This window comes from Amphiprion ocellaris, chromosome 10 (genome assembly GCF_022539595.1).
Source record: "Amphiprion ocellaris isolate individual 3 ecotype Okinawa chromosome 10, ASM2253959v1, whole genome shotgun sequence".
NCBI classification, from domain to species: Eukaryota; Metazoa; Chordata; class Actinopteri; family Pomacentridae; genus Amphiprion; species Amphiprion ocellaris.
In genome coordinates, this window is record NC_072775.1 from 20,660,759 (window position 1) to 20,804,937 (window position 144,179).

A 144,179-nucleotide genomic window follows, 5' to 3' on the forward strand; every position below is an offset into this window, starting at 1 on the left:
ATCCTACTCTCCTTGCTCTCGATAATTAGGGAATTGACTCAGAATTGTCTCCAAAGCTTCCATTCTTGTTGTTTTAGGGAGAGTGGAAAGAGCCTGGAATCTCCTGTATATTTGTAATTCAATCCGTTCACCAACAGTGGGGGTAGGGCCGAGCTGAACTGTCGGTCAACGGCAGAGGCAACTGCATAGCTGAGAATTTTCACATGTCAACTCAATTGAGGTACACTCAGAGATTCCAAGCATGTTACTTGCAAGGAAATCTGCAGCACAATATTGATACAGTGGGCAAGTGATGAAAAAAAAGATCTCACAGGACACAAACTCATCATAGTACTGACAATCATCCAGAGTGCTCCTGAGTTCTTCATCGAAGTCGGAACCCAGTCCACCTGATCGCAGACTGACAGAAGAGAGGCAGCCCATCACTAGGAAAGATGTATATGTTTAATGCATGAGCACAGCTTTAACTTGGCTGATAAAACCACCACCACATACAGCATGCCTTGGGTATTCAGCAGAAACTTGGAAACCATCGCTCCTTCCTCTGCCTTCACTAATCTTTGTCAAACCGCTTCTCGTTAGCTTTTGAAGATGTGTTTTTCAAAGGATCATTGGGCGTAATCAAACTGAATTCAATACATCATTAAGTCATCAAGAGAAAAAAAAAAGGCATAAAGAAGGAGGGAAAAAAACTTGCCACCAACTCAAGCACACAGAGCACATAGCCAAAGAGCACATTTTATTTTTGTCTGGTGAAGTCTGCAGAGCAGAGGCATGCCATTAAAATATCTGTTAGGAGTGTAACTTTTTCAGCGAGGTGTAAAAGTGGCATTGAGTTACACATACCCTAGCATTCTTCAGTGGAAAAGTTAAGAAAAAAAGCAGAGGTCACAGTAAGTCAAGAAAACAAGCCCTTTCCTGAGTCAAACGCAGCCATGGTATAACCTTACCATGCTGGTGAAACTGAAGACTGCTAAAACACACGCGTTAGGAGTCTGACTCACAATTCCTCTAAAGCCGTGCAAAGTGTCAATCAATACAAAAAAGATAACCAGAGCACAGAGCTGCCTGCTTCTAAGTTCAAGAAATCTAATTATTCTGCAGTTATGTGAGGAATCCTCACAGCTACTGTAAAGCTCTGCGGTGAAATACTGAGCATAAGGATATGTGTGTGAAGGGTATTTTCCCACTACAAGTTGCCTCTGTGAGCTGAATCCCATGCTGATCCCAGGAAAATTCAGGCAAACATGTAAACTGGCCAGTGACGACAGCAAGTGACTCACAATCTGCAGCGACAAGCCGTGTACAGCAGCCGATACAGAGTTTACACCTCCGTACCGCCTAAATCTACAACACATGCTGTAGAACGACATTACAAAACAGGATGTCTCAAATCTGCCAACCACATAATCTTATTAGGAAGGAGAAATTACATCTTGACCAAGGTGGGCACAAATACCATCTGTGCACTACAACACACCCTCTCAGGCCTCCAGATTTATATGCTACAGTTGATGGCTATTTCTTCGCAGTCAATCGTTCACAGTTACATGACACTTTGAAAGCTGTGTGTTTGTTTCAGTGACTCTGTGATGTGACATTTCACTCAATAAGTGAGAGCAATATCTCTGGATACTTTACAATTCCTGTGGTTAAAACACAATCCATGACTACACCTCAAACGTCTTTCTGGCGGCTTTGTGTCTTTTGGCAACTGTCAGGCCGTCATTCTAAATCAGAAACCGTTCTCAATGTCTTGCCTGGAAAAATAACAGATAAAGGCAAAATAATGAGAATGAAATCAAAATGAGCTCCAACTTATTTCTCCAACTAGCCTCGCTTTGATCGATTGCCCACATTTTAATGAAAATTGTGATTTACAGTGTTTGGTTGATGTGATACTATTTCTATTATCTAACTTTGTCTCCGGCCATTTGTTATCATCTAATAAAATCCTGCAGTTATTACGCTGCCACAACCATCATCTGTCATAGTCTTTTTATACATTTTACACACCAAGACCTGGGTATAAGTGGCATCATACAATTCTCTTATCCTGTTTAACAGTACAATAATGTGAAACCACTAATTGAACTACCAGCTCAAACTGGCACGCTGTCTATTGTAGCCCGAGAGGGAAAGAAAAGTGGCATCAAATAGTTCTGACTGGAATCAGGATTTGGGATTCCTACCTAAAAAGTGTTTTCATCAGTGTCTGAAATGTGGCAAAAATACAAATTAATTTTACAGTACACAACAAAAAAATCACATAGAGTAATCAAACTTATGCTCAGAGCAATGAGCTGTGTTTTTTCTATGCTTTCTATTTAGTGTGATAAAAAAAAAAAAACATACACTGCCGTTCAAAAGTTTGGGGTCACCGAGGCAACTTCATGGTTTACATGAGAACTCACACTTTTATTCATGTGCTAACATAACTGCACAAAGGTTTTCTAATCATCAATTAGCCTTTCAACACCATTAGCTAACACAATGTAGCATTAGAACACAGGAGTGATGGTTGCTGGAAATGTTCCTCTGTACCTCTATGGAGATATTCCATTAAAAATCAGACATTTCCAGTTAGAATAGTCATTTACCACATTAACAATGACTAGACTGGATTTATAATAGATTTAACGTTATCTTCATTGAAAAAAAAAAACTGCTTGTCTTTCAAAAATAAAAGTGACCCCAAATTTTTGAAGAGTAGTGCACATTTGGTCAAATGTTGATTGGCTCTATTCTGACACTTACATTGAAAAAAATCACCTGAATTCCGAAAGTAACAAATCTATTATTTCTCCTCCCTCTTTCTCATTATCCAGAATCAGTGGCCACAACCTTCAGAAAGCAGCTGATCATCACTATCACTGTTTGAAGTGACAAACACCACCAGTGGCACATCACTTCCTATTGCTATTTAACAATATTAACATGAGTAATTTCATAAAGGACTAAAATACAATTTGGCTATTGTCTGTTTTTTTTTGTTGTTTTGCTCTCTGCAGTCTGTTCTTCGCCAGAGACTGTTAATAAGGAAAAAGAAGTAATGCTCTGTAATTAAATTGAACAACAGCATTGATTCCAAAAGAACTCATCTGGCACATTCCTACATAATTATTTTTAAACAAAGGAAAAAGCTGCACTTCTAAAGCAGATGAAGGGAGAGTCCTGAGGTGAACAGACTGTGTGACGCTCACTGATTTGGCCCACAATCTGTAAACTGGCCAGATTATATAACACTGCTGTACGGCCGCAGACTAAAAGTAGTAATGTCATAGTTGACTATAATGTCAAAACAAACATTCTGTAAAATACATGAGGCTGAAGTAAAAGTAAAGAGACGAGGCTAAGGAAGAGTGAGCATGGCAAACTGGGTGATTACAGCAATTTAGGCTTCTCAGAAATCAGCGATGTGGCTACACACAGGACTAATTTTTTGGTGATTTCAAGGTGAGGGGCATGCAACATATATGGTGCATTTTAAAATGGGGTGAAACTTGAAGAGGTACAATAAATTATCGCTTGTCCTCAATGATGAGCAATCAGACGATCTCTTTATCTTCCCTTTAAATGCAAGTTGTCTTTGCACAACCACAGTTTTGCATTTTTTCTGATGAAGGCAATGGTCTGAAGTAGATCCAGCATAACAACTTATCCTTAGAGAGCACAGGAGTCACCACACACAAAGAGGATATAATGTCCTGAAATCAAAGTCACCTATAGGAGATATTACACACACTTATTGTGTTGCTCTTATCTTAGGAGAGCTGCTGCACAATGGTGGGAAAATGGTTCTCAAATTATTAATATTCTTCAGCCAGATATGTCACAACTACCTTAAGGCTACGTTGAAGGCTTGTTTTCACTGTGAAGCCGGACAACATGACATCTCCCAAACCACAGACATATTAGGCAAGAAGCCTAGGAACTAGGAACACAGTTAATCACAATACACTATATTTTAAAAAAGTACACAAAAACATACCAACACACCTGGAAGTTGCTAAATATATATATAAATATAAATATATATATATGTATGTATATATATATATATATATATATATATATATATATATATATATATATATATATATCTCATGTGTATGCCATTAGGTGGATTTTGGTGCATTCACATGACAGGATGGCTCGTTCCCTCTTAACCTGGTTTGTTTTTCTATGATTTGCTCAAGCTTAGCAGTCTGCTCCTCAGCTGCTGAAGTTGAACTAAGTAAACTATCTTTTGAGTTGTGTGTGTCATTTAACACCCTGCTGTGAAGTGGTGTGCCATTCATAAAGTAGAATACTATAGAATAGCCACTTTTGTTGTCAAACAGAACATACACTAGTTTGATGCGAACGTTTGCCATCGCACTGGTAAGAAACAAAAACAAAAATTATTCAAAACAGAGTGTAAAAAATATTTACAATATGTACATGTAAGAATATATATATATATATATATATATATATATATATATATATATATATATATATATATATATATATACAGATATACAGATAGATAGATAGATAGATAGATAGATAGATAGATAGATAGATAGATAGATAGATAGATAGATAGATAGATAGATAGATAGATAGATAGATAGATAGATAGATAGATAGATAGATAGATAGATAGATAGATAGATAGATAGATATTCACACTACCAGTCAAAAGTTTGGACACACCTTCTCATTCATTGGTTTTTATTTATTTATTTTATGCATTGTAGATTAATACTGAAGACATCAAAACTATGAAAGAATACATATGGAATCATGTTGTAAACAAAAAAGTGTTCACCTTCAGTATTAATCTACAATGGAGAAAATAACACAAATAAATAAAAAGCACTCATTGAGAAGGTGTATCCAAACTTTTGACTGATAGTCACATATTTATGTGTATGCACACAAATATATTTACACATCTGCATACATCCACATCCGCACACATTTATTGCACAGTGAAAATGTAACAGCACTATTGCAGTTATATTTATGTGCAGTATCGCAAAAGCATGTTGTAACGTGTAATATAAAATGGATTAAGACCTGGGGCTTTTGTTTTTCAGAGCATTGAGATCTGCAAATTAATAGGCAACTTACTGCAAGCACAGCAGAGATAGGTTGCATAAAAGAAACCTTTACTGTAAGTAACTATGTAAAAAACACAACAGCAGAAAACAGAATTTATGTAAAAGACTTTGTCTGAAGGCTGTTAAAAAAAATCCTGTTTATTTCTATCAAAAAATGGTACTTTGCTATTTAATCATTCCTGACACACCTCCTACAGCCGATATTTTCCCTCTTGGGAGAAGGAAAGGTCACACCAGAAAGCCTGGCCATGTCTCAGATACACACACATACACATATTTGTATGGCTATGAGGACATCTATTGACATAATGCATTCTCAAGTGGCCCTGACAGACTAAATGCACTGTGACTTGAGAAAGCACATGTTTAATAAAAAAGCAATTAATTTAGCAAGCAGGTGTATCTACAAAACCATCCTGCAGAATACAGAAGACTCTACCGAATAAAGAAAGACTGTCAATAGGACTACAAAAAAAGTGTTTCTAGGGGCACTAACAAATAATAACTAGAAAAGCACAAAGAGAGCGCATTGCTCCGCCAAAGCTGTTCATTCCCCCATACGGCATTGTCAGAAATGCAGCTTTTTTTTCCAGAAATGCAGCATTTGTTTATTAGTTTTTAATGATCAGAAATCGCGGCAACATAGAATGTGGCCATTTAATATAGATGTACCCACAAACAAAATGACCTTGCGCTGAGCACAAGCGTGTGTTATGCATGTGTACGTTATGTACGGATACCGAATTGCATGACCTAAATACGTAGCAGGCAGCAGGAATTGATGGGACTCAGAAACGTCCCCCACAATTTCATCAATTGCTCCTTGCATCATTTCGGACGAATAAGTCCCAATAAGTCTGCAGCGGTTGATTCGTAGTAGAATCGCAATCATGTGATCGTCAGCAGGCAGCAGATGTAGTGTTTACTTATTTTCATAGTTATAGTGACGCCGTGCTGCTATCTCGCAATGATACAGAAATGTTTAACAAATCCATGGATCCAGACTATAAGCTGCATCACTGCCAAAATCTAATCACTTGGTCCTTGTATCATTTCTGACCTTCCCTGAAAATTTCATCCAAATCCATTTATCCGTTTCTGAGTAATGTTGCGAACAGACAGACAGACAGACACTGATCGTCACATAACTCTGCCGCGTTCCTTGGCGGAGCAATACTGACCCAGGATAGGTCATGTCTATTGTTGCCATGGTGACTCATACATTTACTGAAGCCAACCACTCATCTTTGGTGTTTGTTTAGTTCATTTTTTTAACTTCTGCATTAGTCACAAATCACTGTATTTTTGTATTTGGTGCGTATTCTGCATCTGCACTGTTTGTTTTTCTAAATTCTGTGCCTGTGTTGTCAAGTTAGCAAAATACAAATCACATGGCAACAGTGAAAAGGACAGACTCCGTTTAAATAGGTGAAAACCTTCTACAGAACCAGAATCCAGCAGCCATGTGCTTTGACCAGTCGGGATTAGGTGGGAGCAGAGAGAGAAAACATGAACAACAAGTATGGTAAATTTGTGCATTCTCAGGACCACTGCCCACCCATCATTTCGGACAGATAATACGATATCCATCCAAACAAGTGCTTTAGCATTATTGCAGAAGTAATCTCCATTCATACCTGAAAATTCTTTTCACATGACAAAGCAGTGTAGCTGGAAACAGAAGGTTCTTTGACTGTAGAAAAGCCTAAGGAGGAATAACAATAATGGAGAGCAAAGATTTCTTCACGTGAATAGAGCGAGGTGGAACTGTAGCTAAAAGTAACACAAGTATGTAGTGGTCATGATGGCAGAAAACACAGACCGGGAATTGTTGTCATGGTGTTAGAGCTTGACCAGAAAATCCTTAGATTTGTTGGGTTTTCATGTGTATTTTAAAGTCAGAACTTTAAATCTCTATTAATGAAATTAATCTGCATAATTATTAATGTTATATTATATCTTAGCATCTTTTGTAGGGTTTGTTCACTTAATATTTAAATCACTCAGGTAAATTCTAAACTTCAATATTCAAAATTATTGGGTAAATTAGTAACACCAATTTTACTTTTCTATGGGTAAGCACTTTGGCTCAACGGCTGTTGCTTTAAATGTGCTACACACACTACTGTTCAAAAGTTTAGGGACACTTGGGAATTCAGCTGATTTTTTTCAATGTAGCTGTCACAACAAAGCCAATCAACATTTGACCAATGTGCACTACTATTCAAAAATTTGGGGTCACTTAGAAATGTCCTTATTTTTGAAAGAAAAGCAGTTTTTTTTTCAATGGAGATAATATTATATTAATCAGAAATACAGTCTAGACATTGTTAATGTGGTAAATGACTATTCTAGCTGGAAACAGCTGATTTTTAATGGAATATCTACATAGGGGTACAGAGGAACATTTCCAGCAACCATCACTCCTGTGTTCTAATGCTACATTATGTTAGCTAATCATGTTAAAAGGCTAATTGATGATAAGAAAACCCTTGTGCAATTATGTTAGCACATGAATAAAAATGTGTTTTCATGGAAAACATGAAATTGTCTGGGTGACCCCAAACTTTTGATCAGTAGTGTAAATAACACTGACTTGACTTGACCAACCGGTGAAGAAAACATATCATCTGTCAGATAAGAAACCTAAACATGATGAACATAAGTGTTTGCATCAATATTTTCAAAAGTCTCCGTTTTTGTCTGTCTGAAATAAAAGATTTTTTTTTGAAATTAATTCAAGAAGTCTACATTTTAGAGGGCCTACAATACCAGAGTACTGTGAATGCAAGACACATAGAAAATTATGTTTTTAAACAAAAATGTATTGGTGTGGACATAGCCTAAAGGTCTAACCCCAAATCTTACCTTGGCCTCGACTCTTAACCCTCAAACATCCCTTTGAAGGTGTGTAATTGAGAACCAGCCGTGTTGTCTTTACTCACAAGGTGTTAAACTCAAACAAGTCTTTACAAAAGATGGCCTTCCAAGTACACATACCAAACAATCCTGAGGCCTTCACCATGAAAAAACCCTTAGAATATGGAAAACACACAAACTGATAACAATAAAAGGGCTACAATAGCACACACAGTTAACACAAGTGTACACTGGGATGTGTAAATTGGTCGTGGCAGGGCTTTGTTGTCCCTCTGTCTCCTAATGGTGCCCGATAAGATGGAGAATCAAGATCAAGGCAGCATCTAAACTGTTTGAACTTCCTGAGTAAATGAAATGAGATGCTGGGCCTGTGTTTATCACGCTTAGCAATACACGACAGAAAAAGGGTTTTCTGACTGGGAAAACAAGACACATCTATGAGGAAAATTATTGCAAACTGTAAGAACATCTTGAAGACCAAATCTTCTGTATTCTATTCGCCAAACCACAAACATAGATTCACCCTACATCTGAAATGAATTCACTTATGGACATGTTTTTTTCTGCTGGAACACACATAAGAAAAGACTGGATAAAAAAAAAGCATGTGTGAAATGACGAAATCTTTGACAACCATGAACCTCGAAAATATGTTTATAATTTGCATGAATTTGGATGACATACCAGTAAACTGGCTGAAATGGAAGCAAAATTCTCCAGCAAGACATCCTGCTGTTGGTAGATGTCAGAAATCATATAAGGAGAATGTAGCAACGCGCTGACAAGTGCAAACAGTGATGATCTGTTGTGTACTGGCCTACGGGCATACTGGGACAATTCCCAGTGGGCTGCATTAGAGGGCTAGTGGGTCGTCAAAAAAATCCATAAAGTTTTTACTGGCCCTGTCTGTGCCTGTCATTTGGCCCCGCTGACTGGTCCTGGGGATGAATGTGTTTGCCAGTACACCTGATGAGGAACTGATAGTGATTGCAAATACAATCAATGGCCGATTTAAACTCATTGCTGTGTGTTGTTCTCTTGATAAATGCCAACAAGAGTACAAAAGTAACAGTTGTGGAAAAATGTATCAAATGCTCAAATTTGACAGAATTAAGTAGGTTTATAGAGGACCTTCCATTTAATTATACTGCTTAGGTTCTGCATATTATCAGTAGTAGTAGCAGCAGCTTTAGTCATGCAGTTATCTAGGATCTACTCAGCCAACTGTGCAGCGCTCTTGAACTAAAGAGCAGTTTTAAGTCAGAATAAGTGTATAAATAGCTGAAATTCTCAAGTTTGTGTGTAGGAAGTGAAGGAGGTCACACTTTGTTTCAGAATCTCATAAGGAATTTAATGAAAACTTCGCACAAATACCTTAACTCACTTAGCAGTTCTTTTCATACAGATATGGGATTGATTTACTTAGATTTAAAACTACATCTTCACAAGCATAAAACTGAAAAATTTGACTGGTTTAGAACCTTATTTGAGTCAAACAAGTTGGCTAAATATCTGCTAAAGAAAGATCGTATTCAAGCAATGACCTACTAGAGGCTATAATAATTACTATAAGGGGAAGCTTTACTTTCATGTCAACTGGAAGAGGTGTAATTAGTCTTTCAAATTGAAATGAATTGGTGCTGCATGTTCAATTGGAAAACAATTTCACCTTTGTTCACATGCTTGAAAAATAATGAGTGATTACAGTCAGGGGTGGGCAGTGTGAACAAAAGCAGTATTACCGCTATTATCACTGCATTGAAACACTAATTTTATAATTTCACCTGAAATATTCAAAACAAATCCCAGAAGTGTTTTTTACATCATGTGTATCATTGAGTGCAATGAATTATGGTGATGTGCAAAACCATTATTTATTTATTTGATCATGTAAAATGTATTTGTTCATAAAATCAAGAAATGATAATGTTGAATATGATAATGATAATAACTCAGCTTTACACACTCATCAAATATCTCTTCTATATATATATATATATGTATATTTACATTTTTACTTTTCTTTATATATATATATATATATATATATATATATATATATATATATATATATATAAATATATAATTTTTTTTTTTTTTTTACATTTTCTGTTATAGTTATACAATTTGTTTTTCATTCATGTATTGTGAACTCGTTTATTAAGTAATTGGTCGCTCATTCATGTCGCTCCTACCAGAGAAAGTTTAGGTAACTCTGAGTATAATTAAAAGCGGCAGTCAAACAGGCTGTAGTCTCAGCAGTTTGGTCCAAACCACTTAGTCAAAAGCACATTTGTGGAATAAATTTAGAAGGATGGTTCATTTCACACTTCTTCAGACACACATATACCCACTCACATGCAGACAAGTGGAAAAAATTACGTCATTTTGGAGATCAGTCAAAGGGACATGTGAAAATGAATTTCAATATTAGGGCCTATCTCACAAATGAACTGTCAGTTCATCTGAGTTAGCGAGAGGAGATCTGCTAGCCCTAATTACCAGAGACAGATTGAGATGAGATTATCCAGTTCTTTAATCTGTCTTCTAAAATTCTATTGAGGATGATATGACAGAGATGGATGAAGCTCCACTACTCGCAGAAGTGAGAGAATGGTTATTATAAGAAGCTATTTCTGTATGTCTCCTGCTGCATGCATTTTGATGAAGACGACAACTGTGCTCCTGTGCTTTCAGTTTGACTGACTGTGTCTATGAGCATCAATTGTGCTGAAAAAAAAACAAACAAAAAAAAATGTTCATCTATGAGGTTTTCAACAGTTCTGCTTCAGTCAGCTTGTTTCAATATTACTTTGACAAATATTCTGAGTGAAATTAATGGTTTCAGGTCCAAATTCATCGAGAATTGTTGGCCACATGGAGCAACGAAGCCACAATTTTTCTGTTTTAAAAAGTTTCAGAATAAAGTTGTCAACAACAGATATTTTCCACATGCAGTCAAACTAGTCAAAGCTGTCTTGTGCACTACAAAACATGTCAATCCTCACAGTCAGATGTGCAGAGCTGCCATGCTTGGCTGTGGCAGGCAGATACAGATACAGTTTGAGTCCTTCCAGTGAGGATCGAGACACATGCAAGTCATCACGGAGGAAAACACAGTCATGAGGTAGAAATTAAATGCTCACTAAGGTTTCCTGAAAGCACGGCTTCCTCTTAATAAATGTAATAAGTGAGTAAGTGAGGCAGCCTGCCACACCGAACAAAGCCTCTGTGAGCTCGTGCTTTGTCTGTGAGCTGTCACTGCAGCTTGTCTGCTGAGGTGTAAAACACAATGAAGATGTTCCTTGTCGGTTTCTATATCAGCCAATTTCCTTCAGATGAAAACGTTGGATAAGATGTGGCAGGCCCTACTAATCTACAAGTGTTTCATCTGTGGAGATTTGTATTCGTGACACAAGGAGATTGTCACCTACGTGTTGAGCCTGTGGAAAGTGGCGCAGTCCTGCACTTTAACAACTGCATGCCTTAATTTGAAAAACCTCATATTCTCTGTTTAAACACAGACACAGACTTTCCACTCTTAGTTTAGATTCAGTGAAATCTATGTCCCGTTTGGTCGCAGTTTGGAAAAATAACACTTTTTTGTGGAGAAGACTGAGCAAACACCAAACTTAAAAACGGGTAAACACCATTCACAGACAGAGCCTTTTAACGACTGAATGTTGAATCAGCTATAAATACACAGCTATGTTATAATTGTTTTCCTCTGCCATCTAAACCAATGAGCCTAGAGGTCCACTGCGGTACAGTGATGGACCACATCACTGGGAAAATGCACTATACCTCAGAGCCTGGGCGAACTGCCTGTTGAATGCACAACGGCCTCAGCCAAAACACACAGAACCAACTTGGTGTGCTGCTCTGCCTGCACACTGTGTATGTGTGTGTGTGTGTGTGTGGTTGCGTGTGTGCAGCAGGCTTTCTTAGGTACAGCTATGGCAAAGTTTAAAATCGCAATTAGAAATCACAATGTCAGGAAAAAGTAAAACATTTCAGCGGGGAATAGGAAAGGTGAAACTGTCGAGGCGCCGCCGCTGCCGGAGATGTGAATGAAATATTCACTCTCATTCTGACTGCAAGAACTGCTGCAGTTTTAAGCAGGTGAGGGGCTGGCAAAGCTGTGAAATAATCTGTAGTAAACATAATGCCCTGCTTAATACAGGAACTAGGTTAACAGGCGCTGCTTTAGACAAACATTGTATTGTAACTGTGGGGAGATGCCCTTAATGGAACAAGAGTGTAATCACTAATCACAGCTGCTTCTTGTTAGCAGCCATGTCAACCTGTTAGGTCCGGTTTTGAAACTGTCACTACGTGTGTCAATACACAGGAAAGTGTCTCTTAATTTGAGCTCAGATGCATTGTGGTGCACTTCATGCTATTTCACTGGTAACACAGAGAATTTAAAAACGTGACATGCAGCTTAGAGACAAATAAAGGTGTCCAGGTGTTGGGAATAAAAGGCTTTTGACATCAACCCTGATTCACTTCATGAGGACAGCGTCTTCAATTAACACTGAACACACGCTATCACAGTCAAAATTTGCAAGAGATGCAATGAGCAAACTTTGCAGAATTCAAAAGCTGAGAGCGAAATTTGCAGATGTGATCGATATGCAAGTTTTTGTCTGATTGAAACATTTCCAGATGCAAAAACAGGTGGAAGGTTGCAGTGCAAGACGAGGAAACACCACTGGACCTCTGCAGCTCACAGGTGCAGCATCAAACATGCTGGTCATTGCATAGAACAGATGATTGCATGTGTGAATGTATGCATCAACAACAACAAAAATAAGACCTACCAGGCAGAAACCGCTGAGCAGTGAGATGAGAAGGAAGTCCAGGTTGTGGAGCAGCACAGAGGATCCCATCCCTGATCTGAGGCAGCTCTATCTCCAAGAATCCTTGCAGGGGCTCAAACAGATGCTGATGAAGCTCAGATTAAATTATTTAATCTACTTAACTCTCTTCAAAGTGGAGCGAGTTGTGTTTTTTCACTCCATCTGGCCTCTCAACGCTTATGGCGGCTTGTGAAATCATAACTCAGTAATCGCCTCGCTCTGCCCCCTCGGTTTAATTTCCTATAATCTACTATATGCTCAGACTCAGCCGGCGCGCTTTATTTCTCTGCATCTGTCTTTTTTCCTCTTCTGAAATTACATCCACATGTCAGAACTATTTATGTCGCTCTCGCTCTGCGGTGGGAAGTTCAAATGATTCTTTGTAGGGAAGAAACCGACGCTGTATTTTTAGGTCTTTTAAATTTCCCCTCAGACTAACTTAAACACTTCAGTATGCAGCCGTGCGCCTTATGGCTTATTCCAGTCCTCTGGTCCAAACGTTAGATCAGTGTTAGACAAAAAAAAAAAAACAAGTCCAAATTGTATCACTCCATCACCAGTCGCTGTTGAATTTCACAGCTTCATTTCTGCTCTGACTCACGTCCCCATCAACGCCTTCATGTATATCGCGCAGTGAACCAGCAGCTCTCAGACAGGCTTTAATAGTAAAGGAGCAGCTTTGTGACAGAGCAGAGCGTGAAATTACAAACTTTTCATACAAGTGATTTGCAACTCAGTGCTCTCTTTTTTCCCCTCACTCTTTACAAATTAACATTACATGGAAACGTCTCCTCTGTGTTGTTTCCAGGAATCGTGCGCAACAAGCGTGGCACACAGCAAACTGAATGTATGAAACCCGGCTCTGTTTACCAATGGTGATGTTTTTTTAAAAAAACCGTTCAGAGAAGACAGAAACGCCAACTTGGCTTCAAGAATCTCTACTTACTATCAACAGAGAGCCAAATTCGCCCTGACGGACAGATTACGCGCAAACGCCTGAGTGTTTGTGCGCAGCGTAAAAAGCAAAAGTTGAAGTTTCTCGTGCTGGGAAGCGGCTCCAGATGTGGCAGGCGGCAGGTCGTGTTCAGTAGTGAGTATGTGGATGGAAAGGGGGGGGGGCGGAAAGGAGGCAGGTAGGGTGGAGCGTCGAAGCCTCTCATTGGTGCGCTCTCTCTTACGTTGGAATAAACCACGACTCCGAAATGACATATTTTCTCACCCCTCAAACAAACTCCACATTCAACAGATCGTAGGGCCTTTGCCAAACCACTTTTTCCCCCTGCAGTCTCTCAAAAGTTGCATCTAGTAGGATTGGATTACCGAGACATAATGCAGGAGATTTTTTAATCTGAGGTGCCGTGTGCTGCTTTACTGTGCAATTTGCATTCAGGATTCAGAAGCATCTGCAATTATCTGTAAGAAATTTTTAAGTTTAGTTTGGAAGTCAAACCTCACATGATTTGCCACGAAGCTTAAATGTAGGAACAATCTCACAGCAGTTAAATAATTATAGTTACACAGCTTAAGGTGTATTTTGTGACAGTTATTTTGCAATAATAATATTAAGAAAAACATGAATCTTTATTTATGGAGCGCTTTTCAAAATCCAAGTTACAAAGTGCTTCACAAGTCATAAAATCACCAGCATTCAAAAGACAGAAAAAAGCCCAACATGGTGCATGAACACTGATAAACTGTTAGAATCCGGAAAGCTTCATTGATGTAAGGATGTTTAAAGATGACTCAAGCAACCTCCAAACACTCTTCCCCTTTTAGTTTTCAGCTACACTCCTTGAACAGACAACAGACCTCTGGCCCATAATCTTAAGTGCATAATGGTGAATGCGGTATTTAAAGGTCAGAAATATAACAAGCAGAGAGGCCCTAAAGAAGGGCCTTAAAAGTAAGCAGTAAAACCGTAAAATCTATCCTAAAACATTCTGAGCGTGCAAAGTGGCTGACATGGGAGTAATGTTAGTTTCTTGGTTCTGGTTAGAAGCTGAGTTCTGTGCAGTCTGGAGTCAGTCAATAGATTTCTTGTTCAGGCAGGTAAAAAGGCTGTTGAAGTATTCCAAATGTGATGAAATAAGAGCATGTAAAAATGGTCTTTAAATGTTAGTATAGGGGGGCTGCACAGTGGCGTAGTGGTTAGCACTTTCGCCTTGCAGCGAGAAGATCCCTGGTTCGCATCCCGGCTTTCCCGGGATCTTTCTGCATGGAGTTTGCATGTTCTCCCTGTGCATGCGTGGGTTCTCTCCGGGTACTCCGGCTTCCTCCCACAGTCCAAAAATATTAAAATATTAATTGATTACTCTAAATTGCCCGTAGGTGTGAATGTGAGAGTGCTTGTTTGTCTGTATATGTAGCCCTGTGACAGACTGGCGACCTGTCCAGGGTGTCCCCTGCCTTCACCTGAGTCAGCTGGGATAGGCTCCAGCCCCCCCGCGACCCTAATGAGGATTAAGCGGTGTATAGATAATGGATGGATGGATGGATGTTAATATAGGCATTTTTTTTAAATACTTCTAAGGTGGTAAAAACAAGACTGCACGGCTAAAAGTGTGGCACTCAAAACTGAGATTACTGTCTAACCAGGCACCAGGATTCCTTGCCACAAGTCTGACATGATCAAAAGTGAACCAGCTGATGCCAGAATCTGTTTGGTCATGTGCTGTGATCTACTAACAAGAATCTTGAAGATGTTGTTTGACATCCACTTTTTGAAATCAGACAGGTTTAGAGGATCTAACAGGCAGGTACATCTGTGTATCATCAGCACAAAATTGAAAAGAAACATTGTGTTTCTGAATAATGTGCCCAAGTGAAAGCATGTATAATGGAATCAAACTTGGTCCCAAAACCAACTCCTGTGGAACACCATACTTAACTACTGACAGCCACAGAGCTCTTTGTAAAGATAATACTGCAAATAAATACATAAATAAATTCATCTGCAAATTTGCTATCTGGTATGAAGCTGTTAAAATGATATCATGCATGTTTTTTGAAGCTTTTCAAGAGGTTTGCAAAGCCCCGAACAGAACATGTAGGTTTCAGTTCTGTCTGTCTTCAGCATAATGGTTCACATATCATTCTGTGAGGCAGACAAGGCTGTTGCTCCTATTTAAAACTTGCCCTTTCTGATTCAAAAGCCTCTTCTGCTCTGAGGTCAATGGTCAGTCTGATGTCCTCTTTAGACCATCTCGTGTGTGAAGATGTCCTGCTGTTTGCATATGAAACTGCCTTTTTCTCAACAGTCAATACTGAATCACAGCCTTCAAAATATTCTGCAGGTTATGATTATGCTTATTGGAAAGTATTGACACACATAATCAGTGCTGCCTGTTCTGGTTGCTGTGATGCTCTAACTGCTGGGGTTGCAATGCCATTTTTTTTTTTTTTTGAAAATAGAAACAGTTCAAAAGCTCTCACTGCTGAAACACACTGATTGGCTGCTGTTGTGGACCATGACAACACATGCATTATCCATCAGAGAGAATAATGTTTCAGCGTCGAAGTCATCAACTGCCATATGCTCCTGCTACACAGAGCTCAGATTTGATGCAAAAGCATCTACTTTAGTTGTTTATCCACAAATGGCATCTCATGTTTTTGAAAATATCCTCACATGATACGGCATCAAATCAAATTTTTACTTGGAGGACTCATTACAGAGAATCACATGGAGATGTGAGCCTTTCAAAAGCACTTTGACGTCAGAGCAGGCTAAGATTTAGAGCCAAGATCATTTTACTGATATACGTCAGTTACTATTATTGCCATAAACAATGTAGCAGTGAATTACCATAATGAGGTAATGGACAAAACCACAGTCCTCTGTGTAATAGGATGGACAGCAGTTACATCATTATTGGCTTGAGCTTGAAAGCTCATTCATAGAAACAATATTTCCCCTCAGACTAACTTACTGTAAAATTACTGTGCAGAGGTTCGGGGCAATACGGTCACTACAGTCATTATCAATACTACAAAAAAGAGCAAAAAGGATAATTTATAAAACCGGTTATAGAGATGACACGAATTCACTCTTCTTAAAATCAAAAATACTAAATCTCACTGACTTGGTTCATTTTCAAACAGCACAAATAATGTACAAAGCAATAAACAACCAACTTCCCATAAATATTCACAAGTTGTTTTTTAACAGAGGTGGAGGTTGTAATTGGAAGGGGGATTTAAAATTTAAACATGGTAGATTTCGCACAACACTAAAGTGATTTTGTCTTTCAATATGTGGATTGAGGTTATGGAACAGATTGGAGGTGGGGCTCAAGCAACGTCCAAGCCAGACCTAGTTTAAAAAGCAGTACAAAAATATGGTTTTCATGAGGTACGGGGAGGAGGCCCCTCCTCCTTTGACAAGGGTATATCACTGATTATTTAATATTTGTTTATTTATATTATTTATTTTCTATTTTGTTTGTAAATATGTTCATAAATAACTATGGGAGTGGGGTACTGAGTGATTGATGGTCAAGATGGAGAAGTAATAGGAGTAAAAAAGCTTATGCTTTGTCCTACTCCTTTTCAGATATGTTGGGTTATTTTTTTATTTGATTTGATTTGCTTTATTGTGTTATGTTTGTTTCTATTATTGTGCCTTATTTTGTTTTGCTGTTGTTTTGAGTATTTTGATTTGTTTTTGTGGCTTTTTTTCTCCCGTCCAAAATAAAAACATTAATTTATACATTCATTCAATTAATATTTTTATCTCACAATAATTCTCAGTAGATAGACTTTGCTCAGTCTGATTATAGACAAGGATGTTTGATATTTTTGTTATTGTAAAGTCCCACAAAAAGACTAAAACCAGCAATTTGTCAGCTTGTGGCACAGATGGTATTTACTGCACATGTGATTTCTAGATAACAAAAATAAATAAATAATTTTGAAAATAGGCTATCATTAGACCAGTAATTTAAGCACTCCATCTTCAGAGGAAGTATATAATGTGTTGTGGAAAGCTGGGGCAAATGATTTGAGTAGAGCTGTGCCAAACTTCCTTGCTATCCTCCTTTTGTCACTTAATACAGCTTTTAAAAAAACAAAAAAACAAAGCTACAATAAGCATTTCACTGTCTTCTGTTGAAATGTGTTCTTAATCTCAATCTGCTGCTGCAGTGCTTTACTCATTAAATCAAAGACAAAGCCCTAACCCAACGTCATTTTTAACATAAAGAAATGTGAAATATTCAGCATCAATACAGCAACAGCACCAGATTTACTGAAAAATAGGTACCATATATTATGAAATATTTTATATCCAAAAAGCATACAGAATAATAATAGTAATATATTATTCATTTTCCTTTTTTTCTTCCTTTTTTAAACTCTACGTATTTATCTTTCAGAGGTCATGGTATTACTGGAACAATATCCTCAGCCTTAAACAGCCTTGGCTTCATTCCCATCATGAATAGGTTATTCCTGGGGTGAGAGATAATGAACAATATGAAAGCTGTCAAACAAACAGCAATAGAATGTGATCATATGTTTGCTTATTTTCCATGCAGAAAACTGCACCCCGCTGCTTCTCCACGGGAGACTGAAGATACTGTAAGCTGCAGAAGATTAACAGTAGAGACTGTGTTCATGACATATGCATAATCTCCATTAAATTTTCGATCTCTCTGTCAATATCTGTCTTCCTCTCTCTATGCGTCTCTCCTGGCTAAATAAAGCTTCTCTTTTGAGACATTTACTGTAAAAGGTTAAATGTGGGTTTAAGCCAATTACTGTATCTCCATGACACTTCTGCAGGCTATGGTACCCATCTCTGCCAATGTAAAGCTTTTTTTTTTGTTTTTTTGTTTTTTACCCTGTCTTGCATCCTCTACTATTGTTATTATCACAGAACCACAGTGCTTCTGATCCTTGACAGCCGTTTGATTAATATCCACCTCCAAGTGTCTGTAAGTCAGGACCCATGCACCTCTGCAACATAACAGTGTGTCATTAACTCATCTATCTATCTATCTATCTATCTATCTATCTATGGAAAGCAGAAGAGTGCTTGGTAATATGGGACAATAATCAACATCATGCTGTTAGAGGTGATTATTCTCCCTGCTATTAGTAGAAGCTAAGTATATGCTAGTAGCTGTACTGTACTGTAATTTTCTTACAAAGAGCTCATCCAGCTGCAGTCATAGACTGAATCCTGCTCCGTAATAAGTCAGTTTAGATGCTTCTTATTTTGCATTTATATTAGCTGAATAGTAGAAGTCAGATGTGAACGTATAAGAGAGCTTTGCTGAAAGTGAAAAATAGGCAATCATCTAGGACATTGGACACAGGTTCATGCCCTTGACAGCAAGAAATCTATTAGGTATTATACTCGCAGAAAGCAATTTTACCCCATTTCATCTTACTGTCCCTCATTTTCATTTTGGGGATAACTTTGTCTCTGTTTTTTTTTTTTTTTTTAAAGCTTCAAAATCAGATAACTTGTTCACATTAACACATACTTTAAAAAAATAGAAGAAATTTACTTCACCCTGAAAATCTTCAACTATCCAGGAACTGGGACACTGAAACTGTATATGTGTGTGACGCATTTCCCAAAGTGATGTGAAAACCCACATATAAATTCAAAGCACATGTATGTTTGGACACATGGTAGTTTTTGTGTGTGAACATATTTTTTGTACTGACCTTATGGTTTCATGTATCATGCAGGACTTAACGTGCAGATTTTTATTTATACTTTTAGTCATATGTTTCCCTGTGAATTATTTATATATTTCCACCCACATCTTAACCTTTCACATAATTTTAACAAAGGAGTTTACATATTTGATTTGCATGTGAAAGCTTTACATGCAGAAATATAATTTATTCATCATGTTCATGGGAAATGGAGAGTTTTGTATAATACCACATACCCTCCAAAAAGCACTTGGGATGGGAATTGGAATCATTCTTTTCCTTTGCTTCATTTTTTTAATCATTTCCATTTTCTGTGGTCATGATTTGAAGACAACGAATGTCACATAGAATTCAGTCAATACCCTGCCTTTGTCTCTAAACAACTGGTGAAAATCCCCAGAGGAAGCTTTTTCCAGCTGGATTGGGGTCAGCTCATCTTCTCTGAAGCAACTCTTGTTGTCCTGACAGCTCATCCACTCAGGTCTCCCAAAGGTATACCCCTGAAATAGAGTAAAAGAACAAATCTGGTCAAAGGAAGTTCATCCCTGACATCCTGAACATGAGTTAGACATTCACACTGCTGAGGTGGAGCTCTTTGCTGATTGCAAACCCCATTCTTCCACGTTGATCTAGAGCTATTTGAGGCCCCTTTCATCAAACACATGGCTCAGAAAGATAAGGAGGCATGAGCTAACGAATGACTTTTACTGACCTCTAAACCCAACAAAGAGATCACTATCAACAGGCTTGTGACACATTATATTGACCAAATACCAGCAATTCATCTTTTTAACCACAAGTGTTTTAAAAGCCACCAGGTGAAGTACACACTTAGTCATTAAATTTCAGTTTTTGTCATTATCAGCCTCATAAAACCCAAATGAGGTCCTTGGGTGCTTTACGCAAGTCTTTCCAAGAGGTGTTTCACACGAGATCTACTGCCAACAGTTGAACAAATTGTTCCAGAATTGACAATTACAATTAAAACACAACATGCAGCCATCTCACACTTACATATAAAATACAGAATGCGTTGTAATGTTGGACAAATATGTCCAACAGTGTCAACAAATTTCCAAGTAACCAAAGTGTTTTGCAATAAGACAGTGGTGGTTAAAAAAAAGAGCCCCACCAAAAACAAAAACAGACGTGGGAGTGTGTGACTCATGCCAAAGTCCATCAGAAAGAAAAAGCGTTGCGCACCAGAATGTAGCAGTTGACAAAACAGTCTCAGAAAGGTCAGCTTGAGTTTCTGTTTGGAGATTTGATTGTCTCCTGTGACCTTTTGTCAGTAGATGGAGTTTGTTGTCATGTAATTGTAGTCTACATGTAACAGTTTTCATTTTTGTGTTAGTTTTAAGGAATTTTCTTCGTTGCTGCCTCAACAGTGGAAATTTAAAATTCCATCTTGATCTTGGAAATGAAAGCTGATAACAAATCAGTCTCTCTCTCTGGTTCATTGAGTAACTGTTCTGGAGCTTCTGAGGTACACTGCCTGTCCAAAAAAAACACATCGCCACTCGGATTTAACTAAGCAAATGGGTAAAAGCCTTCCATTGGATAATTACTGCAGTGATGAATATGTTTCAGCTGGCAACAACATACTTAACCCTAGCTAATGCAGTGAGGAGCTTCTCATTTCTTAAAGAATCATGTTGGAAGACATATCCTGTGGTCATGGAAAAGATGTTAATCTGTTTCAGAAGGGTCAAATTACTGTCCTGCATCAAGCAAAGAAAACAACTAAGGAGATTTCTGAAACTACTAAAGTCGGGTTAAGAACTGTCCAACGCATTATTACAACCTGAAAGACAGTGGTGAACCATCATCTTCCAGGAACAAATGTAGTCGGAACAAACTCTTAGACAATCATAGGAAATCAACATATTATATTCTTCCTTTATTCCTATGGGTGTACAAGGATTATTTCCACTGCACTATTCTCTCTTCTGTTTTCCCACGCTGTCTCGATCACTCCACTCTCCATGTCAACGTCACTACCCTCGTGAGTCAATCGGCCCGTGATCTCCGTTCTTTAAATTCACTGCAATTCTGTCACTCATCCTCAGCGGCATCTCTCACTCATTCGGATATCCAGGGAGATTCAGCCAGTATCCATTAAACACCTGCTATCTGTCCTCCAGCAGCAGCATCTAGACTCTAATGGGTCCTCTCTTCATCTTTAACCCACATCTACGAGCTTTCTTCAGGATGCTACTCCTCACTGAAGTCTAACCACCAAAATATTTTCCTACAGCATGCTTGCATTAAAATTTTAGTCTTCCTCTTTCAATATGATCTATACTTATTAAATATCTGTTAGTCAAATAAATATGAAACCAATTAAGAAATGTCAGTTCATTTATGCAACCTATGAAGTAAACTGTTGTATTTTACTGGCAGATCCAACAAGATGAGAATGGAATATTGTCTTTTGTCTGCAGGCAAAGTTGTGTCATTGGTCACTCATAATAATGCAGTCCCAGTACTATGTTTGTGACAAAAGCCATGTTAAGGTTTAACTTTGCTCCACTGCCCTGAATAGAGACCTGACTGGTAAACAAAAGTAATGTGGACAGAGTAGAGGACGACACTTAACTGATCAATAGTCAAAAGCAGCGTGTAGGTCAAAGTTAGGTGAAAACAGCTTCAGCAGGAGGACTGTAACGCCAACACCTTCTGTCCAAAGATCACAGCCAAGAACACAATTTTAAATAGTCTGTCACAGTGACCTGAAGTGTTGGCCTTGTCGCCTCACAACAAGGGCATCCTGGTGGTTACTGTGAGCTGCAGAGACTGTCTGCTCTGCTGAGTAAAATTCTGAGAATGATTGTCCTCAGGAGGAGTGATACATATATCACACCTAAAATAAATCTTTTCTCTTTTCCGGTGGAGCCATGAAAGTGAGGGCGGTGTGTAATTGGTGTATGGAAACAGTGCAGAGGCAGATAATTATGTGTAGAACAGAGACTGTGGGGCCTTTGATGTGACATCAAACTAATGTGAGGACATTTTTAAACAAGGTTATCTTAGAAATGATGCTGCTCAGCAGGTCTCTGCATCCATGGTGGTCAGATTACCCCATTAGCCATTAGTTTCTGTGTGTTAACTCATGTGAACTTTAGATTAAAACATCCTGGATTCAGATGTTTGAAAGATGAGATGAGAAAAATGAGAGAGGACAAATCATTATGGATTCAAAAGAAGAATTATTTCAAAGTGACATATTCAGGTATAGCTAGTTACCCCATGACCATAGGAGGGCAGTGTGGTTCAGCTGCTGGCTGGACTGCTGGTGTTTGACAGGACACATGTTGACAACATCTAATGAAGGCTTGCTGACCAACAAAAGGATTCCTTCTTTCTCACCATGCAATCTTTGATGTGTGAAGTTTTGGTTTGTGAGGACACTTTTTTGATGTTAAAAGTGTTTTTTGATTGGGGAATAGCAAATCACAAAGCAACAATAACAAACATCAAATATCACATCAAAATGAAATAGAAATGCGGAAGCACGCTTGTACCTCACCTCCCCATCATAAGACACTCAAGTCATATCAGATAGTCAAACAACAATTGCAGGAAGACTTTATAGGCTGCAAAAGAATGATTTCCAAAGCCTCCTGCATCAAAAGCTAAGTTAACATTTTATGGGGAACAGAGATAAGAAAGCAAAATAAATGCATACATAATATATCCATTTCATCTCTGTCTTACATTTATTTAAGCTCAGTCACTTTCCTTACATTTCAATGGACCTCTCCCACCATTCCTACACTTTTAATGCCATTATTTCAGCTTATAGTTTGCTTCAAGTTCCTCAAGATGAACACTCATCTCACTCAGTGACATCCCAAATAATAAATTATTTTTAACTGAAGGGATCCTACAAATGTTTGGTGGACGTTGGAGTCGCTTAGATGATTGCGAAAGAATAATTTAAAGTTTGTAAATTGGATATTGCTCTCTGGCAATGCACACTGTCAGAAACATATATATAAACAGGAAGAGCATGAATGTTTCGCATAAATATGTTTTAGAGGAAATCCTGCTGAGAGTCCCTAAAAAACAGTGTTTATATTATCTTTACTAAACAGGAACGTCTGCCAAACATCTTGGCAACGGGGTCTGTGTTGGATGGAAGCCTGTACAGACTGGCACCGTCCACTTCAGCACACTAAACTGGATACCACATCGGGTCCTAGTTGGACAGGGGACAGTTTAATTACACGCTCTTTCACTTCACTGACTGCCTTGTGTACCTGATAATGAACACGTCACAACTACCAGGAATCCAGCTGGTGTATTAACCGCCTTATTAGTATTAACATTGGCGTGGACACACTGTATCCTGAATGCTCGTAAATGATCACAGTGGAGCAGTGTCGCCTCAGCAGGGCCGTAATACAGAGCCGTAGGGGAGTTTCTGTCTCTTAATGCAGTTACAGAGTGCTGCATACACTTGATACTGCACTTTAGAAGAAATCTAAATGTCAGTGAAAGACTCGGCGCAAGCGTGGAACCTGCAACTACTGCAGGAGACAGATAACTTCTTAGATAATAATTAAATAGTAGGAAACAGACCCATGTTTTAATATCTAAGTATCACATAAAAGGCTGGGTTCAAATCCATGAGTCAGTGCATATCACTTTAATGTCCTTTATATGAGTAATAATGCAATATTTGTGTAAAAGCACTGAAAGATAAGTATTTTAAAAATGGTGTTCAAACTACAAATGCTAATTTATCTAGACTACCATTCAAAAGTTTGGGGTCACCAAGGCAATTTCATGTTTTCCATGAAAACTCACATTTTTATTCATGTGCTAACGTAATTGCACAAGAGTTTTCTAATCATCAATTAGCCTTTCAACACCATTAGCTAACACAATGTAGCATTAGAACACAGGAGTGATGGTTGCTGGAAATGTTCCTCTGTACCTCTATGGAGATATTCCATTAAAAATCAGCCATTTCCAGCTAGAACAGTCATTTACCACATTAACAATGTCTAGACTGTATTTTTCATTATTTTAATGTTATCTTCATTCAAAAAACTGCTATTCTTTCAAAAATAAGGACATTTCTAAGAGATCCCAAACTTTTAAATGGTAGTGTACACTATAATTTTCACATAATTATTGCAAACATTGGAGTTGAATAAATCCATATATTCAACATTAACATTTGTCAAAGCAAATGTCTGAATGAACTCTCTTGTCTTTCCTGTCAGAGGAGCCACTGTGGTCAATTATCCACCTCCTTCTTCTGAAAATAAGGCTCTCTGTATCTTCCATAACCGGATTTCACACTCAGCCACCGTTACAGCACATATAGCAGGGTGAGATGCTGCACACTCCCTCACAGTCAGTCTGCAGACCAGACAGCTTGCGATTTTTTTGTTTTTCAGACAAAGAGTTCTTGATTAATATTAACACATCTGAATTGGACTACTATGTTTTGGGGTGGTTATATAATTTATCCAGGCTTCCAAAGCATCACACTGCAAAGGCTACAGCTGCACTGAAGGTCGTCTGATGGGCCACAGTAACGACTGGCATTGTGCACCACAGATTGGGGCCTTTCCAAGGTACATACCAACCAGACAACAGGCTAACTCCAAAATAGCAAACCACCCAGGTCTCAGATGTTTCAAGAGCTGGACTGTGCACAGTCTGCCAAGTTGTGAATTGTTGCTGGAGCCTGTCAATGGCGATCACCTGGCGGGATCTGAAAGGGGGGTTGGTAGAGAGCTATGCGAGGCTGGATCCATTTATACTCTCTGATATACACTGTTTCTGTCCGTGTCTCTATGTAGGTTAGCTCAAGCAAGATTGACAACTTTATTCATGTTCTGTTTGAAAATAATGAGAAACAAATTGCAGCCATGGCTTATTATTTCTCCAGCACGCACTAATCTGATGATTATCTAATGATTCTATGCCCCATCTCTTCCAGACCAGGCCACAGTGAGCAAGAGCAAGCAGAAGCAGAGCGGGCCAAATGATTTTTTTCCTGTGGGTGCTTCTCTTAATTTTCACAATAGGATAATAGCCTCTTGATTGTAGATTGTGGTTTAGTGTTTTCTCTTTGCAGCATCAGCTTGCAATGATAAATCAAAGTCTGTCAACAATCAAAAAACCATCCATGTGAATCCCACTTACAAACTCTTATTCACAGGTCACGCTACAGTATTGTGAGCTGCCATGTTTGTCCGTATTGTTCCTGACAGCATCCCCAAAGAAATGGATTCAATTATTGGTGTTTGTTATGGGAAAAAAATGGTGACATTCATTCAGGCATCTACAAAATTATTGCTTTTTCCAACCTGCAAATGCAGATCAAAGGACATACCTCAATAATAATTCAACATTCATGGTATATTAAAAGTCTTTGATTTTCATTATGAACAGAAAATCTAAAGGTTTTTTCATTTCTGCTTCAGCATTGCAAGCCCAGCAAATGATGAAGGCCATGCATTGGATGCCCTTCCTCACAGTGGATTTGCCAAACTCATCATTTGCTTTTCTGTTGATTTGACAGGTTCCCACCTTAGTCACATGAGCTCTGTGGGATCCAGAGCAAAACTACACTTATAATCTTTGTCCTGTGTCCATAGCAGTCCCAGAGCAGCTGTTGAGTGACATCTTTCAGTGCAATGATAAAGGGATTTAAGAATGATTGAGGGGAATACAAAACAAAGCAAACATCTAATTTATTTATGAATGAGTCATAATTCATCCTCCATATATGAAGAGACAGAAAAATCAGAATAGATAGGAGCACTGGTGCAAAAATCAAAATGCCAATCTTAAGCCATACCTATTCTGTTCACCACCTGTAGACTGTGCTCCTCAAAATTAAAACCATCCATCCACTATCTATACACCTCTTAATGCTTATTAGGGTGAAATGTCTTCTAAAATAGGCTATAGAGTGGACATTCTGTACTTTATCAGCATAAACAATTAAGGCTTGCTTTATTGCCACTGTAGTTGACGAAATCTGCTGACATGGATACGTCAGTTACAGAATTTGCTTTTTAAATATGTTTGAGGTTCTACAGTCGGATACACAGGTTATAGTATGGATGCAAAACACCAATATTTATTAGAAAGAAAATGCCATTAAGCAGCTCTGTGAATGTACATCTTAACCAGGATTTGTTAAATCTAAATATCACATGAACTGTGACACTAATATGAATGTCAGCTTCGAGGATGCTACACTTATGATTTTTTTTTTCAAAATAACTGAAAATTTGTTGGAGTTATTTGACATTTAGTAACAATGCAAACACCAAAGACATCCCTGTAACTGCCACTGAAATGTCTCTTTCCCTTCAAGCGTGGATGGAAGCTTTATAAAGAGGCACTTAGTGTCATTCCAGATTACGCTCCTGACTTGTGTGTTTTTGATGCTCAGCTTTAAAAGAGGCTTGTCCACATATAACTACAGTTGAAAATCTCAGATCAGACAGAGACAACATTCTGCGGATGCTTTTTTGTCGTGGATTAGAGTTTAATGCTGCATAAATCCCTCTGATCATACCAGATAAACGGTTATGATTAAGGCTTGTCCTGGCACATTATGTGTACAGTGAATAATGCCGTGTCATTGGTTGTGATTTTGAATTTTAATCAAGGATAATTGCTGTTCATCACAGAGCATTGTAGTATTTCAATTTAAACAACTGCCCCTCTTGTTCTGCAATCATCATTTTTTTCATCCCCTTCTCACTAATAACTATCGCACTTCACCCACGAAGGTCAGCAGTCTAACATTGGTTAGGCTACACAAGGAGAGGACTCACTTGTGTTGATGAAAATGGCCTGATTAAGGTTCCAGGCTTAGAATTTCAGCTAATATAGGTTTCCATCATCCATATTTTGATTGTGTACACACACACACACACACACACGCACACACACGCACACACATAACAACAGGCTTTGTCTTAAATAGAATCACAAAGGCATATCCTTTTATAGTCGTCTCCCTATTGTTGGCAGAGTGGTTGGACATAAAGGGGGGGTGACACCTGTGGACTGTGGATAAAGGGGCTCTAACCGCCCACCTCTGTCAGCAGTGTCCAGGATCTGCTGTGTCCCCTTTACCTCCTGAGTGCTTCTAGAAATGGCCCCTAAGAAGAAGGAAGAGCCAAAACCTGCTGCCCCAGCGGCCCCTAAACCCCCAGAGCCTGAGCGCCCCAAGACTCCGGAGTTTGACCCGGCATCAGTGACGGTAAAACATCAGCAGCCATGTGTACCAGTGCAGACAGACGATGAGATGGAGATAGGTTACAATTAAATTTAGAGTGTTCTAAGTGAATATGTCTTCTTTTTTCATAAATGAGCAATAATTATTTAAGGTGGAAACAAAACTTAGAATCTTGTTATAATCTTAATCCTAAACCTAACCTAACCCAAAAAAGAGATTTCCTAGAAGTGGTTCGGTGTTATTAGTTTTGCATGTGTTTAAAGAGCATCAGAGACCCCATGTGACCTAAACTTGGCAGTGCAAGTCAACCAGGCCAGTGCAGTTGTCTGAAAGAGTTTGTGTTATCATGGTAATCTGTATTGTAGCTTTATTATTTCACAGCTTTACAGAACATGCATAACCAAACACAGTTAAAGAAGCTGTAGCTTTGTGCTAGGGTGAGGCTCAGAAGCAAGCTAATTGGTGTGTCAGACATCATGGAAAGATTGTCTTCTGCTGACTTGGCCCTTTCTCAATGGATAAATGTTTTCCTGGTCGAGCAAGCCGCCATGTTACAATGAAGCGCGGTTAAAGCCACAAAATATGATTTTCATTATGTCTCTGAGTAGCGGACCACCCACACCATTCCACTGAAGGCAGAGGGGTGGAAAAGCCGGGAGGAAGAAAAATACAGATAATTATAGCCATCTCCATCCATCTTTAAACATGCTTAGAGAAGTTCTGGATAATATTTTCACAAAGCTTCACAGAGAGGCTGGGGTTTTTAGATATCCAGACAACAGACAGAAAGTTAGGGCACAAACTGACAGGAGTCCAAAGTACACATGGAGTATAAAAAGTCCAAATTAGTTGTGGGTAAGAACAAGAACCTATTTTTAGACTTAGAATAACAGTTTAAACTGGAGGGCAAAGCAGATTGTAAAAACGTATCGTCTGGTCAAACGTTCTCTTTTTCTTTTTTTTTTTAAACTAAATTACCAAACTCTTAAATTGTACAAGTAATTTGACCTTTTGTTTTCGAAAACTGTTAAATACAGCAATATATAGCTCTTGCTTGTAATAAATAGATAATTTGATAATTGGAAGATAATGATGATTTGAAAAATAGGATATAATTTTAAGATCTTAAAGCACTTGTTTCACTCATTGCAGAAATATGATGAATTCATAAACAATATTTGAATATTTTTGGTCCAACATGTGTTCAAGCAAGTAACACGATATCCTAGTTACATCCTGTTATATCCAGAGTTTACAGTACCAAAGATTCTTTGCCACATGATGTATCTATAAATAAACTCAGATGAAGCTGACAGTAGCAGTCTGTATACATTCAGTGAGAAGGGAGCATTTGACCCAAGGTCACTGATAAACAACGACCAGAACAGATGATGACGGTAACTCTATTTGCTGGAATGGCATAATGAAGGTGGAGGCGATATCATAATGCATACCATGCGCTCTCAATCTGCTATCTGTACCATTCTCTTGTCTTGTGACCTGCAACCTCCTGAATGATCAGCAGCCTCTAACCTCTTTGTTTGCTTTCCCTGTTTTCAGCTGGAATTCACCCCTGAACAACTTGAGGGTAAGGTTTAGGGTGGCTCTTACTGTTACTGTCATCTGTGTCGCATGGACTGCTAGTTATTTATAGAAGGAATAAATGGTTTGTGTGATCATGCCCCCCATTAGTGTGTGAGAAATGTTGAGCAACAGCTGCTGATACACTAGATCAGACGTGCTGTTATTTTAAAAGATACACATCTAGTTTATTCAATCGATTAGTAAAGAATTGAAGATACATGTTAGTCAAGGTAGAGTCGAACATCTCAGGGTTTCACTCTTTCAGGCTTCATTAGCAGAGAACCCTTTTATCTGAGGCATACCATTCTAGATCACTACTCTGCTGACCTTTCTTCAAAGATTCTGTTAGCGCTCTTGAATCACAATAAAATGCATAGACTTCTGAAGGAATAACCAGTTTCAGTTTTGTTCACAGACTTCAAAGATGCTTTCCAGCTGTTTGATAGAACACCAACCAGTGAGATGAAAATCACGTACGCCCAATGTGGTGACCTAATCAGGGCTTTGGGCCAGAATCCTACCAATGCAGAGATCATGCATGTCCTTGGAAAGCCCAAAGCTGAAGGTTGGTACTATGGAAAGTATGTGGTCACTCCAGTGTGTGTGTGTGTGTGTGTGTGTGTGTGTGTGTGTGTGTGTGCAGTCAGATTGGTGTTAACTGGATCTTAAAGCACAGAGAAAAGTTTAAATAAAGTTCACCATTGGTCATAACAACAAACTTTGGGATAAATCAGCACTTGGATTATTTTCCACAGACATGCAGACCAAGATGCTTGACTTTGACCAGTTTCTGCCCATACACCAACACATTTGCAAAGCGAAGGACCGTGGAACATTCGAGGACTTTGTGGAGGGTCTCAGGGTGTTTGACAAGGAAGGAAACGGCACAGTTATGGGTGCTGAACTCAGGCACGTTCTGGCAACACTGGGTGAGTTGAACAGCCTTAATGGAAGCTAATTTTATGCATGTGTGGTCACAAGGATGTGTACCAAGCTGACAGTTCTGCTGGTTTCTTCATTATGTACTACAGGTGAGAAGATGAGGGAGGATGAAGTGGAGCAGCTGATGCAAAACCAAGAGGATGCCAACGGATGCATAAATTATGAAGCTTTTGTGAAGCACATCATGGCATCTTAAAAAGGGCACATTTGTTTCAGCCTCATTGTCATTCAGGTGCTACACAGTACATTATGAAATTGATTTGAGTGAGTATTGAGTTTGTTGCGCCTTCATTGGACAACAGAGATTGCGAAATCTGGACCACGGAAGATCTGTTAATGACATCCTGTATATTTTTTAATTTCCATGTGTCTTGGATTGATCTATAATTCAGTAATCAATATTCCACCCTTGTATTGATGCTGTACACACATTGCACATTTCCCCAGTTCATTTTGTTGATGATAGTTAATAGATTCTTTCGATGGTGTACAGTGCCCTGTGGTGGTGGTTTATTTATTTATTTATTTTTGCTTTTCAGAGAGTTATATACTGTGTAATATGGTAAAGCAAAAGACTAGTTAAAAGAGGGAACAAGAAAAGGAGGAAAGCATTTATCCATCAATAATAATTTTCTCTCCTAGTCCTAAAATATCAACAGAAGAAAATGTGTATAGACAAAAATAACATCACATCAGTCACACATGGAATTTAATTGCAATTACTTACTCTTCCTGAAAAACATGTTACAGACAAGACAAAGAGGCAGATGTAGATATAGAAACATAGATGTAGAGAAAATCACATTTTAGTGATTTATTTCTGTCTCAACATACTGTATAGTATGCATTAAGATGCTATTTATCTCAGGATCATGTTATAAATAAAACAAAATACAAATCATTGTACGGATGAATTTTAAAAATATTTAAACATAACATATGAAACAATATAAAAAAGTAAATTTAATGTATATTCAGTTTGAGGATGAGTAGTACTTCTCTTCTTTTGCCAACAGAGAGAGCTGTTGCCCAAATAATGTCTTCTTCATCCTAAATAGAGGGATTCTTTAAACACTGTTGGATACAGAACAACAGCCACTCCTTTGTGAAATGAAGAAAGAATCCTAACAGCTTGCTTCTAGTTTTTGACTCCTTGAGTGCAGATGCAAAGTTTCTGTCCTGATTTAAAACATGCCAAGGAGAGCATAATAAACCTCTAACATTCAAGTGTCACAGTCCACCCATCCCACTAGGACCACATAATTGAATATCATTTAAATTCAAATTTCCATTTCATACAACCAGTACGGGGTTGGTTTCATGTTGCGATGAATAACCATACATTTCAAAGAAAGGCTCATAATAAGGGGGCTGCACAGTGGCGTAGTGGTTAGCACTTTCGCCTTGCAGCAAGAAGGTCCCTGGTTCGTGTCCCGGCTTTCCCGGGATCTTTCTGCATGGAATTTGCATGTTCTCCCTGTGCATGCGTGGGTTCTCTCCGGGTACTCCGGCTTCCTCCCACAGTCCAAAAATATGCTGAGGTTAATTGATTATTCTAAATTGCCCGTAGGTGTGAATGTGAGAGTGCTTGTTTGTCTTTGTATGTGGCCCTGCGACAGACTGGTGACCTGTCTAGGGTGTCCCCTGCCTTCGCCCGAGTCAGCTGGGATAGGCTCCAGCCCCCCCCCCCCCCCCCTGCGACCCTAGTGAGGATTAAGCGGTGTATAGATAATGGATGGATGGATGGCTCATAATAAGCCTAATGACTATTACAGCTAGAATTTAGATTCTTGTAATTATTGTGGTACATTACTGATGTTTCATTCATGTCACAGTCTTTACCTCTCTGCGGTTTACCATCTGCTGGCCTGTTGCTAGCATTTGATTTGCATACTATAGCTACTATACTTACTTATACTTATGTGTACATACTATACTTAGTTTCTGTGCTCAATTAGCTACACATACAAACAAGTACCAGTCTGCGTATGTTAACTAAGATTACAGCTCACGGAAATCTTCATAAAAGTGCCTTTTATGAGACTCAACATTTACCCCTTACATGTTTCCCTTTTTTCCCCAAAATAGCTTTAAGTTTTGTTTTTGTTCTCATTTTTGTGACTGCAACCTTCAATCAAATGAAAACCTTGAGCATAATTTATACCTATGTGGTCTCTCAGTCATTAATGACTGGAAAAGCGCTGATGATTTATTTGTTTCCTGAGGCTACAAGTTTGATGAGACCAAATGAACATACATTTGTTTTTGTCATGAAAACTCAATAACATGCTTAAAACTGTAGGTTTGCTTTACTTTTTAGATATTTATGATGTGGCATTACAGCAGTATGATGCATATTCAAATAGCCCAATATGCTGAAAAATCTGGATACGAAAGCAAAAATTATGTCAGCTGTTTGCTTGTATCTTATAGTACAGATATTATTTCTGTGACTCACATAGCAAAAGATATGAGGCTCCAGTAAAACAAAAACAGTGTGACCCCACAGAGTTATATATATAGTCCCACAAATCAATGCTTATTTGGTATCTTTGGGCTTTCTTTTCACTCCTGTCACAGTGCACTTAATTGATATGCACTGTCAGGTCCCAAAGGCTCACCATTAAGGAAATAAAAGGTTGAAATAAAACATTTTTCATTCTTTAGATTAGCCTCGTCATTTGGACAGATACTGTATATTCTGCATCCACAGTGCATATTTATTGGTCAAAGGTTAAGCTTTAGTGTTGCACACAAAAAAATATGATACAAAGCAGTCTGCCCTTCCTCTGTTGAGAGCATGAACATAACTATGTGTCCAATCAGTGAATAGCGTTTGAAAAACTTAAAATGTAGCAATACATTCTAATAAAACAAATACTGAAGGGTAGGAGTTGCGAAGTGCAATACTGAAGGATTTACAAGATACACATTTAAAAGCAAACGAACAAAAACAAACATAAAGGCAATCAGTGACTGAAAGCTCAGGAGCCATTACTAAATGGACACTCAGATGAAGTTGTGTCAATTGTTGTTTCAAGGTAAAGTATTCATTTTGAATATTGAAGCCTCAAGGAATGAGAAGGTCTCAGTGAGGAATGGGAATTTTAACACCTAGAGACAACTAAGCAGACTCCATATGATGCTCCTTTGAAGAAATGCTAGATCCTGTATCTCCCGCTGACACCAAATCTAGTCCTCAGACCCTCCAGCCTGTAAATGCATTTTACATGCTACGCTCCCAGTTTATGATGCAGGCTTAGCCTTACAAATTTGCAGCCTTGAAGCCGAGATGGAAAAGATTGATAAAGCTCCTCCAGAGCCACAGACGACATCTTTACAGGCTAAAAACAACTCCCTATGGGTATTACTGTGAACTCACCTATATATGTAAAATCGTCTGGTTGACCTTACGAAAGAATCACATTAAATGTCTGTAGTCTGTTAAAATTAGTGTGTGTTTCAATTCCTGGCTCAGAATATTGCAAAGATGCTTTATTTTACCATGAGCGTATAACCTGTGGTTTTAGCCCTGTTCTAAATGAGATGTTTCAGTGTCTGTAGCTTTAAATGCAGCTTGGATGCCGGTGTCCACGCCCCCTTCAGGAAGAAGACTCTCTTTGCGTCTCTAAATGACAGAAAAGAGCAAAAAAGTTAACTATACAGCAACTAACATGAACATAAAGATGTGTCTCTGAGCTCCATTTTAGAAGGGAAAATGATCATATTCACAGCACATCTGTTGTTTTCAACTCATGTATGTTGAGTTTGTTGGACAGGGTTGGGGTTATAAAATCAGTAGTTTAGACATGCAATGGACATGTGGAAAGTTAACACTAAGTCTCATTTCAGTCACTATTTCATAGTAATTTTGCTGTCTGACAACATAACTAGAAAATTATGACAATAACAGCTTTATTGGGAATTTAACTGTATTACAATGCAATTCATGTGAGCTCAGAGAGCAGGAGAGAAACCAACTGATCACCTGGTTTGTTTAAGTTGCACTGAAGCACAAAAGGTAGCATGAAAACACAGTAACCAACCCAGTCTATGTTTACTGCTTCTAAATTTCTGTTAATGTTTCCACCATCTGTAAATGTTCTTCAGCTTTACGGTTTTCAGATAGTTCTGACCTGCAGGTATACATTTAAAGCCAATGGTAAGTTACCTGGGGCTGCACAGTGGCTCTGTGGTTAACACTTTTGCCTTGTAGCTAGAAGATCCCTGGTTCACATCCCTGCCTGGACCTGGGATCTTTCTGCAGGGAGTTTGCATGTTCCTCACATGCCTGAAATGCCTTTAGATTGTTGATAGTTGTGTTCACTCTTGCAGCCAACAGCAGAACATTTGGTGTACCTTGCTTGTGGCTGAGTCCTCTTAGAGTTAGCAGAAGAGGCTCCAGATAGTAAAGACCTGGGGGGGACTGAGAGGCAGCTGCTCTTTCTGGCTGGCTCACCTCTAAGCAAGAGCCAGTGAGGAGCAGGATCAGTCAGAATTTGAGCTATATATCTAATGGTTTGTTGTCTGGTAGGAAGCAGTTCAGTAAGGCTTGTAAAGCTGGAGGGTTGTCTTTTACGTTCCACATCCAACTTTATAATGCACATAAAACACAATAAAAATGTATTTTTACCATATGGGACCTTTAAGTCATGTGAGAAATTACACAGTACAGATTTATTATTATTATTATTATGATATAGTAGTTTAGATACAGTAACAGCCTTAGGTTGTCATGTCTATTTTTTTTTTTTTTAGCCGAAGAAATGACTGGTGAAATTCTGTTTAATATAGACACAAGGAAGCTCAGGGCAAGTAATCCACAATAAAGTGCAAATGTGCTGCATGCCTGCGGCCTTCATATACATGGACACGACATCTACTATTTGCCATTCAAGCTGCTGTCAGCCATCAAAAGCATTAATTGCGACAACAAGCCTTTATTAGACTGCATCAGAGTCCTGGCTGATTGTCTGGGGATGTATAACTCATCAAGTCCTCGGGGCCCTGGGCACAGGCAGTAGTTTCTGCTCCATTTCACTCCAGCCCAGCCTGATATGTATGAAAGTGTATCTAGCAGGGTCTCTCTCAGGGCATCTTTTCTCTCCATGGCTGAAAACTATATTTACAAGTCAGACAATGCATGTCAGAGTGTCACTGAAGCTACAGTCATCCTCCCCATCATAGGAATACTTGTTTGAGTCATTAGTGCTATGCAAGAGATAAGTAGTAAGTGAATCAGCTAAACCGATCCTATTAGTGCAATCCGTGGCTAATATTAGATTGCCCAGTATAAATGAATAGACATAATGCATGATATACTCAGTCTACACCGATCACTGTTGTTGACATTCCACTCTAAAACAGTGTTTTAATATGAAGAGCCCGAGAAACAAGAGTACAATTTTAATTCAAATTAATGCTTTTCTTTCACACATACATGTACAAGTCATGGCAGTAACACAATGACGCTTCATTTGTAGAGACAAGAGCTTTTTTCCACAAAAAAATCAATTTCCTTTTGTTTGTAAGGCAACATGGGTGGTTTCCAGAAAAATTAGTAGGTCTGACATCAAACTGTGTTGAATACACTTCATGTACAGTAAATTAGCAAATGATATACAAAATAAAGTCAACAAGATTTAATCAATAATGTTTAGTGGAAACTATAGAAATAAGTAGACAATATAAAATCTGTATGTTGGTAAACATAATTGGTCTCTTTGGTGAATTTGAATACATGTCATTTTTTTAAATTTTCAATATGAAAATATTTCACAACTATAATGGAATTTAATACTCTTGTGTTTTTGTGCCATGGAAGGGTGTGCATTGTTACAGCTGCACAAGTTGTGATGCTGCAGAAATGCAGGTAAAATATTTACATCAAAGTCGTTTTGTGATTAATATTTAATGCACCGGCCCCCGTCGGCCCAGCCAAGCAGCACATCAACAACAAAAAAAAATGTCCGCTGTAATGTAACAAAAGTTTACAAAATACAAATATGAAAAGTTAATTTTACATCAAGACGTGATGAAATATTTTCTGTTCTGTACAACACCCTCAAACACATTTACTCACAGTCTTTTCAAGACATTTTTACAAAGTAAATATGCATATAAATAAATAAATAACACATAAATAAATACACAACAAAGTCATTTCAACAATATCCATTTCAAGACTTGTTTGATATTTTGGGGAATATGCTTAATTAGCATATAACCAGAGGCAGAGAGAAGCTGCTACTCCACTGCTGCTCACTTACAGCAATTTGCAGAAGTGGCTTGTTTTGTTCAACCTATACATAAAAACAAACACCTACTATAGAATTATAATTAAAAACCAGATATAAGACTGACATTTACTTTGCTATCCATCTCCGCAGGCCAATAAGAGTATTTCCCAAAATGTCAAACAGATCTTCTAACATTCTTCATCATGTAATCTGGCAAAACAAAACTCCTCTTTGTGGACACACACAAGGGAACATAAGTTTTAAAGCAAATTTTTCATCTCTATTTTTTACCCTTTAACAGAAAACAAAACTATTTTGAGGCCTTGCCAAATCAGATGCATGGTTGTGTCCATTATGGTTGCATGAGCAGCCCCAGGACTCATAAGAGCTGGCATTACAGGCGGCCCGTATATGTTGACCTGACCAGGGCAAGTGTTGAGGGAAGCAATTGGTTCTCACTTCATCAAGCTTCTCTCGTTTAGAACCAGAAGCTTAGTTGTGACACTGATTACGAGAAAGCCTGAAGGATTTCATAAAGCCAAAAAGAGTATAATCTGCTTCCACTGCGCCTGTACAATAAATCCCTGCGTTGCGCTTAACATATGTATACATCACATACCGTAAATGTCTCTGAATTGCTTTCAGTCTATACAATGATACATATAATCTTATCTCTGCTCATCTGGAACAGAAGTTCTAACAGACAATGCATCAAATTGCTCCTCGTGTTGACACTGTCCTTCCCAGAAGAGAGAATAGTCGGATAAAGGGGGTGTCAAAATTAGTGGTGAGATCAAACAGCCAGAACAGAGAGGTTAGCTTGTAACTAAGTATTTTAATAATGTTTACCACCATACAGTACAGGACCAAAAGAATCAGTGTTGCATAAAAGATGACTGACAGAAAAAGGACTCAGACCCTTTGAGGACACATTATATAAAGGCTCCTTGCTTGTTCGTATAAAATAGCCACAGCTCACAGTTACCACGACATATGCATCAGGATTGTGTTTTCATGAATGCCAATTGTTTACTTGACATTAAACATTTTTAGTCCCTTTTCACTACAGAGAGCCCTGACGGAATCATAAGCTCTTTTTTGTACGGTTTTTCAAAAAGCCTCTTTCCCATCTGAGTAAAGAAGCTGTTGATGTCAAGGAGCACGCAACTCAAAGAGCTTTTTTTTTTTTTTTTTTTTAAATACAAATGGCCATTTGGCAACATGTGAGTGCATCATGATCAATCAACTTTCAAGTGTCTCTCTTTGCCCCGCCTCTAAGAAACAGTGGAGTGGCTTGCTCGTACAAGTGGGCTGTTGAGAAATCCTACTGCAAATCCCGTGGAATTATCTTTCTCCGCTAATGAGCAGTAAGGTGGCAGTGATAAGAACACAGTAAGACTCGAGATGATGATGTTGATGATGAAGATGATGCCATTTTATGGCCGCTTGTCAGAAAATCCCCAACCCTGTAAGTCATGTATAATATATTATAACAAAATGAATCCTCTTACGACCTTATGTACTTCATGTGCACTTAAAATAGACTTTGCCATCAGGTAAAATAAATCTCATGGGCTCTTCAGTCACACTGGACATATGGTGGCCTTGGTAGAGGAATTAGTCAGTTCTGCAAATCATTTCATAGTCCGTAGTGGACGCAAGTTACAAGTCTGCTCCCTATAGATGCTGCAGTTGAGATTATGTGTCTGCTCCCTCCATCACACAGCTGTGGTCTGTTTGATGCTGTGAAAGCTGATCCTGGTGGGAGACGTGGGGATGGACATGGCTCGTGCCACTCGTACTCGAAGGGCGTGGTTGTCCTGCCAGCGGTGCCACCGTTTCCTTACTGCCGAACGGACCTAAAATAAATGATGGCACAAGATATTACAACGTTTTTAAGCAGACAGGTAGAACAGGCTTTGATGTCAAAATTCTGCTACACTGCAAAACCTGGGAAGTATTCAAGATCAATGTCACTCTTACAGCTGTTAATTAACTATGAGGCTACAGCCAGGGGACTGTCAGTTTAGCTTAGCACAAAGACTGGAAATGCATTTAAAAGTCAATATCACATATTTGAGCTAAAATCTGCTTTTATTCAGGAATGTTTTGACTTTGCATTTGCTTTCCATCATAACCAAATATGGTATAGTCTTTATTCTAGGAAATTTTAATATAAATGTATATGACTTAATTTATCTTTGATTTTATTAACCTTTTTGAGTCTTTTAATTTGACTCACAACTACTCTCAACTTTGTGTTCTTCCATGGTGTGCCTTTGGACAATATGAGAATATACTTAATTACTCCGCCAAGGAACGGTGGAGTTATGTGACCATCGGCGTACGTCTGTCTGTCTGTCTGTCTGTCTGTCTGTCTGTTAGCAACATTACTCAAGAACAGACTAAGAGATTTGGATGAAATTTTCAGGGAAGGTCAGAAATGACACAAGGACCAACTGATTAGATTTTGACAGTTATGTGGCTTATAGTCTGGATCCATGGATTTGTTCAAAATTTCTATATCATTGCTAGATAGCAGCACGGTGTCACTGTAACTATGACGAGTGAACACTACATCAGCTGCCTGCTGACGATCGCGATTGCGACCCTACTACAAATCGAGCATTACAGACTTATCGGGACTTATCTGTTGGAAATGATAAAAGGAACAACTGATTAAATTGTGGAGGTGTTTCCGACATCAACAACCTCACCTACAAACCATCAGCTCCGTGATCAATTCTGCCTCAAGTCAACACCTTCTGAGAAATGGTAAATGGTCAACACATACTGTATGTAGCACCTAGTTTCTACATTCACACTCTAATACCATTGGGAGCAACTTGGAGTTCAGTATCTCACATGTCTGAGATCAAACCAGTGACCTTATGATTGGTGGACAACCGGCTCTATCACCTGAGCCACTGAGTGAGCAAAGTCTCCACCACTTCAATAATAAAATAGGTGGCATAAGGCTCCAAATTGATCCTTAGTATAGAAACCTGTGCACTCTACCGCCACCTAAATTTGTCCCCTTTAGGCTTGGAGAGCATCTCATTTAAATTCATGCACTTCGCACGCAATCAGACATCATTCCATTTGCTGAAAGGGGTATTTCAGACTGTTGCCCCACAAATCCTACAACTTCTGAGACAGGAAAAAAGCCTTCCCTTTTCGATTTCAGAGCAATTTCCGTTTTCAGAAAAGTCTGTCACCTTGAAAATAATTTCTCATGTGAATCATAAAAATATCTCTGAGCAGTTTCCATCTGGATTCTGGGCCAACCATCACATGGAACACATGCCTGCTCTGTTTCAACGAGGCTCTGTGTTCAACACTGTTGGCCACAACACACTTTTAAATGGTCTAGAAAACTGAATGGAGCTTGGTCAGATATGCAACCACAATTATATTTTCTACTGCTATGTTATGTCTCAAAATATACTCCTAATGAACCTCAAGCAGACGTTATACTGTATTATTTGACCCTACAAATCTGACCGCTCACATGCAAAGACTTCTTAAGACCTTATTTTATTTACATTTACTGTCTGTGTATTTCCTTTTAAACAGCTATCCTGACTAAAAATAAATTAAGAAATCACCTAACAGCACCCCTAGCATTTGACCGGAGGGCAAATAAGTAGATTTACCGAAAATATCAAACTACTCTGTTAGTGTTGACTTCAACAGAGAAGGGAAAAATAAGGTAATTTTCATTATTGACTGTAAATATTTGACTAGTCAGATGGATAAAAAGCTGGAGAAAAGATTCAGGCATTTAGATGCATACTCCGCAAAAGAATAGCTAACTCATATTTTGTCCCTTTTAAATCGGTAGAGGAAAGAGGAGCATTTAGTGCAAACGAGACAAGTTTGAAATGTGTGTGGAGAGTGCAAAAATCAAAACATATTCATTAATGCCACACAAATATTTTTGCCAACGGCAGTCTCCAATTGCATTAAATATTTATACAAATTCTTCGCCATTCCTCATTAAACTAATCCCCTCGCCACCCACGAGTTTCAATTATTTCAGGGTTCAGAAGGGGGTCCTTCATTTTTCGCAATTACTGACAAACCTGTAATTTTTATAATGACTTTAATGATTTTCAAGCAGCTGGAATTCTGGCAATTTGCTTTAATTTTTATTGGATAAAAATGTCTGAGCTCTGTGAACATTTTCTATCATATTTAAGTACCTCCACCAAAATGGTAAAATTTCACTGACTAAATAGACAATCTTTTTGCATTTTTTAAAAAATTGAATCTAATTGATCCTACCCCTGGTTGAACTTAGTTGGAACTAGGAGATGAGTTAGAAAAACATTATTAAACAAATTACGGTAATCAGTTTGGGGTTTTATTAAGGACATATATCAAGAAACACATTGACATCTTAATATCATAGTCTTTGCCAAACCCCAGAGACTCACCTCTCCGTTTAGAAAGCAGTAAAACACTGACACAAAGAACCCCTGCAGAATAAGAAACATTACAATTAGAAGCAGCAAATGTGCTGGTGTTGTGTAATGGCATCTTAATTAGACAGGAAATAAAACACACGGTGCATAAGAAGAAAAGGCAAAACAAATTAAGGAGAACATTTTGCACTGCCCAAAAGAATCCATGACAGCAAAGAAGCTCTGTTTGAAATCCCGCTTTCCTCCCACTCAGCCTCACATTTAAGCCCAGAAGATAGTAAGATTAGAAAAATAGCCACAGAGGAGAAATCATGCCCACATGGCCCTGTTAATCTTGACAGTTGAGGGCTCTGAACATGAGACAGGAGGGGGATATTATGTGTAAGCACAGTCAGGGTGCTACTTCAAATCATATTCCCACAAGAAAGCTTATAACCTAAAAAGTTTCTTCAAAGCAGTGATACAATTCTGTAAAAAGTGTGAATTAATCAGCAGGATTGACATTATTCACAGTGTGTGTGGGTTTGCAAGCCTTGGCTACTGTGACGCTGCATCAGTACTCTTATACTCACCTGAAAAGACTGTAAAAAGGAGTTGAAATAGATGAACACAATTTGTGAGATGTCATCCTCCCCTGGATTAACAAAGAAGAGCATGTAGGTGATGCCCAGCAGAGGTAGCAGGACTAGTGTTGCTTTCACGGCTTTTCTGTGAAAACGGGATGAAACGTAAGCAGCCTCATTTATAACATTACAGAAATAGGAACTTGAGACTCATCCAAGTGGATTCTGTGATAATGCATTCGGTGTCAGTGGCAAGATGAGAATAAATAAATAAAAAAATCACACCCACCACCGCACTGCCATAACATGATATCATAATAAGAGATGACACCTGTGGTCTGCATGATGGGCATCCCTTTTTGTATGAAACTCTTTATTTAAAGCAGGGGTGTCAAACATGTGGCCCGCGGGCCAAAACCGGCTCGACAGAGTATCCAATCTGGCCCGTGGGACAACTTTATAAAGTGTAAAAGTTACAGAGAAGACATCAACTGCAAATTGTAAATTTATAAAACTATAAATTTAAAATAATTTCAAGATTATGAGTTGTTTTGATCACAAAGTAAAATACTAGATTGTTCATTGCTCTTTTGTCATTTTGTGTCTCATTTTTGTAATATTTTGTCTTGTTTTTGTGTTTTTTTCTTTTTTGTCGGACTTTTGCCGTTTGTCTCATGTTTTTGTCGTTTTGTATTTCCTTTTTGTCTCGCTTGTTTTTTGTCTTATTTTTGTCAATTTGTGTGTTGCTTTATACGTTGTTTTGAGCATCATTTTTGTCTTTTTGTGGTTTTTTTTGTCTCACTTATGTTGTTTTTCATTGTTTCTCGTTTTTGTCAGTGTCTCATTTGTGTCATTTATGTAATTTTTTGTCACTGTAACCTTTTTGTCAAAGTTTTTGTCTCGGTTTTGTTTCGTGTCGTTTGTCTCATTTTTTGTCATTTTGTTTCTCACTTTTGTCATTTTGTGTCTCACTTTTGTAATATTTTGTCCTGTTTTTGTTGTCTTTTTTGTCTTTTCTGTCTGACTTACCGTTTGTCTCATGTTTTTGTCACTTTATGCTTCCTTTTTGTCTTGCTTGTGTTTTTTGTCTTATTTTTGTCATTTTGTGTTTTGCTTTATTCCTTGTTTTGAGAATCGCTTTTGTCATTCTGGTTTTTTTTGGTCTCGCTTGCATCGTCTATTTTTTGTCATTTTGTTTCTCGCTTCTCGCTTTTGTCAGTGTCTCGTTTGTGTCATTCATGTAATTTTTTGTCTCGTTTTTGTCATTTGTCCATTTTTTTGTCGCTTTGTAAGTTTTTTGTCAAAGTTTTTGTCATTGTTTTGCTTTGTTCCATGTCGTATGTCTCATTTTTTGTCATTTTGTTTCTTGCTTTTGTTGTTTTGTGATTCATTTTTGTATTATTTTGCCTTGTTTTTGTTGTTTTATTGTCTTTTTTTGCCTGACTTTTGTCGTTTTCATCATAAAGTAAAATGGTATATCGTTCAGTTCCGGATAGCTGTGACTAAATGTTTTGTGCATTTGTAGACACACTGTGATCTGTAGGTCGTAATGTGTAAATGATAAACTGAGACATAATGTTGTTGAAATTTAATTTCATTTTCTTAAGAAATTTCAGGTTCTTCATAATGTTTTGTCATTGTGAATGTGAACATTTCTGCACTAAAACAAAGGAAAAATTTGGAGTTGTGGTTATTTATAGGTTATTATGTTATGATTTTACTGGTCCGGCCCACTTGAGATCAAATTGGGCTGAATGTGGGCCCTGAACTAAAATGAGTTTGACACCCCTGATATAAAGTTTTTCATTCTTTATAGGTCAGTTGTAAGTCAATATCAATTTTATTTGGTGATGCACCAATAAACTGTCAGGTTTGCAGGTAAGAATGTTGTTAATTTCAGTATTAAAGGGTTTTATAAGTATCCATATAATCTGCAGGCAAAAATATTGAAAAATTCATTTTAGCAGCTCTTTTCAATTTAAAGGGCTTTCTGATGAATCGCAAAGCTCGCCAAAAAGACATAGCAAGTGGAATGCTATAAACACTTGACAAAATGTTTTTGCTTTTTTCATTCTTGGAACCCAAATATTTAAAATTAAGTTGACACCACAAGCATTTAGAGATAACAGAAAAGCTTTCCTTGTCCATTTCAGCCTTCTGTTTATTTATCTTATGCAAATTTAGCAAAACAGAAGCCTTTTGAAGGAGCCAACATATTTTATCTTCACAGTTTATGCTTGAAACCCCAGTACTTCCACTCACTAAAATCTGCGTGGCTCACAACAACAACAACAACCGTAAATCCAGCTCCAGCCTGAAAAGCCTGAATTGAAGTTGTCTGAGCTGTGACATTGCCAACACTCTGTATGCTTGAAATAATCCCCACAGAAGAAAAGTACACTTGACATAGTAACAGCAGGTGAGAAAACAAGCTCAGCGTTTTAGCAATCAGAAGCAACATAAAGCAGGACTGAACGCAACTCGCCCCCACTCTAGCACACCAAATCTCTGCTGTTGCTCACTCATCAAGCACTGTCACACACCGAGACGCATGAGAGCTTTTCCATCTCTAATGGCGACTGGTGAGACTAACTGAAACAACCATGGCCCCACTCAGGTAAAAGTGTTTGTCTAGACTTCATTTTTCTAAAGTTTGGTAAGTACTGTACATCTAATCCAAGTCCTTTTCACAGCACCTGTAAATGCATAACCCAGTATCAGACCAGGCTCTTTGGGAAATTGTTAAAACACAAGAAATTAGAATTCTGCTTATCTTAATTTAAGATGAGGCAGGAAACACTCAAGGAAGCATATTGCAACAAATTTCTAAAAAGGATCTGACTGTTACCATTTTTTATGCTTATTTGATGAAAAAAATAATTTTCTTGCTTGAAGTATTAGCATTTCAGAGAGAACAATGAAAGAAAATAGGGTTTGTAATTTATTCTTTTCAATTTACCACAATAATTGCAGTACTTAGGGGTTAAAGTGACAATCCAAAAACAGCAAGAACAATAATTAATTTCTGCTCCAACAGTACTTGGTATTGATCTGAATTTATTGTCACTAATATTTAATAAGTTAAACCCCAAATATCTGGTCATAGATAGACTACTAGGTTTCAGTGCAATTGAGTACAATGCTGTTTATAAAGGGTAAAGTCACTGACTGTATATTAAGATGGATGAACCTGCTCAGTGCCAGTTTTGACTACTAGCTAATCCTAAAAGGAATTCAACAACAATGACATTTACAGGAGTGTGCAAAATGCAGATTCAGCCCCCATACAGTTTCATGAAGGGGAAAGACTGCTATAAAAAACCAAAACAGTGTTTTGTATCCAACTGTAGAAATGTTTATTTTGGCAGTAAAGTTTGGTATTTTAAGATGGAGGTCTATGGGGACTGACTCACTTTTCGAATCTGTCTCAAGTGGCCATTTGAGGAACTGCAGTTTTGGGACTGTGGCTTTATTTTTCTTTTAGCCCCAGGGGTTGCTGCTTGGTTTAAAAGAGTATTAAATTTTAAAAATGCACTCCATCACAGCCTAGAACAAATTCCATGTTCTTCTTGAGAGAAGCAAACAGAAACAGAAAGATGCCGTTTCTGCAAAATAAACCATTATGCATAGGATCAACTTACCTGTACTGTATTGTTTCTGACGTGGTTGAAGCCCGTAATTTGGTCATGAGAATTCTTACTATGTTGAAGAGGAAAACAAAGTTTATCTAGAAAAGTAAGACACAAAAAAAGAATTAGTTTTGAGCCCTGTGGCAACAACTAACACTGAGCGTCCCAGAGAATGATTATCTGCTGTGAACAGACAGCTCAGTACATGCTGAGCTGGAGAACAGGAGGAAAACTCAAGTCAAAGCACACCTCTCTTAGCAAGACAGTGTTAGAGGGATACCCACATCAAAAGTATTGAGTGCAGTATGCTGGTAAGGACTTGGACATCGCCATAAGCCAATACATTTCTATGAATACAATTTCCTATTTTCAGGAGTCTTAGGTCTTGAAGATCAATTCTACCTTTCCAACAGCTCGATGCTGCATGGAAATAGCTTTCTTTGTAAAACCATTTTCATGTCAGGGCTGATGTTTTCATTAGTTTACACATAGAAGCACACATAAAAGTAGACATTAGTGATGAATTTAATGTGTGTGCTATAGTCTAACAAATATTGAGAAAATAATGGAAGTGGATGAAGTGCAATGACTTTTTTTTGTTGGTGCTCACCAGAAGCACAAGAATAACTGGACCCTGGTAAATGTAATCCATATATTTCCCAGGCTCTTTACCAAACCAACATCTGCAGATGAAAAAAAAAAAAGGTAAGTGCCATTAAATTACTAAAACATTTAAGAAAACATTAACAGGACGTAGCTTTTAATTTTGGTTGGGATACTTACTGTTCATTTTCATAATACAGCTTTCCAATGGCCCAGGCTACGATTATAGGACATGGAATACCTGGAATAAAGAAAAACAGTCATCTAATTGAGATATGTTATCAACATAACACATCATATGTTTACAGTATAAGGGCATAGAGTATTAAAAGTTGAATCTAAAAAATACAGCAGCTTCAAACATTGAAGATGAGAATCACAGGATGTTTTTGTTTTTCTTTTTAACATGCCGAACCATGGAGAAATCACAGACTGAAATCTCTAGTAGAAAGTTTAAAGTACAAAAAGAATAAAACATATTTTTTTCTCTTCTAGTACAGAAACAATGTATTAGCTGCAGCAACAACATTTTAAGCCCAAACAGGTTTCAGAGACATACATCACTCAGGAACCATAGCTACTTTTCTCATAAAGATCCAGCAGGCAAACAAGAGATTAATGTTCCCTCATCTGGAACAGATGTTTGGTGGAGGTACTTTATCAAAGTACACTAGCAGTCAAAAGTTTAAGAACACCCCAATTTTTCCATTTTTGTATTGGAAATGATGCATGTTAATGCCTCATTGTACTCTGACATGAAAGCACAGAACAAATGAACAAATAAACAAATGAAGTTTTAAAAAAAATCTATTCAGAAACCAAAATGTATTCTAAACATTTGACTCATCAAAGTAGCCATTTTTGGCAGATACAACAGCTGAACACACTCATGGCATTCTTTCCACCATGGAAATCAAATATTCTTCAGGAAGTTCTTCCCAACTCTGTTGCAGAAGTTCCCATAAATGTGTGGCTCTTGCTTTGCTTTCACTCTTCTGTTCAGTTCATCCCAAACCAGCTCCATGGGCTTTAAGTCTGGAGACTGTGCTGCCATTCCATGTTTTCAAGCTTATCATCTTGTTCTTTTTTTCCTGAGGTAGTTCTGGCACAGCTTGGACTTATGTTGCATGGTGCTGCAGAATGCTGTGGTAGCTGTTTTGGTTCAGGGTTCCTCTCACTCTGTACAAGTCAGACCCTGGATCCAACAAAACAGCCCCAGACCATCACACTTCCTTCTCCATGTTTGACAGTTAATGTCACACACTGAGGAACCGTCCTTTCTCCTACTCAACAGCCAACAAAAATCCTGTGTTATGAACCGAAGATTTAAAATATTGATTCTTCAGTCCATAAAACCTTCTTCCAGTCTTCAGTAGTCCATTGGTGGTGTTTCATGGTCCAACCAAGCCTCCTTTTCTTATTCTGACGTCTTAGCAGTGACTTTCTTGCTGCAACTCAACCTGTCAAACCTGCAACTCCAAGTCTTCTCTTCACAGTTGAAACTGAGACTTCTTACTACAATCACCATTAAGCTGTGCTTAAGGCCTTTTTGTATAATTGTGAAATGTACATTATTTTTCAGTTTTGAGTAACCTTACCCGTTTTTGAGCCTCTGGCAGTTCACCACTTGCCGTTCTAGAATTTTAATCTATTCATTGGACTTGAACTACTTGAATTTCAATAAAAAACTGTAACAATTGGGACGTTCTAAAACTTTTGACCGGTAGTGTATATAATTAAAATACGAGAAAGATCAATCCTACATACAACAAATGCAATGCCTGAAAAATCATTATTGATTTTGACTGCTAGCTTAAAAGAAAAAGCAATATTCTTCATTTTAACCTTCAGATGTCTCTCTGCTGAATGGTGATCATATTTCAACAGTAATCTGTCAAATTAGCTTGAGTTATCTCTGTGTATGCACTGAAGAAAAGAGGTGTTTGGCCTGGTGGTGACATGTTTTAAGGACTGGCGGCTGATGTCTTGTCACCCGTGATTTTAAAAAGATGCTTGAAGATGCTGGAATTATCTGACACAAGATAAAACCATTTTACGTCTCTTTAAAACAGACAGACAAAACTATTTTATTGGGAGTTTCTATGCATGAAGAATTTCATTTTTAAAAACACATTTTAATTTAACCTTCTCACACTGGAACAATGTGATTAACTCAATTAATCTACAATCCTTCATTTCTTTAAATATGAATGTGGCCTTCTTTCGGAGCATACACTTATTTCATTAACTGTCTTCAGATTGCCTGGAATCAAAGGATTTTTTTTTTTGCTTTTTCTTGCTTCAAGTAAAGATTAAAGTCATAAAAAAATGAAGCTCTTTTGAATATTTCACGGTTGCTCCAACCTCCTCAGGTGCACATCAGGGGAAGTTTGTTTCTTTTACACAAGCAGTTCATTTTCCACTTTTTCACTCAGCCATTGATATGACAACCTAATTGAGCAAATTATCTTCTATCTTGCTTCGCTACTTCACAAATCAAATGTGTTGAAAACACAGTGACAACATATGGTCAGGTTTGGTAACAACCTTGACACAATGGATACAATTTTCATTAGTCTGAAATGATCAGTGAAATGACCTTTAATGGAGCTGAAAGAATACACGTCAAAACCTATTTTGATCCCAGCTAACACCAGGCCTGTGGTAGAGGACAGATTTAATATGCCCTCCTTCCATCACCTTCTAATTATATTCTAATTAAAAACCTCTCAAGACTAATATCAGCGGCACAATGAGGAATCCATTCTCTTTCAAAATGTAGCTGCAGTAAAATGAAAGAACTCCATATGTTATTCAATTTCCAATGCAGCAACTGTACCTGGTTCTATTTCAATATTAGTATTATTTTTAGAAATACTATTTTTCCAGTTACTGCGCTGAGTGCAAATGCATTAGACAGTGAGAACAGCAATATTGGATTTAAACAGAAACCTTGTTTAATCTACATCTGGAGAATTAATGAGTTGACCTTCAAGAGAAAACTATTTAGATAATATAATCCTTACAAGAAAAGCTGCCAGTATTTTGTATTTACTTAGGACATTGAAGACTAGATTTATATGTGCTGATAATTTTGAGTTTAAAGCCAGCACAAGATTCCCAATCGTGTCTTCCTCTGTCATTACTAATCATGTCATGTATTCTACTGATATATATTCATATTCATAAACCTCTGTTGAATCATTTTAACATGACCTAGATGCAGTAAAGTATCTGTTTTTTTCTCCTGCAGACCACATAATGTACATTACATAAACACAGAAAAAGAAAATGTCAAACTGTCTCAGTGAAGTATACAAGCATGTTTCTATGTGCATTCCTCTGTCTGATGATAAAATATTCTGACACTGATGTTAGCTCTGTCCATCATACATTATGCCTCCTTCATCAGTAAAGGTGAGTCTATATAATTTATATGATCGTAGGGAATCTTCTACAAATCCAAAACTCACTCTGTTATGGAAAGTCAAGCACAAAAAGTGAGACTGTTCACACTTCAGTGCAGCCCTGTGCTCTTATTAAATCAAGGCCTCATCATGAGTCAGACACACAAAAAGGTTCTTCACCTGCTGACCAGACATCATGTCTGAAGTGCTCTGATTCTCACGCTAATGTTCACTTTGAATGATGTCAAATACGTCATGGTGGAACTGCTTTCACAAACAACTAACTAAATGCTGATTTTAAATGTGTGTGAAAGGGTAAAGGACAAAACATCAATACATGCGGAGCAATATTGTATACGCAGTCCAATGCAGCAAAGAGTGCACACACTTGTACATAGGAGAGACAAAACAACAGATTCACAAGAACATGGCTCAAGACAGGAGAGCAGCTCCTCAGGACAAGACTCGGCATCCACCTGCATCTGAAGGATAAAAGACGTTCCTTTGAGGACAGCAATGTCCACATTTGGACAGATGGTTTGAGAGAGGAGTAAAGGAAGCCATCTATGTCAAATTGGAGCTGCCATCTTTAAACAGAGGAAAGTAACCACCACACCACTTATCAGGCACCTATAACGCTGTGATAAAGTCTCTCCACAGAAAGTTTCGCCACTGTTCTTTCTCATCTTGAGTCACTCCACTCTTGGCAGATTCATATCCTTTGTTGTGTGAACTGGCGTGCCGCACCACCATGATTGCTGTTGTTGCTGGTGGGCCACCTGGTTTCACAACAATTCACACCTTGAGGCTGTGAGTCCTAGTCATTAATGACCATCAGCCATGTGAGCTGGAGTGACTATAAATTCTGTAACTCCCCATTAGTCAGTTAGAACAGAAGAAGCCTCTTGGATGAATTTGAAACATCTTCAAGAACCTACAAGACAAGTCCAGCTAATTTCTACTGAAACTCCTATGATTATGTGTGTGATACAACAATTTTTAAAAAAAAATGATAGGCTCTGGGCAGACATATGATTTGTGTCCCCCAGAAATATACACTTCTAAACTTATGTTAGCATCCATTGTGCCCTGTACTGTTATAATACTTCTGTAATGTAAAATACATTCACAGTACAGCTCATTTTCCAACTTCCTTCTTGTTGCCTTAAGTCTTGTGTGTGATCAGCCCAAAGAGCTGTGTCAGTGTGGTTTTATTTGAGGACAACACCTATAAAGGTGGTGAATGAAAAAATAAAAAATTGCATCTCTGTGTTGTTTTTCAGATTCATCAGTTACAAAACCCATCCAGTTTCTGTTTTTTCAAAGCACACAATCTATTATTTTGAAAGCTTTCTTTTTAACCCCGGGTTCGTTGCTTTGCCCTCTCCCCTTCATCTACTACATCCTCCCTCTTGGTAATATACGTCAACATAGTCTCCATTTCCACTGCTACGCCGACGACATACAGATCTACATTTCAACCAGATCCATCACCCCAACAACCTGCTCCACCCTGACCAACTGCCTCGGTGAAATAAAAACATGGATGCAAAATAACTTTGGAAAACTAAACTACAACAAATCGGTTATAATAATCATCGGCCCCATATCCCTCACAAAAAACACTGACAACTTCACCCTGACCATTGACAACTACCCTCAGTCCCTATCATCTCACATCCATAATCTAGGAATCATTCTTGACAACCTCACCTTCGAACAACACATCAACCAGATCACCTGGACCGCCTTCTTTCTCCTCAAAAACATTGCCCGCCTCCGCAACTCACTCTCCTTCCCTGCAGCTAAAACCCTCATCCACGCATTCATCACATTCCATATTGATTACTGCAACAGCATTTTCTGTGGTTCGTCTCCAAAAGTCCTCAATAAACGTCAGTATATCCAGACTCCTCACCCACTCCCACTCCAGTGAACACATCACCCCTGTTCTCCAAAACCTCCACTGCCTCCCTTTCCCACAACCCATCCAGTTCAAAATCCTCCTTCTGACCCACAAAGCCCTCACAAATCCAAATTGGTTCATTATTACTATCAAATTATCGTTGAGTGATGTTAAACCGCCTCTAAACTGCCTCTAAACAGTCAAAATCGGGAGAACTCAACTCTAAAAATCTGTTGATGCACACTCCATGCGTAGCATTACAGGTGCAGTGTTAATTTGTACATACTTACACCAGCCGATGAAGAGGAAGACCCACTTTCTCAACTTATCAGTTGAATAGGTCATTACGATGGCTGTGTGAAGGTAGCATCCTTCAACAAACATCCAGAAAAAGTTTGTCACCACAAAGTAGTTGTATATTGTCGTAATTAATCGACACCAAGGCTGAAAGAGAAACAAGGAAAGACTCAACATAAACAAAAAGTAAAGAAATAATTATTTGTATCTTAAGACATCATTAAGACTTTGTAAACTCTACAATATGACAGTTACCTCATTGCTCTCATGGATATTGTGGTCAATCAGCTGAAGCAAAAACCACATAACATTCCTCAGTATGAAAGTGGTGATCAGATTCCAGTGGATGATGTTTCGTAGGCATCGTATGCTCCTAAACATAATGACAGAGATGTTTTATTATCATGTTTTAAAACTACAGTACATCTTATTGAGTCATTGTTTGCTAACTTATTGGCACTGATGCTGTTCATCAGTTTTTGGGCAGTCGCGTCACTTCAGAATGAGGCTCCAGTAGTTCGTGCTAATAGTCTGTAAAAATGTGACATCGAGCTATTTTAAACCGATCAGTTGTTTTTTATCACGACTCAAAGTATTTCAAATGTGCTGTTAGTTTGTATTTACTCATAGCTGTACAGACAATTATTACCAGATTACATATAAAATCAACCAAATCTACAAAAACTTCCTACGTGACCCTCTCAGAATCAGCAGATACAAGGTGCAGGCCCTTTAAGTACCAGAAGTCATAATCTAAATTCAAGTCTTGCATTTGAAGAGCATGTTTTTTTTTTCTAAAACCAGCTTTTGGAGCTGATATCTGTTTTCTGACAATAAACAAGATGAGCCAGGTATCAAAATGTCAGTAAATATGAGACCTTTCCCTTACTTGAACTTGTTTTGATCAACCAGCTATCCCACATGGTGATATCATCCAAGATCATATCATCATAATGCAGTTTTCTCCAGTGAATTATTAGAAAACAGAAACACATCCAGGGTGTCAATGACTGATTCCATGACTGTCATAATATAATGTCATAAGCATTAAACTGGTGCAGTTTCACCATTGAAACCATGATATCGATGCTCAAAGCTGATCATATAAAAAAATGTGCTGAACAAAAATGAGATTTTTTTCTTCAGATTGGCACCTAATGTCAATGTAAAATTGATGTGAGTGCAGTTTTCAGCAGAGCTCACATTGTTTTTCAGCCTTGAAAAATTCCATGTGACTCTCTTCTTTACATATGAAGTTGCGAGGGCTCAACAATGCTGAAAAAAGCAAGTTTTGCACATTACATATACTAAAGGTATCAGCTGATCCTGAGGTGGGCAGGAGGGAGGCACTGATCAAATGACGCTTTAATATTGAGAAAAATTCTAAGCACCAAAGAAACAGGCATCCATGTGAAATGTAAGTCAGAAGAGAAAAATATGTGCATCATGTCTGTATTCACATTTTAATCACTTGTGACTGGTGTTCATGAAAATTTTACTTGTTAAAAAAAATCGATACGATGGGTGCTCCACATTTAAAGAGCTGTTAAAAGTCTAATAGTTTCACTTATAGTTTTAACATTGACTTTTGGGTGCAGGTGTTGTTTTAAAAGCAATAGTCAATTGTAAGCAGTTACAGATTTTTTGTTAAAATCTGCTGAGATTTAATCTCAGAACAGCAACTATTTTGGGCTTTAACCTGAAAAAAAATCAGTATTTGCTTTCAGAAACCCACGCCACTCACACCTCAGTACACAGAGCAGCTGAGGCTTTTTGGGATTTGCCCTGTTCTGTCATAACAGATGTAGGTGTGTGTGAGTGTGAGTTTATCTAAACCAGGACATGAAAAGAAGTACAACTGCCTAGAAGTACAAAGTGTTGGGAAATACACAATAGGCCTTTCTGAAGCCGCGCTGGGCTGCAGAGATCTATTCAGCTGACATAAGCGAGTTAATGATATGCAGTCTGAGGATATGACATGAATTTCACTGATTGTCTTCTATGTGGTCTCATGAATACAGGACACTTTTAGATAGGTACTATTTCTGTACTTGCCTTAAGCACAAGAAGAGAATGAAGGCCACGACAAGGGCTCCCACAGAGATACAGTGGCCTAAGTAGTTGATGATCAGCGCTATTTTATAATGCGTTGGATATTTCCTCTGAAAAGATACCACATGAATAACGTCTTTAATGTTACAGCTGGATAATAGAACAGAGAGAAACGGTTAGAAATGGTTAGATATACATCAATAATTCAAAAGGACCTATCTAATGTATGGCCAGCAGCTGCTTTTACTTGCATATTTTGTATTCTAATACATATTCAGTGAACTAATGGCTCATCACAATTAATTATATACTTAGGTCATGACAACCGCTTCTGTACAACAATTAAGAGGCAGAGGCATGCAGAGGGTTTTCAAGATTAGCTCTTACTTTACCAATGCATGTAAATTCTGGTCTGTAATGGAGCAGTCAGTAACAGATTCTGTGCTTGGATGAGATTGTAAAACATACATTTTCCTTGGGCTGCAATCACATAATGTAAAAGATTTTTAATTTATTTTCAATTGTCTCAAGCTGTTTGTAGTTTAAGGCACCAGCATTAACAACACAACAACACCCAGCATACTTGACATGGAAAGACAGTGATAACAATAAGATATCAATGTGTGTGTAATTGGGCTGTTTCTACATCTTTTCAGCTGCTTCTTGCTTATGTTCTCCGTCTATCAAGGCGTCATTGTTCTGAAGTTTAGTTAAAATGAGAGAAAGCAAATCAAGAAAGCAAATGGCATTGACATACTTCAGTTGTCTTAGCTTAAAATTATCTGAGAAAATAGAACAAGATCCAGAAATACACATAACCAGGAGACATGATGTGGAGCAATCAGGCCAAATCTCATTACATACAGTACAGCAGTCTTACAGTTGGACCTCAGGCTTTGCTTAAAGGGACACAGACAAGATTGTATTTATGCATTTGTCATCAGGAAACAAATGCTTAGTTTAACTGTGTGTTAAACTGCCGTTTGTATTAAAGAATTGCAGTTTGATCCGCGTTCAGCGCTATAAAAATAACACATTTTCAGCTCTGAAAGCGATTTCTCTGTGTGGGATTAGGGTAATAATAACAGACTGTGTTGAGCATTTATCTGGGATGGTGAACGGAAAGCTGACAATGAAGGGCAGCAGGATTGCTCCTGCATCACCACACTAACCTTCTCCTCTAGAATGGGTTCACAATTGGAGTAATTGCTCTTCAACGCCCATGTCCCATTGTCCATGCATTCTCTGTAAGCGCTTCCTGCAAGAAAAGAGTTATGAACACCATTGAAAAAACAGAGAAATTGTAGCATTGTTACAGACATTGCTAATGTTTTAAAACACAAGTTGAGTTTTAAAGACTATAAAATCTGCATTCAGCGCTGCCTTCAGCTGCGTCAGTGCCGGTGTGAGCCAGTAATTTGTTGTGGCAATGTTATAGTGAAGTGTTTGCCAAGTGGGTAAGCTAAACATCCATGTTATTTCTTTAGAGCTCAGTACAAAGTTGAGCACTATCTGTCTGACTCAAACACAGAATACCAATTCTGCAATACAAATTCTTATTCACGGGAGGGAAATGCAAAGCCTCTTACTCTGCCAGTTTATTTGCATATCTTTAAAACCCTGCTTTCTACAATCAACTTTGAACTGAATTTTTCATTTTGAAGTTCCTGTGTACATTCAGCAAGCGCTCCATCTCTTTAACACGGAAAAATGTATAAAGAGTTGGGTGGAAACATAGCAGTAATAAATATGTAAATGTTATTTTCTTCTTTTTTCTTGGCTGGCACTTAAGGTGATCATTTGAACCACCGTACTGTCAAGTTACACTTAATTCATTTAGGTCTTTTTCATCTTGTGAATGAAAACTCCTATTCTGCCTCTGTCGCTGCCAGCACTTTCATTGATTTACTGTGTTTTCAAAAAGCATTAAAAAATAATAGCTTTACTGCTCTTAATTTTTCAAGCCAAGGCTTCTAGTGTGTATCAGATATTCAACTTTAAAGAAATGCCTCTCAGATTAACATGAACTCACTGTATGAATAGTTTAATTCCAAGTAATAAATCTGTTAAACTTGTGCTTTAGTTGATTCATTTTAAAAGGTGCTACAAGAGTAGAATTACTTTCCCACTTATAATAATTAGTCCTCTGCCTAAGTGGAAGTATGATGTCTAGATTACCCAAAAACAGCCAAACTAGCTTTCATGAAAGTTGGTAGAGAAGTGGACTGTGTTCAAAGGAAGGATACGTTCAGTTTTGGTGCAAATTGCGATCACCTTCTTTAAAACTGGGACATTGGTCTTGGCAAGGGACTGCACTCTTCAATTGCACCGCTAGATATTGTTATTATTAATAAATGATCAAATCATATTTCCTGCGAGCAGCTGAGCCCTGAAGCCACTGTGATCTTTTTCTAAAAGCATGAATGGATGAATGGATAAATATGTTTCCCAGTGTTCAGAAAGTTGCATAATGCTTTTCCTCACCTTGAGGATTAACGGTTTGGACAAATCTCACACAACCTCAGACTGTAATGTTCATACTTATCATTCTGAATCAAAATATTCTTGTAAACAGCAAAACAATATGGCAAAAACTTTTGCCATGGTGGCAGCAGCAGAGTAATATCCTTAGCATTCACATTACTGTTATATAATGTGACATTTTGTTGTTTGAGAGCAGAGAGCAGAAAACTGCTTGTGGCAGCCAGAAATAAATAAGGAGGGAAAAAATAAGCACACTTGACGATTTTCATTTGACTTATGGCAACACAATCTGTCTCGTGATTTTTTGAGCTGTTCATGAAGTTAAATCCCAATTCTCAGCTGTTTGAGCCAGAAGAGTTTGCACAAGCAAAAGATAAATCAAAGTCAGTTTAGTCACTTTAGTGTTTAAATGAGTGTATGCCCCAAGACACAGACGGCCAATTGTAATCCATTTGAAAACACAATGTACAAGGTCTAAAAACTGCCTCAACATGTTCAAACTGATCAGATGGCATCCACAGAATCCCTGTGCAGTTAAAGGCAGCCTTAATAGGACAGATAACTCTAATGCTTTGATTTTCAAGGCAAATCAACCTGGAGAACCAGGCTCTATTTTATGTTTGTACCATCAGTAAGGACATCAAGAGAGGCAGGGCTGCTTCTCACTTCATAATAGTGATAAATTGCATTCATTGATGCATTGATTGCAGTGAACACCAAGTGACAGGAGAAAGAAGAATTGCTTGTACAATTGCAGGGAATTCAATACAAAAATCAGCGAAGTCTTGACTCAAGTCTATGGTAATCTGAAGAGCCGAAGGTCTTTTTTTAGCTGCAGTTCTTTAGGACTTTTGTTTACAAAGTTGGATAAAAATTTGAAGCCACTGCAGTCTACCATAATGATTACACCATAGATAATTAGTTGAATTGTGAGTTATTTGTCACAACAACAGACTTAACCAAAGGGATTCACATTTTGTTGTTGATGGATATTATTGGAATTAGCAACAGCAGATATCTTGGATAACTGTTTAAGGTATTTTCTCTGGATTTATCAACACAGCTTCTCATCTGACGGTTTACTAGAAAGTGAAAAACCTACTGACAAGCATTTATTTACATATTATAAACATATAACTGTATTATTATTAAATTGAGAGGATAAATGTTGATTTTTGCAAGTCAGCAGTGCCACAAATTACATTGTAGATTCCCATTGAAGGTATTGAAACTATGAATGAACACATATGGAATTATGTAATAAACAAAAAAGTGTGAAATAAGTCAAAACATGTTTTATATTTCAGATTCTTCAAAATAGCCACCCTTTGCTTTGATTACTGCTTTGCACACTCTTGGCGTTCTCTCCGTGAGCTTCATGAGGTAGTGGAAAGAGTAGCTATTTTGAAGAATCTGAAATATAAAACATGTTTTGACTTATTCATAGTTTTTTAGTCTTCAGTGAGAATCTACAATGTAAATAGTCATGAAAACATTAAATGATGGCTTTTATATATATATATATATATATATATATATATATATATATATATATATATATATATATATATATATATATATACATATATATATATATATATATAATATTATATTATATTATATTGTTTGGTGTTTAAACAATAAAATGCACTGGGAATGTAGAACACGCAGGTGTGTGCTGTTCTGAGGATTTCCATTGAGTGACCCAAAAGTGCATTTTCGATTTGGTATTTCTCTTCAGCATGCCTGAAATAATTCAGACATCTTCACGACAAATAAGCAGGATGCATCTGCTCTTTCTTAAGTTGTTTACAGCATACCAAGCAGAAGTTTCCCTGTAACTGATCTGGGGAATAGAGCTGGTGTGATCAATATGATGACAGCAAATGAATTTTGGCATTCTTAAAGTCATCAGTAGCAGCTAAAATTAGTAAAAGTGAACATTTCTGCAACATCTGAGGTAAGCACCCAGCCAGTTAGACACACTTATATATCCACTACCATTCAAAAGTTTGGGGTCACCTAGGCAATTTCAAGGTTTCCATGAAAGCTCACACTTTCATTCATGTGCAAACATAATTCCACAAAGGTTTTCTAATCATCAATTAGCCTTTCAACACCATTAGCTAACAATGTAGCATTAGAACAAAGGAGTGAACCCCTATGTAGATATTCCATTAAAAGTCAGCTGTTTCCAGCTAGAATAGTCATTTACCACATTAATAACGTCAAGACTGTATTTCTGATTCATTTCATGTTATCTTCATTGAAAAAAACAGTTTTTCTTTCAAAAATAAGGACATTTCTAAGTGGCTCCAAACTTTTTGAATGGTAGTACGTCTATATATATATATATATATATATATATATATATATATATATATATATATATATATATATATATATATATATATATATATACACCTTTAAATACTTAATGCTAATAATACAGCGCCAGAACAAAGCTATTTCCAGATAAAGGTCTCAGTCTCTTCAGGCAATTATCAGACTGTGTTTGTGAAATAAGCAGTGATGGTGCAGGAGCAGAGGGAAGGGAGCAGGTCGTGAGGTTTGCCCCTGTGAGCGATTCCACTGAGGCAGGACTAATTCAAAGCACTGGTGCAGGCAGTGCACATCCCTGACTAACCATCTGCACACTGAGCATGATAAGGCTATTCTCAGTGCAGTTTCACTGTATTATATTGTTATTGTATTCACACTGTTAAAATAAAATCACTTAATGACTCATTCCAAGTTTAGGTGAGGAACAAAGCTGCCATGTGAGGTGCTAACAATGCTGTAAACAGCCCAGCACTGACCACACTCCACTGGTGTAAAGACGCATTCGAAGATGGAAGAAGAAATGTGCAATTCCCAACTTATTCTGTGCCAACATTGCCCACCTCTACTGCCAGCCACTGTGCCAACTTTCCTGCTTTTCTTGGATGCACAAATTTACACTTGCACACAAACACCACATGATTGCTCATGGATTTTAAAAGTGGAAGGTTGTTTGTTGAGAGAAATGAGGAAAGCTTTGAATTTAATTTGAGTTTTGGTTGGACTGTTTGTTCATAAGTGGCAGATTAGAGGATCTAAAACATTGAAGATGAAGTTACCTGTTGTGAAATAAATCTGTAAATTCTCAGAAGTAATCTGAAAAACAAACCAGACAGTCTGTCTTCATTGCTGCTAAACTTGACCTGTTTCTTTCAGCGGATTGTTGCTGCGCTACGCCAACCGTGAGGCATATAACACAACAGGAACATTACAGTACAACATTTTTCACTTAAAGGTTGTGTAAGCTTGACTTTCCCCTTCTGGTATTTGATTGTTCTCTGATTTAGCTTGTCATCTTGACTATTTTTAGTTGTGTGTTACTTTTGTGCCAGGAGGCTGGTTTCCTGAGGGAGGGGCTCAAACAAAAGAGAAAAAATATGACATGACTGCTACACCTCCTCAAAGGACCAAGCTGCTGCTTATCACAGATTACCCACTTGTTTCAGTTCTTTGGTGAAATAGCCAGTAAAACTACAGTTTTTTGTCTGGATGAATTTCAAACTGTAGTAAAGATAGAAGGCTGTAATATCTCAATATTGAGCGATCAAAGCAGCTGATGTGAACCACACACCAGTGCCACTGATGGCAGTGTTTCCTTCAAGCCATAGGAAATGTAATTAAATCTAATTTCACCAGATAGGGACATAAAGAACTAAACTGTACCATAAAATAGGAATCGCAAAGTCCATTGCAGTGTCATACTTCATTTATGCAGCAGAAACTGGAGCAAAACTGCCATATTTACATACACCTATGTTAGTAGGCACAAGAAAGCAGGAAGGTAGAAAATTAAGAGGATAGAGCAGTGATAAATTATTTAACCACAACGTCAAAGTGAATCATATTTCCAGATAAGCAGGAATAAGATGTGCTCCCCAAAAGCTTTGTAACTCAAGAAGCTCTTAAAAGAGTGCCTCCTACTGAACCTGACCAGGGAGGAACCATCTGTCCGTCACGTCTAAAACACATCTGTAGCTGACATTATTTCTCCACCAAGGAATGTGTGACGATCGGTGTACATTTGTGTGTCTGTCTGTCTGTCAGCAACATTACTCAAAAACAGATTAACAGATTTGGATGAAATTTTCAGGGAAGGTCAGAAATGACACAAGGACCAAGTGATTAGATTTTGGCAGTGATGCGGCTTATAGTCTGGATCCAGGGATTTGTTAAAGATTTCTGTATCATTGCGAGATAGCAGCAAGGCGTCACTGTAACTATGACAACAAGTGAACACTACGTCAGCTGCCTGCTGATGATCACATGATTGTGATCCTACTACAAATCGACCGCTGTGGAGTTATCGGGACTTATCCGTCAGAAATGACACAAGAAACAATTGATTAAATTGTGGGGGTGCTTCCAAGTAACATTATTTCCCACCACCTGTTATATACATAATGTACACATGCATAACACGCCTGTGCTCAACGCAAAGTCATTTTGTTTGTGAGCACATCTATATTAAATGGCCACATTCTATGGTGATTTCTGATCATCAGTAACTAATAAACAAATGCTGCATTTCTGACGATGGGGGGGGTGAATAGCCTTGGTGGAGTACTGCACTCTCTGAGTGCTTTTCTAGATAAGACTCTGATTGAGCTGACCAGCTGTGGATCTCATAGCTTGAAGTCTGTCAAGATGGACTCTCTCAAGATCTTGCAGATCAGCAGCTGCATGGCTTATTTCTCACCTCAAACGTAATATGAGCAAAAGTTTCTAAACCAGTCGCTATGTTGTAAATTCATTGTTAAAAACTGTTGAAGAGCACCTGTCAATCATCCACTGTGACATTGCCTAGTTGTACACATATAAATCATCCAATGTTGCGAAGCGGCACAAACTCACATCCAAAAACAGCCCTGTGGACATGTACCATTACACGCTGCTCACACGCCTGCTGTAGTCACTTTGATTATAATAGAAGCATAGAGTCGCAGCATCCACTGCACATATACAGTCCACATACATGCAGTGGAGCCATTGATTGTGGCTTTTTTCCTCATGCCCAGTAATGAATCATAAAGGAAAGCTTTAACCAGCATCTGTAAAACGCTTGTGAATGTCTGTTTGCAAGTCTTAGGGGGAACAACTATGTATGTGCAAAATAAGAAAAATTACCTTTTTATTTTTACTTGAGGCAGTGTCAGCTGGGGTGAAAACAGTCTGAAAATAAAAAAAGAACTATTTGGGCACGTGGACTTAGAAGTGAGCTAACCAGACATCTCTACACTCCTCCTAATCTCTGCTTCAGACTAACACTCAGTGCAATTGTCTTGTTTTTAACCTTTCATAAAAATACGATATGGCAGGTTCTGCTGCACTGAATTTAATTCCATCCAGACTGCCTATTATGAGGCCAGTGGAGTGCAACGATAAATCAGTGGAATCCCTTTTTAAAACTATTTTTCTCACTGAAGAATTCCAAGTGTGGTCATCTTTGTGATGCTTCAATCTACAATTTGTGACATGTTCTTTAGAGCTACTTGCGTTCCGCATTCACTTGAGTGAGTCAGGTAGCCATAAGAAGCTACAAATGTCATGTACACTCTTACTGTAAGAGCTGTCTCAGGAAATATGTGTAGAAACTCCTGTTAAAAAAATACTGTTAGCTTCTAATATCCAAGAAAAATCTCATGAAACTTAGGCCTGATCTTGTTTTATATCATCTCATGAAATTAATATGGCTTTCAATTTGAATTGAATTCATACAAAACAAAACTTCTATCCCTCCTTACTGAAAGTCATAATCTGTCTTGATTACTTTTTCAGTAAAAGACAGTAATGGAGAGTATGTCTCCCAGATAATATGATTTCAACCATTTAACTTAGCTCTTCTTTGAGCTGAGACTTCAGTGGGAAGTACTGAATCTTTGACATTAGTCTGGAGCTGTTTTATATTAATGTAGGTTTTTGGGTTATGCTTTTTACTCAGTCAGAATGGTTCCATTTTCAGGCCAACATCTCGTCTTCAAGTCTATTCTTTTTTCTGTTTTGAATGTGTGTCAGTGACTGACCTTGCTGTTTTTCATTTATATGTGAAAGTGTCCTTTTCAAAGGGCAAATCTTTTTTTTCCCCTTTTCCTCGCGTGTCTCCTTTAAAGAAATGCTCTCGATGATATATGAGCCCAAAACACCAAACAGGATATTTGTGACTGACTGACTTAGACAGAATTTAACCACACATGAAAGTAGGAAGAAAGTAGAATGAAAAGTGAAACTGAGAGATGATCTCTGCCTCCATTTTCCAAAAATCATGTATTTCCAACCCATATGACCTGTGGTTCAGATCATAAAAAATTAGTCTCCAGTTAGGCCTACCTGACACAAATAAAATGTCAGTGTGACCGCACCGATATGCAACTGTTCCTAAGACCTTGATTGACCCAAATTTGATTAAATACAACATGACAGCTACACACTTAAAAAAAATAATACTGTGCCATTCTTGTCACATTCATTCCGTTACACATCGTCTCAGAGCTGCTAATCCTTTTCAAAGCAAAACAGTGTCCCTGACTCTCTGGCATCATCAGCACATGCTGTGACTGGATCACATTAAACAAATCTCTGGGTGGTTCATTATGAGTTGATACTGAAAACCCAAACCTGGTTAGATCACAAGTCACACATACATCACAAAGTAGAAATGATTCTGGTTGTTTTCAATTACTATTAAAGCTGTATTTTATCACTGTTGCTGCAACATGAAATACATTCTATAAGCTCAGAAATCAAACACATATTTAACAAGAAAAGCACTCAGAGCGCTGTACTCCACTACGGCTGTTCATTTCCCATATGGCATTGTCAGAAATGTGCCATTTTTTTTTTTTTTTTTAGAAATGCAGCATTTGTTTATTAGTTATTGATGATCAGAAATTACGGCACTATGTGGCCATTTAATATAGATGTACCCACAAACAAAATGACCTCACGCTGAGCACAGGCGTGTGTTATGCATGTTTACGTTATGAAAGGATACCAACTCGCGTGACCTAAACATGCAGCGGGGATTGATGGGACTCAGACTCGGTCCATTTGTAGTAGGACTGCAATCACATGATCATCAGCAGACAGCTGATGTAGTGATCACTTGTAGTCCTACTTACAGTGACACCTTGCTGCTATCTCGCAATAATACAGAAACCTTTAACAAATCTGTGGATCCAGACTATAAGCCGCATCACTGCCAAAATTTAATCACTTGGTCCTTGTGTTGTTTCTAACCTTCCCTGAAAATTTCATCCAAATCTGTTAGTTTGTTTTGACAAACAGACAGACAAACAGATGGACAGACAGACAAACCAACGACAAGCCAAGGCTCCGCCTCCTTGGTGGAGTAACAAACTGGACTAAATATTTCTATTCTATAATCAGACACCTGCATTAATTCACTTCACACTAATGATGTCAATGATAAGAGCAGCCATAGGGTAAAACTCGAAAGGAAGACACGCCTCTTTCTCTGTCAGATAAAGTTGTTCCGCATAGAAGCTTCTGCAGAAATGTTCCTGGTTCCTGGTTTATTTCTGCAGACAAAATTAGTCACCCACTTTCACTGAAGATGCCTCTGTTAGTTTAAAATATGCAGTATCTTGTGAGCATAACTAATGTGGGCACAGCTTTTAGTTGGATAACAAAAAAAGATATAGTTTGTACTAAAGCCAGCAACACAGAAGGTGGTATTTAGTGCAAGAAATCTGCCGGAGTAGAAAATCCCACTGCAGCTTCAATGTTTTCTCAGGGTGACTGTGAGCCTCAGTGTCATGCTTTTCCTCCTACACCTGACAATTGTGGTGGCAATAGGAGATGTGGCTATAAAAAAAGCTGTGCTGGGTTTAAAGAGAGAAAATTCCCAGCATGACTGCGTCCTAGAACAGCCTCATGGACCACCTAACCTCAAAAGCACTGGTGGACCTCCACTGAGCCAATCAACAAAAGACACATGAGGTTAGTCTGAAAGCTTTGGCATAGAGAGTTGCTCACCCAAGCAGCAGCTGGCTCACTACGTCATCCATGCTGCATACACAGTGCAGGAACATGTTACACTGCAAACTGACAAAAATAAATTAAAAATCTAACTTGTATACTTTTAACATCGACTTAGGAGAGCAGAGGCTTCCCACCTGGAGTTTGGACCCCCACAGTGTGTTGTGAAATGAATTTTAGGGGTCATGAGATATTCCTGGAACAAGAAAATCAGAAGTCTGCCACAAAGAGTGATATATATCTATATATATATATATATATATATATATATATATATATATATATATATATATATATATATATATATATATATATATATATACTTACTATCATTCAAAAGTTTAGGCACACCTTCTCATTTGATGTTTTGATTACTGCTTTCCACATTCTAGTCATTCTCTCCATTAGCTTCATAAGGTAGTCACCTGAAATGGTTTTCCAACAGTCTTGAAGGAGATGCTGAGCACTTGTTGGCCCTTTTGCTTTCACTCTGTGGTCCATCTCATCCCAAACCATCTGGATTGGGTTTAGGTCAGGTGACTGTGGAGGCCAGGTCATCTGACGCAGCACTCCATCACTCTCCTTCTTCATCAAATAGTCCTTACACAGCCTGGAGGTGTGTTTGGGATCATTGTCCTGTTGAAAGATAAATAATGATCCAACTAAACGCAAACCAGATGTGATGGCATGTCGCTGCAAGACGCTGTGGTAGCCATGCTGGTTCAGTGTGCCTTCAATTTTGAATGAATCCCCAACATTATCACCAGCAAACCATCCCCACACCATCACACCTCCTCCTCCATGCTTCATGGTGGGAACCATGCATGTAGAGACCATCCGTTCACCTTTTCTGTGTCACACAAAGACACAGCGAGTAGAACCAAAGACCTCAAATTTGGACTCATCAGACCAAAGCACAGATTTCCATTATTTCCATTCTAATGTCTATTCCTTGTGTTTCTTGGCCCAAACAAATCTCTTCTGCTTCTTGTTTTTCCTTAGTAGTGGTTTCTTAGCAGATGTTTGATCATATAGGCCTGACTGGTGCAGTCTCCTTTGAACATTTATCTGGGCTCTAATCTCAGGTGCTGTTAACTTGCCATTTCTGAGGCTGGTGACTCGGATGAACTTATGCTGAGCAGCAGAGGTGACTCTTGGTCTTCCTTTCCTGGGGAGGTCCTCATGTGAGACAGTTTCATCGTAGCGCTTGATGGTTTTTGCGACTGCACTTGAGGATACATTCAAAGTTTTTGATGACTGACTGACCTTTAGTTCTTAAACTAATGATGGACTGTCTTTTTTTTTTATTTATTTATTTTTACTGAGCCGATTGTTTCTTGCCATAATATGGATTCTAACAGTTGTCAGACAGGGCTATCAACTGTGTATCAACCTGACTTCTGTACAACACAACTGATGGTCCCAACCCCATTAAGAAGGTAAGAAATTCTACAAATGAACCTTGACAAGGCACACCTGTGAAGTGAAAACTATTTCAGGAGACTACATCATGAAGCTCATGGAGAGAATGCCAAGAGTGTGCAAAGCAGTAATCAAAGCAAAGGATTGCTACTTTGAGGAATCTAAAATATAAAACATGTTTTGACTTAATTCACACTTTTTGTTTACCATATAATTCCATAGGAGTTCATTCATAGTTTTGATGCTTTCAGTGAGAATCTACAATGCAAATAGTCATGAAAATGAAGAAGATCCATTAAATGAGAAGGTGTGTCCAAACTTTTAACTGAGAATGTATATTTTTTAACCGGTCCCTGGCCTCCTGTCATTTTGCAAGATCAGCCCCTGAGCAAAGAAAGCTTAGTATCCATGCAGTAGGAACTTTGTCTTGTTAGTAAAGGCCAGTCTGTTTCCAATTAAATTGATTGGAGCAGTAATTTTGTCAAAAAGTGTTCTCCCAAGTGTAATTAGGTGTTATTGATATTTTTCCTCCTTGTCAATAGGTTAAAATGTATTCTACAAATTAACCTGCACTCCGGAGGATTGCTCGGTACCCTGACATTTAAAATCAGCTTCTAAGAGATCAATAAAATAACTGGATGAACAAATAGGATACTTATTTTGACTGTGTGGGCTGTTACACATCATAGTGTAGACAGCAGCGTATTATATTTTCTGAGAAGCTTGGAACAAACAAGCTGCCTGTGTGACTCGGTGAGCTGGTCAGGGGACACTGTTTTCAAAGACAAACCACAGACTGTGGATGTAATTATGGCACAAAGAATATCTCCTTCAGTTTTTAGGCCAGATTTAAAGACACCTTGGAGTAGGACATCTGCAGACAACTGCAGGTTACTAAACATCTCTCTGAGATCTCTTTCTCTCTCTCTGCTGAGGATATTTTATTTTTATGTCTCTTAACATACGAATTCTACAGACGGGATTGAAGAATTATAAATCCCCATTAAGGGAGGGAGGGAGGGAGAGAGAGAAATCTATGATTGGCACTCTTATTTTAAATTAGATGGTTCATTGATTTCCAGAAATTAACTAATGAGAAGGATGTATGTACGTGACATAAGTATTAATATCTTACTTGCTTATGCCCTCTGGCATTGTTTATCCATTAGAGACATTTATATATCAGGAAATCCCCTCTAGCAAAACATCACTGAAGCTGAGATGAATATGTTAGTTGTTATGTCTGAGTATTTTAAAGAAGAGAATTTAAAGTAGCAGGACGGCAGCTTTTCTCAGTTGAACTTGAAGGAAGGGGGCAGGTTTGTTTGGGCTTCAGAGCCAGTCGGCTGGAACAGCTGAACATATGCAAGAAGGCAAATAGAGAGAGACAACAGCATACAAACACTATTATTCCTCCAAGTGAAGATTTTCTTTTGTTTTTCTGAACTGAATACGCACATTCAGAAAGTTGGCATAAAATTAAGTATATGATCACCATATTTTTTAGCCAAATGATATTTATGAATAGCTGTTTATTCCTTAAATAATAATCTAAGTACTACATCTGCAAACAGACATATTCACTATAACACTGGAACCAGGCTAAGCAGAAGTTATAATGTCTGCATTTATCATATTAGTTTAGAGTTCTATCTTGCTTGCTAGTTTGGATGTGTGTGTAAATTTTGTCAGAATCCACGTAGAAGATGCTTCAGATGGTGGCACTATAACAGAAAAGCAAGAGACGGGGATCTTGAAGATGTATGAATGCCACGGCAACAATTGCAATGCAACAACTGATTATCATATGCTAGCAGGTCAGTACACTAATCTAAGTTAACAAGTTGCTGAGAAATTGGACTAAATTACCAAATCGCCATATGGTCATAAGTGCAAGAATTTTATCTAGATTGACAGACTGCCTGAATCGCTCTGTTCATTTGGACTATTTGGTTGAACAAACAGAGATTCGGATAAAAGTAGAATTTATAGCTTCACTGCACATGTCTTAAGAATCACACCACGAACAATTGCTATGAAAAAGAGAGTGGGTAGTTGTCAGTCTATCTCCTCCTGTTTAGCAGGGAACATGAATCTCTCTTTAAAGGCCTTGAGTAATGACCAGTGAAGCAGACAGGCCAACAGAGCCTGAGGAAGAGATGCTGTGCAATCTTTTGCTCACAGCTGCGTCTCTTAAGCTTTCCTGTTTCTCTCCATGCCCTCGTGACATATTAGGTACAACTACAGAGGCAAACATTCGACTGCATGTTTGCTGTCAAACTCTCACCCCTCACAGCCATACTGAAGTCACTTGCTGAGAGAAAATGAGCAAAAGGCCAGGTGCTAAGTCTGTAGCCTTCAGCGAAACCAACACGCAAACAAATATGGAGGATAGCATCAGAAAAGCATGCACATATTGTCATACTTCATAAGCACTTTATCCTACTCAAGTTTATAGTTGGTCACTGCAAAAACAATAAGCCCTTTTCAGTCTATTATTATTAAAATCAAAGAATTCATTTGTATTGGGTCTATATCGTTTGACTTTACACCTAATCTCATTTTTCACTACCAAAATTAGGTGTTTTTTTTTTTAAGGAAACACTGTTGGATAGGACTTGTGATGTACAGCAGAGAAGCCTCTTAAAGGCTAAAATACCTAGTTATGATTAGAGAGGGTCATGGTTTTGGTAAAATATTACCAAAATCTCAACTTCCTGTCTTGTACTTCAAGTCAAGTAAGCATTCTGGTGTTTAACAGTGGTTCCTTGTCCAATCTTAACCAGCGGTTCAAGTTGATTGAAACGGAGTAGAAGACAATCAACCTATTTTGTCCAAGGCATAATCAAACTTCCATCCTCAAGTATGAAAATATGTAGATGTCAGCATATAGAAAAAACAAATTAACACCTTCAAAGTTTTTTCATGCATTTTAGTTGTATTATGAATCAAAGGTGTTATAAAAATGGCATATACAGGCCTCATGACTATAGATTTACTATATAATTACTAATAATAGTTAGGGATTAGTATCAGTGTCCATGCTGCAGAAACATTCTGCAAGCAGTCACAACCCTTTCATGTAATATACTGTGCTGCACATATCATTTTTACAATTACCACTGTTTTTTGCACTACAATATTTGCACTACGTGGTGGCCCCCACCACCTGCTGCTACTGGTCACTTTATTCACTTAGTCACTTTTTTGTTGTACAGTGTACTTAGTTGTTAGTTTTTATTATAGTAGATGTTAGCTTTTATTATAGTATTTACTTTATCTTTATCTTTATTTTTATCTTTATTTTTATCTCTACTATTTGTTAAATGTTTAATGTAGCAGCATTGCACCGAGTCAAATTCCTCGTTTGTGAACCTCATGAACAATGGCAATAAAACTCATTCTGATTCTGATTCTGATTCTGATTCATTGACCAGCCGCAACATTTAAACCAGCGACAGGTGACGTAAATAACAACGATCGTCTCAGCACAGAAGCGACTAAAATGGGTTTGCTCCGTAAGGCAACCAAAGGGCCTCTCTGTTTAGTGGTATGACTGAACCCAACAGACTCTGGAGTCACTGCTACTTAGTGTCCAAACAGGTGAGGTGGTTTGGGCATCAGGATGCCTCTTGGATACCTTATTTTGGAATTGTTTCAGGGAGGAGACCCTGGTGTAAATCAAGACGTTCCTGAAGGAATTGCATAGCTTATTATCACTTTGGAATAGAAAAACTGGAAAACGTCGCTGGGGACACACTTGTAATTGTAAAAAAATGGATGGGTGGATTTCACAACAATGGCATGTTCTGCTGGGAAAACTTGGGTCCTGTCATTCATCCAGATGTTAGTTTTACATGTGTCACCCACCAAAACATTGTTGCAGATCAAGGACACTCGCAAAATACAATCAAGCGTCTGTGAGATGCGACAGAACAAGTTCGGTACATGGAAGCAACCCACAGGATCCACTGAGGTCGCATGTTTATGCCCCAGTAGGTCAGAGCTGTTGTGGTAGCAAGGGTACCTAGACAATATTAGCCAGGTGAGTTCAACGTTGTGGCAGCTGGATATACAAGACTTCTGTTCCTTGACTTTAGACACCAGGGCAGTGTTTTATCTCAGACAACAAAAGCAAAGAAAAGTTTCATGGAGGTGAAGGAAAAAGATGGATATACATGCTAGCCTTACTAGGCACTAATTCTTGCTTATCTGCATGCACAATTATAAATATGAAGTACCTTTGGTTAAGAATAAAAACTGGCTGAAAGTGAAAACACAGGCAACAGTCATGAACAAGAGGCACATTCATCTCCAGAGACAAAGACAATGAGAAAGATGCAAGGTTTGATGACAACATTACATGTGCGTTCACGGCACAACAGTAGACTAAGTAGTATCCGACTGAGAAAACTGCTACCTTTCTTCATAGGTACTGAGATTTTAAGGCTTCCTTAACAAGCCAGCTGTTCCATCCTTAGTTTTGATGTGTAAAACTGCCATTTTGCGATGGAGTCGGGAGGAGAGGGTGGAAAAATGAGGTGAGGGTGCCCCAGGAGCTCCAGCAACTCATTATTATAGGCTCTTAGTCCCTGCTGCAGTGGCTATGGATTGATCCCATAGCAAGATGGTGTTGGTTCCCCTTTTATTTCCCCGCCTTTCCTGTCTCTAATCAACTGCACTGCAATAAAGGCTCAAAATACCCCAAAAACAATCAAAAAGGAGGAAGGTAAGACACAGACTCATCTACCGTAACACACCTCCCATAGGAGTGTAGTTTTTTGGAAATAAAGATGGCAATCGAGTGTCATTTGGAGCTCAAAATGAGATATTACGTTTGATATGATGAGATTAAAAAAAAAAAAAGTAGGAAGTAAATGAAGTGTGTAACAATTTTAATGGTGATATGAATCCTCAGGAAATAAGGCATAATGCTGGACAGATCAGTGATGAATGGTTAAGTGAGACAATCAGACTGGGACATGACAAACACCTCTTCCTTAGCTTCTGTTATTAACATAACAAGAAAACATCCAAAATAAAAACATGAAGAGCCCCCATGTCAACAATAGTGACCATCTAGATGTGTGAATTGTACGCTGGTGTAAAAATGTCAGTCCAGCTCTTGTACTGTAGTGTGATGCTTGGCCAGTAATAAGGAGGCTAGTGCTGATTGGACCCCCTCCAGTACTTGGTGTGCATTGGCTGGTGAAATGTTTGTTACACATTCTGACCGGAATTTGCTGACTGAATAACCTCTTAGCCAGCCTCACCGTGGAGAAGTGGATCAAAGGTTTCAAGGGGGTAGATTCACAGCAGGAGAGCTCTTTGACAGAGACCCGCAGTGCAGTCACTGGATTCAGCAGAGAAAAATAACACGAACTGTGGCAGCCAGAAGTGCATCGTCCTATGCATGAGAAACTACACATGGGAAGTCAATGGCATCAGTAGGACAAATGTCTAAAATAAGATGTTCTGTGGCTCGGAAATTTCCAAATCAATAAATGTAATTATAACTCCTCACCGTCTATATGCAAGCATTCACAAGCCCTTTTCACAGCTTTTTTTAAAAGGCAGAAATATTAGTTTCAGATTCTTGCATTTCTGGGGACATGATGGCTCACTGACCAGACTATGTGAAGCAGTGCTACACTCAATTAGACTATCATTAAATTTAAGAGGCAATCAGGGAGTCATTTGGTACTGTTGAAACTACCTCAAAAAATGGAAGAACATTTTTAAACTGTTTGTAAATATTTTTAATTTCTAAAAATCAGTGACACGGCCATAACTGTAAAGACTCCAGATTGCATTTTGAGATTTGTGCCCACAGGTCTGTCCTTCTGTGTTACCAGTGGCTCTTGAACAATCTCTGAAACTTTTCTTTGCATCTAAATTATTCCAACTATTGTGTCTTTATTTTAGAAAGAAATGGTTGTTTTGTGTAGGTGCTTTTTCAAACAGAATAGGAAAAAAAACAACAAAAACAGACATAGCATCCTTTTAAAGCATTATTGTGAAATGCTAGAGCAGCACAAAACTAACATTTTCATGTTTAATGATGATGCTCGTCTTTGTTTATTCATTGCTTTATTTCAGTGCCATGTTTGCCTCTGAAAGACGAGGTGAAGTTGCACAGACTCGTCTCTGATTTAAAATAAAGCGACAAGCTGTATCCCCGACGTGCGGCATTGCATTAGCTTCACTCTCCTCTCTGAATCTGATACGCGCTGTGGCACTGATATGTCTCAGACTTTATTAATCCTGATAAGGGAATCAATAAAGTTCTATCGTAGGGACAGCGATCTTGACTTTGAGTTGTGTTGACTAGAAAAGTACATTATGTGCTGACAAGTTGTCTCCTCTGTGACAATAAACAAAGATACACGAGTATAAAGTGAAGTTACCAAAAGAGGACTCATTTTTATTCATTATATAATTCTGGGGTGTACTCAACAGACAATGCACACAGGTTGCACAGAGATGATTTGAAATTGCAAAACTGACACCTCAGTATTGATATTATTCATCTATACCGCTGTGAACATCTTGTCTTGCCTGAGGCTCGACAGGACACACATCACGTGAAAGTGACAAAGCAGAAACATTGAATGACTTTAAACCACATCCAACAACACTTCTCCAACAGGGGTGATGTTCATTTCATGTCACCAGAGAGTGAAATAAAAGCATCACAAAAAAAGGACACATGAAGGTTTAAAAATGCATAAAGCTCTTAAGCCACTCTGCGCAGGCATTAATATTTAAAAGAATTTACAACCACTTACCTGAGCAAGACTGTGAAACTCTTAAATTTTTCTAAAAGATTTGCAACATTTTGCTGACATTAGACACAGTCAGCTGTTCAACTGAAAATACTACAGAAAACCTACAAGGTTTCACATACGATGCTGCATTTATACCATCCAGTGTTCAGCAGTGTTGTACTGGGAGTACAAAGCACAAGGTACTGCGTTTAAAATACAACAGTAGTCCATCCTGGGTCATACATTTCTAATGCACAGGCCAGTAGCATGAGATGTTCGGTCCAGAGACATTCCAGGCAAATGGAAGTGAATCTCATGTTAGTCTCACAGGCCAGCAACTGAATAAATTGCCAAAATGCGTGACTTAAAAACAGATCTCACTCAGCTTTGTTTTGCAAAACTGTGAGGTGTAGCTTCATATCAACTTATTTTTTCTTTCAGCCTCTCTGTGTTACTGCATTGTGTTAATTACCACCTGCTTGTGGGATTTTAGGGCGAGCTTCTATTCTTAGTCTGACCTATTTTGTGAGTTTAAATTTTTATTTATCCCCGACTTCATATGAGTTCTGCTAATGGGACCAAAATACTCCAATGACATGTCACTTTGTTGTAAAAACCTGTAGCATCTATCAATTATGCAATCAGGAGCTTTATAGCATTAATGGTTTCATGAGACCATCTTCTTGCACTACAGCGAACATGACATAATGCATTTTCTTTTTCAATAAGTGATGTCCTTGAAAGTTAACATTTAGGTTTCAATCAAATCAGTTTCATTCTTTATACAATGTTCTATCCATCCATCCATCCATCCATCATCTATACACCGCTTTCTGGCTGCACATGTCAGCATGGGATAGGTTTTGTCATCACCTAAGCCCATGAGGGTCTGCACAGAACCCTCCATAGACATCCACGTGCAGCCTAAAATTTTTGACTACACTTACTCTACACACTACCAGCGAGCAGAGTGTGCATGTGTCAGTAAAACAAACGATGATCAAGACAAATGCTTGTCTTGAGGAAAGGCTGTGTGAAGAGATGCACCATCATCCACATCTAGAATTAACTGATAAAAGAGCTGCAATTGAAGTGATTGCTGCAGAACTTTGGAGGTGCTTTGATCTGTACAGACCTTCCATTGACGGAGCCCAAACACAGTAAGAAGTTCAAAGTTCTCCAGAAATCCTGTGCTATGTATGTCCACTGTGCTCTACATGCCTTACTAATAATGGAATTGGCACCATGGTACAGACCAGTCTAAGTACCTGCTATAATCTGCAAGAATGCAAAGTCACAGCCAAACCATGGAAGACCTGTGTCTATTTCTGGGTTGATATGAGGGGCAATGTGACTGCAACGAAAAGAACTGCATGAGCGTCACCTTTCTGCTTTCAAAATCTACATCTGTCTGCTCTGAGGGATAGCAAAATCATGCATTTGACTTAACATAACAACATCTGAAGGCTCCAGAATAAAGAAAAGGCTTGTTACACTTCCTTGGTGAGTTAGTCTACTCTCATTTTTTTCTATATTCTGTACATTAAATACAAAGCTACTGCCCATGGATGCATGAGAAGAGGTGACGCAAAAGTTTAAAAAAACTTTTATGACTCAGTCAGAAGTCAGACATTGATTATACAACTGCCAGGAGCTTCTTAGTTTAACAAGCACAAGCTTTGCAGGCGAAGTGGCTTCCTGGGGTCCTGTTATGTTGAGGTTTCCAGACTAAGAATTGACTGCTGCCAGCCAAGACACAGTCTGATGCACAGCCCATTGTAAAATGAGCCAGGCAAGCTTTTTACCCCCAATCTGCGGCACAGACTGAGTTAAGCTAACTTTTGTATTGTTTTGTGTTTAGTGGACAGAGGTTCAAGTGGTAGAAATCTCCTCATCCAACTCTTGCCAAGAAACTGGATAAACATCTTTGTCAGGATGTCAGACTGGTCCTTCAAAATCAATCCTACCTCAGTGAACGCTGTAATACAACTTTCATCCACTTCATCCATTTAACTGTAGAAATGCTCAATGGCAAACAGAGGAGAAGTACAGATGTGAATGCTTGAAAATGTCCTATATGATTTAAAAATAAATTCAATTGCAAAAAATAAAAGAAATAAAACTACATAGCCTGCAGAACAGTTCCAGGAATATTGTGCAATTAGATCTGTTTTGATCTTTCAAAAGTACAAATTAAGGTTAAGCAGGTGGTGTTTAGATTGTCACACTCCAGTCCCATCAACTGCCTGCAAAGATTCCATGCTCATATGCATCACTGCCATAATTTGCACAGGATGTAATGCTCTATGACATGATCAAAATTGTGTTACATGACTCCATACAGTGAATTCTTCACAGCCTATTAGATTCCTGTGGGATTTCTGTGTTTTTGCACAACAACTCATCACAGAGAGTGAAATCGATCAAGTCTGCCACAACAAATTTATTGAGCCATGAGTCTACTCTTCCTCTACAGTTGGACTTGTGATAGGGCACACATGAAAGAAGGAAACAAGCCAAAAAGACTTATTGTCTTTTATGTTTTATGGCTGCAAATAGAAATTTTTCTTACATTCTCTTACTTCTGAAACTATATAATGTCAGTTAGTTTATGTAATTGGAAACACTAATGGGATCATAAAATAAAAGGATTTTTTTCCACAAACCACTGAAAACATTTAAGTATTCATAAGCTTTTACACACATGATACATAGCACAGATATGTAACAATTCAATGCTAGTCTCATTGCGCCATCCCATTCTGTAGTACATAATGCTGCACCACATTATCATTATGCTATAGGGACATAGAATTTCTTTAAATCAATCATAGCCGTCATGACCTCTACAAAACTTGGAATTGTCAGTGTGGTAAGTGGCTGCCTCGAGGTTATGTTGTTATTCCCCGTTGTGAAGGAAACAGTCACACACAGATCGTGGAAGTGTAGAGAATGGTGGCTGAAATCAGTGGTGGCTTATACCTGCATGCTACATCCGGTGAGTCACACTAAATCAACACTAATCTAGAGCCAGACGAGTGGAAAATTGACGCTTTTAATTACAAGAAATAAACCTGCACAGTCTGCCGTTAGAAAAACCTGCTTCTGTAATGAAATTATTCATTGACTTCAGTAGCAACAGCAAAAAAAAAATCTACCACTTTTTTTCATTTCACCCCTGATCTTCACTGTGCTCAGTAAGACAACTTAATTTCCCTAAATGACTTTATATTTGATTTGATTCATGCACTCATTTGTTCCAGTAAAACAGCAGTAGGCAATAGGAGAAGTACAGTTCTTCGTGCATTTATATTATAACCTCCTGCCCTTACAAAATCCCATTATACTCCAGTGCAGCTGGATGTTGCTAAAACATTCACATACTGCAATCGATATCTACAATTTAGCTGTAATATCTGATCCTCCGCCTGGAAAAAGTGTCATATTGATTGACGAGGGTGTGATGAAATGAAGGCATACATGAGAGGAGGTGCGTTGTCATGGCTATATGCTTCTCAGCCTGAGTCCATCAAACCACCATGCATACCTAACTAATATAAAGCACCAGCAGGGCAAAAGGTGAATCAATGCACTGAGAGGTGACTGGGCAAGCAGCAGAAGCAGTGTAGGTGTGTGTGGTGGAGGGTTAGTGGATGGTGACACTGCATGTGAGACTATCATAAACACCTGTGTCAGGTGAAAAAATCCAGCCGTGAACGTGAACTCTCATGTCCACTGAGTTACAGGAGGTAACATTTAGTGTTACTTTGGGAAACTGATGTATACTTTCTGACTGTGGCAATAATTTCATCAGGCTTATGATTAAAACAGGAGTTACATAATGTGACAGTGTTGGTGTTGTACAGAGTTGTATATGCTGTTCTCAGCTCTGAGCAAAACTTTTGGCTGATGCAGTTTGGCTCTTAAATAGCTCAGCCTGTTTTAACCATAGTGGGAGCTTCACTGGGTTACAGTGATCAGTATTGTTAAATTAAAAATTATAACAGTGGTCCGTTATATATTAAGCAAAGTGCAAAACTCCACAAACAGGGATTTCAAGCATTATTTGTTGGCATTTTTTGCCTTTATTGATAGTGACAGCCACAGAGAGGGGAGGACATGCAGCAAATCACCACAAGCTGTAATTGAAAAAACTGAGCCAGCGCTCCAGCCACCTATACATGCTCATCCAAGTGAGCTACAGGGGTGCAACACTAACAGTTATTTTGACAAGTCCTCCAGCCTGACAGATCATACACTCCCTTCAGTCTAAGTAGTGAGCAAAATAGCATAGTTTAGGCACAAAAACAATTTGTTTGCCCTGAAAGATCACAGAGAAACCAGAGGACAGTTGTCGTAATAGTTCCAATAATAAATACGTGCTTAAGATCAGCCTTCCATCGATCATCTACACACCACATAATGCTCATTAGAGTCACAGGGAGCTGGAGTCTATCCCAGCTTATTTAGGACAAAAGCAGGGGACACTCTGGACAGGTCACCAGTCTATCACAGGGATACACATAAAGACAAACAATCACACTCACACTACAAACAATTTAGAGTTACCAATTAACTTCAGCATGTTTATGGACTGTGGGAGGAAGCTGGAGAACCTGAAGAAAACCCACGCATGTACAGGGAGAAAACACAGACTCAATGCAGAAAGATCCCACTAACCACCAAGCCACCGTGCAGCCTGGTTAAGATCGTAAAAATGATTAAAAGTGTCACCAACTATCAGTGTTCTGAAACAAAACAACAGCCCCCTGTGTTGAGGTCCAGTGTTTCACTGACCCATCCATCCACCCCCACCTCCTTGAAATAGTACAGAACAGAACAGAACAATCACCTCACCTCCTCCCTTGTTCCTCCTATAACCCCTATGGCCTCTACAGTCACACAGTCATTGTGCTATGACAGTAACTACCAGCCGCTTGAACAAAGCACCTCTGAGGTTGCTTTTATACCGGAGGAGCCTCAGTTTTATTGCCAAAAATGTGTTTTTTTCTCCTTCTCTACTGTAGCTGCATTGCAATTCCAGTGCATTGTCACATCGAGTAAGTTATTTATAGATACAAACGAGATTCAAGCAATAAATAAAGCCAAGAACTGTCATCACATCACAAGCAGCCGAGGTTGAAATGACTTCAGTTGAATTTGTCCTTTAGTATTGCGTGAAGAGCACACATGCTCATACTGCTGCAGCTGCTCCAGTGACATGAGGTGTGATGATCACTGAGATCCACAGCCACTGCTGCTGTGGATCGGAACAGAAGGAGGGTCAACAGACCAAGAAGAGGGCTGAAAATTACTCACTGCAAATGAAAATTCATAGGCTAGTGACTGGGAGGTTATTGCAGATATGGATTAGTTAGTGGTTGCTTATAGCCTACTGAAGAGGCGCTTCCTATATGTTCACCTTTTTTTCATTATTAGAAATCTGGCAACACATTATAATGCACATTCGCTAAAGAGGCAGGTTACCTCTTTTTGCATAATTGCTTAAACAATTTTGAACAAAATTCTTCACCATAATTCTAATTAATACGTGTTACGAAACTTTTGCCAACGTGAGAAAATGTCTTACTGGTTGTGTTGTACTTCACTCCATTGATGTACTCCGGGCAGGGTCTCTCCACCATCCTGCCGCTGCTGCTGCGCGGCCAGCAGGTTCCAATCTCATCGGTGGTGGCATTGCAATATAAACCTTGTGTTAAAAAAACAAAAGAAAAGAAAAAAAGAAGTAAATAAAAATGCACCCGTCAATAGCTTCCCTTTTCCAAGACGCACCAAAACATCTTTCAAATACTGAACTAAATTTTACAACAGCAGTTCCATCTTACCGTCAGCGCTCAGCAATGACACTGAAGCGTTTTCCAAAAAAGTGTCCTGGAAAGCCTCTACCAAACTACAATTCACGTCCCCGAGCTCTCCAAAAATGATCTCGTAAATAGTAGCATCCATGGTGCGACTCGATTTCAGAGAATGAATTCAGGTCCGAGAGCAGGAGGAGGAGGAGGAGGAGGGCACCGTGCGCCCTGCGGTGTCTATGGGCATGTGAGGAAGAGCAACAGTACTGACAGGCGGAGAGCCCGGCGCTCCGTGTGGGAGCTCCGCTGACCAATCAGAGCCGAGGATCCGCTGCTCCGTCCGCATGAGAGACGGTCGACACGGACATGATCACATCACGGACTGTGTCACACTGACATTTCACACCTGCCACACCTGTGTCGTATTTCTGGCGACAAAGTCGGATTCAATCCAGTGACACAAAAAGTCTGAAGTATGTGTGAGAGATGCAGAATAGCATGTGCACATACCTGTTGATGGTTGATTTTGGATTTGTACTGAGAAATAAATGCAGCAGATCAGCTAATGACAAAAGCAAATAGCAGCAATGTGCAAAAAAAATGGTTCATTTTCAATTAGAAAATGTGTACAAAAATAATTCTTAACCCTCACATGCATAAGTGGGTCAAAAATGACCCGATGAGGTCGTTTTCTAACAATATCCTAATGAAAAGTTTTTATCACTTCATATTCCAGTTATTCCTCAAAAATATGTTTTTGATATATTCCATTTAAATTTTGAAGTTACCTTTTATACTTTTAAAGGTATTGTAATATTTGTATTACTACCCCAAGCTCTTTGTCACTGACAATATCATAGAAGAGTTGATGAGGGATGAAGATCAGCAACAGCTGGAGGAAAAGAGTGGAAAAATGTCAACAAAATGGATGTTGACATTCTACTGCTGTTTTGTGTGATATTTGTCTTTTTCAATTATTAAAATGTTCAAAGTCTGTTATAAAGTAAAAAATAAACATTTTCAACATTAGATAATTCTTGTATGACCAAAAATATAATACAAACAATAATACAAATGATTATTCTTAACCAAAATGACAAAAATGGTATGAAAACACTGATTCTTATACGGCTCATTTTTCACCCATTTACAGAAGAGTGCAATGTCCAATCACTCGTGCATCAAAGCGTTAATGAACTTGTGTAGATGGGATTCAGCTATTAAATAAAAAAATAACAGTAATTATATGTTAGAAATTCTTAAAATCAAATCTATGTCTTCTCCCCTACTGAAAAATCCAGAAAAAGTAATTCAAGCGACTTGTTCCAACCACTTAATTAAATGTATGGTTGCAAAATAAAACTTCCAATTTACTGATTTTAACTGTTTAAGTTGAAAACATTATTTTGTTGACAAAACAATGTTGCATCAACTTGATATTGTGTCTAATTCAAACTCAGATTTGTGAGTTAATTGATTTAAAAGTAAATTCAAGTTGAGATAACTTAATCAAATTGGCTCGATACTTTTCTTCACCTTCAATTCAGGATATCTAGTAAAATCAATCTCAGTTGGTTATGACTGGATACTTAAAAAATAGCTTTTATTGTAGTGGAACACCTAATTTCCTTGACATAATTTCTCTAGAAGTTGTTTAAACTCAAACTGTTGGGTTAATTTTTTTTTTTGAGCTCAAACATTATCTTTTAGAGAGCATAAATATACAAAGGTCTTAAATGTCAAAATATTTCACACTTTCAGCAGAGAAAACAGCCTTCAAATGCTATCCAACAACTAAGACATGTAATCTGACTAAAACACATTCTTGAGCGCAGGGGATTTTTCATTTATTTGCCATGACTTTGCCTCTCTAGATGCAGTCATAATGATTACCATGCGCATATACTGGTGAAAACGACATTTATTAAAATGCTGACACTTAACAATAGTCTGAATTTCTGCATCACTGAAGAATATATACTCTTTTCTGATGAAAGAGTTGGAAAGTCTACTGTTGTATAGTGAAACATTAAAGAGCTGACTGTCCAATGTGAGACAATACTCAGATTTTGTATCTAAACTGATGAGCTCTGACTGGTGCAGCAAGTTCCCAAACTGTCCCTTTAATGATGAAATACTGTCGATCTCTGTCACTGCTGTTCTAAATGATGCAGAGTTTAATATTAGGTTTCATATCGGCAACTTTAAGTAACTTTAAGATGAAGGTCAGTGAAAGACATTAGTCATGATTAACGGAACCGACAGTGAAGGCTGGCAGGAAAGATGCAGCTCTGGCATCAAATTAGGTCCTTTGAATGCCAGTCATCCACCCAAACAAGTGGTTTTATATCACCGAAACAATGTCTTTTCCAGTGTTTGAACAGACACTCCCACATTCACAAAACACTGAAGTCACTGTACGTGTTTGAACAAATGCTTTCAATGCTATACACTCTGAAAAGTAACTGAAGACACCTATTGTCAAGACTGCATTGAATGCACAGTTGCAAGATAAAAAATAACCTAAAGATTCAGATAAACCTTTTAAGTTGTAAACATTATTTGTGATGGGCTGGGTTGATATAATAATGTCGTGTCAGCTTAATATTGTGTGCAATTTAAATTCAAATTTCTGCATTAGTTGGTTTAAAAGTCAATTCAAATTGAGGTAACATAATCACTTAATTTTTCTTCAACTTGAGTTTAAGATGTTTACTGCTTTCCCCTAATACTGGTAAACAAAAATACATTTGATTGAAGAGTAAAAGTAAATTACTATAGCTCTATGTAGTTAATTTTATTATACGACTGCTGCAAACTGTTGTGTGAAGTGGAGGTTTATCAATGACAGAAGTCTCTTTAAACACTGATAACATGTTTTTGTCCGTCAGCCATGCTGGAATTCAAACAAATCATTTTGGGCAACAACCATAACTTATAGCTCCACAAACATCTATTTTGTTTTCATGGAACAGAGCCGGATTTGACACTTCAGTGAGTGCAGTTTTTGGAAAGAATGAGAGTTGCTGGTTTCCTCTTTAACAGCGCTATTTGTAAATGTGAAAATAATCATGAACACAATTAAAATTAGCATGTAGATCAACACTCCCAACACTTAACATTTTCATCCAAAAAAACCCCTGCAGTAAGGTTGAGTGGCTCTCCTCCCCAACAACCGAGTGCTGTGTTGACATTTGTGCAGATATGTCAGGTAAACGACTGGAATATGTATCACATGAAACCTCAAACAAATGTGCACTGCATTAGTCAGTTTATCAAGTGACCTTTGCTCAGTCCTTCTGAAATAGCTTCCAGTTCTTTCCAGTTCTATCTGAAAAAATAAACAAATAAATCCTCCTGAATGCAGGGTGGCAAAGAAGCTAATAGAATCACACTGTTGAAACCTTTTCTGTTAAAAGCTGTCTTAAATAATTTGGCTTTAGTTAGCTTACATTTTAGTTTGCATGCTACATGGACCCATTATTTAAACATCGATTAATTCTCATTATGGTCGTGGGAGGCCTGGAGTCCAATGAAATCACAATGTGAGAGATAACCTCCTTAAACAGTATTCATTTTTGACAGTTTGGTCAATATTTGTGCAATACTTCTTTCACTGAAATGGGAAATTCTCTTTTAAGATGCATTTTTACATTGCATTTTTTGCACAGTTACTTTTGCAATGCTGAATACAATCTTTACATTTTTTTCCCTCTATGGTTCTTGGGTTACAGAAGGATTGGAAGAGTCAGTTCCTTCATTTTGATGCAGGAGGTGGTATCTTAAACAGTTTTTTTTTTTCATCGAATATCCTTATATTTTGCTAAATGAAGTTGCCACTAGGTCACAGTGCCATGCCTTTCCTGTTAAGCATTTGAATGGAACAGTGAGACAAAATAGTGCAACGAAAAGAAACTCACAAGTGAGGAGTATCATCCTTCCGTATAGTTGCAGGATACTTGGCTTGGGCAGTGATCCGCTGCATTAAAGAAATCCCCTCATGCGACTTAGGGTGAAGACAGGTTTCACCCTGGACAGGTAGAGACAAACAAGCATGTCAAGTCCACCTCTCTTTCTCTCCAAAGGACGCGAGGACAACTCAATTCAAATTTCCAACTCAAACTTTTATTTTCCTTTTAGTTGGTCGGTCATGATATTTCAATAGGTTGTACACCTTTAAAGACAGAAACAAAGTTCACACCGTCAAACACAGAACCAAAAAGTTGACCTATTACCCACTTAACCATTTAAATGAATCAATCACTTAAACCTTTTTAAAGCAAATAAAGAATAAACAACATTTTAGTAAAGTTTTAACATTTAACAGAACATATATATTTTCTATATTTTTACTTTACTTAAATTCAAAATGAAATATCTTAATTCAAACTCTGACATAAAAATGGAGTAAATGCTGCAGGCTTTCATTAACCAATCACACAGTGAGCAGTTAACATAAACTTGGCCATATCAAGAAACATTTCAAACCACCAAGAAAGCAAATAAACATTTCACCAACCATTGGCATCTTTGGACTGAATCCATGAGTGAACTTGGATCTTCTTTGTTCTTTCCTCATGTCTTTCTCTTCTGAAGATTGTTTGGCTGACTGACTGAGCTTCCCCCAGTCCTTCCCAGGTGCTTTAAATCAGTGCTCACTGATCAGGTGTCAAGCACCAAGTGTCAGGTACCTCCTTGCTGCTACCAGTGCATTCTGGGAAGTGTAGTATTTAGGTCCCATGTCCTGAGATTCAGCTCAACACTCACATTCATGTTTTTGGACTGTGAGAGGAAGCTGGAGAACCCACGCTGTACAGGGAGAACATGCAAACTCCATGCAGAAAGAAGAAACAGGGGATCTTCTTGCTGCAAGGCAACTGTGCTAACCACCAAGCCACTGTGCAGCCCCTCACATATTACATCCATCCATTCATCATCTATACACCGCTTAATCCTCATAAGCGTCACGGGGGGCCGGAGTCTATCTCTGCCAACTTAGGGTGAAGGCAGGAGACACCCTGGACAGGTCACCAGTCTATCACAGGGCTACATATAGAGACCAACAATCCCACTCGGATTCACACCTACCGATAATTTAGAGTTACCAATTAACCCCAACATGTTTTTGGACTGTGGGAGGAAGCCAGAGAACCCAACGAAAACCCACGCATGCACAAGCAAAATGTGCAAACTCCATGCAGAAACATCCCAGGAAGGCGGGGACGCAAACCTGGGATCTTCGTGCTGCAAGGTGACATTGCTAACCACCAATCCACTGTACAGCCCCCTCACATGTTACAGTTCATGATAAATATACAACTCTAAAAGTGAAATGTGTTGTGTCTTCAAAACTTTAAACCTGTCCAATGAAAAGTGTCTAGACAGGAAATGTGTCTCATAACTGAATGTAATATCTTGGCTGTTTACCTGTTAAATCTGAGATGTGACCTTTTCATCAGCGTGAGGCTTTCTCTCTAAGCTCCCTCTAAGCTTCCACATGCAGCACTCCATCTCATGTTAGCACGCTGCGCTTTCAGATCATGTATTCATAGATCAGTCCAGCATCTGAATGTTGACTTAACCATATGATGAACACTGTTATAATTGCTCAGCTATTAATAGTTGCCCAAAAAGTTAATTAATTCTCCCACAGCACCCACATTGCACTGTGCAGCTTTCAGCAATGGGATGAGGAATAAACAAGAAATAGCATTAAAATCTTTGAATATTTAATCCTCTCGAATGTGGTCACACATGTTTGAGATTAAGACTTAACTATGCAAAACTGCAGCAGAACAAAATTTTGTCACTTGAGGACACTGAGTAAAATACTAATAATCATCACCACTATAATAGTAATAAACATCATGTCCATCTGGGATTCAGCATCTTTTATTATTTAAATCATCAAACATTATCTTGGAACTAACTGCAAAATCATCCCTCCAGTAAAATGATTTAAAAAAAAAAAAAAAAAACCTTCCCTGTTCACCCACAAAAGGCAAACTGTTTAGCTTCAGCAAAAAGAAAAAGTCTAAAATCTTCCTCTGTGTCTGACCCATTCAGTTCAAAATATTAATTGCATTATCTCTAAGTTTTTAAGTACTCTCACTACAAATTTAAACTTCATGTACATTAAAGATGTTGCATAGTTCAATTGGTTCAAGTGATTAAATAGATCTGTACTGATTAATCCATTCATTTTGCAAAATTAGCAAAACTGCACCCTCATTATTGTCCGAAGCAATTCCATTTTAAATCAGAATAATGAGCATCTGTTTCAAGATGCATTATTTAAATTGTATATAACATGCTATGTTGCCTAAGATTTTAGCTCAGCAAAGATATTTGCCTGTAGAAGAAAGAGAGCTTATGCACCATTCAGCCTCAGCATCAAAGTCATTGACCTTTGAAGTGAATAATACTAATCATCTCGTTGTCATGCAATTTTCTGCTGAGAACCCTTGGGTCCTGGCATTCATGTGGATGTCACTTTGACATGTACCACCAACCCAAATCTTGTGCCAGACAAAGCACAATCTCATGGGAACAGCACTCTTTGACAGCAGGAAAATGAGCACCACCAAACTAAAAAACTGCTTGACGAACGCTACAAAGGGTGCAAGGTGTTGGACAGGCCTTCTAACTCCACAGATCCCAATCTGTTCAAGCAACGAACTGAACAAGCTTGACACACGGAAGCCCAATCCCACAAATCAAAGGATTCAAAGGATCCTTTGCCAACATCCTGACACAAAATCTTGTGTCTGCGTCCTGATGAATTTATTTTGGCAGCCCGACGGTGACTTAAACAATTGTAGGCAGGTGGTCTTAATGTTGTGGCTGATCAGGGTATACAGGATGTTTAATGTTTCCAGGCATCATTGTGTGAACAACAGAACGTTCGCTATGAGTGCAGATGAAGGATATTTCATGAGGGTTGCGTGGATCCATGCTTCCATCTGTGAGCCTCAGATCTGGGAGCCTGAGTATCTCAAGACCCAAAGGCATTTAAGCCTAATCCCACATAACTCAACTCTACCACGGTTTCTGTGCTGATTTCCAAAAGGTTGTTGATTTTATGTGGGATTTCTCAGGCCATTCTGAGCCTTCGGGTGTTTGATGACTCAGGCTTTCACTTGGTAATATAAGCATAGGCAACAGATAAGAAGCCTGTTTCATCTGGCTGGGGATGACTAATCAGATGTACAGTGGCCTGTGCTACAGGGATGCATCTTGTGATTATTATTAGCATTCACATCTGCTTTTTGAGGCTATTAATATGCTTACAATCCAAATTAATCACTTTAAATTCTCTTTGTTTGCTGTCAGTTACTCTTTAAGTCTAATTGATGCAATTCTACAGCATGTAAGAGCACTATTTCCCCTCTGGCTGACGACGGCAGACCCACTCCAATGAATGACAGAATGTACAGGCTGACTATGTTCAAGTGTAGCTCAGAGCAAGGACGTGGCACGGAGAAATCGACTGCAGAGATAGAACAGCAGGGGGGAACACAAAGTGCACCTTGGAGCCCCTACACAATCTTCTGGGTTCAGAACAATTGGAAATTAGACACAACAAAACATTACCATTATCTAAATACAGCAAAAGGTCATAGTGATATCATTCAGTGTAAAATATCAATCTATTTTCAAATGAAACTTTACGAAACTAAATTAAACTGAACATGAACGATGAATTAAACTCTTACAGTCAGGAAGCCTGTGTTTTGCTGCTGTTTCCATTTTGTCTCAGCATGAAAACAAAGTTCCCTCATCCCACCCAGTCATCTGAGATATCATTGGAAAGACCAGGATGTCCTCTGTTGAGCACATCTCGATTTAGTATCGTAGCTCAACTGAGTCAAAAGGTATAGATCGAAAACTAATGTCCACTACAGAGGACATAAATGAATGGGCCAGGTCTCCGGAGGTTATACAGAGCACGAGCAGGACTTAACTCCTCACACAACGAATGGGCAAATTGAACTCATGAGTCGGGCTGAGGAGCTTTGCATGACTGCAGGGTTTACTATGAGCCACTTACTGCACTCTAAGTAGTGATAGCTGTTAAATAAATATCCTTATCCACGATGGTACTGGCTTTAAGGTGACTTAATCAAAGCTTAAAGCTATTTGACACCTCAGCTCACCACTCACATACTGAGCCCTGCTCAGGTGCCATAAGTGATGAGTCCTGCTTATTGTAGCTATTTGACTCCCAGTTCGTTTTGCTGAGGATGTGAGCAGTGTTGACTCCAGGTTTTTTTATGCCCTGCTGCTCCCAGCCATGACACAGACTCATTGTGCCACAAAACACTAGAATGGCAGGTTGAACACATGCCTGGCGGAGGAAATCCTTTGACCACTCTGCTCTGTCTGAACTGAGTGGCAGCGCCTGCATAAAGCAGCAGTTAAACCCTCCAGTTCAGTTCACAGTTTACAAAGACTTTGATGTTAAAATGCTTTATGATTTCCCAGGGGGCTGAGGCACGCAACTGTACCACAGTTAATATGCTCAACTAAATGAGTTGCTGTCACTGGTGTCTTTGTAAATATCTGCCTACACTGCAGCATAAACACTGCATCAAAGTAGAGCTGTGACGAATGCTGTGTATTATCACAAGTAGAGAACTGTCCATGCAATATGAAGGGTGAATGAAAATCCTGGATCTTTTCAACATTGTTTACAAGCGCAAATCATCAGAGTGAGCCAGGCTCAAACTGAGATACTGCTGCACAACACAGAGCGACATACTATTTCTATTGGCTTTGTGCGTCACATCACTTTGTTGTAGCATGAATTTCCACCTACCATGCTGTGGGGAAGAGCGCAGCTTTAAATGTTGACGTGCCCTAAGCATTTGTGGTATGTCTTTTTCTTTTTAAAGTGTGTCACTCATCTGAACTTTAAATGATAAGTGCTGAATAAATAATTGTGGATGGCTGTGTTAAACTGCTGAATTCATTTTGAGGTTAGAATAGAGGAAGAATTACATGCAATGGAACAATCATTGTTAACGGCTTTACAAAATCCTTATTTCATTGGTGCAATAAAGGCAACAAAACAAAGTTAGACAATACAGTTAAAGTGTGAAAAGTGGAGAGGTGGAGCTGGTATGTTATACTGTGGGTGCTTGACAACATATGTATGTGTCAACGTGTGTCTGGCTGTGTGTGTGTGAGGGTTTGAGGGAAGTGCAAAATAAAAGGGGAGCACATTCTTGTTAAGTCTGAAACATTATCACAATCCTAAAAGCAGGAAAATACAAAGAATAGAAACTACCCTGAGGTAGTTCTGTTTATAGAACAGCAAAGGAACAAAAGAAGAAGAAAAACAATGCAGGTAGGTCTACATCACTGCGGTGTAACAGCCTCTATGAGACCATTTCAACTGGAGGTGGAGAGAAAATATACTTTCAGCTTTCACTGCAACAAATACTTACACTTAAGCTCAGCTCAAGCCTTGAATTTTTTATCCAAGTACATGTGTTAGTGTTTTTGTGTATGCGATTTGTTTCACTGTTCACGAGTTTCTTTTTCCTTTGCAGCTGTGAGGATAATCCTTTTATTTTTTGCAAAATGGAGCTCAAGTGAATGATTGGAATTGACTGCTTGTAGTTTATGTTACTACCAGGACTCTGAGCAATCTGAAGAGTGGGTTATTAAGGTGTTGTATACCAGAAAAGACTTGTCAGTAACAGTCTTTGTATTTCTAAATCTTTTGGCTTTCGTTATGTAATTTTTCTCCCTTCTGTTTGGAACAAGGAGTACGCAGCATATCTTACAGAAATGTACTACCAAAATAAATACCTTTTGCATGTCAGTGCTCTATTTTTTTATTTGTTTTTTTTTAGAATAAATCTTCTTACACCAATTTTATCAGACCTGCACGTGCACAGTTTGCCATTTCCAGTTAGGGCTGTGGTCTCAGTCAGCAGCAGTGGTGTGCAGGTACACACTGGTGACAATGAAAGTAGGAATCTGAACCGTAAACCCCTACAATAAAGGACTCTAGTGTGATCTTGGTTATGCTGTGGGGGCTGTTTTGCTGGCATGTGGTATGTTCACTTGTTTCCATAGAGGTAAGGGTCACTGCAAATCAATACAAATTTGTTCTGATTGATCACCTTTATCATATGATGGAATATCTCTGAGCTGATGGGAGTGGTCTCCTGCAGAATGACAATACTCCCACCCATAGGGCACAAAGGGTCACTGAATGGTTTGATGAGCATAAAAATGATGACAGTCATCAGATCTCAACCCAGGTGGAAATCTATTGGTATAGACAGCGCTCTCTACTACCGTTAATCAAAACATCAAATGAGAGAATATCTATTGGAAGATTGACGTTACATCCCTTCAGTGGAGTTCCACATACTTGGAGAGTCGACTCAGTGGTGAATCACAGCTGTTCTAGTGGCACATGGTGGCCCAACGCCTTACTGAGACATTTGTTATGTTGCTTTTTACTTGAATTTGTCACTTGTTTGTTTTTCAAAGTCATGGTTAAAGAAGCATTTTCACAGTAGAATATGGTGTTTGGACGAAATCTTTACTGTGTCCCTGAAATATTTATGGCATTAGCATTGAATCAAGAGGAGCCCAGAGGGAAGCTTTCTGCTCATTGTTTTGGTTTTCAAGACCACTCAGTCCAGATAGCGCTACCGGAACTCCTTATCTAACAGAACAGGGAACGCAGGCGCCCACACAAGCAAAATATACACCGCTTCCTCTGCTACTAAGTGGTTAGTAAAGAAAGCTGAACATTTTGCAAGCCAAGGTCACCCCAAATCTATTCCATTCAGTTCAGGAGAGACAAGAAGAAGAAGGACTGTAGGAGTAATTGATAGAATTTATTTGATGATGTAAATACAGCAGTGAAATTGTAGAAATGTGCACTAAGTCTTTGGCAATTAGATCCCATGATGACATCATCCTTTCAGAAAGGCAGTCAAGCTATAAGCTGTGCAGGAATATCCGCCTGGAGGTTTCACACTGGGAGTGAAAAGCAAACCCAGCTGAAGACGTGAACGAATGTGATGTGGAGCAGGACTCCTGATTAGCTCACTTAAAAGACCCTTTTACAGGGTTCCATGGAAACAACATGCTGTATGGTGTTTATTTACTCTCAGTCAAAGAAAATCATGAATACCTAACACCTAAATATCATGTCCTTTAATTTAAAAACAGTTTAAAAACATTTTCCCATCTGAGCTCATGTTTGTATAGGTCATAGTGCATTGCCTTTTAACTCTGAATCATGGTCAATGTGGGTTTTTTGGCTTTTTTCTAGATGTAGATCTACCACTATTGTAGCAAATGTAGTTTAGGGCTTTAAAATGAAAAAAACAAATGAACTGGTATTTGCATGTTTTGTATAATAGTTTGGTCAAATTGCATTGAACAAGTAACTTTGAAACATTTGGTGCTTGTTTGAGAGTCTGTCAGTTTCCACTGTGAATGATTTTAATTCCTTGAGGAAAGAGATTCTCAAATTTTACATTTTATAGTTGTTAAGATATGCATATAGCATAAAATTGTTTTGACACAAAAAGAATCATGATTAGAAGATGTGCCTTGCATTAAAATGTAGTTAAGAAGAAGACCTTTCATATGCCAGAGGGGTTTTTTTGTATCCAGCATGGTGACATGACCCTTCAAAGTTCACTCAAAATGTATGTTTTAGAATTGTAAAATTTCTATGACTCTGTGTCGCCAATATTAAACTGGTGCAGCTTTGCCATTGAAACAATGATATATCCCATGATACTGAAGCTCAAAGTTCATTATAGAAAAGATGAACCAAAACAAGGTATTGGCCTTAAACTCTTACAACTATAGTGAATGTGAAATTAATTTGTTTGCAGTTTTTAAAAGAGCTCAGATATATTTTCCATCCCTGAAAATGTCACATGGTTAACTCTTGTATTTATGAATTTATAAAGACTCAATTATACCAAAAAAAAAAATAACATGAATTAAAAAGTATGAACTTTCCACCCACTCCTATGTACTTCAAGGGTCTGTAAGTCAGGAAATATTCAGAGTATAAAGGTACAATTGTGCATGAGTTCATTCAATATGCTACAATTATTGTACATTAAAAAGTCAGGTGAATCTCAGGATGTCAGGTGAGAACTTCTTTCAGATTTGGTTAGTTTAATATTGAATTATCTATTATACTAATATAGACTTCACATCATGCTAAATTTGCTATATTTGTTTGTGAAAGGATGCCTGGAAGCTACATGCTCCACTTATTTAAGACCGATCTGACTTCACCTGCTCATAAATTTTATCCACACTGCTAAGGTGAACACACTCATTTTCAGGGTTCATTTAAATCGATGCTTTCTACAAACTCAAGGAAGCAGAGAATACAACCCAACACTAGAATAAAAAACACAGGTTTAGTGGCTTTGCTTCCCTAAAGGAACAACAAAATTAATTTGTTCATGAAATAATATTCAAACAAAGTTAAAAGCATAGCTGGCAGCACAAACAGAGCTCCGTCTCATTTACAGTGTACTGCTCAGTGCTTTCTAATTTCACAGCAATCAGACATTTTGTTTAGGGAGTCCTCTATGTGTCTTTTAAAATTGGAGAGGAGACACAGCACGGTGAGGGATGGCATGGAAATATATTTCTTTGCTTGTCTTAAAGTATGTAACTGAACGAACAAATTCTCCCTGACTGGATACGATGCTGTGTGTGAGGAAAAGCTCATATGCAATAATACAGAATAAGTGTCATTCTGTGAGGCTGCTTGTGAGAGCTGGCATGTCAGACACTGCATCTACTCATAGAGAAGGAGAAATATGTTGATCACAGCCACTTTATTTCCCACAGGCTGATGCCTTCCATGACTCTCATCATATTATTACATGCTAGACTGGAACACACGGGTTGCCTTTGTGTAATCGCTTGACAAAGAAGACCGCCTTACGGGATATGACTCCCACTGCCTCACATTAACCTTGTGTGACATGCTTCTCAGGCTTATTTTAGACAGTGGTGTGCACTATATACACTACACTGTTTGACATTTTTCTGAGGTGCTGCATGAGATGTCAGATTTAGACACTTTCAGGCAGCTCTCAGTGCCAACACAGTGGCGTTGCATTGCCTCACACCACCCAGGTTCAAGATGAAGTTCAACTAATGATGCCACGTGGTGCCTCAAGATCCATGAAATTACGAGATTAAACCATAATGCTAAGAACGCTCTCATTCAGACCTCCAGGGATTTCAGATAATCGCTGCTCATCACCTTGCAGTTTGAGGTGAAATTCTCTAATCATGCCAAATGTAAATATTTTCATGAATGATTACCTCTGTTTCCAGGAGATGCTGGTCATATGGTGCTCCTGGGTGCAAGTGAAAGCACTTCAAATATAATTATAACAATATACCAGCATCCATTAGAGTGGAATATTTTCACACAGCTTTTTCTGGAGAGGTGAATTTTAGGCTCATCTCTCAAAGCTGGAAGTCTTTACAACATCTTTTGGAACTAAAGGCCATAAGCAGAGTAGGTTTCTTTGGTTTGCTTGATATGTCAATAGTCTTTTTAAAGACTGTGTAGCTTGGGATCTCCAAAAGGATGTTTCGTCCTTGTCAAGTTGACTATATGCTACCGTTCAAAAGTTTGGGGTCACATAGAAATGTCCTTATGTTTGAAAGAAAAGCAGTTTTTTTTCAATGACAATAACATGAAATTAATCAGAAATACAAACTAGACATTGTTAATGTGGTAAATGACTATTCTAGCTGGAAACGGCTGATTTTAATTGTTACATTGTGTTAGTTAATGGTGTTGAAAGGCTAATTGATGGTTAGAAAACCCTTGTGCAGTTATGTTAACACATGAATAAAAGTGTGAGTTTTCATGGAAAACATGAAATTGTCTGGGTGACCCCAAACTTTTGAACAGCAGTGCATATGCATCACAAGCAAAATATGAATGATAAATATTTGCCACCAGGATGATCTTTTGGCAGTCATTCTTTTCTGAATTGGTTTGCGGATTCGTAATCACAAAGGAATCAAAACAATCTTGTGAAACACAATAGCGGATAAAGTGTAACTATGGGAATCTAAGGGTATTTTGTGTTGGAATCATGATTGTTAACTTGCATTACTTGATGCTTTGGCCTCTTGGGGAAAGTGCACCATGCTACAATAAGCTATGCAGCATTGAATTGATTTCATCTTGTAAAGCTGACATGATAAGCATGTATGCAAACTGTTTTTGGTTTACAGACCCAGCAGACACACTGAAACCTCCCACTGGCCTCCTGCTGAACCTGAACCCAGTGTTACTCTCATTTCAGCTCTGTACTAGTCTTCATTAACCCCATGCTAAACTCTCCATTGTATTCACTAGCCAGCACTTGGTCTCTCTGTCTGCAGTTTCATTAGTACATTATCCGGGTAAATAATTTTGGCTACAGTGTAACCTGCTGGCTATAATTATTTAATTAACGCTTCAACAGCACCACATTGTGCCCTTTTTCAGCAAATAAATGCCAGTCACACATGTCCCCACAGTGTGTTTTTTAAATTTTCAGCTCTAAATACTGCAAAGACATTTTACCATGACTGTAAAACTCCTTTTTGTGGGGCTGTTCTAAACAGGCTGTTTCACTTTGAAAACCAATGAGATGCTGCTGTCCCCACCCTCTCCAGGAAGAACATTTTCTCTGCGTCTGTTGCTCAAAGCAAACCAGCATAGCTGACACTAAGAACCCAGGACTTTTCATCTAACGTTCTCTATGAGCAATTATTTGTCATGGAAATATCTCTGAATTCATGTCATAGTCATTGCTTTTAACATACACTACCAGTCAAAAATTTGGACATACTTTCTCATTTAATGGGTTTTCTTTGTTTTCATGACTATTTACATTGTAGATTATCATTGAAGGCATCAAAACTATGAATGAACACACATGGAATTATGAAATAAACAAAAATGTGTGAACTAAATCAAACATGTTTTATATTTTAGTTTCTTCAAAATAGCCACCATTTGCTCTGATTACTGCTTTACACCCTCTTGGAATTCTCTTGACTACACTTGACCAGTAGTGTATGTGTATGGTGAGTTTATCAGCAATTGTCTTCCTATAAGTTAATAACAACCACAAGACACAATAAAAAAGGATTTTCACTACATGGGACCTTTATAAGGCAAAGCTGTATCTGTGTTGAGTGAACCAATTGTTTCAGATTAACTGGGGGAACAACTTAGTGCAGTCACTTTGAAATATAAATTACAGTAATTATTAGAAACTGGATCCGCAAAGTTTATCTCAGCAGTATAATGTAACTCACTGACTGCCACCAACAGCACTCATAGTCTACATCATCAACTGGGTATACTGCAGCACCTTAATTAAGAGCTGATTGACTGAAGTGGAGGTCTTAACCATCTGAATACTGGATAATAGAGGTGATCCTTCCGGCACAAGCTGTCGTATGATGGGCAAAGCAATTCTGTATTCCTGATACCTTTGACCAGATGTCATTATCCAGGAGGTTTCTCCTTGCACTTGTCTCAAAATTGAAATCATGCAGGTGAGGGTGCAGAGGCAGATTAAAGAGGATTTTGCATGGATTTCTGGGTATTTGAGAGACTGAAGAAATGGAAGGAAAAAGCACAGAAGTGCCATCTGATCAGAATTTAAAGCCAGCAGGAAGCAGTAAAGAGGGTATGTGTTCTGAGTTTTTCCACACTGCAGAAAACTGTCAAATTCGAATGATTAAAAGAAACGACAATAATATAAAATTGAGTTTCAAAATTGTGAAAAACTATAAAAACGGTGGGGGTATGAGCACCCATTGAGGTGTGATATAAAAATCACAAATACAAACTGTAGATGGTGACTGTTCTTGTCATTTTGCAGCTGTAACCTAAGTTACCTACTATATTAAACAAAGCACACCAGTAAACCTGTCAAAGTACGGCTTTGAAAATAAGGTCAGTGTTGTCCCTCCCCTGGCCACCCCACCACCCCCACTGTCCACGTGCTTCCTACCTTTAGACAAGGGTCCTAAAATCACCGCAAGGCAACCGCTGGCTTTAAAATGTCAGTGCAACAAGGACTGGACTGACTAGTTCTGACTTCTGTGGAGCCCCAAGCAAAGTTCTGCTGAAGGACTCTCCTACGTGACCCATGTGAACCAACTGGTAGTATGACGTAATGACACTCGGTCTTAGATGAAGTAAACCTAAAATCCATTGCTTTTGATCTGACGTTGATCCAGAGCTGAAGCTAAACCCTAACTGAGAGACTAGATAATCACTGTCTTGTTTTAAATTTTGTGCACCTATCAGGAGTGCCAACACGCCCTTACGTCTGGAGGTTGCTGTCAGAAAGTTTCATTTCGGCCATGTTCACACAAATTATCACTGTGTATGTATTTTCCAAGCTGCAATTTCTTAACACAGTTGCCCATTAAATAGACAGTATTTCGATAGTTGTGTTTACTCTCACTTTTGTCAGGTACAAAGTCACAGAACAGCCCTGGAAGCAAGATGAGTTTGTGAAACTGCCCAGTGTAAAATGAGAACCGCAAAGGCAAACGTGGTCCGTCACAAAATCAATCTGCACACTGTTCATCTCATCATTCACAGAAAATTTAAAGAAGAAGACGTGACTGTTCTGCAAATTCTGCCATCCAGTTAAGATGCTTTTTCATTGCTATCAAACTGTTGACTGTAAGAAGTCTAGTAACTCATGGTCAAGCAGGAGAATCACTGTAGCGCTCTAGTTTTTATGACATTATAGTGTGGAGAGAAGGGGTCATCCTAAGTACGGCTCCGGTGCAGCATAGCAGCATGATTTCTGGCCCACCAAAACACAAAAATGAGGAAAAACTCCTAGGATGTATGCTACAGTCATTTCACGTATCACATGTTTAGAGTAAAAATCATTGGATTTCCTTTGATTTTAAGATGTCACGTGTCCTCACTTTCCTACATTGTGTGATCAAACTTGATGAGCACGTAAGTGATTTTCATTGTGTTCTTAATTCCTTTGTGTTGATGCTGTTAGACCTTTGATGAACCGGCTTTTATTCTCTTAAGTGTTCAATTTAAGGAGTATTCTCCAGATTGCCATGCATGACAGTAAGCATGCACAAAGAGGCTTCAATCAATAGTTACTCTTGCATCCTCAGGGTGAATCAGACAATACGTCTCAGTCAATACCCTGCTCCCTACGTCCCATCCTCTGCGGTATTGTTTAATTTATTTAAAAGCCCCAAGACTGCAGGGAATTCATGGTGAAATATTTCATCTGTCAGCCTTTAGACTGTTCAGTGGATGGTGCTTTTCTGAATAAAATGCACACCCCACATCCAAAATGTATTATCTTTGTCATATAATTGTGCAGCTAAATTTAGTGCAACATTATCAATGCACAAGTTTGATCATCTGACACATCATTTAAACATCACCACTAGATTACTGGTTTTGACAGAACCCCCCCTAAGAAGCTGTGACAGCCCTCGCGTTAACAAAGCTGATTTTACATCTCAGCTGGGACTTAATCCGCGGTGTGGCTCAGTGTGGGACGTGGATGGCATTTCAGTGAAGCTTTTCCGCCCTTAAAGATTTATGATCGCAGCAGTTTGTGTTATTTATTTCCACAAAGATTTATCATCGTAAAGTTCAAGCTAGAAAAAAAACACAAACACCACTGTGGTCTACGAGGACAGTGAAAGTGTAAAACTGCTCATATCTCAGTTAAGCTGTTTTTAACACATCATAAAAGGATGCCAAAATAGACTTGGATACTCTCTGTGTTAGATTGTGATCCCTTCCCCGCTGCCCTGTGCTGTTTTAAATGTATTGTAGATAAAAGAAGAAGAACAAGAAAAAACTCTCTGCCTTCAGGTCCCAGTTTCCTCTAGAGATGTCAGGCTCATGTTGAGGAGAAAAGCTATGTGAACAGAATGCAGCAAAGGACACATAGTCTGAATTACTCACCTCAGGGTGTAAGACAGCAAACATGGACATTTTTCCCGCAGTTATTCATACACCACTTCATATTCAGCCACAATATTAAAATCACCTGAAAAATATTGTGTAAGCTCCCTTTATGCCTCTATAACAGCTGTGACTCATCGAGGCCTGGACTCCTCAGACCTCTGAAGGTGTCCTCTGGAATCAGGCACCAGGATGTTAGCTGCAGATCCTTTAAGTCCTGGAAGTGTCAAGGTGGAATGTCCAGATCGGACTTGTTTTTCCAGCAGATGCCACGATTCCTTCATCAAATTGGGGACTTGAAGGCCAAGGTAGAAGTCTGAATTTTTTTTTCTATGGGGCCAGAGCAGTGACAGTATAGTTTGGCATGAAAAATAAAATGTGACATTGAAAATGAAACCTGAAATGACAAAGAAAACTTTGGAATAGAAATATTTGTATTTGAACAAGTTGTACTGGCATTGAAGAAGTAGTTGATTTGCACTAAAGATAAAACCCAGATATAAATGTATTATTTTTTTGCATTTGATTCATTTTTCAATTAAAATTTATTTATTTATTTATTGGTAGTTTTTAAACCCAAATGTCAGAACTGTTCTTTATGTCTGTCTTCTTACAGCAATTTTTTAAAAAAATCTATTATTACTTTATTTTTAATACATCTGATTCTGTATTTTTTTTCAAAGTCACTGGTTTCAGTTTCATCTTTGTGGCACTGTTTTGGTATAGAGCGGAGGTGTATGAAGGCCAAGGCAGACAGTATTTACATATAATTTATGTTCCAAGGAGCTAGTCCTCCTCAATTTTCCATAGTGGAAAACAATGTCGTACAGCGATGTACAATTCTGTAGTTTGGAAAATAAAGCACTTGCCGCTCATGTCCGATTCCGACCGGTAGAGGAAGGAGAACTAGCTTCTTGGTTTGCAAATTATATGTAAATCTGCCCTACGGTCAGCTCAAAGTTAAAACTGAAAGCACTGACAATAAAAAAAATACATAGAATTAAAAAAAAAAAAATCCCTATAAAGAGATAAACATGAAGAAAAAAATGAAATCATTTTATTTTGAATATCTGTGTTTCATCTCTCAGAGAAATTTTTTTCAGTGCCACCTTTGGTTTTGCAAAGCTAAATTTTATTTTCAATGTTAAACTATCCTGTCATTGTTCTGGTCCCATATTTATCATGTTTTTCATACCATTCCTGAACAGTGTTTGCAGTGTGGTAGGGCAAAATGTCCTGCTGAAAGAAGCCACTGGCCTCAGGGGATGTCGTTGCCTGACTTACACAAAAACATTAAAATACAGTCTTTTATAATAACATACAGATATGAGGTGCTGCATAAACTGTATGCAGGTACATGGTGCCTCTATGCAGGAGCATTTACCCTGTGCTTATCTAAAAACAGTCACACATATCAGTATGCAACCTGCAAAATAAAGCTGCAGTTAGTCTGTTATCTAGTGCATAGAACTTACTGCACAAAGACACTTGCACCCCTTGACTTCAGCCTTTATGGCAGTGTTACCGCCCAGACAATGTACTTTGGTACAAATACACAAAGTCTGGTGACGAGCACTGTCTTAAGGACAAACTCCGGGAACAAGGGTCCCTTTTCTTGTTGTTCCACCCCTGAAAAGCATAGCTCAAAGAAATAAGAAGCAAACACAAACATGCCCCTTTTTACTTTGTTTTCAAGAAAAGGACAGCTGACAACACATTGCTTTGAGCTAGAGGAAGATTAATCTACTAAAGGAGACAATGCAAAGAACACAGATAGTGGAAGAATTCAGAATCAGAAAGTAGCAACAGAACAGCATAAAAACACATCTTTACAAGACCTGAAAATGTCAGCAAAATGACTTGAAATATTGCTTACTTCAGAAATTTGCCAAAGTGAGTGTTAGTGGGTTATTATGATTGAGGAATTCATGTGGAGGCAGCATTTCACTGTTTTAGTTGGTCAAGAGGGAGCTAGTTTTACATATTTCATCCACTCTGACACAATCTTGTCAATAGGAGTGCTTCATATTTTATGAGCTTATTGTATCTTTTTGTATGTAAAATTATCATCTATGAAGAAAATTCTTACTAGAGCTTCAAAATAGATGTAGTTAAATAATAAATGCAATATTTGTTTGATGCACAAGTTGGAGAGAAGAAAGAAGAAGAAAATTGGGGGAAGCGATTCTTAGTACAGTAGAAGTGCAGTGCATTGGTAAACTTGCTCAACTGCATTCAACATTACATTATATTAATTAAACACAGAAGGGAGGCCGGTGGTGGACAGTCAGGGTGGTGAGGGTTTTGTTTGGACCCACAGACGACCTTCTTCCAAGGCATCACTATACTACTGATACAGTACTTGGAGCAAGCACAGAGTACATAAGAAATGAATCATCAATAGCTAAGGGGCTCCGCAAAAGTCATTGAGGGGTATTTATCCTGACACCCTTGGAAGTGTGGGTGAGGATATATAATTTTTCATGCAAGTTTACTAATTAGTAGACATTCAACATCATCTCATTGTCCATTTTGGCCGTTGCTGATTCCTCTTCTAATTTGATATTATAAATGATTCTTTTTTTAACTTCAGTTTCAGAAAATTTGCTGGAAGATCTTGCAATTTTCAAGGCAGCTGCTCTCTCTAGCTGACAAGAAGTGGAGTTTTACCGAGAATGTATCATCAGTTTGTGAATTACACAAGCCAGAGGCAGCAGGATGTTCTCCCTCCCAAAAGGCACATACAGTGTCGGCAGACCACATCTGGATTGAGTTTCACATCCATATTCACATCCACATGTCACACTGTGTCCTTGAAAATGCAATCTTATATACCACACATTTATACTGGCATTGATTAAAGAGAACAACAAGGCAGGAAGCTCCTTATGTGTCTCATCAGATCTATTTTTAACAAGCATTTTTTTAAAAAATGCACATTTTCATATTACACATTTGGTTGCAAATTAACCCTAACCCATAAACTGAATAATTGAATGTGTTTTAATTTGTGTTTCCTCTGTACGTTGACCTTGAGTGTTCTGAAAGGCGCCTATAAATAAAATGTATTATTATTATTATTATTATTATTATTATTATTATTATTATTATTATTATTATTATTATTATTATTATTATTATTATTATTAATAATAATAATAATAATAATAATAATAATAATAATAATAACACAATTACTATTAAATATATATATACACAATAAATAAGTTAATAATTAAATACGACATAACTTTTTGGTGAATATGTGTATAAATCAATAAGATCTGAGGAACCTAAAGTGAAAAGTTTGTTTCTATTTGTTTACTTGAATCTGTTTTCTTCTGCAGGCTCTGCTGTTCTATTTTTAAAATTAAAACAGCTAGCTTAAATGTATTGTGGTCTGTGCAGTGGAAAATCTTGCAGTGTGTAGTAGTAGCCAGTATTTTAATTCTGACCAGAAATCTTCTTCGCATAAGACAGCAACAATAGGAAAAATGTCCAATCTAATCCTTCCTCTGAGGAAACAGTGATGTATGACTGTGGGAACAATGGTGCCAAAGATGTGCCAAATCTGCAGTCTGAGGAAAGTCTGTTTCAAAGACAGCTTTATTCATACTTTGGACTTCTCACTTTAGTGGCTTAATGTGTTTGAATTTGTTCATCTGCATTTCAAAGAGAAATATAGTATAAGGCTTTCTCTCAGGACTTGAGTTGCTCCTGGGGCTGTTCTACACACCAAACACATTTTTTGTTTAACAGTCCATTACTATTTATTGTCTTTGGGGTGAACAACCAGTTTAGCACAGCATGGGGCAACTGTGAAAACATTCAAACATACTGTCTATACCTCGCAGAACTTCTCATTTAACTTTGATTTCATTCAATTTTCAGTGGAAATGTTACCAAGTGCTCTCAAATATGCCAACAGCCAAAAATTAAACATGAACCTGGATTTCAGTTTTGCTTTAAAATGAGAAACAATCAAATGTAGATACACTACTGTGTGTGATCTGCATTAAAAACTGAAAATGCACTGAACAAATAGTAGAACATCCATTGCAGTGAGCAGACGGTAGAGAAACATTATTTTTGAGGTTCTGGAGGGACATTTTGCAGATGTATTGTGGGTTTACACCGTGGCACTATAGAGGTAAGTATTTAAAGTGTGGCTAAACAACACAACAGAGAGGGGGTAACCTCAATCTGCTATGCAAGACAAGGACTGCTGTCAGTCAAGCAAAAACTAGAACACTCTTCTCTTTGTCTATTTTAAGGTTGCAGCCCGGAGACAGTTAACCTTGCTCAGCATCAAGGCTAGAAACAGCGGTAACAGCTGCAGTCCCCCCTTTTTTTGTATGGATTAAACAAATAAGCAACCGCATGTTAATTAGCAAGCTTCGGAGGCACTGGCAGGCAGCTGTCAAACTAACTCTGCTCCCTCAGTCCTAAGGCTAAACCGCGTTAACCATCGTGGCTGCAGCTTCAGAAGTGACTCACAGACACACGCGTGATCAATCTTCTCACTGAACTCTCAACAAGGAAGTGACACGCTTTTTCCCAAAATGTCAAAACCTGGAATATCTTTTCAGCAGGGTTGCCAACCTTCACATCTACATAGCTGTGGGAAAGGTGCGAGACGTGTGCTCTCAAGTTCTGTCGCATGCTCTCACGCAGCCCGAACGAATCTCAAACCAAATCAGAGGAACCTACAGCCTTATGAAAAATGTATGGGTTAAACAGGCCTCCTGGGCACACGGGACAAAATCAGATATTTCTCCATGCTGTGGCACCAGTACGAAGAACAACACAGACAAAGATAATGAGACAACACCATTTTAATGCGTTTGTAAGACAGTTTCAGTAACTGGTTAGATTAATGAGGCTTATCAGAAGTGACTCCTTGTGCCTCTGCGTGTAATCCAGTTTTTGCTGTAACATTAATATGAGCTGAGGTTTAGTGTGTTGCTCACAGCTGTTTGTAGCATTGTTCCCTCTGAGTTACCAAATGCCTGAAGCTGCTGTATCATACAGCAACACAACCTCTCTGATCCTTCCATTAAATAATTTGCCAACTGACAGAATTGATGAAAATACCAATTTATTATGCCACATTCTCTTCTCAGAACAAAATACCGCTCCAGCAGGTGATTTAAAGTTATTTTCAGATCTTAAAAATGCCCATTAGTGAAGTTGGAAATAGGCATTGACACCATAATATACTATATTTCTGGAGACACTATTAACTCAGTAGAGACATTCTGGATATTTTAAAATTTCACAAGAGGCTCTGCGCATGACATTATGCAGTCATGTAATCATAGTGTTTGCTTTTAACTTTTATGTTTAACACTGCATTTACCTGCCAGTGCCACAATTTTATTTGATGGAAAGTGAGAAAAGTTCCAGATAACTGCTGTGTCTCTGTGACAACCTCTGCTGCTAATCTAATGGATGACTGTTGGTGTTGATGCTGTTATCTGCTTCTGCAAATTGCCATCCATTAAGTCTGCATGTACCAATTAACTAGTAATCAACCTCTGAGCAGTTAAGAAATAAATTGTTGTCACAGATGGATGCATATTATAAGGTGTACAAAGAAACTGAAACTTAATTTGGAAAGGTATTTAGGAGTTTATTTGGCTTTTAATACTAAGTTGTTAAAGCTTTCTGCCCTGTAGATAAATGCAAACCGCCACCAGTCTCTTGGATATTTCACATTCAAATGATGATGCCTGATGCTCTGTGAATAAATATTTATGACACCCATTTATAGGCACAGAGGTGGTAAAAGATGTAATATGACACAGATCTTTATTTATCGGTGGGATTACACGTTTTGCATTATACGCCCAAATGATGATAATTAAAGGATTTTGTTTTCTAAAGAAATGTGACTAAACAGCAGGCGGAATGTTGCCTGGGATGACTTATACAAGCCAGGACGCTCTTCATTTTCCCTCTATTTGTCTTCCTGCACCTCTCACTGCAGTAATAGCGCTGATTCATCTCCAAGACAGGAGACAGCAACAATAGCCTTTGGTCCCCTGCTCAGATTCATAATTGAACGATTTAGCATCCAGTGCTTGCACCTGTGACTATCCACTGCGGCCAACTGCGAAGTGGAATTCTGCGTTTTGCACTGCATCGTAACCCAAATATTTCAGTCACAAGGAAAGATTTAAATTTTTCAGATCTGTTTCAATTGTACCAATTAAGCCAAAGCATTCAGTTAAAGTTTCATTTGTGAAAACATTAGTCTGTCAAATATGAATCAATATCCTGAGGGCACATACACAGTCGCCTGCTTTGTTGTTAGCTTTACTCTTTAATTTCCTGTTTTGTCTTTCCTCTGAAATGAAATCACAAAGCTGTAGCCTCATGTGATGCAGGAAATCATCTGCACTGCAAAAATAACCAGCAAAACAATTAGAGGTGGAACCAGTGATAACCAAGGTTATAGAGTACATCAGATTTACAGTACATTCTGTTATGTAATATCAAAAGATGCATCAGTAAAGCATTAATCAGTGTCCCTCCTGGCTGTGGAAACGAGGCTATCTCACAGGGCTTCACCTAACCCATGACCGGTCACATGTTTATGGGCATTTGCAATAAATCCTCCATTAACCTATAGTTGCACATACTCTTTTTTTTTGCCATCTATGATCCGACTCTGTTAATACTCAGCAAACCTGAAATACAGTCAGATTCTTTTAAAAGTGTTTGTCCAACAGTTGTTTGGCAGTAAGGTACTTCAAACTCTAAATGCTGATATAAATAAAAATATATTGTTGTAACTGATGCTTTTAATTTGTGCAAATACACTCCAGCACTCATTTTTCATAGAGGTTATTCTCCATGATACCAGTGGGTTCTGAGAATCTGCAGTATGCAGTTTAAGCTCAATGTCTCCCTGTCATGTCAAGTTCATATCACAAAGAGATTAATGGTAAAATGCTTTCCAGGAATAGTTTACTCACTAATGGCTAAAAATCTGCTGCTTTGTTGTAAATTCATGCAGTTTCAATCCTGTCTAAAGAACTTAAGATACATAACTGTACTGTCTGTAATACAATGTGGGTAAACTGCTTTGCAATAGCCATTAAATCTTTATGGTAAATCTTAAGGACATAGGATTTATTCTGTCATTTTACAAACTATTTTAAGATTTTCTAAATTAGTAATGCCGCCACATAAATTCTGATTATTCACAATTGTACTTGTATAATTTTGCATCAATTCATTACCATACCAATTGGAAAATGATTGAAAAAAAGGTCACCTTTTGTTTTCGTAACATGCCACGTGTGTCTGTGTTTCCATACTGGATGAATAGATGGAGGGATGTAAGTCTTTCATGTGCAATAAATTCAGCATAATCTGAACTTAATTCACATCATTACTCTGCCAAGGAACACGGTTGAGTTATGTGACGATGTTTGCCTGTCTGTCTGTCTGTCTCTCTGTCTGTGTGTCTGTCTGTCTCTCTGTCTGTGTGTCTGTCTGTGAGCAACATTGCTCAAAAATGGATCAACGGATTTGGATGAAATTTTCAGGGAAGCTCAGAAATGACACAAGGACCAACTGATTAGATTTTGGCAGTGATGTAGCTTATAGTCTGGATCCATGGATTTGTTAAAGATTTCTGTATCTTAGCGGCACGGCGTCACTGTAACTATGACAACAAGTGAACACTACGTCAGCTGCCTTCTGATGATCACATGATTGTGATCCTACTACGAATTGTGAATTTATTAGGACTTATCCATCGGAAATGATACAAGAAACAACTGATTAAATTGTGGTGGGTGTTTCTGAGTCCCATCAATTCCTGCCGCCCGCTACATATTTAGGTCATATGATTCAACATCCATACATAACGTACACATGCATAACACATGCCTGTGCCCACCGCAAGGTAATTTTTTAATTAAAGATGCCATCCGTCGGAAATGATACAATGACTGAGCAGCCTTGGTGGAGTACTACACTCTCTGAATGCTTTTCTTGTTTAGCAGTGTATTTGTGTTAGTTTACCCTGAGGAATATCTGTACAAAAAAACATAAAATATTCAGTTGATAGGATGCTTTTAAAATGAACATAAATACTATTTTCATTTTGTCTATATTGTTAAAAATCTGCTGTGCCAAGAAACTCTCAGGCTTCTCCTTCAGTTAGCTCTTTGTTTTGCTTTTACTTCTAACAGCTGGTTAACTCTCAATGCTCTCAAGTCTTGTTTCCAGCCACCTGAGGCAACTGTTTCAAACAAAAAGCTGCTCAGCACTAAATGATAGACTCAGTTAGCAACCAGATAGAGAACGCAGTGGAGCTTTTGGTGGCTAGAGTCGTTGGTGGAGAACAGAAGGGACTGAATTGAGATGACTGCTAATGTTCTATGTCTGAAGAAGTGTGAAGGAAACTGTTGGTAACACGTACACCATGACAACTTTATAAAGATTAATGAGTACTACAGCCAGTGGTGCAGGTTTCATGTTGAGAAATGCCAAGAATTCAGATTTTCTTGTTAATCCCGAACTTGATAGAGCAGCTTACTAAGAAGGTCCAGCGTACATCGTGCTTTGCTGCATAAATGCATAAAATCTACTGAAAATCCATCCATCCATCCATTATCTGTACACCGCTTAATCTTCATTAGGGTTGTGGGGCGCTGGAGTCTATCCCAGCTGACTTAGGGTGAAGACAGGGGACACCCTTGACAGGTCACCAGACTATCACAGGGCTACATATAGAGACAAATGTCACAAAGATTAAAAAGAGCATTTTTAATTGGTTTTCCATTTAAAGTGTGCTCAGATTACACACATCTGTATCCGTTCCCCTCTGACAGATACCACATTCAAATGACAGCAAAGGGAAATGTTGCTTAAAGGAGAAAGGCACCACATTTGCTGCATTTTTTCCCTTTCTTACAACACAGTTTCCCTTATAACCACCATGAAAATGTTAGCTGTGCAAGAAAATAGGTGATTTGTTCTACAGAAATTGTTGGACATTAGTGCAAAAAGGATTTTCATTTTGAGACAGTCTGAATTTGACCTGAGCTAACTCAAGAAAGGAACAAAAAGGCAGACACTCTGATTCCACAAAGAATAAATCCCACATCACATGTATAACACTACCTCTCCTGTGGATCATTAAACATCACACCTACAGGCAATTTAGAATCACCAACTAACCTAAGCATGTTTTTGGACTGTGGGAGGGAACCAGAGTACCCAGAGAAAACCCACACATGCACAGGGAGAACATGCAAACTCCATGCAGAAAGATCTCCTGAAAGCCGGGACATGAACCGGGGATCTTCTAGCTGCAAGGTGAAAGTGCAAACCACTGAGTAAGTTCAGCTTTTAGAAGCCTCCTAATTCCTTTGCACCAGGGATGGATCACATTTCATGTGCATGTAATCGGCATGTATGGTACTAAGTACATCTCATATTCTCGTGGTTGTTAACCTCACAAGGGACATACTGTAATCACTAATTAAGTATTTTCTCATTCACCCCACCAGCATGTCTGCTAGTATTAGATGCTGCGCTGCTCCTGGCACTAGTTTAAATGGCGTGAAGCACTCAGTGTTTCCCGCCTCCCTTTGCATCCCTCAACTTGGCTTTGACATCCATGAAATTCTTCTCTTTGCCCTATCAATTGCATGTCACTGTCATACTTAAAACTGTGTATCTTCCTGCACTTCCCACACTCCCAGGATGATCTTAGACTGAGCCCAAGTCCATTAACACTCAGCAGTCATCCCTCCGATGAATCTCAGCACCTGTTTCAGTTGCTACTTCTCCTTGAGTGAAGCTTGAAGAAGAAATTTAAAAGGGTCAGTAACTGGATGTCTATTTGCCAGTCCAAGGGTCCAGCAGCATTCTAGCAGTTCACAAATACACTTCGGACGGATCTTTGAGAGTTTCGAATGTCAGCAGGCATTGTTCTGGCACTTTCCTTGGAGTGAAAAGTGAAATCCCTGCTGGGCCTTCAGTGAGCAGCAAAAAAAGAAAGATGCTCAATTTGCAGCCACGGCTTCACTTCAGCAAGTTTAAATTCATTTAAGATCTCTTTTATAAAGCGCACAAAGACCGTGTTCCAAAGAAAAGGGGGGAAAGTTTTAATTGGAATTTTATCATGCAGGTTTTAAAATTCGCTTTTATTCCCAGTCTACTGATAGACTTCTGTCCCTGACTGTGAAATGTTTGTCTTTGTGCTAATCTGCTTCACTCTGAATCACTAATTTATTATGTCCCTGGCCCACTGCCACCTCCTTTCATTTGCCAAAAGGTCTTTTCAACATTACTGTTTCACCACTCCACCTCCTCTATTATCCAGTATTAACATCTGACATGCAGCCTTAGCAACAGATGCCTCAGAGATCCTGACATTAATCTGGATATTACTGTATGTGCCACTTGCAGCCTGCCCCTGCAACTCAAACATGCATGTATGCACACATACAGTCTCTCACAACTGCACCCACAAACATCAGTAATTCTAATTCCTACTTGTCGTTTCTTGTAATAAGTTTCCCTCCCATATATTGTATGTTTTAGGGTCAGAGTGATGTAAGCCCCAGTAATGTATAGGTATGTATTTACAGTAGCTACAGCAACACAGTCCTGACATTAGTGCATATACATTCAAATCTTGGATTAACAAACTGAGAGGAGGCAATGCATTTTTAATGTTCCCAGCAGGGATGCTGAATGGATGGAGTTTTAATTTAGTGGCAGAGCACGGCAAAAGTAATATAAGCAGTAATATAGAAAATGGAGAGCACTGAACATAATTCAAGTGATAAACCCGATATACAGGAAAATATAAATCAAATCCATGAATTAAATATGAAGAACAGGAAAAGGTGGAAATTACCTTTTATGTGGCTACAGACATTAATTGATATTAACACTACAAAATATGTAAAAAATGAAAAGATATGCAAATTTATACAAAGCACAACACAAATGATTAAAATTCAAATATGCACAAACAAGCTTGTCATGTAAAATACCTGCAGCGGCAATTACAGACCCTGCTGAGACAAACTGATGGACTGAACCACGATGAAGGTGCTGCTTTCACTAACAGTAACATGGCGCTGTGTAGTGAAAAATGCAACCAGAACACTGAGAGGTTTGAAAAGCGAATTAGAAACTTGGGTTTCTAAAATGTCTGAATTTAGAAATAATGAAATGGTTGCAAAGGCTAATGCCTCTTTATTGGGAGATGGTGAACACCAGCATTTGAAGAGAATGAAATGAGAATATATTCCAAGATGCTTCCAGAGGTACAAGCACATAAAAGAAAAGTATATAAAGGTGGGTCAAAATCTGATGCTTTTTCATTTACATTAATACTTTTCCAGTATGGAAAATATATTAGTGTCATGATTTAAAGCCAAAATTGTGCTTTTGTTCAGCATGATTTTTTCTATAACCAGCTTTGAGCATTATGATGGGAAATATTTAGTTTCAATAGAAAAACTGCACCAGTTTAATGTCTTTGACAGAGTAATAAAAACAGGCACTGGCAAATAACACATCTACAGATGTGTTATTTGTTTTTGATAGTTCACTAGAGAAAACTTTGAAAGTCAATTTTGGGTAAATTTGTGGGGGTCATATCGTCATGTGGTTGGTAAAAACAAGTTACAGCAAAGGAAATGTCTCATTTTACCTCCATTTTGATACCAGTTTCATCTTCTATGAATTGTTCTGAGTGAAAATAATTTTGTAATACAGGCATATCTTAATACTTGCAAAAATCAAATTTGAGATTGTATTAACTAACAGAATTAAACCCATGATAATTCCTGTACCATAATTTTTGTGCCCCATAGAAAAGACAAGCACTGGACACAAAGATTACACATTATCACCGTTGTTCACAAGCCGACAATGGCAACAGGTTGCCAGAAGAAAATGAAGAACAATAACTGAAAATTGTCATAGCAGAATTTGAAAAACTCTCAAACAAGCACTGAATGTTACAAACTTGTCCGATCGATGCCATTTGTCCAGACTATTACATGAAACATATGAACAGCAATGATGCTTCTGTTTTTTCATAGCCTTAAGCTACATTATTAGTGCTAAAATATGCCTGAATGACAAAATGATTTTGACACAGTGGGAGTCATGCCTGGAGGATGGGAGTAATGTCAAAAAATAGGTGAAAATGAGACCTTTCATTTGCTGTAACTTATTTTAAACAAGTATAGTGATATGACCCTTGAAAATGTACCCAAATGTATATTTTTTTAAAGTTTTTTCCAGTGATTTATCACAAAACTGATAACAAATCCAGGGTACTAATGCTCATTTCTATAATTCTATGTCACAGACATTAAGCTGCTGTAATTTTGCTGTTGAAGCTATGATATAATTAATCCATCCATTGTATATACGCCGCTTAATCCTCATTAGGGTCATGGTGGGGCTAGAGTCTGTCCCAGCTGGCTTAGGGTGAAGGCAGGAGACATGCTGGACACGTCACCAGTCTGTCACAGGGCTACACATAGAGACAAACACACCCACATTCACACCTACGGACAATTTAGAGTCACCAATTAACCTTGAGCATGTTTTTGGACTGTGGGAAGAAGACAGAATACCTGGAGAAAACCCACGCATGCACAGGGAGAACATGCAAACTCCATGCAGAAAGATCTCGAGAAGGCCGGAACGCGAACCGGGGATCTTCTAACTGCAAGGGAAAAATTCTAACCACCAAGCCACAGTGCAGCCCAACATAATGAATAATAAATTAAATTCATTAATAATCATAAACCATGATAGTGATACCTAAAATTGATTATAGAAAAAATCATACTGAGCAAAACAAGATGTTGACTTTGATTGTAATACTTGGAGTGAATATAAAATGATTTGGTTGCAGTTTTTAAAAGAGCTTTAATGTGTTTTTCTTCGGTTTCGCTCAAAACAGGTCAAAACTGCTAGAAAAAGGAAATTAAATTAAAAAGCGCAACCTCTAAACCCATCTCTGAGAAAATATTAAATATGACAGTAAATTTTTCCATGGCTTCATTAAATATTCTAAATCAATTGTACAAAAAAAAGAAAAAAAGATTTTCAGTGCTGCAAGGCTACTGAACAACTGAGACAATCCCTCAATTCTAAGTTGTTCATAATTTTTCTTCTTGTAGCTGTACGGTTTTGAGTTTTGAGTTGGCTTGTCTCACAAGGTGATACTGCTTGAATGCATTCCTTTCTTCATTTGTAAATCACCGATTTAGATGCACTAGCAGCTCACATAATTATTTTTTACATGGATTATTTCCATGTGTGCAGCATCTTTTACTGAAAATGAAACTAAATTTCTGATCAGGAATTATTCCTTACTCTTTGGCCATAAAAGGATCCTGGATGACTAACTGTCCAATTTTAAGACTTTCAGAAAAAAGTCAAGAAATTAGATATAGCAAAAACCTGTGAAGGCTAATATCAGTTTAACATCGAATTTCAATTCCGCATCAGTTTCTTTATCATCTAAATTACTTCTCTTTCTTTGCAGCTTCACTCACTGTTTAATGTTAAATTGGCAAATTTGAGAGTCCCTCTTCCATGTGACTAAATCTAACATTAGAGACATTCAGTTGGCGAATGAACTTTTACAAAGATGTAGGCAAACAACTGTCCCAGTTCTGTCCCTTGTGTCTCCTTCTCTTCTTCACCTTGCTTTGCTGTGATTTCCTGAAAGGAGACAGGTGACAGTGGCAGAGAAGAAGAAATCAGCAAGAAGAAAGACATTCAGACTGACTCATGCAGGAGTGGGGGAAGTCAATTAGCTTATCAGATGCATAATAGTGCCACAGTAATTTTGACAACATATTTGATCTTGTTTTCTAATAGAATTAGATGACAATGTTTCCTGTGGGCCTCTATACATCCTTCTGCTCTTGCTTAAAATCAGGACACGTAAGCTTACTGGGAAAACTGGCTTGCTGGAAACCGTGTAAAAGCTTTAATCACACTACAACGTAAATCCAATTATTTTCAGTCATCCGCCTTTATTGTGCATTTCAATGAACCATGCAGTAGCAGGCTTTAATTTCAACATATGGATCCACCTTAATCAATTTTGCTTTTCCGGTTCTAAAAAAATGGACCACTTTCGCTGACATGGTTGGTGAATGGAGATTGCTTTGTGTTGCCTATGTGCCTTGATCAGTAGACACGCTGCTTGATTTGCATAGGCTATTTACACTTATCTTTCAGCTTGGCAAGCAGCCTTTTCCTTCATTGTACCACTGAAGACATTGCTTCAGCGCGTACATGCATCCTGTTGAGCAGGAAGCGAGTCACTCCCTGCTGCCTGCTTCTCACAAACAAGCTCCTTCCTCAGAGGATCTTCTCGCTCAAACTAATTCCACCGTAACCATATCTGCAGTAACATTCTACACAGCGCAACATTTTAACCGGATTTATCTTGTCAGCTTGTTGGTCCTATGTGTAACAACGTGCATTGTGCTTTGTATTCACAATGATGCATTCATGAGCACTGCCCTTGAAATCTCCAGACCGTATTTTGTATGCAAAGATGCACCTCGCACCAGCAATTCAATTAAGAGCACAGACTTCTATAAGCTAAATCTATGATTGTAGAAGTCACAAGTGAGTTGTTAATCATCTTTGTGCCTCGAAGAGACAACATGTCAATCAGATTCCTTTTCTGAATTCAATTAAGCAGAGATGAGTCCTGAGGGGTGAACCAGGAGGAAAACCACAGGGGATCACTCGACCACTAATTTTGTGCTCTGCTTATTTGCCAGAAGATTATTATGGATTTTCTGCACATTGTATACAAACTTTGAGCCAAGTAAAAACTTCAGAAGCTGACTGTTCCTATAGGACACCTGAATATTTGTGGAAACGCAACAGAACTTCCACATACTGTAGCTCTTCATCGTCAGTCTGCCAGGTTAGAGACATCAGCTGCAAGATGTCATGACTGAACAGCACATTTTCAGACATCTTGATGGAGTTCTGCGGTCCAGAGTCAACTTTGATTGGTATGGATTTTCCCTGCCACCAAAAGGAAAAAAAAGTGGAAAAGATGAACTCTTTAAAGCTAAAATAAACCTCTCCAAGTGGAGTTGTGTGTGCCCTCCAATACAATTTCCTCCACTTCCTATTTAGATGCTTGCCGATAGGACAGTGGGTTCAGTGAGACGTCCGTCACAAGGTTAGAATTTGCACATGTTGTGGATGCTTTTTTTTTTTTTGTTATCAATGTGTTTTCAGGCTCTGCAAGTGCAGCCAGAGTTTTGACATGAAACAGAGGGTGCAGTGAAATGTGTCCCAATGAGAAATAAATATCTCATTGGTAAATGATATATTTGGCTGTGTGTGACTAGTGGAACTGTTTTAAACCTGTGTGTCTGTGTATCTGATTCCATTATGCAGCCAGTTCATTACCACCCTTCTGATTCCACTGTCATAGTCAAAGACCAAACCAAACTACGAGGGAATAAGCATAATGAAATTCTCTCTAATAATTCACTCCCTGCGTGATAACATTGGTCTTATAGCTGCGCTAGTATGTGAAGACATGACCAGAGATTATGCTGTTTGAGATATCTTTGCCAGGGAGAAAGTGAAAATACATTAAAACCCCAAAGGAAAAGCCTCTTAAATCTTCACTTCCCCATAAGCTTTATCTTTAATTAATATTCTAACAGCCTTTGATTAGACAATCTATCTCTTTATGGGCTGCACTGATAGTGGAAATCAAAGGGTTTCAGGTCGTTTCAGCTCCATCTATAAACTGTAAGAAGCAGCTACTTAATTTATGTGCTGAGAAAGACTGTTAGATGCAGTTGAAAGCTCCACATTATAGTAAGATGACAGTGAAGTGGGATTTCGTCATTATCCAGCAGAGTGTCACTCTATCCTCATTATTTTACTCTTGATTTCATATACTCATTGTTTGTGACATCAGTTGCCATATGAGTTTGAAGAGGGTAACATCTTCTGCACAATAGTCTTTTCATTATTCAGATAATGTTACATGTCTTCTATGCATCAAAAATGTATAAATCAACCACTTGGATACCTCACGATTGTACTTGCAATATACAGACAATCAGGTTTAACTTTATTAAATCAGAAATTGTTATTACGCATTTCACTTTATTTTCTGGGTGGCTTTGCATTCTCAATTTTGCACTGTGAGAGTTCTATCTCATCTTGTCACTTTTTCAAATATATTTTTATTTGAAGCAAGATAATTTTTCATACCAACTGACTTAACTGCATTTGATTTTATCATTATTGTATTTCATCCAGGGGAATTCACACTCACTTATCTTAGAAAATGCATTTTACAACATTGTTTGTAAAATCTATTTTCATTCTTTCTGATTTTTTCCACATTGTGTCGTATCAGTTTATGAAAAACTTGATGAGTCTTTGATTCTGTTTGCGTTCTGCAGTACTTTTAAGGACTTTATTGGATTTCTAAATGAAAGATTGGCTAGTGTCAAGCAATTATCAATCTATTGTCAGCACAACCCCTGGAGAAAATGCATCTTTTATTAGATGCTGGTTATGATCCATTTAATTATCTCCCTTTTCAAATGAGATCACAGGGGTGCAATTACCTCTGACCATGTATAATCATGTTGCATGTTTTCATCCTGAGATAATCAGAGCTCATGTTAAGCAATCAGCATTTCTGACAAATGATCCCTCAGCTGAAGACTGCTTTCTACAATTCCCATGAGCGCTGAGACGTGCTGATCTGGTCGAGCTCATCTGAAACATCACTGTTAATTTGTCAAATAAAGCTGCTTTGTTTACTCCACAGGGAGATTTAGTAGCTAATGCACCAGCTGCACTTCATTCACTCTTCTCAACTCTTTAAATTCTATATTGGGGATGTACCTATACAGTACAAGTCAAAAGTCTGGACATACCTTCTCATTCAATGGATTTTATTTATTTTAATTATTTTCTACATTGTAGATTAATACTGAAAGCATCAAAACTATGAATGAACACATATGAAATTGTGCAGGAAACAAAAAAGTGTTAAACAAATCAAAATGTTTTACATTTTCAGTTCTTCAAATAGCCACTCTTTGCTTTGATTACTGCTTTGCACACTCTTGGCCTTCTCTGGACGAGCTTCATGAGACAAGACACAAGTATGTCTTGTCAAGGTTCATTTGTGGAATTTTTTGCCTTCTTAATGGGGTTGGAACCATCAGCTGTGTTGTGTAGAAGTTAGGTTGGTACACAGTCAACAGCCCTACTTTACAACTGTTCTAATCCATATTATGGCAAGAAACAATCAACTCAGTAAAGAGAAAGGACAGTCTATTATTACTTTAAGAACTGAAGGTCGGTCAGTCAGTCTGGAAAATTTCAAGAACTTGAGTGTATCCTCAAGTGCAGTCGCAAAAACATCAAACGCTATGATGTAACTGGCTCACATGAGGACCGCCCCAGGAAAGGAAGACCAAGAGTCACCTCTGCTGCTGAGGATAAGTTCATCCGAGTCACCAGCCTCAGAAATGGCAAGTTAACAGCTCCTAAGAAACTACTACTAATGAAAAGCAACAAGTAGAAGAGATTTGTTTGGACCAAAAAACACAAGGAATGGACATTAGACCAGTGGAAATCTGTGCTTTGGTCTGATGAGTCCAAATTTGAGGTCTTTGGTTCCACCTGCCGTGTCTTTGTGCGACACAGAAAAGGTGAATGGATGGTCTCTACATGCATGGTTCCTACCATGAAGCATGGAGGAGGAGGTGTGATGGTGTGGGGATGCTTTGCTGGTGACACTGTTGGGGATTTATTCAAAGTGAAGGAACACTGAACCAGCATGGCTACCACAGCATCCTGCAGCGACATGACATCCCATCTGGTTTGCGTTTAGTTGGACCATCATTTATTTTTCAACAGGACAATGATCCCAAACACACCTCCAGGCTGCGTAAGGACTATTTGACCAAGAAGGAGAGTGATGGAGTGCTGCGTCAGATGACCTGGCCTCCACAGTCACCTGACCTAAACCCAATCCAGATGGTTTGGGATGAGATGGACCACAGAGTGAAAGCAAAAGGGCCAACAAGTGCTCAGCATCTCTGGGAACTCCTTCAAGACTGTTGGAAAACCATTTCAGGTGATGTCATGAAACTGAATGAGAGAAGTCCAAGAGTGTCAAAAGCTGGCATTAAAGCAGAAAGGAGCTAGATTGAAAAATCTAAAATCTGAAACATTCTGATTTAACTCTTTTTTGTTTATAACACAATTCCAGATGTGTTCTTTCATAGTTTTGATGTCTTCAATATTAATCTACAATGTAGGAAATAATTGAAATAAATAAAAACCATTGAATGAGAAGATGTCTCCAAACTTTTGACTAGTACTATATGTTCCTCAGAGACAAGACTGCGTTTGATCAGAGCACAAATCAGTGGCTCAGCCAGGAGATGACAGTGCAGCACACTTCAGCTGATTAGCTCTGCCCTTTGGCCACATGTGTTCCACTTGAGATTCAACAAGAGCACTAAATGTGAGTGAGTGAGCAGGTTCAATTATTTACCTGCTTACATTGTTGCCATCCTACTTTTTGGAATTATTCATGGGACTCGTGCTTGGGAGGAATAATTTTAGCATCCCAGAGTCACAATTTCTATTCATACCAATCATAATGCTTTCAATTTGGCATCAGTTTAAATGAAATAGCTCAACAACTGTCAGCAAGGAAAGCAGCCTGCTGAATATCAGCACGCTGTTTGTCACTGGATGTTAGCTGAGACATACTGAGACACAACACCACCATCGATGTTGTGTCTCAGTATGGCCACAGACACGCTGTAATCTCTTGTTGGAAAATCAGATCATGTTTTAAAGCTGCATTCTGCTGCTTCTCTTTACGTTTGAGGCTTTGGCAGTGCTCTTCTGGTCAACACGGTGTGAATATTGTGAAAACAGTATATTATATTGGTACACTGCTGCTGGTTAAACCTAATTTATATGAGAGAGGGTAGACTTAATTGCAAAAAAAAAAAAAACGTGTATAATGCAGAACAGCATCTTCCAAAATATTTTTTTAAATATTTAAATAAACCACTCTGTAACAGTTAAAACATGAGCTGAATTTTATGACCTTCGCTGAGCTTTTTCAAGGTATTTTAGCAAAATGTCCCAAATCAACTGGTATATGAGTGAAAATATAGTTACTGACACTGTAAAATGAGTCTAATTATTTCATGCTGCACCAAAATTAAACTCCAGCGAGCCCAGCTGAGTGATTGTTGTGGTAAAGTAAAGTGAAGTTAATAACTGTGATGTAATTCCTCCATCAAGGCCCCCTGAGGCTTTGGAACAACCTGCTGAACACGATCAGGCCATCCAACCCAGTCGCTGCCACTGACTTCTTTCTTTTGAATTATTTCTTTTGATCTATCTGTGTTGTGTCTCCTAATACATGTGCTTGCCCAGGAAAATAATGAAAGTACTATAGCTGAGCCCATTGTGAGTTCAAGGAGAATTTGTTGTTGAAATATGATTTCAATTATTTCCATCACTATGACCTGCTTTTGACTGTAGGGATGAGCTGCATAAGCAGTTAGAAAATCCACTTCAGTGTGATATCAAATAGCACTTCAAGTAATTGCCAGAAGGTCAATTTTCAATTATGGAGGTGTTGTGATAAAAAATAATAATAATTAAAGCAGTGGAGTTGCATCACCCAATTTTATCAAATGTAAAATGATGTCTTGATCTTCTTTGGATGTGCAATAATGATTATTTAATCCCATGCACATTACTGTGCATTTAATAATCAGCAGTCTGCTTTTATCATGGTAAAAAAAAAGTGTAGACTATGAATATAAATTGATTTAATGTGTATGTAATGTCAGCTTTGCCAGAGCTCTTTGTGAACACACAATACAAATCTCTGATCAGAATCAGAAGAACTTTATTAATCCTTAAAGGGAAACAGTTTTGTTAGGGTTGCTTAAGACTGCGGACACTGCAAAAATAATATGTAAAAATACAGATTACATTAGATTTAATGAAGTTCGAATCAGCATAAAGAAGAGGAATTACATAACTAGATGACCACAGAAATTAGGGGCCTCCTGTGATGCTCAGTGGACCATTCAGTCATTATTGGTCTCTGGCTGAATGTGCTCCTCTGGTCAGCCTGAACACTGTGAGGAGGGTGGGAGGCACTGTCCATGATGGAGACGATTTTTGACAACATCCTCCTCTCCGCCACTGCATGTAGATTGTCCAATCATGCAGAGCAGATAAAGACAATAATTACAAAACTGGTGAAAGCCAGAAGTGCAAGTTCATGTGGGTTTCAGGACAAAGCTGAGGGTTGCCATGACTCCCTTTCAGTTCTCTCTGCAAGATTTACTCTCCTCTCCACCTGCATTCATCCACCAGTTCACCCAAACGTAATTTTCTATATTTTTGTTTTCGATGCAAATTGCAACATAATTAAGCAAGTAAAATAGCATATTGACAGATATGCTTTTTCTGTTTTGGTGCAGTCACACGGGGGAATATCTGTTCTCGTAGACTATATGTTACCTATGTGGTCCTCTCTGACTGTGATCTGTAATACATGTAAATGGCTAATATGTGTGTGCTATCCAGTGTTTGTAGGTGTCACTTCTGGTCAGCTTTTTTGTCATTGTGGAGTTTTGATCCCTTACCGAGTACTCTACAAGCCCAGTTACCAAAAACAAGGACCTGATATGAAATCTCATGAACCGAAGGGGTTTTACATAACAATGGCTGTATCTTCGCTGTCATATTGTGGACTAATGTTGAATGTTTGATGAATGTGTGATACTTTACCATTCAGCATGCTTGCCACTTGTGTTTTCTGACGCCAGCATGGTAAGTGAAGAACCTCTCATGCATCTGCTTAGCGTCACCGGATACATCCCCTGTGCCTTTGAAGTGCTATTTTAGAGCTTCTTTCTAGAACACTAGAAATTATTTCCAACAATGAATGGCTGTCATAAAACGCTGCAGTATAACTCCATGTAAAACAAGTAGGACCGTGTTGTTCAGATTTAACAGAAAGCTTTTCAGTGTTGCTAATAGTCCCTATTCTGATATTCAGTAGCATTCTGTTAATAATGTAGATGGTCTGAATATATTTGTTGGGTCAGTCTGTGTCAGATTAGACAGAATTCAGCAAACTTGTTGCTGCACCATTTCAGTTATTTGGGAATTTTTGTATTTTCACTATTAAAAACATATCTGGGGGACCTTTTTAGTGTTCTCTCACAGCCATGAAATTCAGTTAGGACACAGACAGAACTGGTTCTCAGAGATTCAAACAATGTCTCCAGCAGTGGCCACATTTCTAAATTATGGGCCCCTGAAAAAAGAAAAAAGTGCAACACTTTCAAACACAGGTGCTACTAGGGCCTCAGAAAGTTCTTTGAAATGTTTATATGTGGATTTATCCATATTTTCTACTAAAAAACTGCCTTTAGGTGACATATAACCAATTTTTGAGGCCTCTAACATAAGTGGAATTTGATGTGAGGCAAGTATGACAAGCCAAGCTTTGGTTTTTTGACAAAATGATGATGTGGACTCATCTGTAGTACCTCAAAAACTGAAAAGAAAACAATGCAATAGAGTCATCATTCCTTCATAGCAGTTATTTGCATAAAAGATCATTTCAAAAAGCCATTTTAATGCCTCTGTTGATCTAAGTGTCAAGTTTGTGTTGTCATCTCGTCCTTGTTGCAGTTGGAGCTGGGATGATTGACAGATGTGTATGTACTGTTGGCCCCAACAGATATTATCAGATGGAGGCCACTGAGACATTAGAGCAACATCTTTATCTGAATTGACAATGACTGACCCTGCTGCATTTTTTTATTAAACTTTAAGACAAACTGCAAACTCTGTTTCTAAAGTTAACCCCAACCCTATTACTTTACATGAAACATTAAACTTAATAAAGATGAAAATAAATAGATAAATGAATAAAGACTGCCCAGTACAATGTGACCTTTTATTTAGGATCTTCACGCACACAGACAATGTCTATTCATAGCAATACTGTGAATATACAGTCAGGCTGCATTTAGACACAGCTGTGCCTTTTACTCAAAGCGTGCTGCCAAGGCTCATTGGAAATCTCATTAGTTTACATTCATATTCAAAAATTTTGACCTGATGATGACACTAAAGTGACAGTGTGAGGAGATCATCAGGACTGAAGCATTTGGACTCATCCCATGGGAGCCTGGACAGCAACCTATTTAGCAACCGCACTAGTGACACTGGCTACAGTGATAATTAGGACATCTAAACAAAGACAGAGGCAAGAAATAACGATGTTACAAAATATTTCCATGAACTCATTGGAAATGTTTGCATTTTGACAGATTATATAACATATATGCAGTAAGTTTCCTTTTTTTTATTTAGAATGAGCAGGGTTTTATTGTATCTATAATACAAACATTGCATACTTCATATTTGAGCCACCTCTGCTAACCAGTGTGTGATGCCTTTGTCTGTACAGATATCTGACTTTGAGTTCATTCCAACTGCCTAAATGATCAGTCAGGATCCTGATGAGAGTAGAATCAAAATAAATGATGCCCGGCAGTTTCATCAAGAAAATTACTGTTTTTGTATTTGTCCTCCTCATCTTCTAGAGATGGTGCAGAATTTTCCTGCTGCCCATCAGAAGAATTGAGATTTTTGTATTTGACTGTGCATGAACTCTATAGTGAATGTAATTGTGTGCATGTGCTTGCAAATGTATATCTCGTTCCTGTAATTTGCCAAGTGTAGAGGAAAATCATCTGTTTGGCTGTGGTGTACAATACATCAAGTATGGCACAAGAAAAAAAAGACTGGATCAGCATTTGATGCAAATTATCCAGTCATCCCCAAAGGCATATAGGCGTAAAAATGTTTGACGCGCAGACAGAAGCCAACAGACGGTTTGATGGAGTCAGACATATTTCAAACTGATTAGAGGTGCAATAAACCAGAGCTGAACTGCAATAAACTGCACCCACAGTGTGGGATTGAACTTTAAAGCTTAGCTACGCCCTGCAACACTTGGGGAGTATCAGCGGGAGGCAGTTGGATTAACATGTGCTGCAGATTATCCCTGTGATCACAATAGAAGTGTTTCCTCTAGTGTTAAACAGTTAGGGCTCAGATCAGTGACACTGTAATCCAGCTGGTGCATCAGATCACATGTGCGAAACATCTCGTAATTAAAAGGTTAGTCTAGATTTTTTGAGGGGGGATTGTGAGGATGGTGTCAGGTTTGGGATTCTTCTGTTAGCTTCATCATGAGCTTCAGCATGCACTGGGGCGGTTTGCAGCCAAGTGTGAAGCAGTGGATGAGAATGAGCACTTTCAAGTCTGATGCCATAGTTCTCTGCTGGATACCAGTGGGTTGCTTCCTCTTTGTTAGGGGTTAGCTGTTGCTCTAAGCAAAGTAGTATCTCGGGACCCTGTACACAAATGAGAGATAAATGGAGCTTGAGAGGGACAGACAGATTACTGTAGCTCCAGCAGTAATGTGAGCGTTGTACCAGACCACTGTGGTGAAGAGGGAGTTGAGCCGGAAGACAAAGATTTCAATTTACCAGTGGATCTATGTTCTAACCCTCATTTATAGTCATGAGCTGTGGACAGCATCAGAAAGAATGAGACTGTGGGTCTAAGTGGTTGAAATGGGTTTCTTTCATAGGGCAGCTGGGCTCAATATCAGAGATAGGATGAAGAACTTGGAGTAGAGTTGCTGCTCCTTCACGTAAAATGAAGCCAAATGAGGTGATTCAGGCATCTGATTCCAATGTCTTCTCGGTGCCCTCTTTTGGAGGTTTTCCAAGTAGCTGCTAGGGCAGACCAAGAACTTGCTTTTGGAGACACATATCTAATCGGGTCTCAAATCTTGGACTTGAGATCTCTCAGGAAGAATTAGAAATCACTGCAGGGACAAGGGATGGATGGATGGATGGATGGATGGATGGATGGATGGATGGATGGATGGATGGATGGATGGATGGATGGATGGATGGATGGATGGATGGATGGATGGAGTACCAGTAACACCAAAGTAAGTAATGCAGCCACCTAAAACAGGCCCAACTAAAAACGTCAACATCAGTTCTACTTTATGCTATATTTATAATATTTTCCCTACTTTATCTTGGCATCAAACAGCCCTTTCTGACGTGCAACTGAAGCCATTATGTGGCACAAGCTACCTGATCAAGGCAGCAGCAGACCAGCAACTTCTGTGTTAAATGAGATAAAAAATGTTGTTTTTGTCAAAGGAATGGGCTGTCTTTGAAGAGAGTGATATAACGCCATCAGTTCCTCATTGCAATGGGCTTTCTGCTGGAAAGGTAAAGCAAAGAAAATATTCTAAATGCTGTGCACTTAAACTGATACTGATATTTTTTCGAGGTGGACTTTTAATTTCTTGACTAAAACACATTTTGCTGCTGCCCTCGTCCACAGAAGTTTGTTTCTCAACCTTTGCTTCTCCAGACTGAGGCCAGGCCGACTGCAGCCTTCTAAAGGTAGAACATGGGCATGGGTACATGCCTAATACATCCCCACTTCACAAAATCTGATCTGACCCTTTTACCTGATGCCCAATTGGCATTTTGAAGGATCCCGAGTCTATTCCAAAGCCACTGCAATCTAGATAACAATAGTACATATAACCATCATACAGGAAAATCAATGAAAAAAATGGATGATGTGTGACAATCTGCACATGAAAGACATTTATAGACGCATGAGCATCCATATGTGCTCATGCAGTAACAACATGTTATAATGTCACAATTTTCACACTATCCTTTGCAGATTAGCCACACACTGCTTTGCTTTGAGTTATTGCGAGTTCACCCAGCATGCCTCAACAACACCTGTGATCTCAGACAGCTTTATGAATAAACATTATTTTCATTTGAAATAGTTTAGACCCGTATTAAAAGCTGAAGCATCGCAACTTGGGAAAATTCTTTGCATCATTTCAGCTCTGAAAAAGCAGATTAAATAGCATTTTGAGGGGTGAAGGAGAGCCAAGCTGTTTATCTACTACTTTCTACCTTTGGATAGTCACAGGTTTTTCCACAAATTTTTAGGCTGATATTTTATGCTCTCCCACTTCTTCAGAGTCACAGTGGGGTGATATGGGTATTAGAGTGAGGGTATGATAAAGCAGGTCTGGACTGTATATTGCAAAGACATATTTCATTTGCTTACAGTGCAAGAAACTTTGCTTTAATTTTTATATGAAAGACACAGATATGCTGATGACCATTTAAGCCTTCAAGAAATCCCTGACCCAAGTCAACTGACTGGTTGATTAGATTTGGATTAATCATTGTACTTTCATATTCCATAGAGATTGGTTACTTTGAAGATATTTGTATAATTTTTTTAAAACTTCAATTTCTGACTACTACATCCCAGAGAGAAGAGTAAAACTGTGCATCTAACCTCCATTTCAAAGAAGCAAGTCAACTAAATACTAAATTTTGTTCGCATTGAAAGTCCTAAAAGATCGGAACTAAGGAACAGAGGGAAACTTAGCAAAAGCAGAGACAAGAATGCTTGCAGCTTCCTTTAGACAACTGGGGAACAGCGATAACAAAGGAGGAGGCAGGTACAAGACACAAAGTCATGCAACAATGTACGAATAAGAGGGATAATTCTGTCCACCCATCCGATCAGGGTCATTAGGGGACTGGAGCCTCTACTATCTGACATTGAGAGAAAGGTGGAGTACAACCTGGACAGGTCGCCAGTAGAATCACAAATAACCCAACATGCATGTCCTTGGCCTGTATGAGGACTGCAGGAGCATCCAAAGGGAGCCCACACAGGCACAGACAGAACCTGCAACTCCACATAGAACCAGAACCAGACCGGCAGGTTCAAGCTCCTTCTCCCGGTGAGGCAACAGTTTAATTAGAACAGCTGCATGCAGCGCGTTCATGCAAATGATATGAAAGACTTTTGAATGCTGTAAGGACTAGCAAAAAGGCAATGTTGATCCATTATTGCCCTCTGCTGGACCATGGTCTCAGCCTCCATGAAAGGCAACATCACAGTCAACAAGTGCAGCTGCATATTTAATCCTGTTTTCAGTTCTGAAGTTTTCTAAGTGGATTGTATACCTATTTATACTTTTATTCCTTTAGATGGTCTTCACATTTAGACCAAGTGTTGTGTTTCAATTCTCCTCCTTATTTGTAGCCAGTCAGTAGAGAGATGTAGTGCTTCAGCACAGCATTACTTCTCTGAAAAACATTTTTGATAGTGCTGGGAGAGACTGAATAGTTAGTGAGCTGCTATGCATTCAAAACACTGTTTTTAGCAATCATGGATCAGCAAGCAGCTCACACATTTTGGTTCCCAAATTGATCTCACTTCACTTGTTTGTTTTACGTTCCTCGTGTTACCAGCTGCCACACAGCCCTTCTGTCTCATTACAACACGAAAGCCCAGTCACTTAGAATCTATACAGACAGACTGAAGTCATGTGAAATCAATTTCACAGTGTGCCAACACAAGGCGGTGCTGCTGGAATGATTCGACTCAACTTGTAACAGAGAAATAAACTAGAACTGAGCTCTGTGCAGAGATGGGCAATTCGATAATCTATTTTCTCCCATCTGTTCAATTATTGGATCATTTCAGAACAATATGGCGTAAAAGAAATGAGTATTTTAGAATAACGGGCACTTGTGTTATCAGTGGTGAATAAATAAGGAAATACAGTGGTAGGGCTAACATGGATGCCATAAAAAATATTGAAAGCTTCAAATCTTGCATAAATATGTCTAACTATCAGCTGTGTCACCTGTAGAAGCACTGCGAAGGGCATTAAGGGAGAAGAACTGCCTATAGGACTTTAAGTAGTTGGTATTCAGAATAAAATAATGACTGGGGCTTCTCTTTATCGTTGCTCTCAGTGGCTCAGTGAGTTTATAGAGCCCTCGGGTGAAGGCACTCTGAGACCTAAAAGGTTTAGTGATTTGTTTCTGAACAGTGGCCCCTGTGGCCATAAGTCAAAACCACAAAAATGCGAGAAAATGAAGGAGCATGTAGCGAGAAGATAAGGGGGGAAAAGTCGGTGAAGTTGAGCATGAATAGATGTAGTGTGCGTTTTTTGTGGAGTTAGAATGCCTCCAAACTGATGAAACGTTTTAGTGTTCACTAGAGGGCAATGCTGAGGTTAGAAGATGAGATTCAGAGATCCAGAAGTTCAAGCGCCAATCCTTAAAATCCTGTTGGAGAAACAAACTGCATTTTTAAAATCTTGGAATGTATCTGGAATGTGCAGAATTCAAATGGAAATCGGCGAGTCTAGTGATTGCTATACTATGTTGTCCCCATTGAAGAAAAGCCTGTTGGCAAATATCCATGGACATATTTTGAAGTCGGATGCAATCACAAAGCATAATGCGAAGGAAGTTCAAGCACATTGCTATTTAAAGTTTTTGCTCCGCAGAAAACAATGAGATCCATTCGGGAGAAATTGTTTGGGGCATTATGTTGATTTTACTGGTGACGGGAGTCAATCTGACCTGTGTCACATGGAGCGAGTATGTGACTTCACCAGTATTGTATCCCAACAGTCTCCCATGCAGTTTGCACATTAGACCCCACCTTGTTGTTATAAATGTCCCCACAGACTCCAATGGCTACACCATCTGGTGGGGGAACAAATCCCTCCTGCTTATTCCCCAGTGCGCCATTTCAGGAGGTCAAGGAGCTGTACATTTCCTCCAGGCTCAGAAAATAAACAAATCAAAAGAGAATTTTATGCGTCACTCCCTAATAATCCAACTGACTTTGCTTTTTAAAACCAAAACATGGATAGATATGAGGGCAGTGAGAGATGAAAGTTAGAAGAGAATATACAATACACCGCGACTCCCACAAGATAGCAATCAAAGCCAGCATGAGGCTTCTTCCAGCTCCTCTTTTAGCAGATGACGTTGCTCATTAAAAGCAGGAGAAAAGGTCCAAGTTTCAACATATCAGGGCAGAGTACAAAAAGTCATTTTTGTCAGGGTAATCTGACTGTGCTAGAGAGGTATTTAGAGCTGGAAACAAATTTCATGCTTAACCTATACTCCCACCATGTTTAATATCACACATAACAACGAGTGGAATTAAGGAGGCCTATTGAATTTTGACAACACTGTCTATTTGTCACAATGAATCTTACCCAGATGTTCTGTGCAAGCTTGCAGTTTGTTTGTCTTGCATAATCACCTTCTTTTTGACTATAATATTTTTTCCTCCCTCATCACTCAGATTTCTTTCAGGCATAGAATTTGTTTCATCTGCACTAGTGAAATGCACAGGCTGCTTCAGCATTGTCCATTTTCCTGTTCTCAGCTATGAAAGGCACGGTCCATTTCATCAAGGCAGAAATGTTAACAAGATTTTAAAAAACAAGCTCACCTCAGAAGTAGGAAACTGCCAGAGAACAACAAGGACATCTTCTTCCTTTGTTCTCAGTCTTTTTAAAAGCTCAGTCTAGCTTATCAAACAAGAGGGTGACAACTGAGCTTTTCCATTTCAGCTTATGCACAGATGAATAATAAACATCATTCACGTGAAGTTGCTTCTTGCACATTAACAAACTGCAAAATTCCATTAATGTGAGCTGTGTGGGTGGCCTAGTGGGGGCCTCTGGTGAATGCAAGGTATGTCCTGATACCAACAAAGATAGAGTGATCACTATATGGACCTCCTGACCTCTGAGGGAACCTATAAAGGCTCCTCTGAATGTCCGTACTCTTTATGCAAGGTATATATTTACACTTAATGACCACAGAGATCATCAAAGCTGTTACTTGGAGGGTCAAGCTTGAATCTACATGAAGCTGCCAGTGATCACAGGGCTGTCTTTTACTCTCAGATGATCACAGGTTTATCAGTGTTCATTGTGATGTCCTTTCTGTGTGTGTTCTACAAGAATTGAAATCCTGTAATACATTATTACTGAATACAGGGCATTTAAATGATTTGTGATTTTAATGGTGTTTTGTTCCCATCCCATCTTTCAATGGCAGGATACCGAGTTCAAATAGCATGAAGCCCATACCTTCCTTATTTTGAGTTCAGCAGAGTGTTATCCTAATATTTGTACAAGCGTTCTGTCAATAGTGATGTTTCCTGTCCTCCCATTTTACTTTCCTCAAATAATCAAATGAGAATTTTGAAGGCAAAACTGAACTGCACTGTAATTTCTGCCAGAAATCCAGAGGAGACAAGAAAAGGGTGTGGACTCAAATGACAGCATCACTGTGCAGAAGTTTAAATTGCTTAACTTGACACACATCAATAAACAGGGTTCCGGATAGCCTGAAATAGAACTGTCAACCTTTCTGTATATAAAGTATCATTAGAACTGATTTCACTTATAGTGGGCATATCATTTCAGTGGACAATACAGAGTTGGTCTTGTTCCTTGAGACTCTGAGATGTTTGTATGGGAGGGAGAATAAACAGGACCAGTGCATTGTGGGTAGAAAGGAGTTTCTCTCTGTGAAAATGGCAGCATTGTCTGATTTGAAGGGATTGCTTTGGGTCTATTATGGTTGGCCCGGTGCAATCATGTTGTGGAGGAACACATGATAATGTTTTATCTGTCTCCTGGACACAAAAGAATGAAATCAGTTCCACAAGGCCTATAGTTTGCGAGAGAATGTGTGACTGCATTTCCAGCTGAAAATGTGTTCAGCATTCCAATCCTCATCAAGTTTTTGATGAATTTAGTGATATCACATTAGCTGGATAAGATGATTTTTTTTGTCTTGCTGAAATTGCTGAAAACAATTTGTGGATTTTGCAAAGAAAATGCAGCTTATCCGTAAAATACACAAGAGATAAATAAACACGGCCACAAGACGCTGGAGCGCACCGGCTACCCACTGAGACAGGATGCAACAAACATATCAGGCTTTCCACAAGAAAACAAGCCGACCAGGCCGGTCTCTAAGGCTTGTTTTGAACTTGGCAAAAGGCTGTCACAATGACTGGCATTGTGCCTGATAAGCTATGATTTATAGACTTCTTCTGCTCTGTTGCTACTCTAACCTATTGTGGTAAAATGCTCCACGGAAAAGAAACCCTGTGTCACCACTGCACATACTTGCACACATCTAAAACACGTGTGCGTAATTTACCGTGAAACTTCAGGAACCAGAGTTTACCACGTATACTATAGCTGGATCTACAGGCCTTTTGTTTAACAGGAAGCGAGCTGAGCCAGCCCTTTGAGAGGACTGATTGACTGGGACTGAGGTTGCATTAATCAATGCAGACTAATTTATTCTGTGTAAATGGGAAATGGGTCAGTCTTCGCATGCCCTGAGACACATTGAGTCTTCTTTGTGATTTTTCATTGAGACACTCATTAATGAAATATGACCAATTATGATATATAACTGGAGCATTATTTGCAAAGTACAGGAAGACTGTACAGTAAAAAAAATACTGTTAAAAAAACTGCCAAATTCTAACATTGGTGTACAGATTTTTCAAAATTCACTATATCTGATGTTTTTTGGAGCCTAAAACAAGAATCACCATTTTTAGCAGGCTACTAAAAGAACTGGCACTGAACTGGACTAAAAATCTTCACAACGTAGCAGTTAAGAAAATGATGGCTAGCTCTACACTCATGCCCTGAAATAAGCCATTTTTACATGTTTTTTCTTTACATTGTGTTACTTTTTTAAAAAAAACTTTGGTTCTTAAACATAATTACAAATGTACAATTTCTCATACATTGCTGTCTTTCAATATATTGTAACTTATCCATTATCCTCCCTTTTTAGGTGTTTTACTGTCACACTACCATTCAAAAGTTTGGGATCACTTAGAAGTGTCCTTATTTTTTAAATAAAAAGCAGATTTTTTTCAATGAAGATAACATTAAATTAATCAGAAATACAGTCTAGACATTGTTAATGTGGTAAATGACTATTCTAGCTGGAAACAAGTGATTTTTAATGGAATATCTCCATAGGGGTACAGAGGAAAATAAAATAAAATGTTCAAGAGAGTTTGTAGATCTCAATTCTGAATCGCATTATCCGTATATCGTATATTAAAGACACATTGTTATTTATGACATATGTCAGCAGTTTTCAGGTCATACATTTTAAATGAAGAAAATGCTCTAATTTACATTTAACTACAGTCACAGTTACTGTTGAATATAATAGTAAACTATCTAAGTACAATATATTAATGGAAAGTCCCATTATAGTATCAGACAGTAAACATCATGTTCTACAGTAAACTATCTCCATAGCTGCCAGTGTTCTATTGTAACTTTCAATGAAAATGTGTTACAGTGTGCAAGTCATTCTCACATTTATTTCTGTCATACTGCTGGGCTGCACACATTAATCACATGTGAAAATGCAGTCGAGGAATAGACAGACAATACATTCATGTCCTTTCTCCCTGACAAATGCTTCTGCACTGGATTTAGGTTTGAGTCTTATTCACCATGTTGGCAGTGCTCTGTCTCATTAGCATAGGCCTGAAACAGCCTTCTGCTCACACATTTGATCCCATTTCAACTAAGGGGCCTTACACCCGAGTTGCCTCAATAGCTTTTATTTCTCACTATGGGGGGTTTGGTAGAAAACTGCATCAAAAATGGTAGTGGACCCTTTCATTGCTCAAGAGAAAGATCCAGCATCCCACCAGTAGTTTCAATTTAAAAAAAAAAGAGAGAGAACTGACCTTTTCAAATACCACAGTATGCAATTATACTTTGTGATATTTATATTGTGACCTGCTCTCATTCAAAGAGGTAAAGCGCAAAGGTGGTGTCAAGCAGTCAGATTATTTTATGTCCTGGCAAATAGCAGTATTCTAACCTTGTTCTCTGCAACTTGAAATCAGCATATATTATTTCCTCCATTAGTGGTTATTACATGAGAGGCTTTACATCTGAAGGGGTTCACCTGCATGAAATGATGTGACATTCAAAGTAATGGCTTTGAAAACTGGACCCCTCTGACCCCATTAAGCCTGCAGAGACACAACTGTGACCATGATTATTTATCTGGAGGAAGAGATGTGGTGGGAGGCTCCCATGCTACCATGATCCCTAGCATTTTGTTAGGACAACAATAATTTACTGAACTATCGTTTGCATTCAAGTCATATCACAGATCAGAGCTACTGTAAGAAGCAGTTTACTACTTGTAAATAGTGTTCACATCAATATCCAAGTGCTGATTACGACTCAATGTCTTATTTTTTGGAAAGTTCTAATGTATCTGTTTTTGTGCAAAAAAAATAGGGACATACCAGTAAAAAATAAAAAGTTATTAATATGGAATAATAAATAAATAATAAATTTGCATACATCTTATTTCTGGAGTCCAACTCCTGGATTTTTTTGGGCTGAAATGATTGTTGCTGCGAGATTATTATCTAATGCATTAGCTGAATGAAACCTCTGAATGTTACATGTTTGCAGATTATACTGATTCAAAGAAGAACCTTAACAAAATGTCTTAAATATACACATGAGGGCTACATAAATGATATAATGTATAAAGTGTAAAGACTAAGGCGAAACATACATGTTTCAGGGGAAAGGTCCTAGAGGACATTGATATAAGCCAGCAGCTGTATTTTGGGTATTGCTAGCTATAGCGATTATACTGGCTGATAGTATTATACTATAGGTAAAAGTGGTTACATTTCAGATATATAATGTTTGCATCTTGAAACAGTGTGAATGACTTTAATATGAGGATAAGGAATAACCACTGAGATTCTAAGAGTGTAACATTTCCCAAATCAAACGTAAGGCTTGATAGAACTATTGTTGTTGAACCAAAATTTAATAGGAGACTAGACATTGTATTCCTGAGTAGTTTTTCTCTAAAATAACCTGTTTTCCCACAGAATAAAAATGTTAAAGTAGCTAATGATTTTCCCCTTGCTTTTGATGATAACATTATATTCCGACTGTGGGTTGGCAAGCTCGTTAGCTGTTCACACAAACATTTGCCTACATTGGGGTAAAAAAGTAAATAAATAAACAATAAATGGAAAAAAAACTGCTTAAACATTTCCTTGCAATTTTAAGTGTGTGTCTTTTAGTTTTTTAAATGCTCAAACACATGCACCCTTAAACTCTATATGCAAAGTTTTGCTCTCAGTTTGCCATTATGGAGTTTCAACCGTCAAGAGACTTTAAACTTGATCTGCTTGCAGCACCTAATGATGGATGTTGTGACTATAATTGGAAGGCATTTAGCAAATAGCTCACTTGTTTAAGATGGATTGACTTTGCTGAACGATCACTGGTGAATAATGAGAGAGAACCAGATATATAAGTTAGGACCAGGTGATAAGAAAATCAGCAGTAGCCTTGGGATGGCTGTAAACTGGCACCACTATCCTCACAATCTAAGGGTGTAAGTGAAGTTAGGAGATAAATCTGATAAACTGTGTCATTCCCCTGAGAGAACCCTGAATGCCTTCTGCCTGATGGAACTAGTTGGGGTAAACTGTCAAGTTCTCAGAGAGAACTGTTGGTCAGTTTACAGGCCTTGTATTGTACCAGAAACTTTGGCCTGAGCTGCTGAACTGCAGCCCAGGATGTCATTAAGCAGAGAACATTAACACAGCTTTCACCATTCAACTTTTTAACAGATCTCCCAAGATCTTTGCGGCATCCTCCGCTCAGCTCCAAGCACTACTTCGTGGGTTTGGACACCGAGTCATTCATCTCACACTTGATTTTAAAAGTGGATTGTGGCACAGAAGTATGGCCATGCATGGGGAGTATCTTGAGAGATGAACAGTGTTAGGTGTCAGTGTTGTGATAATGTGCCTACGGTGTTGCCATCGGTCCAAGAAATTGGAGAGGACATCCTCTGTTCTTCCACCAATCTGGCATAGAGTGTTTTTGGCACTGCTCTTTTCCAGTGGCAGTGAATGGACAGGCCTCTTGTTATGCAGCTACACAACTCGGCCGTTAAAAGGATTTCAGGTGGAAGGATGGCCGCTTATAGTTGAAGAATAAAAACTCACAGGGATTTTGAACAGCACCAAATGTGACAATTTTGTTTCAAGGGGCATTTAAAAGGAGATGAAAAGGGCCACTGAGATTTTTGTACTCTTGCTTTAGATTTGTTTTTTCTTCAGGCAGAGCGTTACTAGGTGCATTCACAATTTCTACTAATACTTTTTCAATTTATCTTGAAATTTTTCCTCGAAAAATTCCTCGAAAGCACAAACAAACTTACTTTGAGCTACCCGTGGGCATTATCTCCCTCTGCTGACTAATGCAGCCTCTACTCGCTAGGGGAAACAATAACACACAATGCAGGGAAGCAGCTCCCAGATTATTTCCTTCCCTTAATAAGGCCGTGGCTACTACAGAATAGGAGACAGGAGAGTCCTTTTTGCACCCTGGGGAGCAGCACTGTGTGAGAAGATCCTGTGCATTTGGAGCCAACACCTGCCCTGCAGACACTATGAACTCCTGCTTCAGTTCCCAGTCTACCTCCCACTGATTATCAGCCTTCACTGATTTCCACAGCTGTGGACACAATGCTTTGTATGAAAGATTTAATGCTGACACTCTGGCATCTAGGAAATGCTTGCAATGTGATATAATTGTCTGTTTGTGGTTGTGGGAGGAGTGCTTTATTGCAATAAGAGTTTTTACACAATCAAGAATGGTTTCTCCAGGATGAAAGAAAAGCCAATGAAAAAAGAAAAAACCTTGACAGAAAAAGTGGATTCTGTCAGCTTGAGTACTCTCTTTTACACTCTTTTCTGATAGAGACTAGAAAAAAGTGAAAACAATCATATTGTTCATAAAATGTTTCAAATCACTTTTCCATTTTCCTTTCTTTGCGCAGGTTGTTGGACACAGAATCAAAGTGGAAATGTGTGTTATTTCCACTGGACCTTAGGGGTAAAGAGAGCAACAGCTCGACACGTGTCAGCTAGTTTACAACACAAATACAATGAGTCATTTTGAACAGTAGCTTACTGTGATATTTTATTATTCCCTTTAGGGGAGTTTCAGAGCTGGCAGAGATGAAGGGTCTTGTTTAAAACTACTTGAGCACTTCTGATGTCAATGCTCCAGTCACACTCCCAATGTGGTTCAAGGGCAGGTCCCCGACCACAAGGCCACTCACAGGAACCTGAATCCTTGATGTGAATCTCTTCCTCACCCAGGAGCTTCTAGTCAGAATACCGTCATTGATCATTAGCAAGATGCTGGTAGACACCATGGGACACCGTCCAACACGCCAGTCACCCGGCAGTCCCTCTCATTGTTCGAACCAATAACTTTTACTACATCAAAGATGTTGACGTTCATCATCAATGACTCTCACAGAGACAGGATTTCTTAGAGAAGCTGGTGAGCATGGGAAGGGAAAGAGGGGTGTTTTCTCATTTCCGCACAGGCAGAATTGTCTCTATGTATGTAGGAAACAGTAAACGGAGTCCAGCAGGCAAAGGAAGATTTTATCATTCTCCACAGATGTAATAAGTCCATCAAAATTTTATGTTCAGACTTTGTTTTTTCACCACGTTTTACAAATTAAAGACAGAGAGCAGCAGCCACCAGAGGTCAATCTGTGGTCAGCCTCAGTGTTATTTGACGGTCAGTACTTAACACAAATCATCATAGTCAATGAACATATTTGAACTGTTCAATACACAATGTAATAGTAGTGAGTCCAAAGGGGAAACCACAGCCCTGTCCGAACATGAACAGGCTGCTAAGTTCAAGCTGCATTCTGGCTGACATTTCTGACTGTCTCCCTCCAGTTCATCCTTCCTCTGAGACAGCATTCTTTAGTATGTAGAGTGTGATTTTTTGGGTGAGGTTTCCAGTTCTTGTCCTTTTTTTTCCAAGAAAATTTTGAATACATTTAGGTCTACATGCAGAAGTCTTTCATTGTGCAAAGTACGACACATCATGCCGCCAGAAGATCATCTTGATTCTTCCTTTTGTCCATGAACTATTAAATAATGCCTTCCACTTCCTGGTTTGTGTACATTGTCTATTAACCGACAGCACACCCTTCGGTTTTCCCCTCATTGGAAAAAGAGAAACCAATCATGGGCTAATGCTCCTTGTTATGTAACTTTCTATTCTATTGTATTACATCTTATATTCTGCAGCCACACAGATTTCACATCACGCACATCTGCATCCCAATTCCTTGTATTGTCTTTTAATCAGCAGAGTGAGGTTCCTTCATCCCGAAGATGCTAAGACAGCCTTAAAGCTGCCCAGACAACCGTTTGCACCAAGTTAAACTTAAAACCTGAAAGGCATTAATATGCTGGTTTATGCATTCATTAGCCCTTGTGGATTGTGTCATTAAGATACAAAGTGAGAAAAATTATTAAAGAATATTTTTAAAAAGGCAGAAAAATCAATAAATTAAATAAAGTAAAAATCAGTAAAGCCATAAAGTAATTATTATTGTGGTAAAAGTGTAAAAGATGAAGAAGTATGAAGAAAATTATTCATTTAATACATTGAAAATCCCCAAATGGAAATTGCCAATGCATCCAATTTCATACTTTTAACGATCATTCACTGAGTTTATTCATTCTCTATGAGGAAAGTTGTTTCCTGGCTAAGTTCAATTTAGAAAATGAGAAGGTCCAGAAATTGTCTTTTGAAATTTTAGCATCAAATAAGGAAGAAAACACATTAAACAAGCACATAAAGTAACAATAAAAGCACTGAGAGAGCACAATACTCTTCCAAGGCTGCTCAGTCATTGTATGATTTCCGACGGATAAGATCTTAAAAAAATTCATGGTCCGCAGCGGTTGATTTGTGGTAGGATAGCAATCATGTGGTCGTCAGCAGGCAGCTGACGCAGTGTTCACTTGTTGTCATAGTTACAGTGACGCCTTGTTACAATCTCGCAATGATACAGAAATCTTTAACAAATCCATGGATCCAGACTATAAGCTGCATGCCAAAATATAGCTACTTAGTCCTTGTGTCATTTCTGATCTTCCCCGAAAATTTCATCCAAATCCATTATTCTGTTTTTGAGTGACGTTGCACACAGACAGACAAACAGACGCACAAACCAACGCTGGTCGTCACATAACTCCGCCGTGTTCCTTGGTGGAGTAATTAATAAAATGCAAACAAAAAAGAAATCCTCTAAAGCAGCAGCTATTGGTCCCTAAAAGTGTTGCGGAGTCGCTCCAATTGAGGTCAATCTGCAAAAGAACAAAAGAACAGATAAAAAAAAAACACCTACTACAAATTGCCGCAAGCTTTTCTCAAGTACAGTGTAACACAGAATGCATACTAAAAATATTCCTCTACAACCTTAAATTATATATCCTAGAGTTTAAACAAACAGCATGTAATTCACCGGTGTTTATGTTCAGCAGTGAACAAGGTGACACACAATTTATTGCATGTTCATTTTGTGCATTGACATGATGGACTTAAAAGCTACCGTATACATCACATATACTATATATACGGTTCCATCAGCGTAATGATCTGTTCTTGTCTATATTTGGCTGGTCTCTCTGGTCTGCCATTGTTTTCTGCATGTTCCCTGGTCATGCTGTATAGCTCTTTATGTTTCCACAGTTTGCAGTTTCCTCTGCTTCTGCTGCCTGACTCTCAGTGACGTGTCTTTTGTCCACTCACTTCTCAGAATTTCGTCTCCCAATGTCAGTGCTGACGCTGTCACTGGTCTTGCATTGCTATTTGTTCACTACTTCCTTTTTTTAAAAAAATTCTGTTGTAGTGGCCTTGAACCCAGCATTAGGTGATGGTTAAAGCATGTTTTACACCATGCCAAATGGCAACAGAAGGTTCAACATCTCATTTAGCTCCAGATATTGTTGGAATTTGAGTGTAATCTATCTGAATGTTTGGGTTTTAAGGAGATATATACTGCCGTTCACAAGTTTGGGGTCACCCAGGCAATTTCATGTTTTCCATGAAAACTCACACTTTTATTCATGTGATAACGTAACTACACAAAGGTTTTCTAATCATCAATTAGCCTTTCAACACAATTAACTAACATAATGTAGTATTAGAACACAGCAGTGATGGTTGCTGGAAATGTTCCTCTGTACCTCTATGTAGATATTCCATTAAAAATCAGCTGTTTCCAGCTAGAATAGTCATTTACTACATTAACAATGTGTAGACTGCATTTCTGACTAATTTAATGTTATTTTCACTGAAAAAAATGCTTTTCTTTCAAAAATAAGGACATTTCTATGTGACCCCAAACTTTTGAATGGTCGTGTATAATTGGAATTAGAATGTAATCTGTCTGGATGTTTGGGTTTTCAGGAGATATACATTAAAAATCTGTCATTTTGTAAGCTTAATGTGACATTATTTCTAAATTTCATGCCCACTCTTGTAGTTGGTAGGCGATTATATGTTGCAGCACTCAGCCCTTTTTCAAACCTACAGATCTTGTAATGATCTCAAAACTTCTTGGACGTGCATAGATATTCACTTAACTAGGACGGCAGCTACAGGAAAGAAGGGAAATCCAGGCACTCTTATGGCTCCACTTTTTATGCTCTGGACTGATTTGACTGTTCACAGACTTTGTTTCAACCAGTACAGAAACCTTTACCACTTCATGTCACATTGCACATCAGTTTATTGATAAACTGCATGCCTCATACCTCTTCTATATATGTAATTTAAGCTTGTGCTTAGGTCAGAAAAAAGTTTCTTAAGGCTACCATGTCAATTTTTATTTCTGTGGTGACGTTTGTGGAGAAACTCAGTGCCTAAAGTTCCTCTTTAAATACACTCAGAGCAAGTTATCTACAGTACGGTAATGATGACACAGTACAAATTTGATGATTTCTGCTTTTCAGAAATGTTAGTCACAGGCTGCACCTAGCAGCCACAAACACTGGTAGGGTTCCTATTACATTGAATATTAAAGACAGAGGCAGCAGAAAGGGAATTTTGTTTCTTTTTCCTCATGTTACTTTCATCAAACATGAATTGCAACATGACAACATTTTGTTTTTAACTTGGAAACCACATTGGGAAAAAAATTATGCATCTTTTATACTGGGTGGGACTCCAGAAGGATCTTCTCTGTGAAATTAAAAACGTTTGAGCACACATCATAGACCACTGCTCACCATATCTGCAACCGCTGTCTTTCAAGTAGTTTTGCTTAAAATGCGGCACATGGACACAGAGGCCATATGTAGAGTCATTTGTGCTTCACAATGCCTCACCCACTGGCATGTGTGGTACAATGAGGCCTACTATATGATAAGGAAGTCAGTTTTATTGTCATTACTTCTGGACCCTAATTGGTTGTCTCTTAGGACACAGTCTAATTCGGTTTCATTGTCTCCTTTCACAGTATGAAAACAGATGGCCTCACACACCCATAAACACACCCACACCTTCTCTCTAGTGAAAAGATGTACTGTACATACAGTAATGTTGGACTTGGTGACCGTTCTTTATGCAAAGTCTGAACCTTCTCTTCACACTTTCTGATTATACCAATATGGCATATCTCCACGTTTTCTTTCATAAGAAACGTACAGTTGTTTGTGAATTGAACTTTAATATGGAAACACTGTATTTATTTTAAAATGACCTAACTTTACACTCACAGAAACTTCTTAAGACATTTCCAAAAAGGCATTCTGTTATCTAGCCAAGCCTCTGTGAGGTTTAGTAAGATGGGAGTCTCCACCAACACCCAGAGTGTGAACTCTCATGACACCAAGTAGCTACCCTCATATAGAGTCACAGCATTTGTAAAGGACTGTTGCTGTGCTGCTGCCACTAAGCTTTGATCTCATGTTGGAGAAAAGAAAGAGGCAAATAAAAAAGGTTGCGGCATCAACACTGTTTTCACAACAGCACAAAATCGGATTATTTTCTCTACTTAGTGTCACTATACATTGTGACTTTAGGTGTAAATCTAAATTTTCAGTCTGACACCTTGCTAAAAGATAATACTGAGTATGTTCAATACAGGGCTGCACAGAGCCTGGGTGGTTAACATCGTTGCCTTGCAGCTAGAAATCAGCAGTTTGTGTCCCGGCCTGGGCCGGATCTTTCTGCATGGAGTTTGCATGTTCTCCCTGTGCATGTGTGGGTTTTCTCCGTGTACTCCGGCTTCCTCCCACAGTCCACAAACATACAGAGGGTAATTGGTGACTTGAAATTGTCTGTAGGTGTGAATGTGAGTGTGACTGTTTAGCTTTATATGTAGCCGTGTGATAGACTGGTGACTTGCTCAGGGTGTCCCCTGCCTTCATCCTTAGTCAGCTGAGATAGACTCCAGCCTTCCTGTGACCCTAATGAGGATTAAGCAGTGTATAGATAATGAATGGATGTTTAATATGGGTCATTCTGGCCAGAAATGCAGACGGCGAAATTATTTCTGGTATCTGATGTTCCTCTGTTACACCATCACTGGCTGCTTTGTCCAGTGCAACAGTGTTGATTTGTTCACTGTAGAGGCGTTTGGGGAATTGTTCATGGTAAGATTCAACTGCCATCAGGAAATCTGACACACTGCTGCATTAGCATATGTAAACACTCCTGCACTCTGATTTGACTGGATTTGTTTCATTTGATTTGATTTGGTTTGATTTGATCTACTTTTCAAAAAACAACTAATCTCACCCCAGATGGGATTTATTATATCTGCAGTGCAGAACTTTTGGCCTTCTGGCAATGACAGTAAATACACAGATAATGTTGAGGTGTTATGACATATGCCTTGCCCTTGATTATTTTTGTATATATCTCAAAAACTCTATGTTTTACAGCCATACACTACCGTTCAAAAGTTTGGGGCCACCCAGGTAATTTCACGTTTTCCATGAAAACATAATTGTACAAGGGTTTTCTAATCATCAATTAGCCTTTCAACACCATTAGCTAACACAATGTAGCATTAGAACACAGGAGTGATGGTTGCTGGAAATGTTCCTCTGTACCTCTATGCAGATATTCCATTAAAAATCAGCTGTTTCCAGCTAGAAGAGTCATTTACCACATTAACAATGTCTAGACTGTATTTCTTCTTCTTTTTTTAAGTTATTATTATTGGCTCTTTTTCCTTCAACATATAGGACAGCGGAGAGAGAAATAGGAATGTGGGTGGAAGAGTGGGGGAATGACATGCAGCAAACGACCATGGACTGGAGTCAAACCCGTGACTGCTGCATCAGGGACTCTAGCTTCTGTCTATGGGTCGCCTGCTCAGCTGGCTGAGCTATCTGGACACCCCAGACTGTACTTCTGATTAATTTAATGTTATCTTCATATAAAAAAAATATTTCTTTCAAAAATAAGGACATTTCTAAGTGACTCTTTTGAATGGCGGTGCATTTTCAACCATAGTTGCTGTGGTCTACTCCTCCATATGTTGCGCTCTATTTCAGCTCTGGCAAACTAATCATTGCTGTTCAACATGAAATACAGCAATATTGGAATTTCACCTCAAAAACCAGATATAAAACTGCTATTCTGTGAAATAGAGAGAAACTTAACAGGCGCTGGTCATCTCAATATTTGCATAGGTGTACCACATTTAGTATAAAGCTTGTTTGTTTTGGTGAACTGGAAGAACCTAGTGAAACTGTAATTGTTAGAGGATAGTTTTATCTTGGCTCATTCGGGACAGTGGTACAACTCCTATTTCTTATCTCAAGCACTCAAGGGTTGCTGGCATGGTTTGAATGAGAAAATGTTGTAATAATATAATATATATCACTGCTAAGGTTTACTGCACATAGCATATGGAGTATCCCACTTTGTCAAAAGGGAGGCTTCTCTACAATTTACAGCGCAATAACTTATACATACACACTTATACATACACAATCAGCGCATAACTTGCCTCCCAGTGAACCGTGCTGAACCTTCTTGCGGTGTGGATTTTGCCAGGGCATCGTAAATAACTGTATGTGCTGCTCTGTTTGGAACAGGAAGATCACACTGATAACGCTTTTGATTGCGAGCAAACTACACAAGAGTTCACGTGCTATAAAAGCATTACTGCGTCTGATGAAACATAAAGCTTGTTACAGAGAGGGTACAAGTTGTCCTCTGAGTGCACATGGGCTGCTTTAAGAGCAAAGTTTAAGAAAGCATTGTTTAGTGTCATAAACCGGCTGCACGGCCATGACAAACAAAGGGGAGATGCACACAAAACCATTGTAGCCAAACTTTTATTAAGTAACAAAGGATTAACTTACACGTTGCTATACCTGCAGGGAAATTCTACAATGTTGAAACGTACCACAGTAGAGGACCATGCAATCACTGCTGATAGCTCAGGCCTGCACAGAAATTACCTCACAGCTAAATGCAGGACCAGCCTCACCTAATTGAAACAACCATCAAACAAAACCATCAAAGCAACATTTTAACAAAAATGCATCTCCCACCCAGGATACACCCAATACGAACTGCAGCCCAAATTCAATCCAAATCTCACAAAAGTCTCCAACAGCGACAAAACAATCAAATTAAGATGGACGAGCCCCCACTTGTCATAAACCGGCTGCACGGCCATGACAAACAAAGGGGAGATGCACACAAAACCATTGTAGCCAAACTTTTATTAAGTAACAAAGGATTAACTTAAACTAACAATGTGGTGGGTCATCAGTAAAGTCAGTAGTGTAGGTGAGTGCATGTGTGAAAGGATGGTGTATGCAGTGTTGAACGGTGCAAGAAAGCAAATCATACCAACGCAAAACAAGTGGCCATCTCAGGAGAGGGAGAGAGGGAGAATGATCACCAGGAAGGCTTTATAAAGGCCCTGGCACACACCAGGCCCAGGTGTGGCCAATGGCTGATTATCAGGCACAATTACTGCACCACCTACAGGGAGAGACCACACACACACACACACACACACACACACACACACACACACACACACACACACACACACACACACACACACACACACACACACACACACACACACACACACACACACACACACACACACACACACACACACACACACACACACACACACACAACTAGAGGCAAGATGGGGGAAGGGTCGTCACATTAGTACCACACTTATTCCTGACGATATTCTTACTTTAAAACTTCACTAATCGGTATTGTTATATTAATAATGGATTGAATGAAGATGTATAGCATAAAAGGGGCTATTTAGTGACATGTTTATTTTACTGTGTAGTAATAACAAGGAAATGAATACCTGGCACTACCAAAGGGGAAAACTGACAATTACAATCACAAAATGTGTTTTTTTCAGGGCAGTAACCAAACATTTATTACATTTCTCGATAGAATTGTTTAATGTGTGCAGGAAGAAGTGCCTTATCTTTGGAGGAGAGCTTACTTTGACTGCAAAGAGAAGAACATTTTTTGATTCAACACAGAGCCTGTTGCATATCAACAATATTTATCACAGCAAAGTTCTGTTTCTTTTCATCATCATCACCAACAAGATTTAAATTTATCCACATGCCAGATTTACCCTGCTTTGCTTGGAATCATAAAGACCTGCTTTAATCTTCTATCCAACTTCATTTTTTTATTCCATCCCTGTGGTGGTTGTGATAAATCTGGGTAGTCACGCTTTGTTTTATGGGCCACTCTCTCTGTCCCACAGAAAAGCTAAAACCAGCAATTCCTGCAATATTTGTGGTGGATTCCACATAATTCTAATCCAAGTGCCATCCTCTATTCGCATTAACCTTCCAGCTGCAACAAACAGGTCAAAGACACAATCAAAGCTGCCTGACTAACATAAACTGCAAGCAAGTAAGTTTAGCCACTAACTACCAGGCGTTTCCCTCAGGATTTGGTGGAGACCAAAACCTGACTTGATGGTAAATGGTAAATAAAAAACAGGAGGAAACCTGTGGTTGTGGAAATAGCTGAGGCTGAAATGACCAGCTCACACACAGGGAATGTGTTTATCAAATATGCTCCCAAAGGATAACCAACAGCTGGAGAAATTCTGGCTCTTTAAAAAAAAGAAATCTGTCAACTTCAAAATCAGGGCCCAGTGGCTTGGTGGTTAGCACTGTTGCTTGCAGCGAGAAGATCCCTGGTTCACATCCCGGCCTGAGTCTGGGATCGTTCTGCATGGATTTGCACCTTCTCCCTGTGCATGTTTGGGTTTTCTCCAGGTATTTCTGCTTCCTCCCACAGTCCAAAAACATGCTGACATTAATTGGTGATTCTAAATTTTCCATAGGTGTGAATGCGAATGTGATTGTTTGTATATGTAGCTCTGTGATAGACTGGTGACCTGTCCAGGGTGTCCCCTGTCTTCACCCTAAATCAGCTGGGATAGACTCCAGCCCTCCATGGCCCTAATGAGGATTAAGTGGTGTATAGATAATAGATGGATATTAGAACTCATGACACAAGCTGACATGAGGGTAAGTTTAGGCCTTCAATATGATGCCAATAAATCACATGAAAATAATATTTGAGCTTTGACCAGTTCGTTAGTGGTTTTTAACGCTTGACTCCAACCCCCCTGCCATATCTAGCCAAGCCTCTGTGAGGTTTAGTAAGATGGGAGTCTCCACCAACCTCCAGTGTGAACTCTCATGACACCAAGTAGCTACCCTCATATAGAGTCACAGCATTTGTAAAGGACTGTTGCTGTGCTGCTGCCACTAAGCTTTGATCTCATGTTGGAGAAAAGAAAGAGGCAAATAAAAAAGGTTGCGGCATCAACACTGTTTTCACAACAGCACAAAATCGGATTATTTTCTCTACTTAGTGTCACTATACATTGTGACTTTAGGTGTAAATCTAAATTTTCAGTCTGACACCTTGCTAAAAGATAATACTGAGTATGTTCAATACAGGGCTGCACAGAGCCTGGGTGGTTAACATTGTTGCCTTGCAGCTAGAAATCAGCAGTTTGTGTCCCGGCCTGGGCCGGATCTTTCTGCATGGAGTTTGCATGTTCTCCCTGTGCATGTGTGGGTTTTCTCCGTGTACTCCGGCTTCCTCCCACAGTCCACAAACATACAGAGGGTAATTGGTGACTTGAAATTGTCTGTAGGTGTGAATGTGAGTGTGATTGTTTAGCTTTATATGTAGCCGTGTGATAGACTGGTGACTTGCTCAGGGTGTCCCCTGCCTTCATCCTTAGTCAGCTGAGATAGACTCCAGCCTTCCTGTGACCCTAATGAGGATTAAGCAGTGTATAGATAATGAATGGATGTTTAATATGGGTCATTCTGGCCAGAAATGCAGACGGCGAAATTATTTCTGGTATCTGATGTTCCTCTGTTACACCATCACTGGCTGCTTTGTCCAGTGCAACAGTGTTGATTTGTTCACTGTAGAGGCGTTTGGGGAATTGTTCATGGTAAGATTCAACTGCCATCAGGAAATCTGACACACTGCTGCATTAGCATATGTAAACACTCCTGCACTCTGATTTGACTGGATTTGTTTCATTTGATTTGATTTGGTTTGATTTGATCTACTTTTCAAAAAACAACTAATCTCACCCCAGATGGGATTTATTATATCTGCAGTGCAGAACTTTTGGCTTTCTGGCAATGACAGTAAATACACAGATAATGTTGAGGTGTTATGACATATGCCTTGCCCTTGATTATTTTTGTATATATCTCAAAAACTCTATGTTTTACAGCCATACACTACCGTTCAAAAGTTTGGGGCCACCCAGGCAATTTCACGTTTTCCATGAAAACATAATTGTACAAGGGTTTTCTAATCATCAATTAGCCTTTCAACACCATTAGCTAACACAATGTAGCATTAGAACACAGGAGTGATGGTTGCTGGAAATGTTCCTCTGTACCTCTATGCAGATATTCCATTAAAAATCAGCTGTTTCCAGCTAGAAGAGTCATTTACCACATTAACAATGTCTAGACTGTATTTCTTCTTCTTTTTTTAAGTTATTATTTTTGGCTCTTTTTCCTTCAACATATAGGACAGCGGAGAGAGAAATAGGAATGTGGGTGGAAGAGTGGGGGAATTACATGCAGCAAACGACCATTGGACTGGAGTCAAACCCATGACTGCTGCATCAAGGACTATAGCTTCTGTCTATGGGTCGCCTGCTCAGCTGGCTGAGCTATCTGGACACCCCAGACTGTACTTCTGATTAATTTAATGTTATCTTCATATAAAAAAAATATTTCTTTCAAAAATAAGGACATTTCTAAGTGACTCTTTTGAATGGCAGTGCATTTTCAACCATAGTTGCTGTGGTCTACTCCTCCATATGTTGCGCTCTATTTCAGCTCTGGCAAACTAATCATTGCTGTTCAACATGAAATACAGCAATATTGGAATTTCACCTCAAAAACCAGATATAAAACTGCTATTCTGTGAAATAGAGAGAAACTTAACAGGCGCTGGTCATCTCAATATTTGCATAGGTGTACCACATTTAGTATAAAGCTTGTTTGTTTTGGTGAACTGGAAGAACCTAGTGAAACTGTGTAATTGTTAGAGGATAGTTTTATCTTGGCTCATTCAGGACAGTGGTACAACTCCTATTTCTTATCTCAAGCACTCAAGGGTTGCTGGCATGGTTTGAATGAGAAAATGTTGTAATAATATAATATATATCACTGCTAAGGTTTACTGCACATAGCATATGGAGTATCCCACTTTGTCAAAAGGGAGGCTTCTCTACAATTTACAGCGCAATAACTTATACATACACACTTATACATACACAATCAGCGCATAACTTGCCTCCCAGTGAACCGTGCTGAACCTTCTTGCGGTGTGGATTTTGCCAGGGCATCGTAAATAACTGTATGTGCTGCTCTGTTTGGAACAGGAAGATCACACTGATAACGCTTTTGATTGCGAGCAAACTACACAAGAGTTCACGTGCTATAAAAGCATTATTGCGTCTGATGAAACATAAAGCTTGTTACAGAGAGGGTACAAGTTGTCCTCTGAGTGCACATGGGCTGCTTTAAGAGCAAAGTTTAAGAAAGCATTGTTTAGTGTCATAAACCGGCTGCACGGCCATGACAAACAAAGGGGAGATGCACACAAAACCATTGTAGCCAAACTTTTATTAAGTAACAAAGGATTAACTTACACGTTGCTATACCTGCAGGGAAACTCTACAATGTTGAAACGTACCACAGTAGAGGACCATGCAATCACTGCTGATAGCTCAGGCCTGCACAGAAATTACCTCACAGCTAAATGCAGGACCAGCCTCACCTAATTGAAACAACCATCAAACAAAACCATCAAAGCAACATTTTAACAAAAATGCATCTCCCACCCAGGACACACCCAATACGAACTGCAGCCCAAATTCAATCCAAATCTCACAAAAGTCTCCAACAGCGACAAAACAATCAAATTAAGATGGACGAGCCCCCACTTGTCATAAACCGGCTGCACGGCCATGACAAACAAAGGGGAGATGCACACAAAACCATTGCATCCAAACTTTTATTAAGTAACAAAGGATTAACTTAAACCAACAATGTGGTGGGTCATCAGTAAAGTCAGTAGTGTAGGTGAGTGCATGTGTGAAAGGATGGTGTATGCAGTGTTGAACGGTGCAAGAAAGCAAATCATACCAACACAAAACAAGTGGCCATCTCAGGAGAGGGAGAGAGGGAGAATGATCACCAGGAAGGCTTTATAAAGGCCCTGGCACACACCAGGCCCAGGTGTGGCCAATGGCTGATTATCAGGCACAATTACTGCACCACCTACAGGGAGAGACCACACACACACACACACACACACACACACACACACACACACACACACACAACTAGAGGCAAGATGGGGGAAGGGTCGTCACATTAGTACCACACTTATTCCTGACGATATTCTTACTTTAAAACTTCACTAATCGGTATTGTTATATTAATAATGGATTGAATGAAGATGTATAGCATAAAAGGGGCTATTTAGTGACATGTTTATTTTACTGTGTAGTAATAACAAGGAAATGAATACCTGGCACTACCAAAGGGGAAAACTGACAATTACAATCACAAAATGTGTTTTTTTCAGGGCAGTAACCAAACATTTATTACATTTCTCGATAGAATTGTTTAATGTGTGCAGGAAGAAGTGCCTTATCTTTGGAGGAGAGCTTACTTTGACTGCAAAGAGAAGAACATTTTTTGATTCAACACAG

General features: G+C 38.5%; 3 protein-coding genes across 3 annotated transcripts in view; 1 reads left to right on the forward strand and 2 right to left on the reverse strand.

The window, feature by feature from the left end:
• pth1r (parathyroid hormone 1 receptor) overlaps positions 1 to 13,932 on the reverse strand; it is a 55,701-nt gene extending 41,769 nt beyond the window's left edge. Inside the window, exon 1 of the mRNA XM_023270411.3 lies at positions 12,815 to 13,932. Coding sequence (XP_023126179.1) covers positions 12,815 to 12,883 — 69 coding nt within the window. The 5' untranslated portion in view covers positions 12,884 to 13,932. The remainder of the gene's footprint in view (positions 1 to 12,814) is intronic.
• Positions 13,933 to 27,579: 13,647 nt separating this feature from the next.
• myl13 (myosin, light chain 13) lies at positions 27,580 to 30,764 on the forward strand. The gene is made up of 5 exons (XM_023270349.3): positions 27,580 to 27,767; positions 29,304 to 29,331; positions 29,743 to 29,892; positions 30,083 to 30,256; positions 30,359 to 30,764. Exons 1-5 carry the CDS (start codon positions 27,660 to 27,662, stop codon positions 30,463 to 30,465), a joined length of 567 nt encoding a protein of 188 aa, XP_023126117.1. The 5' UTR covers positions 27,580 to 27,659; the 3' UTR covers positions 30,466 to 30,764.
• A 4,896-nt stretch (positions 30,765 to 35,660) lies between these two features.
• Positions 35,661 to 78,187, reverse strand: LOC111568629 (corticotropin-releasing factor receptor 2). The gene is made up of 12 exons (XM_023270356.3): positions 77,967 to 78,187; positions 77,711 to 77,830; positions 54,565 to 54,650; positions 53,396 to 53,502; positions 51,596 to 51,713; positions 51,334 to 51,487; positions 45,911 to 45,971; positions 45,738 to 45,810; positions 45,140 to 45,225; positions 41,508 to 41,643; positions 40,948 to 40,989; positions 35,661 to 38,367 (listed from the first exon to the last, which is right to left on the reverse strand). The coding sequence occupies exons 1-12, from the start codon at positions 78,085 to 78,087 to the stop codon at positions 38,227 to 38,229; spliced, it is 1,245 nt and encodes a 414-aa protein (XP_023126124.1). The 5' UTR covers positions 78,088 to 78,187; the 3' UTR covers positions 35,661 to 38,226.
• Positions 78,188 to 144,179: the final 65,992 nt, after the last annotated feature.

Excerpts from the sequence above, each read along its gene's own strand:
- myl13 (XM_023270349.3), top strand. The coding sequence starts at position 27,660 with ATGGCCCCTAAGAAGAAGGAAGAGCCAAAACCTGCTGCCCCAGCGGCC. Across the intron at positions 27,768-29,303 it reads TTGACCCGGCATCAGTGACG|CTGGAATTCACCCCTGAACA; the intron begins GTAAAACATCAG and ends CCCTGTTTTCAG. Across the intron at positions 30,257-30,358 it reads GCACGTTCTGGCAACACTGG|GTGAGAAGATGAGGGAGGAT; the intron begins GTGAGTTGAACA and ends TATGTACTACAG.
- LOC111568629 (XM_023270356.3), bottom strand. The coding sequence starts at position 78,087 with ATGGATGCTACTATTTACGAGATCATTTTTGGAGAGCTCGGGGACGTG. Across the intron at positions 45,972-51,333 it reads CTTCCTCTTCATCGGCTGGT|GTATTCCATGTCCTATAATC; the intron begins GTAAGTATGTAC and ends TCTTTATTCCAG. Across the intron at positions 38,368-40,947 it reads ACTGCTTTCTAAACGGAGAG|GTCCGTTCGGCAGTAAGGAA; the intron begins GTGAGTCTCTGG and ends CATTTATTTTAG.